Consider the following 144,179-nt stretch of genomic DNA (forward strand, 5'->3'; position numbering starts at 1 on the left):
GGAACCTCCTGACCAATACCCCAGCGTGAACATCCCGGGCGGGTACCCAAGTCCTCTCCTCATGCCTGTATCCTCTCCAATGGACCAGGTACTGGAGGGAGCCTTGGACCATCCTGCTGTCCACAATCTTGGCCACCTCGAATTCTACCCCCTCAGGGGTGAGAACAGGGACCGGAGGTTTCCTCGAGGGAGCCAAGGACGGGGAGCAGCGTTTAAGGAGGGAGGCATGAAACACGTCGTGTACTCGAAAAGACGGGTGCAACTCCAGTCGGAAGGAGACAGGGTTGAGGACTTCAATGACCTTGTACGGCCCTATAAACCGGGGAGCAAACTTCTTGGACGGGACTTTAAGGCGCAAATTTTTTGACGATAGCCACACCAGATCCCCGACCATAAACAAGGGGTTAGCAAAATGTCTTCTATCTGCCTGAGTCTTTTGTATGCTCTGGGACGCCTCTAGGTTCTTCTGTGCACAGTTCCCGATGAACGACTTCTACCTCGGGATTGTTGGAACTACCAGGTGAAACTGAGGAGAACCGTGGATTAAACCCAAAATTACAGAAAAAGGGGGAGACCCCTGACGAGTTACTGACCCGGTTATTAAGGGAAAATTCGGCGAGGGGAATGAATGAGACCCAATCATATTGACAGTCACAGATAAAACACCTTAAATATTGTTCTAGAGACTGATTAGTCCTATCAGTTTGGCCATTAGTTTAAGGATGGAAGGCAGAGGAGAAGGACAGATCAATCTCCAACTTTTTACAGAAGGCTCTCCAAAACAATGAAACAAATTGTACCCCTCTGTCAGAAACAATATTGACAGGGACCCCATGGAGACGCAGGATGTGTTTGACAAACAAGGTAGCTAACGTCTTAGCATTGGGTAGTTTCTTGAGGGGCACAAAGTGGCACATCTTACTGAAGCGGTCTACTACAACCCACACCACCGACTTGCCTTGAGATGGAGGCAAATCGGTGATAAAGTCCATGGAGATATGGGTCCAAGGTCTCTGGGGAATGGGCAAAGAACATAGTAAGCCCGCTGGTCGGGACCTGGGAGTCTTGGACCTAGCACAAACTTCACAAGCGGCGACGTAGGCCTTAACGTCTTTAGGCAACAAAGGCCACCAATAGTTTCTGGCAATGAGGTGCTTGGTACCAAGGATGCCTGGATGACCAGATAGTGCGGAGTCATGATTTTCCCTAAGTACCCTTAGCCGGAATTGTAGGGGAACAAACAACTTGTTCTCAGGAAGGTTCCCGGGAGCTGAACCTTGATCAGCCGCAATTTCAGAGACTAAATCAGAATCAATAGAGGAAATGATTATACCTGGAGGCAAAACACAAGCAGGATCTTCCTCCAAAGGAGGGCTGGCCATGAAGCTACCCGACAGTGCATCATCTTTAATATTTTTAGACCCAGCCCTACCCTTAGGGAGCTTAGCTCCTGGTACCAAATCAATTGCGCATTCGAATTCTCTATGAGGAGGTAACACTTCGGAGGCCTCTTTAGAAAAAACATCAGCGAAGTCCTGAACAAACTCAGGTAGAGTGTTCACCTCCTCAGGGGGAGAAATAGAATTAACAGAAAAACATGACGTCATGCATTCATTACCCCATTTGGTAAGATCCCCAGTATTCCAGTCAAACGTGGGATTATGCAACTGCAACCAGGGAAGGCCTAAAACCAAATCGGACAATAATCCCTGCCTCACCAGTACAGAGCACTGCTCCAAATGCATGGAGCCAACAAGGAGTTCAAAAACAGGGGTATGCTGTGTACAATAACCATTAGCAAGAGGAGTGGAGTCGATACCCACTACCGGGACAGGTTTAGGCAAATCAATCAATGGCATAGCTAGAGACATAGCAAATTCCACAGACATAATATTAGCAGAAGCCCTGAATCCACGAAGGCACTGCCGGTAGCAGACCTACCACCAAAAGAGACCTGAAAGGGAAGCAAGATTTTATTACGTTTCATATTTACGGGAAATACCTGTGCGCCCAAGTGACCTCCCCGATGGTCACTTAGGCGCGGAAGTTCCTCTGACTGGTTACTCTTACGCCTAGGACATTTGTTCACTTGATGCTTGTCATCCCCACAGTAGAAGCAGAGACCATTCTTCCTGCGGAACTCTCTACGTTGTTGGGGGGACACGGAGGCCCTTAGTTGCATAGGTACCTCCGAGTCTTCCGTGGAAGAACGAAGCAACGGAACCTCGGGAGGCATCATGGGGGAGTCAGAGGGGAAAACACAAAAACGTTCAAGTCGTCGTTCCCTGAGACGTCGGTCAAGTCGTACCGCTAAAGCCATAACCTGATCTAGGGAGTCAGAAGAGGCATAGCTAACTAGCAGGTCTTTTAGGGCGTTTGACAGACCCAATCTAAACTGGCACCTTAAGGCAGGGTCATTCCACCGAGAAGCTACACACCACTTCCTAAAGTCAGAACAATACTCCTCAACAGGTCTCTCACCCTGACGTAAGGTCACCAGCTGACTCTCGGCAAAGGCAGTCTTGTCAGTCTCGTGATAAATGAGCCCGAGAGCAGAAAAGAAAAGATCAACGGAGGAAAGTTCAGGGGCGTCAGGAGCCAAGGAGAAGGCCCATTCTTGGGGCCCGTCCTGGAGCCGGGTCATAATTATACCCACCCGCTGGCTCTCAGAACCAGAGGAGTGGGGCTTTAAGCGAAAATAGAGCCTGCAACTCTCCCGAAAGGAGAAAAAAGTCTTCCTGTCCCCTGAGAACCGGTCAGGCAACTTGAGGTGGGGTTCAAGAGGTGAGGTGAGGGGCACTATCAGGGTAGCATCAGGCTGGTTGTCCCACTGAGCCAGGGCCTGGACCTGTAGGGAGAGGCCCTGCATTTGCTGAGCCAGGGTCTCAAGGGGGTCCATAGAGTGTCAGGGACCAGGGTAGACTAGGTATATGGGCTTGTGATTATGGAATGATGGGGTAGGGAGACAGACAGGTGAGCCCTAATCTACCCGCCACTCAGTCCCTGCCTACTTGCAACGACCCGCCTTAGGCGACGGGGTACAACTGGGCGACGGTCCCTACACTCAATAGGTGCACGACAGACAAACAGACAAGGGTACAAAGAAGCCGGGGAAATGGGGAAGTTGCCCACGGGAACACTGTGAGCAACAAGCGAGGTGAACGAGCCTAGTCAAACCAGGAGATGAGCGAGGTACAAAACGCAGAGCAGAAGAGTGGTCAGTAAAGCCAAGGTCAATAACAAGCAGAGGGTCAGTAGTTTAAGAAGCTGCAGCAGGGCCAGGAAACCAGCAGAGAAGAATCACAAGCAAAGGAGGAACAGAAAAGGCAGGTAAAAATAGACAGAGGGCGGGAGCTAGATCCGTCTGGCCAGGCTGTGATAGGCTCTCCCACTCCTAAGCCTGCCATCCTGAGTGGTGGAAGATGGAGTCAGTCTCACAGACATAGAAGCAGGTGCAGACTGATTACCTATGGGCGTTGACACAGAAGCTGTGTCTGGCAGATCCTTTACAAAATATCTGTACTTGTCTCACACAACATCAAGCGGTAGTTCCATAAATTACCACCAAATATAGTTTGCGCCATTTGCAACGAGTCCTGTAGACATAATGCACTCTCGCACCGGGAGACGTAGGTTGTCAGGAACAAAGGGACTATATCCCATGATGTTCTAAGAAGGCAAAAACATCCTCCCGTTTTTCCAAAAATATGGTCGAGCCATTGTACACCACCCTTAGCTTGGCAGGGTAGACCATAGAGGAAGGGATTTGCTTCTCCCGCAGAGATTTCTTGGCCTTATTAAAACACTGCCTTTGTTTCTGTACCTCCAGAGAATAATCAGGGAATGCTCGTACATCTTGATTATCATGTTTCAGAGGACCTTGTTTCCTCGCCAGTTCTAGCAGCTTGCTTCTATCCTTGAAGTTGAGAAACTTGGCTATGAATGTAGGTGAAGGTGCTCCAGGTCGAGGAATTCTGGTTAAGATGCGGTGCGCACATTCCACGCAGAACATAGGAGAAAAGGCTGTTTGCCCAAAGGTCGATTTAAGCCAATTTTCCAAAAAGGCATTAGGATATGGCCTCTCAGCTCCCTCCGGTAAACCAACAAAATGGATATTACACCTTCTCAAACGGTTCTCCATGTCATCCATTTTAGCTCGCCAGGTAGTGTGTTGGGACTCTAGAGTGCCCACTCGAGATCTTAGAGTAGTCACTACATCTTCGAGGTCAGATATGCGTCTAACGGACTCAGTAGCTCTCTCACGTAGTGTGTGCACACCAGCCCTAAGGATACCAAAGTCTATCTGGAGAGCGTCTATTTTTTCTGTTTCTGTTAGTACCGTACGGGATTCCGTTATAGCCTTTAGGACATCCAGCATGGACAGTTCTGCAGGAGCGTCTGCATAGTGGAAGGAGGGGCTCCACATGGCCGCAATGTGCATGAACCAGATGCCGCTCCCGCCGATTTTACCATCTTGTCAGTAATTTTGGATTGTTTGGGGGGCGCCATTACAAACAGATCACAGGCAGTATTTTTATGCAGTAACAAAGAAATTACTTAGGCCAGTGCACCAGGAATATACTTAAAAATAGTGCTTGAATTGGGGAGCGGGTGAGTCCTTCAGATGCTACATCACAGTCACATACTGCAGTTATGTAAAATATAATGCGTGAGGGCCACAAATATAGTGTACGATACCTCCAAATCGATGGTTCAGGCAGAGAATATGGCAACACACTGCACCACCAGGGAGCAGAGGAGTTCCCCCAGAGAGCTAGAGCTGGAAGTCCCAAAATGGCGGCCGCGTTTATCACACCGCTAGTGCCGGTTCTAGGGCCCAGATAGCAGTAGAATACACTCCTAGGAGGACAGTGAGTAAAGAAGGGAGTGTTGGAAGTTGTTTCCTCTTCCAGGCTGCAACCGCCTGGGACAGCACTCTCCGTGCACCGTGCCAGAAGTGCAGCCCGGGCACTTCCGGTATTAAATTTAGTCTGGGGATCGGGTCCATGGACTAGGCCCCATTGTTCAGATGTCTCAAACTGGGCAAAATTGGGCTTAAAATGTGCCGGCATTATGGAGGAGCAGTAATCCAGTCTGCAGGGAGAAATTTCCGGCTCCCTGAGGGAGGATGGAGCCGGATGATCACCAGGACTAGCGGAGCTCACCCGTCACACGTACGCAGGGCCGCTATCAGGGGGGTATTACTGGTACTCCCGTCAGGGGCCCGGCCACATGGATGAAGAAAAGGGGCCCGCCGGGTTGCCGTCGCCCCCCCCCCCCTCGGACTGTTGCCTCCCCCTCGCAACGCTCACGGGCCCCCCTCGCAACGCTCGCTACCCGCCCCTACTAACGCCCGTGGCACCCCCTAGCAATGCCCGCGGCACCCCCCTAGCAACGCTCGCGGCACCCCCTGCATACCTGTTGAAGATGCAGCATGTGCAGAAGCTGTGTGTGGAGATCCCGCCCCCCAGCTCCTCTACACTGCCGACAGGACCTGCAGGCTGGTGAGTATGTTTCCCCTATCCATCCTGCTTCCCATCCCCCTGACCCCGTTTGTAGTATGTATAAAGTTGATTAAAATGTTTTTTGGTATTTTTTCGTTTTCCTAGCGTTTTTTTGCCGCGATTTTCGTAATGGCGGCAAAAATGGCGCAGTTTTGCCGCGATTATATAAAAATCACGGCAAAACCGCGTGATTTGTGCCCCAATTACGAAAACTGCATAAAAAAAGGATTCAAGACATGAAAAGTGCTGTTAGGCTATATTCTCACAGTGCGGTCGAATCACGTTTTTGCCGCGATTTTGCAAAAATTGTGGCAAAAAAATGGGATTTCATCGCACTGTGTAACTAGACTAAGGTCTTATTCAGACGGCCGCGTTCGGTCCGTGACATACGGAGCGTGTATCGGCCGTATTTCCCAGGCTGACCACAATTCATGCCGGACTCCTAGCATCATAGTTATCAGTGTTGCTGGGAGTCCCTGCCTCTCCGCGGGAATACTGCCCCATATTGTAATGATGCTTTCAGTACGGGACCGGGGACAGTATTCCCATGGGAAGGGGGACAGTATTCCCATGGGAAGGGAGGGACTATGATCATAGATAACTGTGATTCTAGAAAGCCGGCTCCCTGAACTGTGGTCGGTCCGGGAAATATGGCCGATACACGCTCCGTATTTCACAAACCGAACATGAACGTCTGGATAAGGCCACTTGCTTGCCTCCTATTTTTGGTGCGGATTGCGCACTGAAAATTCACTACAAATTACAATATAAGGCCTTATTCACACGAACTTGTTATACGTCCGTGATACGCGCGTGATTTTCACGGGCGTCGCACAGACTTATGTTAGTGAATGGGGCCGTTCAGACTGTCAGTGAATTTCACGCCGCGTATGTGCGCTGTGTAAAACTCATGACATGTCCTATACTTTGCCCGTGTTTCGCGCAGCACGCACCCATTAAAGTCATTGGGTGCTTGCAAATCGCGCACGGCACACGGAAGCACTTCCGGGTGACACGTGTGATTCACACTACAGATGGTAAAGAAGATAAGGGAAACATAAAAGCCCCTCCTTCTTTACTGTGTTGTAACATCAAAACAGAGTGTCATAATGATGCCGGCTGCGCGAAAATCACGCAGCCACGCACCATATGCTGATGCCACACCGAACTTTTGCTTGCGCAAAACGCAGCGTTTTTTGCGCATGCAAAACGGACACGTTCGTGTGAATAAGGCCTAAGGCGATATTCAGACCAACGTGTGTGAAGTCAGACGTGAAGAACGGCCGATTTGCAGCCGTGCGGGACCCGTTTTCACAGACTTGAGTCTATTGAGGGATCCGTGAAAACGCACAAAAATAAGACATGTCCTATTTTTTTTACAGGCCCTTCACACGGTCTGTTAGAACAACAACCACGTGAATAACCTCATAGAAATACCTGCAGCCGTGTGACGGCCATTAAAAAAACGTCCTTCACACGGACGATTAACACGTTAGTCTGAATAAGCCCTAAGGGTATGTGCACACACACTAATTACGTCCGTAATTGACGGACGTATTTCGGCCGCAAGTCCCGGACCGAACTCAGTGCAGGGAGCCGGGCTCCTAGCATCATAGTTATGTACGATGCTAGGAGTCACTGCCTCTCCGTGGAACTACTGTCCCGTACTGAAAACACGATTACAGTACGGGACAGTTGTCCTGCAGAGAGGCAGGGACTCCTAGCATCGTACATAAGTATGATGCTAGGAGCCCGGCTCCCTGCACTGTGTTCGGTCCGGGACTTGCGGCCGAAATACGTCCGTATATTACGGACGTAATTAGTGTGTGTGCACATACCCTAACTCATGTGAATGGGGTTTGTCAGAACCTCATGCACGTGCAGCATTTCACCCCACAAATATTTTTTTTTCAGCTTCCCAGTACATTATGCGGCACAATAAATGGTGCCATGAAAAACTACAACTTGTACCGCAAAAAACAAGTCCTCAAGTAAAAAAAATTATAGCTTTTGGAGGGTGGAGAAGAAAAAACAAAAGTTAAAATCCAAAAAATGGCTGAGAAGGGAAGGGGTTAAATAAGCTGCATGCCTATTAGGGTATGTTCACACAATTAGCAAAAACAGTCTGAAAATACGGAGATATTCAAGCGAAAACCGCTGATTTTCAGAAGTTTTTTACGGCCGTTTTTGGAGCTGTTTTTCTATAGAGTCAATGAAAAACGGCTCCAGAAACGTCTGAAGAAGTGACCTGCACTTCTTTTTCGCGGCCGTTGTAAAAAGAACGGCCCATCGGAACACAACTCAGTTTTTCTCATTGAAATCAATGGGCAGATGTTTGGAGGCATTCTGTTCTGATATTTCAGACGTTTACGGCCAGAAAAACAGCAGAAAATAAGCTGTGTGAACGTACCCTAATGTTGCAGAGTTGTAACGTATTTCATCCTTTACAATGTAAATCCCCAGCAAATTCTGTAACGCACACATTGAGGAATTTGGTGCACAAAATCCGTATCAAAACCGCAGGTAATTCCGCAGGTAAAATCTGCACCTAATAGTGCGTTTTTTTATACGTTTTTAGGTGCGGTTTTTACTTTTTGATGCGGAAATAGGTGCAGGTTTTATGCTGCAGTTATTTTATTATTTTTTAAACTAGTCAGAAACAATTCGCAAGATGAAACGCAAGATAAAGTGACATATAGCATATTTTCAAATACGCACCGCAGGTCAGTTTTTGTGCAGAAAATGCGACATGTAAATGAGATTTCTTGATCTCATTTACTTTGCTAGTACTGTATTACACTGTGGATTTGCCGCACGAAAATACCCGCGTCAAATTTGCACGTAATAAGTATCGTGTGCATTTGGCCTAACAGAGATTTTTTTTTAACTCCCACTGAATATTCACACATGTTGGATTTGATACGGATTTCGATGACATGTCGATGATTCTGCATCCCATGCATATGAGGTTTCCGCAACCCAGTTCACATGCTGTGAAAAATTTTCCACGTGTATTTTTGTCCGCACCATGAAAGGAAATCTGCCACAGCAATAAGCAGCATGCAACTTATATTACATGGAAAAGCCGAGGATGAGCAACTGTGAATGACAATGGGACTTAGGCCTTGTTCACACAGCTTTTTGCAGGCAGAAAAATCTGCCTTGAAATTCCTTCAGGCTTTCTCTGCCTCCCAATGATGTCAATGGGAGGTCAGAGACGGAAATGCCTGAAGAAAGAGCATGTCGCTTCTTTCTCTTGCGGGAAAAAAACACCTTCGCCCCCCGTTGAAATCAATAGGATGCGATTTCGGACGTTTTTTGCCGCGGTTTCCGCTGAAAAAAATGTGGCAAAAAACTCTGTGTGAACAGGGCCTTATTCTCGTGTGGATCTGCTACACGCTTGTAGCATCTGCGCCAGGAATCAAAGGGAAAGCCTTCGATTTTTGCTGTGGAAAAACACATTGAACTTTAATGGCAACGTAAGAGCGGAGCATTAGTGCTCCTTACATCCTCACAAGCGCTGCCCCCTCCCTTCCCCCTTCACATCGTGTTGTTGCCCTAAGTTTATTGTGTACGTCAGGAAATCTCCTACCTTACAGTATAAACAACGTAGACGATAATTCACAGGGCTCCATTATGTCCTTTTAGCCTCTGTCGGGCTGGTGGACGTCGGTTTACCTTATTTTTGAAGGATGAAATGGCGTAGTAGACTTTGTTATTCCAGAGTCCCCAGGAAGCATCAAGAGTGCTCTACCCGTGGACTTTGTCCCTGGGAAAGCTCCTGACATCACTGTCCATATGTGTAAAGTGACATCAGAGGTCTCTAGGGCCGGAATCCCTGGCCAGAGCATTGCCGACGCTCCGGCCGTGTTCTCCGGCTTTGCAAAGCTTCGGACGTCACTTTATGTATATGGACATCCCTGGACAGAGCGCTAGTAGAAGGCTCCAGCTCTGTTCATGGGCAGTGACTTCAGGAGTTTCCCCTGGGCCATTCCCCAGGTGACGTATCCCACTGTATGCCATATAGTCGGATATGTTTTAGCTAAATAGATCAAAATCCGGAGCATTAACCGGTCACTGTCGGCTCCATGGTTTCCTTCACTGTAATTTTAAACCTACAGAGAACCTCAAAACAGGGTAAAGCGAAAAGGAGAATCCCCAATATGACTCTGAAACAACCTACAAAGCGCGAAAGCACAAGGGACATAGCATCCCAATAGAATATGAAGATAACTACCATGAATAGTAAAAAATATACATCTTTATTATTACATAACGATACATGGTATTACAATAATAATTACAACAAGAGTAAGGCGGGATTCACACGACCGGGTCCCGCCCGAGCCCGAATATCGGCCGGTAAAATCGGCCATTTTTCCCGGCCGGTTTGCATTATTTTTGCATCCGTTCCGGGCCGGGCAGATCTGGACAGTGACATCAGCGGCAACACCTGAAGGGGAATCCCCATGTGTTCGGGGATTCCGCTTCAGGAGTTTCCCCGGATGTCACTGCCCAGATATGGACAGAGACATCAAGCGCTCTGTCCAGGAGCGGAATCCCCGAACACACGGGGATTCCGCTCCTTCAGGGAGCTAAAATGGAGCTAGCACATAGAGCGGGGAGATACCTCCCTGCTCTGCTATAGTGGCGTTGCTACAGCAGCCGCAGCAGCAGCAGCTGCTAGCGGTGCCATGGAAGGTGTCGCCGGGCCAGGGCGCTTTTAAAACAAGCAGGGGAAGGGAGCCAGCGCAGCGCTCCCTTCCACCTGCTGTACACCCCGGCCCTGCCACACAGTGTACAGCCATTCGACCGAATGGCATAAACTCCTCCTCCTCCTCACATGCACTCTGCGCTGTGAGGAGGAGGAGATAGAGCGCAAGCGACGGAAAACCCGGCAATCACTCGGGACACATTCAGGTGATGGCCGTGTATTACCCGGCCCCACAGACTTCTATGGGAGCCGGGCGGCCGGGTATCCGGCCGAAAATAGAGCATGTCCTATTTTTTGACGGCCGGTTTTCCCGGCCGTCAAAAAATCGGTCGTGTGAATAGCCCCATTAGGGGTCTATTATTCCTAATGCAGCCGGGTGCCTGACCGGGAAACCCTGTCGTGTGAATGAGACCTAACGGATCATATATCAGGAGAAATAGCAATCAGGTACAGATGACAACATACCATGAGGGAAACAAGAGACAACCAAACTCTGAAACACGTCCCAATACTAGACACGCCATGCGCACAAGTATAATATAATGCCACTAGGGTATACAAAATATATGTACCGTATATTTCGGCGTACAAGACGACTTTTTACACCCTTAAAAAAATGTCAAAAGTGTGGGGTCGTCTTATATGCCGGATATTGTCTTGTACACAGGTTGTGTCTTACCTTGTGAGCCTGCAGTCCGGTACACAGGCTCCCGGGATGCACGGAATCCGCCACGGATCTGAGGGAAGCCGGTATTAGCCGCCAGGGAACATCTCTGTAAGCCTCCGTAGATCTCCCTTTCCTCTCATTCCCTGCCTCTCAGATCTCGCGCGATGAAGCAGCCTATCTGCGCGAGTTCAAAGAGACAGAGAGTCCTGGGTCCTGCCGCCGATGTCCATAATGAAGCGCTCCTGCACGAAATGGCAAGTATATCTTAAATTCTATATTTTAAGGGTAAAAGTTGGGGGTCGTCTTATACGCCCAGTCGTCTTATACGCCGACATATACGGTATATGAGGCTACATCTATAAAAGAAATGCTGCCCGTTGCAAAATGTGCATAGCAAGTGCCCGCAACAGATCACTGGCGCAGATACAGTGTCTGTATCTGCGCCAGTGATCTGTAGCGGGCACTTGCTATGCACATTTTGCAATGGGCAGCATTTCTTTTATAGATGTAGCCTCATATACATATATTTTGTATACCCTATTGGCATTATATTATACTTGTGCGCATGGCATGTCTAGTATTGGGACGTGTTTCAGAGTTTGGTTGTCTCTTGTTTCCCTCATGGTATGTTGTTCCTTCACTGTAATTGACATCGGCACCAAAATCAGTTAATGCGTATAACGTACAAACGTGAGCGCCATAATTTCCGTTGCCCACCCCCGGTAATGGAGGGGGGGCCCCAGACATCTTGGCTGTATGGGGCCCAGAAATTCCTGATGGCGGCCCTGCACGTACGCTACCGCCAACCTCCAAGTTACCTTGCTTACCTGCATATTCTTATTATTAAGTCAGTGTGCCAAGAAGAGCTCATAATCTGGCATCAACGGGACTGATAGGAATCAGATCAGGGGCGTAACTAGGAAAGACTGGGCCCCATAGCAAACTTTTGACTGTGGATTGTTATTTTTTAATCTAGATAAAATCATGGAAAATTAAAAAAAAAACACCAAAAAGTTTAAAAAAAGTTAAACATACAATTTTATTTCAATAATAGGTCACTTTTTGATGACACATTCCCTTTCAGCAATTCAATTGTTTTCTCTTTCCCACAACACAGAAGACCTTCAACACTATTTCGGGCAACTACATGTTTTCCCCTGCACACTGCAAATTTTGGGCCATCAGGCAGATTTTGGGTCTGCTTTTGTGGATAGCATTTTCAATTATATATATTATAGTCCATAATTCCTAATTCTAATGACTCTTATAGTTATAATCTGTGCATACAATATATGCAGACGTAGACATAAGATATTAGTAAGCAGGGATGCTGTGACCTGTGTGGGAATGAGCGTGGATACTGTATCACATGCATTAATCCTGACATGTCACTGTGCGCCACGTACTTAGCATTGCTCCAGGGAGATTCTTTATCTATTGCTGTTAAGCGTCTGGCCTGGAGTGAATATCCAGTTCATTTTGTATGGCAGAACACTATCTATGATTTTTTAAAATTTTTAAAAACTATCCAATGATTGGGGCATAATTCATAAAAGTAAACTTGGAAATGAGATGCAACTCCCCACTCACTCACTGAAAGCAACTGAAGTAAAAAGGACACAGAAGACATTAGGCAGGTCTGCTCCTCTAAGGGTATGTGCACACGACCAATTTTCAAGCGTAATGGAGGCGTTTTACACCTCGAATTATGCATAAAAAGATGGCTCCAATACGTCGGCAAACATCTGCCCATTGCTTGCAATGGGTCTTACGATGTTCTGTGCAGACGAGCTGTCATTTTACGCGTCGCTGTCAAAAGACGCGTAAAATTACGGCCGCGTCAAAGAAGTGTAGGACACTTCTTGGGACGTAACTGGAGCCGTTTATCATTGACTCCAATGAAGAACAGCTTCAATTACATCCGTAAAAGACGCCGCGAAAAACTTATGCTGCGGGTGCTGTGCAGAGATGCTGCGTGTTTGGGCCGTAGATTTCAATGGGGAGCAGAAATTTTGCAACAGATAAATGTTGCTGCTGCGGTTTTTACAGAATTTACGCAGCGGAAACGCAGTAAAAAGCTCTGTAAATCCTCAGGTGCACATATACTTTGCTATAACTAATGTTTAACACTAAATCCGTAGGTAAAACCACTGCGGTAAAAACGCAGCATTTCCGCAGAAATATGAGCAGGAAGAACACTTTGTACTTTGTGCGGATATTTGTGACAGATTTACCAGCGTTTTCTTGAGATTCTTTTGCAGATTTTCTCTTGCAGAAAATCTGCAGCATATCCTGTGTGTGGGAATATACTCTAAGGCCGGGTTCACACAGATTTTCCTCTGCCTGCACGCCGATTTCCGCTGGCCATTGAGTGCCGCGGGCATAAAACGCTGCGAAATACGCTTTCTCTGCCTCCCATTGATGTCAATGTTAGGTCAGAGGCGTAAACGCCCGAAGATAGGGCATGTCCCTTCTTTCTCGTCAAAAAACTCAGGGTATGTTCACATGGAGTTTTTTAACAGTTTTTTGATGCGGAAACCGCTCCGCAAAACTCGCCAAACAACGGCCGAAAATGCCTCCCATTGATTTCAATGGGAGGCGAGGACGCTTTTCTCCCGCAAGCGCTAACACCGGCCCGCGGGAAAAAGAAGGGACATGCCCTATCTTCGCGCGATTACGCCTCTGACTTCCCATTGACATCAATGGGAGGCAGAGAAAGCGTATTTCGCAGCGTTTTATGCGGCGTGCAGGCAGAGGAAAATCTGCCTCAAACTTCCAAACGGAATTTTGAGGCAGATTTTCCACCTGCAAAAAACTCTGCGTGAACCAAGCCTAAGGGTATGTTCATACAGTAGACTAAAAACGTCTGAAAATACGGAGCTGTTTTCAGGGGAAAACAACTCCTGATTTTTAGACGTTTTTTAAACCACTCGTGATTTTAGCGCCGTTTTTCGCTGTGTTTTTTATGGCCGCTTCTTGAGCTTTTTTCAATAGAGTCTATGAAAAACAGCTCCAAAAACGTCCCAATAAGTGTCCTGCACTTCTTTTTCGCGGCCGTTTTTTTACGAGGCCGTTTTTCAAAAATGTGACACGTGACAGCCCCCCTGTAGATAACGCCATACATCCCCCTGTAGATAACGCCATACAGCCCCCCCTGTAGATAACGCCATACAGACCCCCTGTAGATAACGCCATACAGCCCCCTTTGTAGATATCTACAGAGGGAGCTGTATGGCGTTATCTACAGAGGGGGCTGTATGGCGTTTTCTACAGAAGGGGCTTTATGGAGTTCTCTACAGTGCGGGCTGTATGGCGTTCTCTACAGTGGGGGCTGTATGGCGTTCTCTACAGTGGGGGCTGTATGGCGTTTTCTACAGTGGGGGCTGTATGGCGTTCACTACAGTGGGGGCTGTATGGTGTTCTCTACAGTGGGGGCTGTATGGCGTTCTCTACAGTGGGGGCTGTATGGCGTTCTCTACAGTGGGGGCTGTATGGCGTTCTCTACAGTGGGGGCTGTATGACGCTATCTACAAAGGGGGCTGTATGGCGTTCTCTACAGTGGGGGCTGTATGGCGTTCTCTACAGTGGGGGCTGTATGGCGTTCTCTACAGTGGGGGCTGTATGACGCTATCTACAAAGGGGGCTGTATGGCGTTCTCTACAGAGGGGGCTGTATGGCGCTAACGCCATACAGCCCCCACTGTAGAGAACGCTATACAGCCCCCTGTAGGTAACGCTATACAGCCCCCCCTGTAGGTAACACTATACAGCCCCCCCTGTAGGTAACACTATATAGCCCCCCTGTAGGTAACGCTATACAGCCCCCCTGTAGGTAACGCCATGCAGCCCCAACCCCCCAAAGAAATCCGACCTACATTGTGTCCTACAAAAGACATGTCTCCCCTATCCACAGGATAGGGGATACATGTGTGATCGCTGGCAGCGATAGGGAGAACGGGGGACCGAAAGTCCCCCGAAGTTCTCCATGACTAACCTCTGACTTCCGGCGTCTGCGCAGCTCAATAAAAATTAAAGGAGCGCTGGTCACGCATGCGCACAAGCGTGACCAGCGTTCCATTCATTTCTACGGAGCTGCCGACACAGACCCCGGAAGTCCGAGGTTTGTGATGGAGAACCTTCAGGGGACTTTCAGTCCCCCGTTCTCCCTATCAATGCCAGCGTTCACACATGTATCCCCTATCCTGTGGATAGGGGATACATGTATTTTGTTTAATGGCAGAGCGGGGAGATACCTCCCTGCTCTGCCGTAGTGTTCAGTGGCGTCGCACTGTAGCAGCCATAGTGGCTGCTAGTTGAACCTCTGGCCATGGTGGGGGCCCGTGCCGGCGGGCGACACGGGCCCCCTCATGCCGCGGGCCCCGTAGCAGCCGCTACGGCGGTAGTTACGCCACTGGTCACTGTGTATATATGTATGGACACAGTGACTTCAGGCACTTCTGAAGAGGAATCCCCGACCCTGTGGCCGGTGTTTCCGCTCCAGGAGACGTCCCTGACTTCACTGTGCATATATGGACATTGAAGTCAGGGACTTCTCCTGGAACTGTGGCGCTATCTACAGACAGGTAGGGGGGCCATCTATGGGGGGGGGGGGGTGCTGTGTAGAACTACATACAGCGGGCTGTGTGGCATTACCTACAGGGGCTGTGTGGCATTACAGGGGGCTGTGTGGCATTACCTATGGGTTATTGTGTGCCACTACCTACAGGGGACTGTGTGCCATTATCTACAGGGGGCTGTTGGCCACACTACCAACAGGGGGGCTGTGGCAGTATCTACAGAAGGCAGTGCGTGGCATTATCTACAGAGGGAAGTGTGTGGCAAAAAATGTACAAATGAAATTCATCTGATTTTAAAACGGACAGGGAAAAAAACGGATGCAAAACGGGTCAAAATCGGCCTTTAAAAACGGCAACATGGCCCAGAAAGGAATCGGAACGGATGCAAAACAGATGCAAAACGGCCGTGAAAAACGGTCCAAAACGAAAGTTTTTATCAGCCGACACTCGGACCCTGTCGTGTAGATAGCGCCACCGTTCCAGGAGAAGTCCCTGACTTCAATGTCCATATATGCACAGTGAAGTCAGGGACGTCTCCTGGAGCGGAAACACCGGCCACAGGGTCGGGGATTCCTCTTCAGAAGTGCCTGACGTCACTGTGTCCATACATATATACACAGTGAACAGTGGCGTAACTACCGCCGTAGCGGCTGCTACGGGGCCCGCGGCATGAGGGTGCCCGTGTCGCCCGCCGGCACGGGCCCCCACCATGGCCAGAGGTTCAACTAGCAGCCACTATGGCTGCTACAGCGCGACGCCACTGAACACTACGGCAGAGCAGGGAGGTATCTCCCCGCTCTGCCATTAAACAAAAGACATGTATCCCCTATCCACAGGATAGGGGATACATGTGTGAACACTGGCATTGATAGGGAGAACGGGGGACTGAAAGTCTCCTGAAGGTTCTCCATCACAAACCTCGGACTTCCGGGGTCTGTGTCGGCAGCTCCGTAGAAATGAATGGAGCGCCGGTCACGCTTGTGCGCATGCGTGACCAGCGCTCCTTTCATTTTTATTGAGCTGCGCAGGCGCCGGAAGTCAGAGGTTAGTCATGGAGAACTTCGGGGGACTTTCGGTCCCCCGTTCTCCCTATCGCTGCCAGCGATCACACATGTATCCCCTATCCTGTGGATAGGGGAGACATGTCTTTTGTAGGACACAATGTAGGTCGGATTTTTTTGGGGGGTTGGGGCTGCATGGCGTTACCTACAGGGGGGCTGTATAGCGTTACCTACAGGGGGGGCTATATAGTGTTACCTACAGGGGGGACTGTATAGTGTTACCTACAGGGGGGCTGTATAGCGTTACCTACAGGGGGCTGTATAGCGTTCTCTACAGTGGGGGCTGTATGGCGTTAGCGCCATACAGCCCCCTCTGTAGAGAACGCCATACAGCCCCCTTTGTAGATAGCGTCATACAGCCCCCACTGTAGAGAATGCCATACAGCCCCCACTGTAGAGAACGCCATACAGCCCCCACTGTAGAGAACGCCATACAGCCCCCACTGTAGAGAACGCCATACAGCCCCCACTGTAGAGAACGCCATACAGTCCCCACTGTAGAGAACTCCATACAGCCCGCACTGTAGAGAACTCCATAAAGCCCCCTCTGTAGAGAACGCCATACAGCCCCCTCTGTAGATAACGCCATACGGCCCCCTCTGTAGATATCTACAAAGGGGGCTGTATGGCGTTATCTACAGGGGGTCTGTGTGGCGTTATCTACAGGGGGGGCTGTATGGCGTTATCTACAGGGGGATGTATGGCGCTATCTACAGAGGGGGCTGTATGGCGTTATCTACAGGGGGGCTGTATGGCGTTATCTACAGGGGGGGCTGTAAAAAAAAGGCACTATCTACAAGGGGGGTTGTGTGACACCCAGGGGAGGGGGGGCCCCAGTCAAAAGTTTGCTATGGGGCCCAGTCTTTCCTAGTTACGCCCCTGACAGTGACGTCAGGCACTTCTGAAGCGGAATCCTCGACCCTGTGGCCGGTGTTTCCCGCTCCAGGAGAAGTCCGTGACTTCACTGTCTCCATATATGGACACAGTGACGTCAGGCACTTCTGAAGCGAAATCCCCAATCCCCAGCCACAGCGTTGCCGAAGCTGTGGCTGGGGATTGGGGATTCTGCTCCTACAGGGAGCAAAAAAATACTCTCCTCCTCCTCATATGCACTTCACACTGTGAGGAGGAGATGGAGAGAGAGCGAGCGACAGAAGACACGGCCGTCACTCGGGACACATTCCAGTAATGGCCGTGTATTACCCGGCCCCATAGACTTCTATGGGAGCCGGGCGGCCGGGAGAACGGCTGAAAATAGGGCATGTCCCATTTTTTGACAGCCGGGTTTCCAGGCCGTCAAAAAAATCGGTCGTGTGAATAGCCCCATTTGGGGTCTATTGTTCCTACTGCGGCCGTGTGACGGACGTTTTTTGAACGTCCGCCACACGGCCGGGAAACCCTGTCGTGTGAATAGGGCCTTAATCCGCAAGAAACTTCAGCAGTAGAATTACTGTTGCGGATTTTGTGGTGTATTTGCGGCATATATGCTTTGCGGCTTTCAGTGTGAAATTTCACATAGCATTAAAGTCTATGATGAAAATCTGGCTCCAAAATCCACAACACATACAGAAAACGGCTCACTGAAATCTAAACCATGTATGTGTTTTGGATTTTGTTTCCATCCAAAGGAATACCTGGTGCAAATTTCCGCAGCGGATTTTTGTGCTACAAAAGATCCACCTTGTGTGACTGTCCTTGTTCACACAGTGCAGATTGCTGCAGATTTTGCATGTATTTTTTAGGCCAAAACCAGAAACCGAACCAGAACAGAAGAAATATATAAAGGAAGGCCTTGAAGGGTCTCCTCTCTTGGATCTAATTTTGGTTTTGGCTTAAAAAATGCATGCAAAATCTGCAGCAAATCTACACTGTGTGAACAAGGCCTAAGCGGACCACTTATGCAAACAAAATGTACAAGTAACTGTAAGATGTGTCTTGTCTACCTTTAGGCTGGATTCACACGAGCATGTTACGTCTGTAAAGGACGGAACGTATTTCGGCCGCAAGTCCCGGACCGAACACACTGCAGGGAGCCGGGCTCCTAGCATCATAGTTATGTACGATGCTAGGAGTCCCTGCCTCTCCGTGGAACTACTGTCATGTACTGAAAACATGATTACAGTACGGGACAGTTGTCCCGCAGCGAGGCAGGGACTCCTAGCGCCCTACATAACTATGGTGCTAGGAGCCCGGCTCCCTGCAGTGTGTTCGATCCGGGACTTGCGGCCGAAATACGTTCCGTCGATTACGGACGTAACATGGTCGTGTGAACCCAGCCTTACTGTTGCTTGTGCTAAAGAAACGGCAAAACCGCAGATATGTGCCAACCGATTTTTGCATGCAAGTTCTCTTCAGGATTATATACAGTGTGTCTCGTAAATCTATAATCCATAATTGCAAATCCCTAAACCTATTCTAATGTATTAACTAATTTAACAATTTTTAACGTGGAACTTGTTGGAAACGATCATTTATAGCCACAGTCAATGGGTGAAAATGCCATTTCTGACTGATAGAAATATTTTCGATCGGTCAGAAATGTATTAGACACACTTCTCTAGCAATTGTTATCGTGTAGAGAAGCCATACAGGGACAGGAGGAAGATCGCAGAATACTTTCAACTCGTCCCCCGCTGGCCCCACTCTGCTCGTCCACACAAGAATCTAGCCGCAATCTAGCCTACGCTAGAGCAATTTGTAGCAAGGACTTATTAGATACTGAGATACGTCATTGGCAGGGAAAGAGTTAGTGACCCAAATCTTTTTAATAATTTTTTGGAAGCGCTGCTTTAATGGCTATGTTCCTACACAGTCTGACACCATAAGCAGTAATTGGACAGTGTCAGAGTGTTCAGGAAAATGTCCCATTGAAAAGAGGAATAGAAAACCCCAGTTCTTATTATATTCATCCATTTCCAGGAGGAATAACAGAGGAAGAGCACAATGAGTTCTAAAAAAAGATGCTTCTGCGTTATTTCATGGGAATGCAACCTATGCAAGTATTTACCATAACAGACATGCCAGGAGAGCTGACAAAAGTTTTCTACCATGAAGGTTTTCATAGGATGAGTCTGAGTGATATCAGAGAGATCATCTGGAGAATCTGATAATTTGGGCAGCAAAGTACCAGAATTTTTCTGCATATATTTTTAGAAATAATTAGTCTTTGGAAAAGATAAGTAATTAGAGGGGGTGATTTTTGTGAAAAAGATCCATGAATTTGGGGTCAAGGGGGGCGGGATCAATCACAGAAAACAGACAAGCTCTCAGCATGAATTTGTTCACAATGACATGCTTCATCATGTCAAAGGGCCAAATGGTTCAAACGAAACAGAGACAAAGAAGAAACATTGAATAATTGAGCCCATAGGTCAAAAAAAAGATGCTTAACCAGTGAGATACTGGACCTTATTGCCTATAGTAACCAATCAGTGATCAGCTTCTATTTCTGAAACTGCTCTGGAAAAATTAAAGCTGCAATGTGATTGGTTGCTATAGACCTATAAAACTGCTAAAAAAATACACAAAAATCACTCTTTAGAGATTCCATTGATTGACCATTTTCTCCTGTGTAATGTATCGATGGCAAAATTATTAATATACCCCAGCAGCCCTTCTACTTTATAGTTAGCGATACTGCACTTTTGTGAGCACCGTAATCAAGGGGCATCAGCAGCCAGTGATAGCAACAGCAGCTAGTCACCACACAGGGCCCACATGTAAAAATTGTTTATTAGGGAGTCTAAACGATTAAATTGTGAAAAATTAGGCCCTGTTCACATGGAGAATTTGCAGGCGGAAAAAAATCTGCATCAAAATTCCTGCGCTTTCTTGCCGTGGCTTTCGTCTAGATAAATCCTGGCACAAGAAGCACCCCATATCCACCGTACTGGAGCCAGCTCTCCGCTTTAGACCTTGGGGTATGTTAACACGCTTAGCAAAAAAACGTCTGAAAATACGGAGCTGCTTTCAAGGGAAAACAGCTCCTGATTTTCAGATGTTTTTTGAGCAACTCGAGTTTTTCTCTGCATTTTCGCTGTGTTTTTTAAGGCAGTTTTTGGAGCTGTTTTCAATAGAGTCTGTGAGAAACCGGCTCCAAAAATGTCCCAAGATGTGTCCTGCACTTCTTTTGACGAGCCGTCATTTTACGCGCCGTATTTTGACAGCGACGCGTAAAATGACAGCTCGTCTGCACAGAACATCGTAAGGCCCACTGCAAGCAACGGGCAGATGTTTGCCGACGTATCAGAGCCGTCTTTTCAGGCATAATTCTTGGACTAAAATACAGGTATTTCAAAAGAGGAGATCTTGCAGCACTCCAATAGGCAAAAAAATTTGATTTATTCAGTCCACATCAAGTAAACGTGCAACGTTTCAGTCCTGCAATATGCTTGAGAAAGGTCCTATTGCGCTACTGAAACGTTGCACTTTTACTTAATAAACATTTACTTTTAATAAACCACATTTTTTTGCCTATTGGAGTGCTGCAAGATCTTCTTTTTTGAAATACCTATATATATATATGATGCTTTATTAGTCTGTAAGTAAATGCAACGTTTCATCTCAGCACAAGAGCCTTTCTTTTGTGCTGAGCTGAAACGTTGCATTTACTTATGGACCAATAAAGCATCACCACTTTTTTGCTTATATCTCTGGAGTGCTGCCTGATTCCTTGGATCTACTTATTTTGGGTCTTATGGGCTTGCACCCACACACTACTGAGGCTGTGCGGCTGACATATTTTTGGATATTTTATATATGTTATGCATTCAATATTATAGTTTTTATGTGCTTTATATAGTATTTTATATATAATGTTGTCAGGTCTGTATATCATGGTAATGATCCCTGACAATGTATACAGTATTATAGTATATATTAGAGAATTTTATGTTATTTGTATGTTATAGTATTTCATATATTGTATATAGAATTTTATGTTATGTATATTATATTGCATTATAGTTTTTATATGCTTTATATAGTATTTAATGTTATATATAGGATATTATAGTATATATTACAGAATTTTATGTTATTTGTACGTTGTTATTATAGTATTTTATATATCGTATATAGAATTTTTTATATTATGCGTACAGTATTATAGTTCTTACTCTATGTCCTTATTTCAGTCCTAGCAGTACAAATATTGTTCCACATACTCCTCTCCGTATCTACTGCTAAATGTAAATTAGATAAAGCAAACTACATCCAACTCACTAAAGTAACAAGGCATGTGCACTGCCCTCGAACATGGAGTCACTGTATCTGCATCACCCATCTGAGCATGCTCACTGCCCTTAAACATGGCACCCTCAGTACATCCAGCAGCGTACTGCGCATGTGCAGTGCCCATACCAGCCCTAAACACTTCTAACGGCATGACTGAGGGAGCAGCTGGGATGTGAACTGCCGTGGAAACTCCCATATCCACATCTCAAATATGATCTTCAGTTGTCACAGGAGACTAGAGAAACGCAGAGCTGGGAGGACTGGGGAGAAATGCAAACTGTGTCTTTAAGGGGGAAGCATGAAGGGGGAGCTATAGCTTCTGCTGCATTGAACTTGTTTGGATCTGTTCCTGGTGCAGCACTAGCCTTGCAGCACTATGTGGGGAAGCTGCTGACTTTTCAGGAGAGAACATCAAAGAGATCCCCTACAGCAAGCAGTCATTGTGCCCCTAAATCTCAGCAGTCTTACTCCTTGCAGCATGTAAGTATCATCTCCTCTGCTGCTTGTTCAGTTTCCTCATGATCACCTTGTGATTCTCTGTAGAAATGCATTGGCTTTGTATCTGTTTGATGTTGTTACATTGTATTTGTTGTTTTGATGTTGTTATATTGTATTTGTTGTTTTGATGTTGTTACATTCTATCTGTTTGTTGTTGTTTGTTTTCTCTTGTTACATTGTGTCTGTGCTCATCTGGAGAATTCCAGGCATCTTTAACTGGCTTTGCATTTTTCTGTTGCTCAGAGCTTTGCAGTCACAACACATTTCATTAGGGTGTGAGCCAGGGAAATGTTATCATTTTATATTCTAATATATGTAAATGGCCATTGTAGGTAACATTCTAAGAAGTGCTGTAAACTGTGTCTCATGTTATATATTTGCTTTAATGCTCTTGGGGAAAGGTTCCTGTGTGGCCGACTGTGCTATGCCTGGGCAACTAGCACAACCCATGTCTGTGCCCAAATCTCTGTCTGACAGAACACGGGACCACTGTCAAATTATTGTTGTCTGAACGTTGTCGTCATCATCATCATCATCATCATCATCATCATCACATGATAGTCCACGATCCAGGGATTGCAGTCTATATTATCCCAACAGAACAGGATAGTCCTGAATGAATACTGGACTTGTAGTCAATATTGCCCTAACAACATGATGGCCCAAGTTTCTGGACCTGCAGTCTATATAATCCCAACAGAACATGATGGACCAGGACTCTGGACTTGCAGTCTATATAATCCCAACAGAACATGATGGACCAGGACTCTGGACTTGCAGTCTATATAATCCCAACAGAACATGATGGACCAGGACTCCTGACCTGCAGTCTATATAATCCCAACAGAACATGATGGACCAGGACTCTGGACCTGCAGTCTATATAATCCCAACAGAACATGATGGACCAGGACTCTGGACCTGCAGTCTATATTATCCCAACAGAACATGATGGCCCAAGTTTCTGGACCTGCAGTCTATATAATCCCAACAGAACATGATGGACCAGGACTCTGGACTTGCAGTCTATATTATCCCAACAGAACATGATGGACCAGGACTCTGGACCTGCAGTCTATATTATCACAACAGAACATGATGGCCCAGGACTCTGGACCTGCAGTCTATATAATCCCAACAGAACATGATGGACCAGGACTCTGGACTTGCAGTCTATATAATCCCAACAGAACATGATGGACCAGGAACTAGGGCTTGCAATGGATATTATGCCAACAGAACATGATGGCCCTACATCCAGGACTTGCAATCAATACTAAACCAACAGAACATAATGGACCTGGTCCCGGGCTTGCAGTCTACACTGATCCAACAGGACATGATGGACCAGGATCTACAGCTTTCACTATATATTGTCCCAACAGGACATGATGTTTCAGAATCCAGTTCTTTCAGTTTATATTGTTCCAACAGAACATGTTGGACTAGAAAACTTGGCCTGCACTCTGTACTCTCTATTACCAGATTGGGATCTAACATTTTCAGTCTATACTGTACCCACAGAGCTCAATGGACCAGGCTTTTAATGCTTGTTGTCTGTGTTTCCATCCAGGATGTAATTGAATGGAATCCAGGGTTTGTAGTTTACACTGTCCTCATAGAGTAGGGGTCAGCAACCTTCGACACTCCAGCTGTTGGTGAACTACAACTCCCAGCATGCCCTGACAGTCAAAGGCTTTATTATTTAAGCTAAAGGCTGTCAGGGCATGCAGGGAATTGCATTTTTACACCAGGCATGCCAAAGGTTGCTGACCCCTGTCATAGAGTATGCTGGACCCATGTACAGAGCTTGATGTCCATGTTATCCCAAAAAAAGAGTCTGATGGATCAAAATCAAGTGTTTGCAGGTTGTATTGTCCTAACAGAGCTAGATAGATGCTGTCCCAACAAATCTCAATAGAAATTGATCCAGGGCTTGCAGCCTATGCTATCCTGAGAGAATACAATAACCAGGACTTACATCCTATACTTACCTTACCAATTGCAATGCAGAACTGCAGTCCACCCTGACTCATAACCTTGCATCACTTCCCAATGCGGCAGCACAGTCAGTCTTGCTCTTTACCATGATGAGTATCTGTTTAGTCGTATTGAATAATTATTAATAGCTTAGAAGCGTGTAAAGACATTAACGCCGCTTATCCGGCCAGAGCCTTCAGATCCTCATCATTGTCTGTGCAGGGCTTGTCATGTGCTGGCTTTGAATGGTTATTGCATGTTTTAATGTAAACCATGTTTTATAGTAAAAGGATTTCAATGCATCGGGTATCGCTCTGGGCGCTGTTGTATAAATATGGGCTGCTCATTCACTTCTGGCTTGGATGATGTAGATTCTTGTCATACCATTGTTCATAGGAGTGACTGATGTCTAATATTAGAATGAATGGGGGGACTCTTAAGTGGTTTGTTCCCAAGTTATTATCCCTGGTTAGTGTGGACATATGTTTCATTCTCTCGCTGTGTAGATATATTATACGACAGCTTGCTACTGCGACACTGGAAGTGAACGAGCACTATCAATGCATGGAGAGGTTATAACCTTTGGCTGAATAGTAGATTAGACTTTAGCAGCAGTTCCGTAACCTGGGGGTCTGTGGATAGATTTCAGGGGGTCCATAAATTTGTATAGTAAAAATGACATCTTTATTTTTTTCTTGCCTGAGAATTAAATTTGCCGTTTCCAATAAATTGTGGTTTAGGCAACAAACGATAGTTTTTTTTATTTTCACAATGCGTTACTAATAAAAATCACGGATATTTTCAACTTCTGTAATATGATATGAAAATATCTCAAAATAGCAATTATGCCCAGCAGTATTTGTTGGTGGTAGTAACCTCACAAGGGTATGTTCAGATGTTGGGGGTGGACTAATCATTTAGGCCATAGGACTGTGCCTGACTGCCCATGTCTAGTCGTTTTGAACACCGGCACCTCATATGCCGCTATACGGTGCGTTTCTTATACAACATGCAAAAAATATGTTCATGTACCTTGGTATATAGTCAGAGGTACGCAGAGGTTAAGTATGAGCCCATTGCTGGCTATAGGAGCTGTAATACGCATCACTAGCACACCGATTCATGATACGGCTATGTGCATGATGCCTTAACATGCCTGGTATCTACACTGACCTGAATGCTACATGTGATGAAGCCGAATATTGATCTTTATGTTTAAACCATTACCAACAAGTCCGCTAAATTCAAGTCTGTGAGAAAAAAATTGCATCTTTCTAGGCGAGATTATGGGGCCGCACAAAAGTAACATATGGCTGCACACAGAGTGCCTATGGCTTTATAACATGGACTCGTAGTGACTCCTGGTGTCGCCATACAGGGTCTGTGCTTTCCATTTACAATGTCTATTGTTGTAAGTCAATACATTTCAGGCGTTGCACCGTTCAGTTTGATTACCCTGGTCCATAAATACAATACCAGTATGACAGTGAGGACTGACATTGGTAGAATAGCAGAGAGAGAGCAGGGGGGGGGGGTATAAGACTTTACATGAAACAGCAGTTTTATATATTTAAGATGGATGACTACCCATATGGGAAATCCAATGGATGAAATCGTTACCTGAGAACTCAGAATAGCGCTGTATGGATTTCGCACAATTGGAAAATGCAGAGACCTATATTTATGGCATATGAAGTATACGAACTATAAAGTCATCTTCATCCAGATGGTTGGTCTAAATTGTTAAAACGGACTCGAAACGACATCTTCATATCAGGCATTACAGCTATATATGAATTCACACCAGGGTATTAATGAAAATCTCATCCCTCTTTCTACTGGGTGGTGAGAACTTATGTAAGACCCCCCCTCCAAAAGAAACGGCATTGTTCGCAAACAAGGAGGTGGGAGATTTGGTGCAAGGCCCTTCTGTCCTGGGCGGCTAAACCTGGTACCATAATGGAGATGTCCCAATTTAATATTTGCTCTGAAGCCCCCTCTCTTCTGTGTATGTTACCGGTTGAGGCAGTGACATGACCAGAGAAGTACAGTGTGACCTTGGAGCAGCCTAAGTATATCTAGTGGAAAGATGAGCTGATGGTGGTGCGGTACCATGTGCAGTTCTGTAGAAGGGAAATACTATGCAATGAATGTTCAGCTATTTGCATCTGTTTCAAATCTTGTATATCAGTCACTAGTGTATGATGTGCGCTGTACAGCGACATTCCTCACCTATTACTGCATGACGGCTGCTGGAGCCAGATTCCAGATGAACTTTGTAGAATAAAGCAGATTGTGAATTTTCCATTCTGTACATGGAAAATAAATTCAGTACCGAATAGACCAACACTATATGAATTAAAGGCTCACCCCAGTACTACCAGAAAATAAAGGCAGGGAGTTCTTATATCATATGCCTGTGTACCCAGATATATTTCAAATTCATAAGAAAAAATTTAAATACCTTGCTGGATCCTAAAAACTATTTTAGAGGATTTCAGACTACCCCTGACTCCCATTAGGCAAGACAACAAAGCTGGAGTTGGTGTTCATATGCCAGCAGTGAAGAAAGTCAATATCCGGGAATCATTGTCTTCATTCAGTGACTTATGGATCATGTTTAAGACCCCAACTGGACATTTTTTTTTCCATTATCTTCTTTGGGATTGAGGACAGCACATCATTTTTTTTTTCTTTAGTACAATATTTTTTAAGCCGTTGGCTCGTAATACAATCTGCAATATGGAGGTGTATTGTGTGGTGTATAGTTTCGTGTGGCGTGTCATATATCTGATGGAGTTTTCCCTATAAGCACTGAAAACATTGCTTTGAGGGTCAAAATCTATTAGCTATATAGCATATGATGAAGCATGCTGAACTTTTTTTTTTTATGCATGGCCCCATTGAAATGCATTACCTTTATATTAGCGATTTATATCATACATATCCGAGATACAGTGTTGTGCATGAGGCCTTAGGGTATGTGCACACACACTAATTACGTCCGTAATTGACGGACGTATTTCGGCCGCAAGTCCCGGACCGAACACACTGCAGGGAGCCGGGCTCCTAGCATCATAGTTATATACGATGCTAGGAGTCCCTGCCTCTCTGCAGGACAACTGTCCCGTACTGTAATCATGTTTTCAGTACGGGACTGTAGTTCCACGGAGAGGCAGGGACTCCTAGCATCGTACATAAGTATGATGCTAGGAGCCCGGCTCCCTGCACTGTGTTCGGTCCGGGACTTGCGGCCGAAATACGTCCGTCAATTACGGACGTAATTAGTGTGTGTGCACATACCCTTAGAGTGTAAATGCTTTTACATGGCTTAGACCGTATTCACACGAACGGGTGTCAAATCGGCCGGTTTTCACGGCAGATTTGCACCCGTGAAGGGGCCCGATTTCACAGATCCCTCATAGAAACGGCCGTATGAATAGCCCCAAAGACAAAGATTGATTTTAATGCAACCGTGTGACGGTCGCTAAAAGAACGGCCATCACCCGGCCGATTATCACTGTCGTATGAATAAGGCCTTACCCAGACAGCATTATATTTCTACTGGTGCTTCCTATTGAGAGTCAGTTTTCTAGTTAAAGAGAACCTGTCTCTAGGTCATATAAGGCTAAGTTCACACTAGCGTTACTATACGTTTACCTCTCTTCCATCAGAGGAAGAGAGGATCGAAAGACTGAAAGGAAAACAATGGTTCTGTTAGAATTACCATTGATTTCAATGGTAATTCTTTTGTTTCAGCTGCTTTCCGTTTGTCTCCGTTCGCTAGATTTCCGTTTTTTTGGAATGGAAACAAAAGTTCAGTCTGCAGAACTTTTGTTTCCATTCAAAACTGAAAATGAAAGACAACCATAAATCAAATGAAACAAAAGAATTACCATTGAAATCATTGTAACGAAACCGTTGCTTTCCGTTTAATCTTTCGATCCCCTCTTCCTCTGACGGAAGAGAGGTAAAGGTATACTTACGGTAGTGTGAAAGAAGGCCAAGTTGAACTAGTGTAATGACTTAAATAGCGCTAGCTCCACCCCTGTGGCTAACTACAGCAAATTAGCATATAGAGAGCCAACACAACAGTGGGCCATATCTTTCCAACGGGGAGGGGGGGGGGGCAGGATAGAAAGAAAAACAGAGCTGGATCACGGAGACCACGCTATTCAGGTCACTTAACCAGTTCAATTTATATGACCTAGTGACAAATTCTCTTTAATCGTCATTTCCATAACTAACCAGAACCATGTCATGTGCTGATGAGGTCCATAAGACCCAAACAGATCTCTGCATTGAATGGTATCTGTGAGTAGCGACATGCATTAAAACGTTATCAGGAGTGATGTAGTAACCAGGGAAATGACACTTAAGAGGCACTTCTCTTCCTTCTGGAGGACAGCTACCGGATGTGTGTAGATTTGAGTATGTGTTTTTTACATATTGTTTGTGTTATGTTCGTAGTTACTGAGGATGGGTTCTAGAATATAAATGTAGTAAGTTTTTTTTTATTTTGTGGTTTGTCAGTTAAACAGATGATTGATGTATGTGTCATATTCACACAAGTTCTTTTTTAGATGCTTTGGTTTTAAAGGGGTTTTCCAGGGACACAACATTTTTTAACTAATATTATATGTAACAAGTTCTTAATATATAGTCTGTATTAAATCTGAAGACGTTCCTTCCTATTCTCCCTACCTCTGCCCTGCAGGAAGTTCTGCTTTTCATCTGTGTCTTTTTTCTCTCGACACCGGCACGTGCACAAGAGTCATTATACACACAGCCCTGTGTCGATACCTCACTGACCTACGTAACGACACACGGCTGTTCTTTACTAATTATTTTGCCCCCTCTGTGTCTATTGGCCCTCCCCACTAGTTCTCCCTTCCCCTTTAGTTTATTCCGCCCACCTGGTTTATCTGAGGTGCGGTCACAGACTCCTGTGACCGCACCTCAGATATCTAATGTAATCCCCATCATCCCTAAATATATGTACCCTACCATAACTAGATATAAAATGGTGCTGCTATTGACGTACAAGTAAAGAATTAACGGAGCGGACGTTGAGGAGGCTGTGGACAAATAGGAGGCCTCAAACCTGGGACTTCTGACTTCTACCCGGGTTTAAGGCATCCTATTGGTCCACAGTCTCCTCAATGTCCACCCCGTTGAATTCTTTGATTACGCCTCAATGCCCGCCCCAGTTGCCTCCCAATAATAAAACTCCACAGTGCTCGTGCGCTGTGCGTCTGGAAGAAAATAGTGTCCCTGGAAAATCCCTTTAACTTTCTACACAAGTTAAATATTTTTGCACCTTTTGTTAGTTATTTACTCTCCCGTTCCTCTATGTAAAACATATATCCACATTTCAAAATTGTAGACATATATTTACATATAGAATTAATCTGCATAAAAAGTTGAGTAACTTTGTAAAAATATTTGTTATCCTTTACTCTTCCTGAGTTACAGCCTGTACTATAGTACATAGCTGCATTCACAATTCAACACAGATGAGAGCTGAAATCTCCCAGCATTCCTTGCTGGCTTAGTGTCTGCATTGAGTTTTTCTCTGGAGATTTGCATTCTGGGAAGTGTCTTCTATATCAGGCACAATAGAGCCCCCTGTAGTGCCCCCCCCCCTGCATTATAGTAGTCCAACTAAGCTGTTAGAGATCTATCTGATAAATCGTGCTCAATGGTGGACATACATATTAAACCTACATTCTCAAAAATGACCTAAATGCATTTTCTTGAGCAGAGTTCCTATTCTGATATATGCCTTAATGTAACATATAGATGTCTAATCATGGGGCAAGCGTAAAATCTTGAAGGAGTATTCCCGTCTTCAACATATAAGGCGTATCCGCAAAATATGCTGTGAAAGCCTCTGGGACCATCACCTTTTGGGGGAACGGGGGTCCTGTGGTCCCCACTTGTCAATTCGTCCCGACCGGTTTCCTTATTGAAGTCAATGGAGTTGTGACCGCAAAAACGTGCTGTCCTCTCCATTGAAGTCTATGCAAGTAATGGAAGAGCCGTGCCGAATCGAACTTCTCTGGATAGGTGAGGGTCTCAGTGGTGGGACTCTCAGGCATTTTAAAATATCCTTTGGACGTGATCTTGCAATTATAGAAATATCTATCACACGTCTCACCATATGGCTCTTGTAAGTGACCAGAGGAGACTACTGGTGAGTACCCTGCCATCCTCCTGACCGGAGTTACCTGCTTTTTTGCTAAATCTGTTACCAAATGCATTTAAGGGGGATGAAGCATTGTGTGTTTTATGTTCTTCCATCTATCATACAGCGTTATCTGCATTTTAACAGCTGATTTTCACATCTTCTTCACTTATGTTGCAGCGCTTATGATGAAGATAGGATGTTAATGAAAGTCAAGGACAGGAAATCCCTTCTGTTAATCGGCCAAAAGTGCTGAAAGAGAAGAGGACAGCCAGCGACCTAGAACTATCCTGTATACTGAGCAAAGGAGAAAGAATTGCTGGGAGAAGGAATCGAGACGTCTCTGATTACTAACGGTCTGAAGTTGGTGAATTGGTGAAAGTGCCAGTCAGAGATACATACGAGCCCGTGCTGACAGCAGATTGGATCAGAGGAGTAGCGGAGTAATTCAAGGCAAAATGTCTGCGGTTAGGTAGCGCTCATACGTGATTAATTCAAGAAAATTACACAGTGAAGAAGAATTGCAGAAGAGTCAATGTTTTCTATGTGTGTTTGAAGAGTCCCAAGATAAATATGACAGAATCCATGGATGCAAAGTAAGATTTTTATTTTTATTTTTTTTAAAAATCTATTATAATGTACATTTTTCTCTCCCTGGAAATGAATGTGTAGATCAGAAGAAACCTGTAAAACTCCAGGCAATGGAAGTGGGTTCATTCAGGGAATTAAGCGTTTGTCTAACTTTAGATAACCCCTTGTTACTCTGGCAGATGATCAGGGGAGTCCTTGCTGCTGGGTGCCCTGTGATCGGCTGTTGCCTGGAGTTGAGAAGAATTGTACATGTTCCTTTTCCTTGCGGCAGGGACTTACAGTGCAGAGAGACATAACAATTTTTTAAAACCAAATCCTTTTAAATTTTTATTAACTTTATTGACAAAACAATATCACCATACAGGGACTGAATAATACCACCATACAGGGACTGAATAATACCACCATACAGGGACTGAATAATACCACCATACAGGGACTGAATAATACCACCATACAGGGACTGAATAATACCACCATACAGGGACTGAATAATACCACCATACAGGGTCTGAATAATACCACCATACAGAGACTGAATAATACCACCATACAGGGACTGAATAATACCACCATACAGGGACTGAATAATACCACCATACAGGGACTGAATAATCCCACCATACAGGGACTGAATAATACCACCATACAGGGGCTGAATAATACCACCACACAGGGACTGAATAATACCACCGTACAGGGACTGAATAATACCACGGTACAGGGACTGAATAATAGCACCGTACAGGGACTGAATAATCGCACCGTACAGGGACTGAATAATCGCACCGTACAGGGACTGAATAATTGCACCGTACAGGGACTGAATAATTGCACCGTACAGGGACTGAATAATATCACTTCACAGGGACTGAATAATACCACTGCACAGGGACTGAATAATACCGCCATACCGTGACTCAAAATGCCTGGCTTCACACCACGTTTGAGATACCAAGCCCAAAAGAGAAGCAAAACATTTAGTAAGAAAATGTTAGGGAATACTTCGCTTCTCCCTAGTATAAATTCCGACTGTTAATTTAAAAAAATGTACATGTGAGTTGATCACCTAAACATGGTGTGAAGTCAGCCTTATATCACCATATAGTTACTAAATAAAGCTGCCATTCATTTAAACTACACTACATTTTCATCAAACTTTTGATATGTCATAGAGACAATGTCAAAAGTTTGGATCGGTGGGGGTCCGGGTGCTGAGACCCCACCGTTGCTGAAATAAAGGTGCAGAAGCGCTCCTCTGAACGCTTTGCATCTTCGTCTGTGATCAGCTCTCCTAGTCAGGCTGAAGACGGTTCTCATAGACTGTCTTAGAACTCATTTAATATGAGATCCACTGGCTCCTTAAACCCCTAGGGGGATTTTCAACCATCTGTACATTTCCCTATGGCAGTCACTCAAATAAATGAAGGTTCATGTAATACATGTACACCCCTCTGTGACGTCCATATGCCCTAATAACTGAGAACAGAGATCGTCTCGTGCTGCAAGTAAAGGGAATTTAGACCTCCACGCTATATGTAAATGACTGTTAAACCTTTGTCAAACTTGTAAAATTCGAGCATTTCCTTTAATGAGCGTGATCCTGAGTGAAGAGATTCCAGACATTTGTATATAGGTTGGATATGTTCATATTTCAGCACTCCGGGACAGATTCTCATGAGGGTTGACCTTCATCACTTGGAATCAGTTTTGTTTTCTTGTTCTTTTTATATGCGGCACATTCATCAGAAATGAAGTATTGTATATTATTATCAGACTTTGCTGCAAGTTCATCGTGACTTCATATTTCTCTCTGCCTTTCTGACAAAAGGCTCAGCTACACTGTGAGCTCCGCCCAACCAAAAACAGAAGAACTCCACTGTTTTTACCTCTTTTATGGGGCACAGCGGTGTCTTTCTGAACTCCAAATGATGTGTATGTTTATGTATGTGTGTCTATCTATGGGCTTTTTTATTTGCATGTGGGAGATTTTTCTTTTATTCTGCTGAGCCCAAACCTGATTTTAACTCAAAAAGATTTTCAGTTAAAATCAATACTGCATTTTAGGCCCCCACAATTCGTCAGCTTGATCACCACTGATCTAGAGAGGAAGGGGAATAAGTCATGACATAATGATGCCCATACGCCTGAGAATAATGTAACGTCCGCTCTGGTGATTCTGTTTCAAATGTAATATTACTTTATGGAGGCTTCCTCCATGTGCTGAAAGTATTGATAGGACCCCATTGAATCAACGTACGTCCTATGTGGAATAAAAGAGGTCACTGAGCTAAGCAATTCAGAGGTATCCAGTAAATAAAAAAGCTTATGGCGTGATACGTTTTTTTTTTTTTTTTAAATGTGACCTTATGGGAGAAGAGCACTTATACAGTGGCATACATCAGAGCCCTCCATCATATTTGTATGTTGGGAAATACTCAGGTGGTATGCCGCCGGCGGAAGGTTCAATCGCAGTGTGAATAGAGCCTAACGCAGACTTTCCTTTCCATAGTTCTGTATGTACTGTTATCTGACAGTAGGATATGGACTCTATTAATACTTTTCAAAGTTTACCTCACATTTAGAACTTGTAGCACCACGCTGAGTGACCGCTCATGCACTGAATGTATCCCGGTTCCATAACACAGCAGCTGTAGAATTTTATGGACCGATGCTATACTTCTGTACGTCTTTGATTTTACACAGAGGTTTTTTCCCTAACATATTCCCTGAGAAAATATATATATCTCTGTATTACGGCAGTATCCGCTCTTCTATGGGAGAATACCATGCCTCATAATATGTCGACGCACAGACTACCTACAGTCCCTGGCCCTATTTGCTCTTTTAGCTTCACTAAAAAAAATGTCTGGATGATTATGACCATGTGCTCACCTCAAGTGACCTCATACCTTAGACAATTACTAATCTCAGGGGATTTAGGCCTTAAAGAGGCTCTGTCACCAGATTTTGCAACCCCTATCTCCTATTGCAGCAGATCGGCGCTGCAATGTAGATTACAGTAATGTTTTTTTGTTTTTTTTTTAAAACGAGCATTTTTGGCCAAGTTATGACTATTTTTTTATTTATGCAAATGAGGCTTTCTAAAGTACAAGTGGGCGTGTTTAAAGTAAAAGTACAACTGGGCGTGTATTGTGTGTGTACATCGGGGCGTTTTTACTTCTTTTACTAGCTGGGCGTTGTGTATAGAAGTATCATCCACCTTCTCTACACAACGCCCAGCTTCTGGCAGTGCAGACACAGCGTGTTCTTGAGAGATCACGCTGTGACGTCACTCACTTCCTGCCCCAGGTCCTGCATCGTGTCGGACGAGCGAGGACACATCGGCACCAGAGGCTACAGTTGATTCTGCAGCAGCATCAGCGTTTGCAGGTAAGTAGCTACATCAACTTACCTGCAAACGCCGATGCTGCTGCAGAATCAAATGTAGCCTCTGTCGCCTATGTGTCCTCGCTCGTCCGACACGATGCAGGACCTGGGGCAGGAAGTGAGTGACGTCACAGAGTGATCTCTCGAGAACACGCTGTGTGTCTGCACTGCCAGAAGCTGGGCGTTGTGAAGAGAAGTGGATGATGCTGATTCGTCAGCATCATACACTCCCATTCACAACGCCCAGCTAGTAAAAGAAGTAAAAACGCCCCGATGTAACGAACACCATACACGCCCAGTTGGACATTTACTTTAAACACGCCCAGTTGTACTTTAGAAAGCCTCATTTGCATAAATATAAAAATGGTCATAACTTGGCCAAAAATGCTCGTTTTTAAAAAAAAAAAACGTTACTGTTATCTACATTGCAGCGCCGATCTGCTGCAATAGGAGATAGGGGTTGCAAAATCTGGTGACAGAGCCTCTTTAAGCACACATATCGGCAAAACACAGACCGCACACAGATGGCTTCAGTGTCAGTCCGTAGTTTTAACGGACCAATGACTAGAATGCCGAGACTGATCCATAAAAATAGACCGGAATAGGACTTGTTCTATAATTTGTTGAACAGATACACGGATCCGCAAGAAAAAACGGACGTGTGCATGACCCCATAGGAATAAATAGGTGAGTGTGCTGTCCGTTAAAAAAACGGATAGCACAGTGAAGAATATCACTGAAGTGTTCTTGAGGCCTTTGGCTTCTTTCACACTGGCGTTGGTATCAGTTTACCTCTATTCCGTCAAAAGAAGAGAGGATCGATACATTAAACGGAAAGGAACAATTCCATTAGAATTACCATTGATTTCACTGGTAATTCTTTTGCATCCGTTGCTTTCCGTTTGTCTGCGTTCGCTAGGTTTCCGTTTTTTTTAACGGAAACAAAAGTTCTGCAGACTGCACTTTTTTGTTTCCGTTCAAAAAAACGGAAACCTAGCGAACAGAGACAAACGGAAAGCAACGGATGCAAAAGAATTACCAGTGAAATCGATCGTAATTCTAACGGAATAGTTGCTTTCCGTTTAATGTATCCGATCCCCTTTTCCTCTGATGGAAGAGAAGTAAACTGGTAGTAACGGTAGTGTGAACTATCTATCTATCTATCTATCTATCTATCTAATCTATCTATCTAATCTATCTATCTAATCTATCTATCTAATCTATCGATCTATCTATCTAATCTATTTATCTAATCTATCTAATCTATCTAATCTATCTATCTATCTATCTATCTAATTTCGTAATCTCCTATTACTGGAAAAATAAAGAGACATTTTGCACTGAATATTAAAGCCCAAGTCCCTCCGGGATGTCATGAAGGGGTTAAACTAGATGTCAATAAAAATGGGAAGAAATCGATACACAATTTATAAAAAAACGAAACAAACAAACCAAAGTCCAATATCAGTTACACTGTGTTGTATTCGACTGTTACATTGACTGTTTCCCTCTTCTTTACAGTTTACACGACCTGAATCTAAATTTAGGTGCTGAGTCATTAATTCTTGTCCGCAGTCCTGTACAATGTGGTAACTGCAGCTTTAGAGCTGCCCTGAAATATCTATTATTTTTTTTTGTGCCATCTGCATAAGACTCGCCCTAGAACCTATGAATCCTATGTGTTCTACTAAGAATCTGGTTTACCAGGCAGCTCTATAGGGTTTACAGTGCCAATAATCTGCAAATGCAATAATGTAACTAGAACAGTTTTTAGTCTTTGAAGAATTGACATGGTAGTGGATTATTAAAGGGGTTATCTCATAACAAAAACGTAAGTCCATTTGACCTATTAACTCTTTCACTGTTAACAGTTTTTACACATTTGACAAACACAAATATAAAAATCATATTATACCCCCATGCCCATATATTTTCTGAAAGTAGACATCTGGCACATTGTGAAAATGCCACCCAGCACTTTACAATCATGGGCACTTTCTTCATGCCATTTTGCTTCAAAGTGTAATTTTTCGTAAAAAATGCATAAAAATCAATGTTTGTGTCTAAAAATCTGACCCAAGCAGAGACTGACGCTCAAAACCTCCTAAAAATAAAAGTTCAAGCTGGTCAAAATTCATACATGCCACTTATGCCTATGTCTTCATAAATACAGTAGAAAAGTAGAACAGTCAGCCAAACTGAAAAGACCAAAAATCTCTGCACTGTCTCGGAGAGTCTTAGAGTCAGTAAATGGTCTGATTAGGTGCAGGGGGTGATTAGATCTGTAACCCCTAAATGTGACCAAGAGCACATATTCTCTCTCATTGGTAATAGGGTGTTCCTGTATCTCCGCCGCTGGGGTCACTGGTGGCTGCACGGGGGGAGATGACGGTAACAGGCGGTGATCTTCCTTCCTGCTGTCACTTGCAGCTTCCTCCCTCCCTTACACAGACATCAAACCGGGAAGTAAAACTTTTATTTCGTTCCCCGACTTCAAACGAGTGCTGCTTCCTGAATATTGCACCCTGAAAGCTAAGATTCTCCGTTTTAATATGATACCAAAATCTGAGCTCTAGTCCTTATATTTTAGCCACAGCAAGCATTTAAAGTCATAAAGTATTACAGATGTCCTTGGCCATGAAATGCTAGAGAAGCAGGACTGCCGCACCAACTTCTTTTTAAAAATGCGTTGTCTTCATGAGACAACCCCTGTAAGCAGGCATTACGGCGGAAGAACGCCAGTCTTGAGCTATCCCAATTTTTACAGCCAGAAACTTAAAAGGGTTCTCCGAGCATTTAATATTGATGACTTGTGCTTAGGATAGGTCATTAATATCAGATCAGTGTCGTTCGTTGCCACTGCCTTTCCGCAGTTTACGGGCACATTGCCGTACACTTCCGTAGTGGCTGTGCCTGAGATTGCAGTTCTGGTCCCATTTAAGTGAGTGGGACTGAGCCGCAATCCTAGGCACAGCCGCTACTGAAGTGTACGCGCTGTGCCTAGTATACACTGAAGAGGCCGCTGCGAGTAATGCGATGGCCCCTTCAGTCAGCTGATTGGTGGGGGGGCCTGGAGTTGGACTCCCACCGATCTGATATTGATGACCTATCCTTAGGATATGCCATCAATATCAAATGCCTGGACAACCCCTTTAAAAGGGATAAAGTTTGACTTTAGGGATGTCGGGACAGGTCTATTAAGGAGGGTTTCCCAGGGAGATTTACGTAGCAAAATAATTGTGATTAGTGTGTAAAACCTAATTCAAAATCATCAGACTTTGAGGCACTTCCATCATGGAGGAAAGAAAGGGCCATCTGACCAAAAACAGAACCTGGGAAGACATCAGCAAAATGATGGTTTCTATTAATGGGGTGGGGGTTCTGACAAATAACAAAGGGATTTATATAAACCTCCTTTCCTTTTCTCCCATTTACCCTAGTAGAGAGGTGATCATATATTTACAGCCACTACTGTTCTGGAAGTGGGGATCTACCTGCCCAGCACTTCTGTTAAAAATTTGACCTGGGACTCCCATTTACCTCAATATTAATGGGGATCCGGGCTGCCAGACCCCAATGATATGCTGTAACATGACGTGTCATATTGGTGAAAAAACCTTGAAGGAGTTATTAGGAAACCTTCTCAGTCCTTCCTGCCATTCTTCCCCATCAATAATGCTTACCTGGTTGCTGGACTGCCCTCATATCTAGAATTGTGTCTAGAATTGTGGCATCATTGTCAGGGAATTTACGCGCCATCTGCTTCATATAACCGTTTTTATTAAAGAAGTTGCACAGGATTAGAAAAAATGATTACCATTTTTTTCCAGAAACAGCTCCACATCTGTTCATTGGCTGTGTCTGGTATTGCAACGTCATCCCCATTCACGTGAATGGAGCTGAACTCCAAATCCTGAGACAGTCCATGGACATCTGTGTTGCTGTTTCTGGAAAAAAAGGGGTACACACTATAAAATGCCAGAGTCCCAAGAGCTTGGCTTCATTATGCCATCATTTAGATTTCTATCTATAATATCGCTCAGAAGATTGCATGGGGTATACCAGTATTGACCATCCCCCATGACCACTTTATCATTGTACTAGATTCTATATTTCAGTATTTTTTTCTGATCTCACTCTTTCCATGGAGAATTGAGCAGAATATTTCACTAAAGCCGTATATCTATAATGATTCACCGCACAAGACGCAGCAGAAGAAACCTTTTTATTACTATAGATAGGAATCACGCTACCGCCTTCATGCAGCTGCCAAATTAATTTTGCAACGTCAAGGCCAACCATCTACTCCATTACCTTATTTTTTTACATAGTATTCCTGTCTCCAATCTTTTCAGAGTTAATGTGAAATTCTATAAACTGTTTTCAAAGGGAGGCAGATAATTTTTCATTATTTACCTGTAATACCGTGCTCATTCTTAGACAACATGATGGAAACTTTTAAGGGACAACTCCACTTTTGAACATTTTACAACATTATCAATACTTTGCTTTATTATCGTCTACTGATATTCCTTTCATTAGGTTTTCTTCTCCGTTCACATGTAAAGCTAAAATTAGAGTTATGCGGTTTTTCTTTTGTTCGTTTCACCCATTGACTTAAATGGGGAGAAAGTCAACTTCAGCCAAGTTTTCTTGAATATTTTTGGCCCCGCAGCTTCAGTAGAAATTGTTCTTGCTTCTACTTAAGGGAAACACTACGGATGCTTAAGGCGTCTTCTTTATCCTAAATATCCTCTCCGTTCTGGTCCTTCTAGTTATCGCTTCGTTGTCACAGGCACAACTGGAGGACCAAGATGGCGCTTGGGAGATGTTCATGAATGGCAAGTTCTTTTATTCCGCAGTATAATTTGCGAAAAAATCCTTCTGTTTTGTGTGAGATGCAAATCTGTGGAAGGAGAATAGAGTTTCTCCACACCACAAAGTAATATTGTTTATATTGAATATAGTCTTGAGTTTTTAGGTCACATGTTTGGCAGTGGAGAAGAGATGAATTTTAGTCTTTTTCCAGGGGCAACCAGAAGAATTTCTAGCATGAATATAGAGACATAGCTGGACTTTCTCAGCTGGGGCAAAGACTCTGTTTGCCTTAGCCCTGTATCTTAATACCCTGGGCAAGGCTCTCTTCCCTGGCACTCAGAACCTGGGGTACGTGCCACATTAGCCCACTCAACTGTGTTACGCCAGAATTGGTGAAATTGTACTATATAAATCTTTTTACATTTCAGATGTCCAGTCTAAGTCTAAGATCCTAGTGTTTAACGCAGTGATTTCCAGTAATTTCTATGGAGGGACCTAAATTTTCCATTCCGTTCCTCAAAAATTCTATAATTTGTGCCTAGTGCTACATTCTGGCTGAGATGTGTTGACTGTTTTTGCCAAGCATCAATGAGCAGACTGAATTTGCCATCTCGGTCTTGCTGCTGCCTTCTGAGGAGTCGCTGACCAGAACCCTAGGGTTGTTTGGAAACACTGGTTTAAGGGTAACACCTCCTGATGGTCTCTTCTATCTTACCTGTTTATTTGTGATTTTTCTTTTTCTTTTTGAATTAGATTATAGGACATTGGAAACGTGTTATTGGAAAATTATAATAAAAAGGGCCAAAAAAATGTATAGATATTCCACCAACCAAAAAAATGTCAGAGCAATTACGTTCAAAAATATACTATTATCATTGCCCGTATGAACGATTAAAAACTGAATTTTATTAAGGTAATTCAAGACTCAAGTCCCAAGGGACGCAACTTTAGTGACCAGAGTCATCTTCAATAATAAGGGAGAGGGGCATATCAATGTTGTATATACACATGGAACGGTGATATCCCATACACCCCCCCCCCCACTCCTTCTGGTCATTTTGCTTATGCCTGTTTAAAAAAAAAAAGGCTTGATAACCAAAAATACTAGAGTCCTGAATTACCTTAATAAAATTCAGTTTTTCATCGTTCATACTGGCCGTCATAATAATAATAATAATAAAAAATAAGTATAAAACCTTGCAACTTTTTTATGAGGAGGCAAATCGTGTTTACCCCATGTTTCCAGCCTTGTTGTTTTTCCTGTGCTTTACGTTTTACATGAGGTCCATGAACTTCATTTATGTAAGTGTTGTATTCTTCAGACATATTCAATACAATAACTACAGATACATCACTGTCAATATGGTAAAGACCGCCTATTGATTTTTTTTTAACTAAAGACTCCATATTGGTCCATAGAATGAGTCGTAGCAAATCCCATTATGTAGATACCGGAAAATGACTCCTGCCAGAATCTACTGTCAATAATTAAGAACTATCTATGAGTAACAAAAAACTACTAATAAAAAAGGTATATGACCCTTCTTAATATATATATATATATATATATATATATATATATATATATATAATTTGTTATTTTTTTTCTAATATACCATGTCAGTGTGAACTTTGTAGATTAAGACAAGAAAAGCAAGGTTGTATGGATCCAAATCTTTCAATGCAAGACCCAAATCTTATCAATAAAATAATTTATTTTATTTTAGACAGAGTTGGGTAAAGAAATCGATGTATCAGATAATATTTCGATCTTAGGGATGTTTTTTTTTTTTGTGGAAAATCCTATGAAGATAATGGACGGGTTTGCTAAGGATCCTTCTGTATTACACGGAGTACGGAACCAATGTGAAGAGCAGGGTTATGCCAGGGTTATGCCACGGGTGGTGAACACAGGGCACTCATTCCTGAAGTTGGCACATATTGATACCTGAGTTACTGGTCTGTGTGTTGCAGTTACAACCTCTACTTAAACTATAGATACCCTCTGAGTCACTGAGTACTCGACTCCAGAAGCCCTGGGCTACTGTACATGTGGAGGCTTATTCCAAAGCCAGATAGGGAGGGCTTGCCCTTGTGAACTATTAGCAGAGTCCTGCCTGGGGTGAACCGCTATAATGACACATTGTAACCGAATGCTTACTAGTGGATTTTTTGGTTAAAACTGTAAAATTAACCCTTGGCTTATAATTGCTGATATTTGCAAATCTTGACAGCCTTTCACACTGACATATATATGGCAATAAAGCGTATGTACAGCACATTTTTGCAGTTCTTTGTAAAGCCCTGGTCTACTATTTTTTTAGTACTTTCAGAAATTATTAAACCTACGGTGATCTAGAGGTACATGCAGAGCTCACAATCACTAACAGGCATGGTGAAGTACAGTAGGCCATCAAGATTTGCGTGTATAGTCAAGTGGCCTTTTAATTAATGGACATCCATTGCACCCTCCCAGTTTTTGGGGCCAGCTCGGGCAAAGAGAATTTTAACACAGTGTTGTAGATTGGCTTAATTTACAAGATGGCGCTTATTGTGGTAATTTTTTCAGAATATTGCACATGGCATTATAAAATTGGGTCACTACGTTAGGCCATTTTCTATTCCTGTTATCTCATGTTTGGCAAACACATACACCAATATTTTGTACCAGAAAATGGATGATTTCTGTAATAAAATGGCACATTTAGGCTGGATTCACACGAGCGTGTTCGGTCCGTGATATACGGACCGTATGCCAGCAGTATTTCCCGGACCGAACACACTGCATGGAGCCGGGCGCCTAGCATCATAGTTATCTATGACGCTAGATGTCACTGCCTTGCTGCGGAAAACAGTCCCGTACTGAAAACATGATTACAGTACGGGACAGTTTTCCCGCAGGGACATCTAGAGTCATAGATAACTATGACGATAAGAGCCCGGCTCCCTGCAGTGTGTTCGGTCCGGGAAATACCGTACATCACAGCCCGAACACGCTCATGTGAATCCGGCCTAAAAAAACATTTTTTTTTTTACACTCAAAAGCTGTTAATGTAGGCGTAAAAAGTGTCTAAATCACCCCAAGAATCTTCTTACAATTTGTAATCACTCTGCTATGTGCATTTAATTTACAGCAGTTCATAAAGACTATGAGCACCTGTGATATGGGGAAAAAAATATTTCATTACCTGGAGTTAAAAAAAATAATGCACTACAATCTTCATTCTTTCATTCGTTTTTATAGCCCCTGATATACAGTTTATAGCCTGCTCCTAGTTTTCTGACATGTCCCTCCCAGTAATACATGCTGAATGTTCCGGGAGTGCAGGATGCTGCTGTCTTTACTAGCTCTCATGTATTAGCACTGCTTCATTCCTGTACTGCTTTCCTCTTCTACAGCCCATGAGGGATCTATTCTTTCTTGTGCTTGCGGACACTGATGCGTGTGATTCACTCCCTTTCCGCTTTTGTGCTTTTTTCCCCACATCTACACTCTGATACGGAACAGCTTGTGGGATCTGCTCTCCCTAAACAATTGAATGATTTCCCCCCCTCTCCACACTCTGATCTGCCTGGAGGAGTGTGCTGTTGAATCTGTGTCAGAATCCGCAGTACAGCCAGTTACAAACTTGGTGAAACAAAATGTTTGTCGATAGACCGCCAATGATGTAAACACACATACTAACATTTGAAAAATAACTTGTGGGACATTTTAAGCCCCATCCCCATTCCACCCAGAAATGCCCTAAAGTGGCCAAAAATGGCACTTTTAAAGAGGCTCTTTCACCAGTTTACTACTGTTTGTTTTTGTTTGTTTGTTTGTTTGTTTTTTAAAACATTTACTTTTGACCAAGTAGCGAACATTTTAAGATTTATGCAAATTTGTTCTTAATGCCCAACTGGGCGCTTTTTTACTTTTCACCAAGTGGGCGTTGTATAAATCTTAAAATTTCCATTACTTGGTCAAAAATAAATGGTTTTTAAAAACAAAAACAAAACCGTAGTTATCTACATCAAAGCGCCTATTAGATTAGGTAGGAGATAGGGCAGATAGAAACTGGTGACAGAACCTCTTTAATGCAAATTCGCATCATCACTTTTGAGGTCTGGTTCGAGACAGCCCTTCAAAAATCTGGAATGTTGGCAAATGTGCACACGTGACTGTGCTGAATAGCCTGCTATATGCATGCAGCTCATAGGACAATAGATGGGAGGGGATGAACTGGAGCTGCAATTGATTAATGTGAAATGGAGCCTTAATGCCTAATAATCATTCACATTAATGGGAAAAACTACGTGTTCAGAGTAGTTAAAATGCAACACTGGTTATTTTAGGGCTCCATTGTGTTAGTATTACTGTAATGTTGAAAAGTGAGGATTTGATGGTATTGTCTATATTTTTTTATTACCCCCTACATGTCTATAACCTCTTCCCTGGTAAGGAATGAGTCAATGGGAGCGGGTACACGGCTAATGTGTTGTACAGCCCTGTCCGCTCACAGGGGAAGTAACAACATTATGTTGGTACTGTGAAATTGTGATCCTATATCAGGAAGACCGAGCAAAAGATTTGGACTAGAACTGATCTTTTATAATAATCTACAGCAGGGGTCAGCAACCTGTGGCACTAGGGCCACAGCCGGCACTTGGGGCATGGTTTGCCGGTACACTTCCCTCTCCCAGTGACCAACGCCGTTGTGTGCTTGGCGGCGCCTAACACAGTGATATAGAGCAGCGCTTCATTATGTGCTTGGCGGTGCTTCATTGTTTCTGTCGCTGCTGAACACTTGACAACACACAATGCAGCGCTGCTCTCTATCCTGGTGATCAGCATCGCAAGTACAAAGTTCAGTTACCGCTCTGTAAAAGAAAAAGTTTGAACCTCTCCTATGTGCACACCTCAAGCTGGTGTTCAGTAGCCGCGGTCTCTCCTATGTGCACCCCGCAGAGCTGGTATTCAATAGCCACCATCTCTACGCAGTTCCGCCCAGCTGGTGTTCAGTAGCAGCGGTCTCTACTATGTGCACCCCCAGCTTGTGTTCAGTCTCCTCTTGTTCACATCTTGCATCATCTTTGTAAAGGAAGTCCGAGACAAGGGTCACAATGAAATATAAGTTTAATTAACTGATTAATTGGTTTATGTCACATATGTCGCAACAGTTTGTCTTATATGACTTTCATGTTTGCACGGCACACCGAGTGTTTCTTCATTGATTGCCGCCATACCAAAAAGTTTGCCTACCCCTGATCTACAGTACACACTGTTGCCATGATGCTTGAGAACTAGTTCACACAGAGTATTTTGCCTGCGCTTTTTTGCCGCGGTTTTCACTGCATTTTTCTCCTGTGGCCATTGAGGACCGTGGGCAAAAAACGGAGCGAGAAACTCTTTTTCTGCCTCTTATTGATTTAGATGGGAGGTCAGCGGTGGAACCACGGCAAGAAAAAACCTGCCGTTTTATTTTCCCGCGACAGATAAAAGCCGCCTGGGGAAAAAAAACTCCTCTGCCTCCCATTGAAATCCGGCGATTTTTAACCGTTTTTTGGTGGTTTCCACGTCAAAATCAGTGCCAAAAAAATCTTGTGTGAACTGGGCCTTATATACACTACTGCCTGTTGTATATAAATACTGCGGCACTGATGTTCCCCTTGGCAATTCTAATCCATTTGTAACACTGGGGAAACAACGTTTTTCAAAAGTAATAATTTCCAGCCATTTGAGAGGCGCCTCAAGAAAGCATCACATGATACCTTTCTATATGTTTTGTTTGGAATATAAAATATATACATAAAATAGTAGTAATAATAATATATACAACAATAATTTATAGCTCTTTTCTCCCAGGTTGTTCAAGTGAATATAAACCCATAGAAGAAGGCGTTGAATTAGAAGCTCCCATGGTACATGTGGTCTGTTGTGGGATTTCCTACCCCACTGTCAGGCATCACGTACATGACCGTTTTGCATTTTGTTCCGTAAAATGGTGAGCAGTACAGATGAGTATCGTATGCCGCATAACTGTGTGCGATTCCGTATCATGGACCAAGTCTCCTAGAAGCACTGAACACAATGCTTAGAAGGACTGGCTATGGCAACATCAAGTCCTAAATGAATAAAAGGAAAAACAGCTCTGGAGTAAAAACTCCTGCTCTAACAAGTGAAACAAGAGGAGAACATATATACTGTAGTCAAGTACAGTAGAAGGCAGTCGGCACCACTCTCGATCTTCACAGCATGGAACAGGCAGATAGATGCAAGTGGAGTCAGGGTTTCCTCATTTAAGCAAACTTCGGGCGGTGCTCAGCATAAAAACAGACGGTCTTGTAGTATAATATAGATGAAAGAAATGAAAATGCGGCACTCACCCGTTTTGCAAATCTTCTTAACTTTATTGTGTCACCTTGGTGAGGGTAAAAGCATTACAGAAGAAGAAGCGCGATCTCCAGCGCGAAACAGGCTGTAACCTACAACTAGCTGTCCTCCCTGTAATGCTTTTACCCTCGCCAAAGTGACACAATAAAGTTAAGAAGATTTGCAAACGGGTGAGTGCCGCATTTTCATTTCTTTCATCTATAATATACTGTAGTCAGGTCCATCCAGAACTTGTAACCTTCTAGAGAGAATTCGACTCCTTGAATTAATGGAAAGCTACTTCGTTTGCGTGTAGCCTGGTTTTACGTCAACCATAATATTGATGCCGCTTGAACTTTCACACATGGCATCTTGATACTGGACAGGACTCAGAGTAAAGAAGCTTGCGTTATACATTTCTTCTTACAGCGAGTGAGTCATTCATGCCCATATATTCATGAAAGTGAAGGCCTTTTATACACACGGGTGACTCATATTGACTCTTTTTTTCTCGTTACTCTCCTAAAACTACAACGATTTGTGAGCACGTGTCAGTGGGCAATGGAAAATACCTTTCTTTATTCCTGGCATCCGACCAACTGGGTGTGGTGTGTGTGGGGGGATTCTTATAAAATGAAGACATGTAAAGCGTTTCATTATATTTACTAAGCTCTAAGTTTTTTGCTGCCAAGTGACACAGTTCTACAAATGTTTAGTGATGGAAAGTGTTAAATTGTGAAGGCTCCACAGTATGTCATAAATAATTTGTGAAAATCTCCACTTCTAGTAGACGCAACAAATGCCAGAACTGTATGAATGCGTTTCTACATTTGTTTATAGTGAATACATTTAATATAATGTTATTTGCAGGCGATAGTCATGATTATCTCTTCTGTTGCAGATCAAACCCAATTCTGTAATAGGTTAGGCTCTGTTCACACTGGCATAGGATCTGTTCCATCAGGCATCGATCAGTCTTCTGCACTTTCCTTGCCAGTAAGAGGAAGACAGATACCTGTTTGATTTACATTATAATTACGTTAGTGGGATCCATTATATATGTCATAGATCCTTAAAAAGGAAACCATGTATGTGCGCCGCCTAAGTTGTGTTTCCTCTCTAGCCTGTTGTCATGAAATTGTGATGTAGTGACGTCATTGCGCCTGTCTGCGCCGAGTCACTCACAGCACAGACTGGAGGAGAAGGATTCTCCACCCATCGTGGGAACGGGGATAGGTAAGTAATTATGTTACTATTTTTCTATTAGGTATGTACATATGTGGGCATTATACTGGGTATGAGAGGGAGGCTCATGTGGTAGCTGCTGAGGGGGCATTATACTATATGGAGGGCATTGTATGGTATGTGGCAGCTATGTAGGGCATTATACTGTATGGGGGCATTATACTGTATGGGACAGCTATGGGGGCTTTGTACTGTATGGGGGCATTATACTGTATGTAGTAGCTATGGGGGCATTATACTGTATGGGATAGCTCTGGTGGCATTATACTGTATGGGGGGTGTTATACTGTATGTGGCAGCTATGGGGGGGAAATATACTCTATGGGACATTATAGTGTATGGGGGGCATTATACTGCATAGGGGGGCATTATACTGCATGGGTCATGACAGGGATAGGGAAACAGACAAGTGAGCCCTAATCTACCCGCCACTCAGTCCCTGCCTACTTGCAACGACCCGCCCTAGGCGACGGGGTACAACTGGGCGACGGTCCCTACACTCAGTAAGTGCACGACAGTCAACCAGACAAGGAAACACAGAACAAAGGGAAACGGGGCAGTTGCCCACAGCAACACCCTGAGCAACAAGAGTAGTAAACGAGTCGAGTCAAACCAGGAGAGTACGAGGTGCCAAACGCAGAGCAGGAGAGTAGTGAACAAGCCGAGTCAAACCAGGAGTGTACGAGGTACCAAACGCAGAGCAGAAGAGTAGTCAGTAAGCCAGGGTCAATACGAAGCAGGGACAAGTAGTTCAAGAAGCTGCAGCAGGGCCAGGAAACCAACAGAGAAGAATCACAAGCAAGGAGGAACAGGAAAGGCAGGTATAAATAGACGGAGGGCGGGAGCTAGCTCCGTCTGGCCAGGCTGTGATAGGCTCTCCCACTCCTAAGCCTGCCATCCTGAGTGGTGGAAGATGGAGTCCGTCTCACAGACATAGAAGCAGGTGCAGACTGATTACCTATGGGCGTGGATACAGAAGCTGTGCCTGGCAGATCCTTAACAATGGGGCAGCTATGGGGACATTATACTGTATGGGACATTATAGTGTATGGCGCAGCTATGGGGGTCATTATACTGTATGGAGTGCATTATACTGTATGGAGTGCATTATACTGTATTTGGGCATTATACTGTATGTGGCAGCTATGGGTGGCAATATACTCTGGGGGCAACTGTGGGTGCAGCTATGGGGGCATTATACTGTGTGAGGCCATCTATGGGGGCATTATACTGTGTGGGCAGCTATGGGGGGCATTATACTGTGTGGGGGCAGCTATGGGGCATTATACTGTGGAGGCATTCATGGGGTCTGTCGGGAAAGGCGGCTGGGCATAGGTGTACGCAGGGATCTGGTGCTGTTGGGAAGGGGTAGGGGGGCCCTAGCTGAATTCTTGCACCATGAGCCTTTAGCTACGCCCCTGTGTGTGTGTGTGTGTGTGTGTGTGTGTGTGTGTGTGTGTGTGTGTGTGTGTGTGTATGTGTATGTGTGTATATATATATATATATATATATATATATATATTTTGTTTTTTATCTTACAATGTTCCAATCGTTTTATGGATGTATTTTTTTGTAATATAGAGGCACCAAATAGTTTATTACTAATTTACTCCCAAGAGACCACAGTACAAAAATCAAGTGTCAAATAATTATCTTGACATGGATATCATTCAGATGGTGATATCCATGTCAAGATAATTATTTTACACTTGGATAATGTTCTTCTAAGTATAGCATTTATCCATTTTCATGTTTTGTTTGTCTCTCACGACAAGTTTTCATTCCTGTCCTGAAGATTTCTGTTTTGTAACAATAAAAGTTTATTTCGCTGTCAATTGTTCTCTGATTGTTTTGCACCCAAAAACTTTAAAGTGTAGCTAAATGTTCCACAAACTTCTGACATGTCATAGTTACATGTCAGAAGTTTGTATTGGTGGGGGTCCGAGCACGGAGACCCCCACCAATCGCTAGAACAAAGCAGCTGAAGTGTTCCTGTGAGCGCTCAGCTGCTTCGTTTCTGTTCGGCTTTTTCCGGAAAGCCGATGTATCGGAATACGGGCTCATAGGCTTTCTATTGAGTCCGTACTCCGATACATTTATTTCCGGAAAAAGCAGAACAGACACGAAGCAGCTGAGCGCTCACACGAACGCTTCAGCTGCTTCGTTCTAGAGATTGGTGGGGGTCTACGTGCTCGGACCCCCACCAATCCAAACTTCTGACATGTCAAACGTTTAGCTACACTTTAACTTATATGGGCGGCATAATTGTAACTACCTAATTATGTATTTGTTTCACGGTACACACTATTTTTTACTGTATTTCACAATTTTTATTATTTGATATTTATATAGTGCTGACAGCATGCAGATTGGCTCTGACCTTGTCTTTTGTTTCCTGTATGCCCCTTAATAAAAGACATGTTTGGTCACAGATCACAGACCAAAAACAGATGGGAATCAGTAACACTCCATCTGTTCTCATGAGTAGACACCAGGCGTGTGTCTGCTGATATCAGGGTGCCACATGGCTCATCAGTTATCAAATAAGAACATATGGCACTGCTTACAACATTTAAGGACAGATTACTGTTTTTCATGTTTTTTTTCTTTACATCGTCTTTATTTTACTATTTTATTAAAATGGTCTCCCAAAACATTATATATTTGCTGTCAATTTTATTGTATAACACGGATTATTTATTAAGCAGCATTGCTATTGTGTTTTCTTTATCTTGGCAGGTTGTCCAGGGTGACTGTCCTACATGAGTATGTTGGCTGTAGGACATACGAGGTGCCCGTCTCCGCTGTTATCGAGGACATCAAACAGCTAATCTACCGAGAAACAGATTTTCCTGTCTCAGAACAACGTCTTCTACTACACAACAAGGAGGTCAGTTGGGAATGGGATCATGTAGAAAGGAGGATAGTAGGGCATGGGCAGACATCTGAAGGGCTCAAAGGCTAAGAAGACCCATCGCCACTTTCATGTTTGAGACAGCATTTTGGTAGGTCCAGGAAAGTTCACCCTGAAGAAGAAGCAGCCATACGTGGACAAGGTTAAAGAGCTCTGTACAAATTGGGCTTTAAACTATTAGACACTAGAAAGCTTGTGAGGGTTCTGATGAGAGATGTTTTGCGACAAGCTCCTAATTCTTGGTAAATCGGAAAGAAGGATTTAAAGTTACAAAATAATGTTTACCAAGCTGAGAAAGGAGAAGTACGTTCAGGTGAAAATAGTCAATAACATCCCTCGAGATCTTCAGATTACATTCCCATGTAGAGTGGAGCGCATGCGGCCAAAACCCGGCTCACTCACAATGGCCAATGACCACATGATTTCGACGGATGTTATGGGCAAAATCGTTCAACCATTGGCCATCACATGCGGCCAACAGCATGGCCGCCGCTACATCGGACTGTACCCGCAATCCCAGATAGGTTGGAAGGCAATGGTCAGGGAAAGGGCACAGTCATCCAAGGGGAGAATATGACATTTGGACCAACTAATTTTAAGGCCTGAGTATGTACCAAATTCTGTTATCTGTAATACTGAGGTCATTGATGACTTAGCATCCGCCAAATATTATATCATATCATCCACATATAAACAAATCATTTCTACCAGTGGACCCTGGACCCAACCCACTACTCCAGACAGCCTGCTCTTTTTAGAAGTAATGGGGCCAGAAATGTATTAATATCATTGCTTGTATGAATCGGAGCATTGTTTACAGATACCACTTTCTTTGTTGGTCTGTGAGCCATATGACTTAAGCACAGAACATGTTATGTCTGGAGACGTCACTATGTCTATACAAACAGAAGGAGATTTTTACCAAGACTTTTTGCAAAGTTGCTTTATTTTTATTTTAGATGCATTGTCTTTTAAAAAAGCTGCATGCTTTATTGCATACCATATATTGCACCGAATTTGGTGGTTCTAGAAAAAATCCTGATCTGTGGAACGGAACCTCACTAAGCAAACGCACTATGGTGCACAATGTGGTTCCATTGAGCACATAATATTACGGGTAAAAATATTCACGTTCATTTGCATGAGCCCTAAGTGAAGTGAGGGTCAGTGGTCAGAGCTGTTTAGCTCACAGACCATTTCCTAGACTGGATAGTTGTATTCACTGAGTGCAGGACTGGATTTGTATGGGTTTTGCAAATTCCGAGATCTTAAAAATGGTGATGAATGGAAACAATATATTGGACATTTTTATAACAATGGTTACGCTTTATTTACATACAGTCAAAAAGCCTTTGTCCCGGTAATAGGTTTATTTATGTTACTTTTAATTTGGCATAAGACTTCTTTTGCCTTATGCTGGATTATCAGGGTTTCCAAAAATACGTCTCCATTTGTCATAAATGTCATTCATTGCTGTGCACAACCTGTAAGGATCTCTCATGCTCTGTAACTCCTCTACATAACCTATTTCTTAGCAACTAAATCTCTGGTGTCTCAGATTTCCAAGGAGGCTCATGTACAGGAATATAACATTGCACATTTTGGCCAGATGCCACATCTTGATTCAACTTGAACAGTTCCGTGGCTCCTCAGTGATGTGAAACAGGTGTCCAGTGTTCTGGAGGTCACAATGAGGAGACACGGAGCTGTATCCAATAGGAGCTTATTAGATAAGATGTGTCTAGCTCTAATGATCTTTACATTTCTTTAGTTGAATACTATTCTTTACATTTTATTAAAGGGACATTCTAGATATTGTTTAAATGAACACTCCGGGCAAATCTTACACACTGTTTTATGCCTAATGCATGGACTGAGGGGGCGGGGCATGACACTGGGATTCTCTGTGTACTGTTGTTTGAATACCTATATCATGCTCCGCCCCCTCAGACTCTGCACTAGCCATAACACACTGTGTCATTTTTACTTGGAATGTTCCTTTAAAATTATTGTGCATGGATGGAATAATCAGGCTTTAAACGCTATGTACAATTTGTAGGCAATTGTTTTTCTTTTCTTGCATCTGTGTTTTAGTTGATTACAAACATTTTTTGAATTTACTTTTATTTAAAAAAAACAATTGTCTAATTTTTACAATACAGTTTTTATGTATCCATAGAAGCTGTATCGTTCTCAAACAGCACATCTAAGTTGATCAACTAGATGTGATCGATATTATGGTGATCCAGTATGTGAGAGACACACATGACCCCCTTTCAGCCAAGCCGTCAGTTCAGCGGACTGAAGGATTCTACCGATAGCAAATGATACAGCTCTATATTAGGCGGATACATAGAAGCTGTATCGTAGAAACGTATTTTTTATTTTTTTTTAAATAAAAGTCCATTTAAAAAACTCCTCTAAAACATATATTAAATAAAGTTTCCAAAAAATGCCTACGAAGGTGTACATAGGTTTTAAAGACCCTGGAGACTGGAAAATAAAACAAAAGGAAGTTCAAAATAAAATGGATTGTTACTTCCCTTCCCCACACTGCAGTAACTGGAAATGGCTCTCTTCTGAACTGGGTGGAACACATGTCCATGGTAGAAGAAATTTGAATGTAGTTTTGGTCCTGGATTTTAGAGCCATGAAATAGGGAACCTTATTGCCGTAGCCGTAATCCCGGTCCGTGATTACGGCTACGGCCGCGCTCGTACGGCCGTGGACAGTCGTCCGCATTTGCGGGCTGTGCTTCCATTATAAATTATGGGAACACGGTCTGTAAAATAAAAAAAATAGGACATGTACTATTTTTTACGGAAGCTTTCTACGGCCCGGACAACTTCCCGTAAATATACGGGAAGGTGTCCGTCGGCCATATAAATGAATGCGTCCGTAATTACGGATGAGATCTACGGTCGTATGCATGTCGCCTAAAGCTGTACTTATAAATGGATTCTGCTATAGTTATATTTGATACTTTTCTTCATAACCAATTTCCACAGGGACATTGCACAACTGTAAGGCCTCATTCAGACGAACGTGTCCATTTTGCGAGCACAAAAAACGGACAGTATTTCATACATTTCAGTTCCGGGTAGTTCCCATGTGTTTTCCGCCTCGCATCCGTTTTTCAGGTCTGTGTTTCTCCTCTGTAAGCACATTTTTTTATATTTTCTCAGCATTTCTTTAGCAACTAATGCGTGAAACACAGACTTCAATGGGCGGCAAGGTCCGCAAAAATGGACCAAAATAGGATATGCAACGGACACACGCTGCGTGAAAAATCACGTATGTCTAAATAACGCCCCATTGATTTGTATGGGTCCGTGTGCCGCCCGTTTTTTCAATGGACAGCATACGCACGTATAATACAATCGTCTGAATGAGACTGATCTCTGGGTTCAGAAACTGTGTCACCATACCTGGTACCCATACTTGCCAAGTTGTACTCTATCAAAAGTACATATTTCCAAGCAGTAAAAGTTACAGCATTTGGCTTGGGCTGTTAAAGGAGCATATGCATTTTAGAAAACAGTGATGACTTATTGGGATAATTGCCTTGTTTGTTCTTAATTTTCTATTTTGTAAACCATTCATTTTACATTATTCCCGTTGTCTAAACCACTGATGCCCAACTGGCGTCTCGGGGGCCACATACAGCGCTCGTGAACCTAATAAGCAGCCCCGAGGAAAGAGAAAGTTCGTATGGTGTAGCTTCCTTTCCCAGATTAATCATAAGGCATGAGCGCTCTTATCCGCTGACTACATTATCTTTATATGTATTTATGCATACTTATTTTTTTATATTCCTGTGTTGTCTCCATATGTATTTTGTCAAAAATAAGAACAGATCTTAGAAGACCTATTTTGGAAAGTTATTTCTCAAATATGCTGAGTCCATGTCTGTTTTTTAATTAAAAAAAATATATGTAGAAAAAACATCAGCCACATATGTACTCAGCTAAGTGAAAAAGTAATACGAGTGTGTTGTGTCTACACCTTAACCTGACCCAATGGGATGTGTGGCTTTACGATTGATTTAAAGGGAACCTGTCACCAGCATTTCACCTATTAAACCAGCAATACCTGGTGGTGGTGGGTGAAAAATCATTATTAAGTAACCTATAATTGTCTTCTTAGTCGGCTCTGTATCTTTAGTATTCAGCTTTTTAGTGTTCCCACACGGTATGCTAATGAGCATAAAAGAGTCATATCCTCGTTTGAAAAGAGTCATATCTTCATTCCTCGTCTTTTCTGAGTTTACCCCGCCTCCTTACTTTTGATTGACAGTTCCTCGCCTTCCCCCAGCACACAAAATTCCGCACTTGTGCATTGATGTCCTCTTCTGGTGTGTGCGCACAAAGGGACAGCGGATTATTACGATAAAAGGTGCAAAATGTTTGCAGACAGTTATTTACAGTCGGAGGTGGAGATTAGGAAAGGGGATAACGGCAATGAACTTTTGATAGCCGAGGCCAGTGAGGGATAAGTTAAGTTCAATAGGTGAAATGCTGGTGACAGGTTCCCTTTAAGGGTCTCATTTGAGACCCCTAACAATATTTTGGGTTCACATATATCCAGTGATCCGGCTTAGTTATCCACTGGCGTGGTTCAGAAACGGTGAAGGGAAACTGGTGCCAGTATTGATCCCATGTTTCCCTATGGGAGCCATTCTGGTATTAGTTACATCCGTTTTAAAGCCGGATGTCTACCTTAGCCGGACATAAAAACTTTACATGCAGCACTTTTCAGTCCGGCTATGAACATTTGATTGTAATCAGATTAAATTGCAACTGATATGTGAACCAGGCAAAGCTGCTGTCGCAGACGTTTTCTTACTCCTAATTCTATTCTAGCAAGCTGGCTCTGTAATGGGTTCATTGTGGTCAGGGGAAAGAGGATTTGCCCTGATATTGGGGTCATTTTTTAGTTAGTGGGTACTTGGATGCGCTAGACCAGTGGTTCCCAAACTGTACCCGGAAACCGCATTTGGCCGAGATTTTTGTTTGGGACCTGCCACTACTGTACGTAGCCCAATTTCGTCTGACGTATGTCAACATTATTCGTAGTTAGATGCCGGTACTTGGCTCCATTCAAAAAAGAAGTCCCTGCAACATCGAAAACCACTATTATTGAGCAGGCAGGGGATGGGGTGGGCTCAAGGGATCCTGCTGTACGTCGCAGAGTGTTTATGGCCACTGATGGAGGGTCATGTGACCCAACACGTTCATCAATTGCCACCAGATGCATAGCTAGGAGTTTAGCAAAGGGGGGCGAAATGCATTTCAGTGGGCCTCAACCGAGTGAACCCTCAACAGTATAATGACCCCTTAGTGGCCCCCACACAGTATAAAGCACTTATAGATGCCCCCACACATGATAACATCCCCAAAGCTGGCCCCACAGATTATAATGGCCCCTTAGTTATCCCACACAGTATAATGCCCATATAGCTGCCCCAGCACAGGATAATGCCCTATAGCTGCCCCCACACAGTGTAATGCCCCTATAAGGCCTCTCCACACAGTATAATGCCCCTAAAGCTGCGACACACAGTATAATGCCCCCATAGTGGCACCACACACGGTATAATGCCCCTATTGCTGTCCCCACAAACGAGAATGCCCTATAGTGCCTCCCTACACAGTAAAATGCCCCTTAAGCTGCCCCCACACAGTATAATGCCCCCATAGCTGAATCACACATGGAATAATACCCCTATAGCTTTCCCCACACAGTATAATGCCCCCATAGCTGCCCACACACAGGATAATGCCCCTATAGCTGCTCCACACACAGGATAATGCCCCCACACAGTATAATGCCCCGTATAGTGCCACCCTGCACAGGATAATGCCCCTATAGCTGCCCCACACAGTATAATGCCCCACAGTATAATGTCCCTATAGCTACCACCCACACAGGATAATGCCCTCATAGCTGTACCACACATGGTATAATACCCCTATAGCTGTCACCACACAGTAAAATGCTCCCACAGTATAATATCCCCACAGTTGCCCCACACACAGTATAGTGCCCCTATAGCTGCCCCCAGACAGGATAATTCCCCTATAGCTGCCCCCACACAGGATAATGCCCCTATAGCTGACCCCACACAGGATGATGCTCCTATAGCTGCCCCCACACAGGATAATGCCCCATAATGCTTTCCCACTCAGTATAATGCCCCTAAAGCTGCCCCCACACACAAAAATAATGCTCCTATATAGGGCCGGACTGGGACTTAAAATCAGCCCTGGCATTTTAAAGCAAATAGGCCCAACTGCTGTCCATGCAATATGTTTGCGCAGTTGCGGGCCCACCCTTCAGCTTTATAAGAATATTGTACATTGTTTCTCATTCTCCTTGAAATGCTCTCTTCATGTTGTGCTACTCAAATATTTCATAAATCAATAAATACCACAAAACCGCTAAATATGAGCAGCATGTGATGAGCTGAATGTATACACCGGTCAAAACTCCCAAACAGGAACAGTGTCCGATTATCCGCTATGAAATGTTAGAGCAGCACAGAAGGAAGACAGCAGGAATGGAGACCTAGCTAGGAGATGGTGACAATACTATAAAATTATAGTAATAGATAAAGTATTAGAGAAATATAAAAAATATATGTGTGCAATAAATATAATACATCATACACCACCAGGATATATAACGTGTTCATACGGCATATACTATGTATACTAACAATAATATCATATATATTGTACAAATGAAAAATTATTCTTAATATACTATATACACGAACAATAGGCCATATATACTGTTCATATAAATATCACCAATATAAACTGCACACATGAATAATGCTGCTATATATACTAAACACATGAATAATAACACCATATATACTGTACACATGAAAAACTCCACTACATGCTGTACGCATGAATAATGCCATTTACTCGATACACATAAATAATGCTGACATACTGTACACACGAATAACCTTGGACACAAATGTCGCACATCTGCCACTCACATCAAGAACACATGCCACACACGCTAAAACGTAAGACATTAACCTGCAATGGGGTTTATCGGGTAAGGACGTTTTGTACGTAGTTTTGACTACAAAAATAACCCTGCATCTATCACTATTATTCCCGTCAAATTTGATGGAAGCTGCAACAGAGGCTCCAACGCAGATGTGAACAGAACTTAAAGGGGTTGTCCAACAATACACATGTATCCCCTAGCCACAGGATAAGGATACATGTGCCTTTACTGGGGGTCTGGCCAATGGGACCCTCACCGATAAGGAGAACAGGGGACCGAAAGTCCCCCGATGTGCTCCATGAGAAGTTTGGGTCTTCCGAGGTCTGTGTCCAGCTAGTGTGTCCGGCAGCTCCATAGAAATAAATGGAGCTCCGGTCACGCATGCGCACAAGCGCCGGACTGGAGCTGCCGGACACAGACCCCGGAAGTCCCATGCTTCTCATGGAGCATTTCGGTGGATTTGCGGTCCCCCGTTCTCCTTGTCGATAGGGGATACATGTGTCTTGTGGGACAACTCCTTTAACCCTTTCGGGACGCAGCCTGTTACGGCCTTGTGGCACAGCCGATTTTTTTCTAATCTGAGGTGTCAATTTATGTGGTAATGACTTTGGAATGCTTATATCTATCCAAGCAACTCTGAGATTATTTTGTCGTGACATATTGTACTTTATGTTAGTGAAAAAATTTGGTCGACAAATTTAATATTTATTTGTGAAAAACACCAACATTTTCAAAAAAATTGCACAAAATAGCATTTTTCTAAATTTAAATGTAGCAGCAATTTCTCACATTTTCAAGAAATTTTCAAAAGGAATTTTTTTCGGGGATCAGTTCAGTTCTGAAGTGAGTTTGAGGGCCTTATATATCAGAAAGTCCCCATAAAGTACCCCATTTTAAAAACTGCACCCCCCAAAGTATTCAAAACCGCATTCGAACATTCTCAAAGTCACTTAACTCTTTAGGCGTTTCACCGCAATTAAAGCAAAGTGGAGGTGAAATTTTTGAATTTAATTTTTTGACGGAAATTCTTTTGTAATAAAAAAAATTCTGTAACACAGAAAGTTTAACCACAGAAACGCAACTCAATATTTATTGCCCAGATTCCACAGATTTTATATTTATCCCACATGTGGTCCTAGGGTGCTAATGAACTGAAGCACCGGACTCAGAAGCAAAGGAGCATCTAGTGGATGAATATATTTTAGGCACCATGTCAGGTTTGAAGTGGATTTGTGGTGCCAAAACAGTGGAAACCCCCCCCAAATTTACACAATTTTGGAAACTACACCGTCAAGGCATTTATCTAGGTGTATAGTTAGCATTTTGACCCCTTAGTGTTTTTGCTACATTAATTTGAATTAGTCATTCAAAACTAAAATCTATGTTCTTTCTGGAAAAACATAGAATTTTAATTTTTACAAGGAATAAAGGCGGAAAAAGCACCCCAACATTTGTAAAGCAATTTCTCCAGAGTACGGCTATACCCCACATGTGGTCATAAATGTTTTTTATTAGAAATTAATTAAGCCTTCCAGGACTGATCCTTTCTCTGCTTCCAGGACCATAACTTTTTTTATTTTTCCATCAGTAGAGTGGTATGAGGGCTTATTTTTTTAGGAATTATAGTTTCTATTGACACCATTTAAAGAACCATTTAATGTACTTGGAAACTGAAAATAAAATTCTTTGCGGTCTGAAATTGGAAAAAACTGGGACTCCTCCATTGTTTTTTGGGTTTAGTTTTTACGTCTTTCACCGTGCAGTAAAAATTACAACTTAACTTTAATTTGTATCGCAATATGATTACGGTGATGCCAAATTTATATAGGTTTTTTTCTATTTTATTACTTTCACAAAGAAAAAACTATTTTTAAAAAAAAAGACTTGTTTTGTATCACCAAATTCTGAGAGCCGTAACTTTTTTATTTTTTGGTTGATTGAGCAGTGTGAAGGCTTATTTTTCGTGGAACGAGCTGTAGTATTTGTTTGTATAATTTTTTTGGTACATACAACTTTTTGATCACTTTATATTACATTTTCTTTGGAGCTAAGGTGTCACCGACAGTGTGCATCGGGAACGACTCAGTAACTTCCTGTCACTCTGACAGGAAGCCTATCAGGACCAGCCGGAGACAGTAACAGAGAGAGCAGCACTGCTGTATGCCAGGTCCAGTAGCTGCTTATTGGCTCAGAATACAGCAGCAACTCATCATTGCCTTTTATTTTTCTCTTATTGAATGAGGTCTGTAAAGTCTGCCGATGCGGCTACACCTCCACGCACCAAAATAAAATAACCAATTCTGGGTTGGTGGGGGGACTCTTTCCTTCTGGTGAGTGGAAGCACCTCATCCCTCTTCTCACCGTTGTGTCTGATCAGTGGCTGCTTACAGAGAAACTTGATCGGACAATCAGTGTGAATAGGCTTCTTTCTGTATCTATAAAAAAGCTGAGTGGGTGGCAGCCAAACCAGCCCACTGTGCACCAGCCCATCTGGCATTTGCCAGAGCTGCCAGATGGCCAGTCCAGCCCTTCTCCCATAGCTGCCCCCACACAGTATAATTCCTGCACAGCCTACACGTCGCTACTTCGCGCCTGTCTGCGCCGAGCCGCTCCTGGCACACAGTGCGCGGCTCAGCGCATAGTGAATGTTGGAGCAAAGAGTAAGGAGCACCTGGACGTCTTCAACCAACGCCCTAGGGCGTCGCGACCCACAGTTTTGGAAACGCTGCTCTAGGCAAAAAAAATGAACTGGATTATGTATGGATCTTTATAGGTCACTTTCGTGAAGTTTTTTTTTTTTCTTCTTTTACATTGTAAATTGAATTGAATAGTATATTTGGCCATGAAAACTTTAAGGCTGGGTTCACACAACCATGTTACGTCCGTAATGTACGGAACGTATTTCGACCAGAAGACCCGGACCGAACACACTGCAGGGGGCCGGGCTCCTAGCATCATAGTTATTGTACGACGCTAGGAGTCCCTGCCTCTGCGTGGAACTACTGTCCCGTACTGTAATCATGATTACAGTACAGGACACTTGTCCTGCAGCGAGGCAGGGACTCCTAGCATCGTACATAACTATGATGCTAGGAGCCCGACCCCCAGCAGTGTGTTCGGTCCGGGTCTTCCGGCCGAAATACGTTCCGTACATTACGGACGTAACATGGTTGTGTGAACCCAGCCTAACAATCGCATCATTCCTGTACTAATCAATACTCCTGTGTCTTCCTGGAACTAGACATCAGCAATTTATTTCTCCTCTACATAAATAATGATTTTAGAAGAAAGTTGCGTTGGTTTACAATCCATAGGGTCATTATTAACTCCTAATAATCCTGATTGGTTTTTTTATTGGTTGCAGCGTTAGTATTTTCCTTACTACAGATGTATTTTTGTTAATATTGCAAAAGCCCTTCCCCCTGGGTTCCTTCTTTTGCTGGTATTAATATCTGATGACTGGTGATAATTTTAGATCTCTGTTACGGGATAGCTGCAGTCCACGCTTATTCTGGTGAAATTGAATATAAGCTGCATATTATTATTTTATTTGCATTGAAATCAATCTTATAACGATTTGCATGGTAGATAGCATCTCCCCTGTACCTCCTGTACCACCCTGGGAAACCTGTGACTTCATTACATGGCAACCACCCAAATACATAAGCAACTGTTTTAGGACAATTTGTGCCCTGTGTTTAGTAGCAAGTTTTTGTTTTCTATTTAAGTCCATTGTCCCGTTATTAGGGTGAGGTTGCCATAGCAGAATCTATATGCAAGTCCTAACATCAAGGCAGGTATACTACTGGGACTTGTGGATTATTATTGTTTAGTAGGGAATATGATATATACCCATATTCATCTGACTACTAGAAATACTTTCTGGGTTAAAAATTGTGCAGCAATCTGCTGGTGCATCTAAAACTGTGTTCACATCACAGTTGGAAACTACGTTTGGAGCCTCTATAGCAGATTCCTTCACATTTAACGGAAAAAATACTGCAGCATGCAGCAATGTTTTCTCTGTCAAAACGACACAAAATTGTAAGTCTGTCCATTGGGCGCCGCCGGTGTCCATTGTGCGAAGGATCTGGCAGAACGTTGTGGCTTTCGTTATAAACAAAAGCCACAATGCAGATGTGAACACAGCCTTATAGTCAGAAGTCTTGCAGCAAGAAGCAGGAGAATCTGAGATGTTTAATGAGAGGGCCTGGCTTGCCATTTCTGTTCTAGTTATCCCAAAGATGTTGGATGGTGTTGAGGTCAGGGCTCTGTGCAGCCAGTCAAGTTCTTCCACACCAAACTCACCAGCCATGCCTTTATGGAACTTGCTTTGTGCACTGGGGCACAGTCATGCTGGAACAGAAAAGGGCCGAACCCCAAACTGTTCCCACAAAGTTGGAAGCTACAGTTGTCCAAAATGTCTTGGTATGCTGAAGCATTAAGATTTCCCTTCACTGGAACTACAACCCCTGAAAAACAACTCCATAGCATTATTCCTCCTCCACCAAACTTCACAGTTGGCACAATACAGTCAGGCAAGTAACGTTCTCCTGGCATTCGCCAAACCCAGACTCGTCCATCAGATGCCAGATAGAGAAGCGTGACTCAAAACTCCGCAAAACACGTTTCCACTGCTCTAGAGTCCAGTGGCGGCGTGCTTTACACCACTCCATCCAACACTTGGCATTGTGCTTGGTGATGTAAGACTTGCATGCAGCTGCTCGGCCATAGAAACCTGTGACATGAATCTCCCGGCGCACAGTTTTTGTGCGGATGTTAATATCAGAGGAGGTATGTAACTCTGCACTTATGGAGTCAGCAGATCGTTGGCCACTTTTATTCACTATGCACCTCATTACTCGGCGACCCCGTCCTGTAACTTTATGTGGTCTGCACTTCATGGCTGAGGTTCCTAAACTCTTCCACTTTACAATAATACCTCACAGTTGATTGTGGAATATCTAGGAGGGAAGAAATTTCACAAACGGTGACATCCTATTACAGGACCACGCTCGTATTCAGTGATCTCTTTATAACAAGCCATTCGTTCCCAAATATTAGTAAAGGCGACTGCATGGCTAGTGCTGGATTTTATACATCTGTGGCAATGGGACTGAATGAAATCCCTAAATTCAATGATTAATGTGTGTGTCCTAATAATTGTCTTTATAGTGTATGTATGTGTGTGTGTGTGTGTGTGTGTGTGTGTATGTATGTATGTATGTATGTATGTATGTATGTGTGTGCATATGTGTTTGTGTGTGTATATATATATATATATATACAGTGAAGGAAATAAGTATTTGATCCCTTGCTGATTTTGTAAGTTTGCCCACTGTCAAAGACATGAACAGTCTAGAATTTTTAGGCTAGGTTAATTTTACCAGTGAGAGATAGATTATATAAAAAAAAGAAAAAGAAAATTACATAGTCAAAATTATATATATTTATTTGCATTGTGCACGGAGAAATAAGTATTTCATCCCTTTGGCAAACAAGACTTAATACTTGGTAGCAAAACCCTTGTTGGCAAGCACAGCAGTCAGACGTTTTATGTAGTTGATGATGAGGTTTGCACACATGTTAGATGGAATTTTGGCCCACTCCTCTTTGCAGATCATCTGTAAATCATTAAGATTTCGAGGCTGTCGCTTGGCAAGTCGGATCTTCAGCTCCCTCCATAAGTTTTCGATGGGATTAAGATCTGGAGACTGGCTAGGCCACTCCATGACCTTAATGTGCTTCTTTTTGAGCCACTCCTTTGTTGCCTTGGCTGTATGTTTCGGGTCATTGTCATGCTGGAAGACCCAGCCACGAGCCATTTTTAATGTCCTAGTGGAGGGAAGGAGGTTGTCAGTCAGGATTTGACGGTACATGGCTCCATCCATTCTCCCATTGATGCGGTGAAGTAGTCCTGTGCCCTTAGCAGAGAAACACCCCCAAAACATAATGTTTAAACCTCCATGCTTGACAGTGGGGATGGTGTTCTTTGGGTCATAGGCAGCATTTCTCTTCCTCCAAACACGGCGAGTTGAGTTAATGCCAAAGAGCTCAATTTTAGTCTCATCTGACCACAGCACCTTCTCCCAATCACTCTCAGAATCATCCAGATGTTCATTTGCAAACTTCAGACGGGCCTGTACATGTGCCTTCTTGAGAAGGGGGACCTTGCGGGCACTGCAGGATTTTAATCCATTACGGCGTAATGTATTACCAATGGTTTTCTTGGTGACTGTGGTCCCAGCTGCCTTGAGATCATTAACAAGTTCCCCCCGTGTAGTTTTCGGCTGAGCTCTCACCTTCCTCAGGATCAAGGATACCCCACGAGGTGAGATTTTGCATGGAGCCCCAGATCGATGTCGATTGACAGTCATTTTGTATGTCTTCCATTTTCTTACTATTGCACCAACAGTTGTCTCCTTCTCACCCAGCGTCTTACTTATGGTTTTGTAGCCCATTCCAGCCTTGTGCAGGTCTATGATCTTGTCCCTGACATCCTTAGAAAGCTCTTTGGTCTTGCCCATGTTGTAGAGGTTAGAGTCAGACTGATTAATTGAGTCTGTGGACAGGAGTCTTTTATACAGGTGACCATTTAAGACAGCTGTCTTTAATGCAGGCACCAAGTTGATTTGGAGTGTGTAACTGGTCTGGAGGAGGCTGAACTCTTAATGGTTGGTAGGGGATCAAATACTTATTTCTCTGTGCACAATGCAAATAAATATATATAATTTTGACTATGTGATCTTCTGTTTTTTTTTAAAATATAATCTATCTCTCACTGGTAAAATTAACCTAGCCTAAAAATTCTAGACTGTTCATGTCTTTGACAGTGGGCAAACTTACAAAATCAGCAAGGGATCAAATACTTCTTTCCTTCACTGTGTATATATATATATATATATATATATATATATAATATAAAATTCCCTTGATTCATGTTAAAATTAATCTTTTATGTAGAAGGATTTATGTCATGCTGTATTTTGATCTAGTGACCCGTAGTAATTGAGAATTTATTCCATAGCTACGTGACGGGACCAATATTGAAGACTTGACCTCTGGGAAAACTAATATCTTTTTAAATCTCCAATCAAAGGGACTTAAAGGAGGAGGTAATTGTAATCTTTACTTTCCCCTGTCTCTGAGTTCCATATCTATCTGCATACATCCCAAAGAAGCAAGAAGATGTAAAACAGGACTCTACAGCCAGTTTGCCAGTTTGAGTAATATGCTAGTGGTGCCTAACTATGAAAGCTCTCAGGCTTCTGATTGCCATAGTAGCTACTGGATAATCTGGCTGACTTCTAAAGTCTACTGTGTTTTATTCATGTCTTCTCGTCCTCTTGGCCCTCTCCAAATGGCCAAAATAAATTCTTTATATAATCTATACTTTGATTTAATAGGTAAATTTGGACAGACTACACCACCCCTTGTTGACTTTCTCAAGGACATATTAAGGAGGTACCCAGAAGGAGGGCAGATCCTAAAGGTAAATAAATGGTTGTGTGTGTGTGTGTGTGTGTGTGTGTGTGTGTGTGTGTGTATATATATATATATATATATATATATATAAGTAATGTCCCTCTAAAAGTGAAGTATTGCTTTAGGACAGTAACATTCAAGTCTATACTACTAAGCTTATTTTACAATTTTGCAATCTAGGAGCTTATACAAAATGCAGAAGATGCTGGCGCCAGTGAAGTCAAGTTCCTCTTTGATGAAACACATTATGGCACTGAATCCCTTTGGTCCAAGGAAATGGCCCAATATCAAGGTATTTACGCTACACTAATACATTAAGAGCTGATTACTTGTTACTGAATGGCTACAAGTTGCTCACTTGATTTTCACAAATTGGGGTGTCTAAAACAAAAGCTTCCAACATGGACTGGTTCCAAGTGCACAATATTGGGTAAATGAATTCTAAATTTTTATGGAAGACACAGTACTGTTGCGGGCAGCAATGGTCACTTGATGCATAGCAAAGACAATTTATAAGTAGCAGGGTCCCCATTGACAAGCGGTGTGGAAATGGCGCTGAATTCTAGAGGTAAATGTTTAGTCTTTCTTAATTCGTTTAATGAGCTTCATCTAATATGGAGTTGTACAAAATCTTTAGTCAGGAATTAGGGAAATGCTCAGATTAGCAGTTGTCGCATATCCAGCACTGTCATCAAACTTGTAAGACTTTGTTCACATCTGCATTCAGGTTTTACGCTGTTCTGTTCCGTCATAGAGGCAGACCAACGAGAAACTGGAGCCACCATATCTGTCGCATATGAGTCCAATTTCGCCCTACCAAACCCGTTGGGTTTCTGTAGTTTTGCCGGACAATATAACGCAGCAGAATCTGCGCACTGAATCTGCGACACATGCCCTGAGCGGAGCTTCTTATGCAGATGTGAAGCGAGCCTTACCTGGTTGCCCATCCGGCTGGGAAAGGTGTTCTCCCACAACTAACATTTATGGCTTATGGATCGGATGGGCCATGGATGGGGTTTCGAGCACTAGAACCTCACAATTGCTTAAAAGAAGAGGCTGCAGCACTGTTCCAGGAGTGTTAGTGGTGGGGAAAGTAATTTAAAGAGCAACTGTCACACATTTGTGAGTCAGTGTTAGAGGGATTTTCCCACTATTTGCCATCACTACTTCACTGGTGAGGGTCCGACTGCCAGGACTTCAACCGATCAGAATGAAGGGGCTTTTCCCTGCACAGTGGTGCTCCTGGGCATTCGCTGTATATTGAACTACAACACAGCCCTAATCACTTGAATGGTGCTGTGTTACAGTTCTTTGCACAGCAGATAGTTGGGAGCGCCACTGGGCAGGAAAAATGCTGAAAGAAACCTCTGTCCTTTTGGTTTTTAGAATCGGTGGAGTCCCAGATGTAGGTAGAGTGATTTATTCTGTTTATACAGTATATTTATGGATATCTTCCTTTTTTACAGTGTGTATCAGAAATTCGTGCTTCATTTATACATATTTTATCTTGTTCTTTGTTTTTCTTTGTAAATACTTAGGTCCTGCCCTCTATGTATACAATAATGCAGTTTTCACCACGGAAGACTGGCATGGAATTCAAGAAATTGCCAGAAGTAGGAAAAAAGATGACCCGCTGAAGGTCGGGAGGTTTGGAATTGGATTTAACTCCGTTTACCATATAACAGGTGAGAAGCTATGTTAGATACAGCTCTTCAGCGGATTGCAATGATTTATATGTAACTGCAATGTAAACTGAAACAATGGAAATGAAATAAAATACGCTATTAGGAAGTACTGAGTTAACAGGTGGAGGTGCCTTGTACAGCGCCCCCATCTATTAGCCAGATCGAATAGCAGTTACAAAGAGTGTATCTTGCTTTGGAGGACCCAGCACATTCATGCATTACATGGATAGCCCATTGGTTTCAGTATGAAATCTGTAATGTGTCATTTTTCCTGTGGGGCACTACAGGGAAATTGAACACTTGCTACCAGATTCCCCCCATAGATTACAGCCTATCATCGAGGGGCCTACAAATAGGGATGGTCTAAAGCAACCCCTTTTAAAGGTATGGTTCCTAGTAGTTTTTATGGGTTTAAGCTGGGTGGCTATCCTTCAGTACAATATATTTTATTTATCATTCTAGTAAGGCAAGATTTTGACATTTCCAGATCCACGGTTATGACCTTTGTTGATAATTTAGCAGATAGTGGCTTCAGAATTAACTTTAGAGAGAGCCATATGGTCATGGGTTGACCTGATGAAGAATCACAATAATGTAAAATAGTTTTAAACATTTTTCACTGTTCTTATCTACAGATAGAGCTAAATATGCCCATATACTTTAGATAGCTAGTCCAGCCCACAGCTATTTATCCTGACTTCCCCTTATATATGCAGGACGTGTTTTCTATAAGGAGAGGGGAATAAGCCGCTGCCGGAGTCTTCTGGTTGCAGCTTATCATATGTGGAAACAAAAAGATTTGCCATTTTAAAATCTGCCATGCCCAATCCTACTTCCTCTTGACATCTGCCGTTGGAGAGTTGGGACACCCCCCATATACATTAGACCCTGTTCGCAACTTATTTCCCTCTGTTTGACGTATCAAAAGACTCCCAACATATATCACCGACGGAGGGCTGCGACATGTTCCACTGTATGGGCAGACAGGGGTATATGTGGCCTATAGGCTCTCATTGTAATATAGACCCCTATATACGGGTATACATTTTTATTTTTACTGAATATAGTCATAAGGAATACCGTAATCTACTACGCTATTTCATACTTTGTTTTTTTGCACTATGCTGATGTGATGTGAACAGGGCCTTAGATAGTCCTTTTGGTTCCTGCCGAATGGGCAGCTTTAGTTTGTCATATGACACAACTCGTTCTCATATCATGGTGTGTTATCAGTGGTTTTCCACACTTACTCAGAGAGTTATCTCCATACACAAAAAGAACAGTTAATAGACAAATTTAGCTCTTCTGCATTTGAAAATAAAATAATATCTATTTCCGTGTGATGAATCGGCAAGTAGTCCTAATGATGCTCACTAATGTTTCTGTTTCTATTCTTCCTTAATAGATGTTCCCAGTATTTTCAGTGGTGATCAGATAGGGATGCTGGATCCACACCAAGTACTCTTCGGGCGCCACGAGTCAGGCCAGTGTTGGAGCATTAAAGAGGACAGCAAAGAAATCAGTGAACTGGTCGACCAATTTTCCCCATATGTTGACATTTTTGGGAGCACAAAAGAAACCCTTGCAGAAGGTTTTTACCCAGGCACCTTCTTTAGATTTCCCCTTCGTGTGCAGCCATCATTATTAAGTCATAATCTTTATAATAAAGAAAAAGTTCTAGAACTGTATGAGTCCTTTAGAGCAGATGCCGACACTGTGCTTCTGTTTCTTAAAAATGTCCAGAAAGTGTCTTTGCACGTTCGAGAGGCAGATGGATCTGAAAAGCTGGTTTTCCGTGTCACTGCTAGTGAGAACAAGCTGCTAAAACATGATAGACCCAACTCTATCAAAATCCTTGGAACCGCAATTGAAAGTTACTGTAAAGGGGTCCCAAGCAATAGTATAACATGTGTCACTTATCATGCAAACATTGTAGTGGAGGATGAAAGTGTCAAAGAAACCCAAACCTCCTCATGGCTGGTGTGCAACAGTGTTGGGGGCCGAGGTATCTGCACTGAATTAGACTCTCTTGCTGATGACCTAAAATTTGTTCCTACAATTGGAATTGCCATGCCTTTGTGGCATAATGGAGAAGAAAAGGGAGCAGAGTCAGAGTTTGCTGGAAGGGCATTTTGTTTTCTTCCCTTACCACCAGGAGATGAGAGTAAGACAGGTCTTCCTGTTCATATCAGTGGCTTTTTTGGCTTGACAGACAACCGAAGGAGCATCAAATGGAGAGAACTAGACCAGTGGCGAGATCCGGCGGCTCTTTGGAATGAACTTTTGGTCAAAAGTGTTGTCCCTAAAGCATATGCAACTCTTATTTTACAAGGTATCAAGAGAACGCAGACAGAAGAGAATCCTGATTTCTCGCTTTCTGCTGAAAGCATTTACCGAGTGTGGCCAGAGATCGACCAAGTAAGGACCCACTGGAAACCTATCATAGAACCTCTGCTCAATGAGCTATTTCTGAATCCCGTGATATATTCTGCCAAGAAATGCTGGTTAAAAGAATCAGATGTAAACTTTACAGAAATAGATGAGCTTCAGGAGTACACAAAAACTATCCTGAACTACCTCCAAAACTCAGGGACTCAGATTGCCAAGGTACCGGCTAATGTTGCTGCTGCATTCCAAATTCCTATAAACAATTCTAAGCCTGTAAAGAAGGTCACCCCAGCACTCGTCCGTCAGGTGTTGAGGAAATGTGGACATCGAGGACCTGCTCAGGAAAAGCTTCACATTCTTGAGTTCATACTTAGCGATGAGAATTACAGTGATCTTATTGGGCTTGAAATCCTTCCGTTGCAGAATGGGAGATTTATTTCTTTTTCTTCATCTGTATCAGATAAGGATGTTATTTACATAACCTCAGAGGAGTACCCCAGGTATGGAGAGACACCAGTACTACAAGGAGCTGGTTATAATATAGTATAATATAGTAGAAAGAATGTATATGTGAGACATAGCCTTATGTTATCTGGCTGTACAGTCTAGGAGTGCATGAGAAGTTTGGGGCAATTGGGGGTGCAGATTTCAGGGATAGTTTGGGGTCAAGTATACAGTGGTATTTTAAAGCTTAGGCAGCAAAAGTATTAGCACTAATATAAAGGCCAAGAAAAATGTGTTGGTATATATGAAGTTATAATACACATAAAAATAACCTTCATCAGGCTCCAAGTGGATAACAGACAGTAATATACTTACCATCAGAATTCCCCGCTGTCCCCCGCTGCGTCTTGTTACGGGCACGTGTTTTGTTTGTTACGTCAACAAGCTGAGGATGTAAATAAGATTCGGCGGGGGATGTTGTAGAATTCATACAATCTCTGGCACCACTTATCCCAAAGGGGAAGCAAAATAATCTGGCAGGAGAAATCCATCCTATAGTGCCCTATTGTTCCACCAACAGCAGGCCCCTGTCTAAGAATAGGGCTACACCTAGACTACCAATTCATTTTAACTATTGCGTTCCAGCTGCAGTCCAAAGGAATACATTGAGTTGCATGTAATCTTGTGGACTGCAGCTTTCACTCAAGAGTTAAACTCAATCAGTAGCGCTACAAATAGTCTAGGTGTAGCCCTGTCCTAAAGGTCTGCCAGGTACCCCATATTTTCTAATGTTGATGGAGCCCATAAAATCGATTCTTGACTTATCTATAATGGAAATATATTACGAGCTATTCCTATATATTCTTCTATTGTCTGAATTACTCTCTTTATGAAGCAAGAGTGACTTGGTTGAGAAGGGCTTTCTCTGGTCAAGGACTATATAGTCAATGTTTGTCTGTATTCTGTATGTTCATTTACAGACTATAGACACCGTAAACAGAGCCTTTAATCTACTACATCTGCTCTCGCCTATAAACCAAATTGTTTCCACCATTTAAGGAAGTACAGTGAAATTCCTAGAATTGGCCATCCTATAATCCATAAAATCTGGTATTTATTTTCTGTACAGAACTGCAATATAATGTGAAGTCTGTAACTAACTAAATCCAAATAAAATAAATAAAATCAATATAAGAAACAGAAGGGAAAGAAGGAACCGAGAAAACCAATTAGGAAACAATTATATTGTCAGATTTGTCGTTAACTTTTTATTTTTGGTCTTCTTTCTGAAGGTTCTCAACCCTTAAAAGTGAGTTTTATGAACGTCCCATAATCCAGCAAATCTAATAATCCAATTTGATAATTCGTACAAGTAATAAGAATGATATGATTATTGAGAATATAAAAATATAAATGATTGAAACCAAATTACTATGTCTTCCAGGGCACTGTTCCCAGGTCTGGATGGAAGACTTCTTTCTGAGGATTTACAGCCTAAAATTCTAACAGCCTTGAAGGAAGCTGCGACAAGTAGAGGTAAGGATTATAAGATTGTCCCCTCCTTCTTTTTTTTCTTGGCAATATAGAACATTCTAATTTCAGCAGTAATAATGTGGAGTCATGTTCAGCAGAGCCGAGTTTGTCAAGTGGTGCAACTCATCATGGTGTAAAGATAAGTGGTGCCTGTGGTTTTAATTTAGTTTCAGCAAATTAATTCACATTTTTACCTCTGCTGAAAAATAGTGTAGACAAAAACAATATTGTTGTGCTTGCTGACCAATTAGATTAGTCCTTTTGTTGATCCTATAATTTTTTTTTAGTAATTGTTACAATTTTAAAGTATGGATTCAGTGACCAATGAGAATGACGGATGCAATTACCAATGAGAATGACAAAGGCAATGACCAATGAGAATGACGGATTCAATGATCAATGAGAACAATGAATGCAATGACCGATGCAATGACCAATGAGAATGACCGATGCAATGACCAATGAGAATGACCGATGCCACAACAATGAGAATGACGGAGGCAATGACCAATGAGAATGATGCTAGAGGCATAATTTGAGGCTCCTGGGCCCTGATACAAATTCTGTACCAGGTCTTCCACAACCATCATTTGCGATAATTCCATATTATTTTGGATCCACATATACATACTTGAGATAAGCAATGTAGATTTAGAACAACTCAACAAGATCTTATTACAGTTTTTAGGTTATTAATTTAATTTAATTCTGGACACAAGCCACTTAAAAAAAAAGAATAATCCAGGCAATATACATTGTGTTATGCCTATTGGGAAGGGGAATGGTGCATGTCATAGGGATATAAACACCTCTTTGATGTTCTTTGAATTCCTTGCAGTCAGGACTACACTAAGCATAGGCATTGTCTGGAATGTTCCATTATACGGGTTGTCCCACTATTACATGTTGTTGCAATCCAATTAAGCATTCAAAATTAATTTGTATTGTAATTTCCTTTATGTTACAAAAATGCTCCAGTTGCAAGATATTCCCTTTACTTCATTATAATGGTGCCCCCTGGTATTCAATCTGTATAGTAATGTCAATGTCCACTCTCCAACTGCCACCAGCTAATAGAAAATGCCTCCTCTGCTTGTTAGTAGAGAAGGAGCTTATATTTAGAAATGCAGCTTGTCTTCTTCAGTTATATAGGGCTGGGCTCTCCCTCTCCTTCAGTTATATAGGGCTGGGCTCTCCCTCTAAAATGACATTTAATGGGTGGTATTTGTAATGCTTCTCCTAGAGAGGAGGCAGAGGCAGTGAAACAGAACAATCTGTCTATACAGGCTATGACAGGAGGGGGAGGAGCTGCAGCAGAAAGTACACACCCTGACACGCCCCTGAGCTGCCTGCCTAAAAGGAGCACTCCCACAAAAAGTTGTATTCTCTGGCCAATTAGAGAGGCACGTTATGTAAATTGTGGAGAAGGTTTCTTACTGGTGGCTGTATTCGTGAGTTCTCCACTCCCTTCTGGTCCTCCGCTGTGTCATGTGACCAGCAATCGGACTCTCCAACTGCCACAGCATCTCATGTGTGGACAGAAAGTCAGTTTCTCCATTCATTCCTATAAGACTCACATCGAGGCTGTGATAGTAATGAATTTACATCATGTGCCTCTCTAATGATCTACAGAATAAAACATTTGGTGGGAGTTCTTCTTTAAGCATAAGAAAAATCTAGCAGAGCAATAAATGGGGGCGATCGCTGGATCTGTGTAAGATACGGGACTGGTTCTGGCTTTGATAGAAAGAGATTGTCCTCTATTATGTCTGGTCTTCTTTTATTTTTATCCATGAATTCTGGGACAACTCCTTTAACCCCTTCCCGTCGTAAACAACTTTCAGGTTAAAATTTTAGTTTTTTCCTCCCCACCTTCCAAAAGCCATAACTTTTTTATTTTTCCGTCGATATAGTCCTATGAGGGCTTGATTTTTGCGGGACGAGTTGCAGTTTTTCGTAGCGCAATTTATTGTGCCATATAATGTACTAGAAAATGGGGAAAAAAAATATTTGGGGGGTAGAAAATGAAAAAAACAGCGATTCCTCCATTGTTTTTTGTGCTTTGTTTTTACGGAATTCACTGTGCAAATAAAACAACGTGACTAAGTGTACATTTTTTTATTTATTTTGTGTCCCCAAATTCTGAGAGCCATATGTTTTTTATTTATCCGTCTATTAAGTGGTATGAGGGCTTATTTTTTGCGGGATAAGCTGTAGTTTTTAATGATACCATTTTGGGGTACATGCAATCACTTTTTATTCAATTTTTTGTGGGAGATGAGTTGACCAAAAAATGGCGATTCTGGCGTTTACAATTTTTTTTTACATATAATATAAAATTTTATATAATTTTTTAAAATAATGATATATTGTAATAGTTTAGACTTTTATGGATGCGGAGATACCAATTATGTTTATTTATGTTTTAACTATGCTCTAGGGGGAAAATGGGAAAAGTTTTTTTTTGTTAACATTACATTTTTTTTTTTTTAAACACGCAGTGTTTTCAGACGTAATTCGGGCGTTTTATGGCTCGAATTACGCCTGAAAAAATGGCTCTATTACGCCTACAAACATCTGCCCATTGCTTTCAATGGAAATTACGATGTTCTGTTCCCGCGAGCCTTTATTTTACACGTCGATGTCAAAATACGGCGCATAAAATGACGGCTCGTCAAAAGAAGTGCAGGACACTTCTTGGGATGTTTTTGGAGGCGTTTTTCATTGACTCTATTGAAAACCGCTCCAAAAACGGCCGTAAAAAACGCCATGAAAAACACAGCGAAAATCTCGAGTGGCTTAAAAAACTTCTGAAAATCAGGAGCTGTTTTCGCCTGAAAACAGCTCCGTATTTTCAGATGTATTTTGCTACTGCGTGTGAACATACCATTACTGTGAAGTGTCAGCTGTAACATACAGCCGACACCCGCATCGTATAGAGCAGGTACACTCCGTGAGCCTGTTCCATACTTCCTCTACCCGGCTATGACGTATGGATACGTCAAATGTCGGGAAGGGGTTAAAGGGGTTTTTCCATGAGGGACATTTATGATGTCCACAGGATATGTCATAAATGTCAGTTAGATGCGGGTCCCACCTCTGGGACTCGCACCTATCTCTAGAACGGGGCCCCCTAAACCCCATTCTAGCTTTCTGTGCTCACGCTGCCTCCCGGCCACTTCCTGATTACATGGTCGGGAGTTACAGAAACATCGTAACTCCCATAGTAGTGCATGGCGGTTACGGAAGCAGCATAGCATGCGAACTGCGATGTTGCCGTAACTACCATTCAGTTCTATGGGGCTTACGGAAACAGCGTAGTTCAGCAAGCTATGCTGTGTTCTCCTTCATGGGAAATCAGCCAGAACACAAAGAGGTAGAACGTGGTTTAGGGGCCCCGATCTAGAGATAGGTGTGGGTCCCAGAGGTGGGACCCGCATCTATCTGACATTTATGACATATCCTGTAGATATTTTCTCGATCCCGCAGCACTCAGTGTTTCAAGGGTGCGTGAGTAGGCTTCTACTCCACAGAATATAAAAATGGGAACTCCGCATTCCAAGGTATTATGCAATAAGTGATATTTTATTTCACATATAGCGAAAAGTAGTAATCCAAAAATAGGTTTAACGTTTCGGTCTATACATTCAACCTCGGTCGCTGTTACGTAAAGGCGCCATTACCTAACGGCGACCGAGGTCGCAAGCGCCGCATATCCTTATCCACGGAAGTAATTTGAAGAAGGTCGAATGTATAAACCGAAACTTTAAACCTATTTCTGGATTACTACTTTTCGTTATATGTGAAATAAAATATCACTTATTGCATAATACCTTAGAGTGCTGAGTTCCCATTTTTTTTCTATCCTGTGGATATGTCATAAATGTTCCTTGTGAGAAAACTTTAAGTCTTGGATTCCAGATCAGTCCAGACTTCTGTGATACCACTGATGTCTTTTGTGTATTGTATACTTTCCTCTATAGGGGTCAATTTAACAATACTGGGACTGCATAAGTTATACCATTTTAATGTGTTATATACTGTAGTTTATATAGTTTTACTACTTGTGTAAACCCGGCCTAAATCTTTTCTAAGACATTGGTCTTAAAGGGAATGTGTCGCTAGAAATTTTATTTTTATTTTTTTAGTTAAACAGTTAGTGTATAGGTGATTAAACATTGTTTTAATTTTTTCACGAGTCAGGAAATATTATAAATTAGATTCTAATTTATAACATTTCCCAGCGCTGGTCACTAGATGGAGCAATTCCCAAAATTGCAGCATTGCATGTGGTAAAGCAACCACATTGCTTTATGCTGCAAAATTTGAGAAAACTCACTCGCTCTAGTGAGCTCTCAGAATCCCCTCTCCTTTATCCTAGCTAGTGCCGGGAGAAACTAGGGGATTGAACGGTCAAACCTCCTACACTGTGTGTCGCCATTTTTTGAGCTAACAAACAGTGTAGTAGGTTTACATACAGTAGTAAACACACAGTAAAACACGTATATACACAGACCTAACTTACCCGCTCCTGCCGCCGCCGCTCCCTCCGGTCCGTCCGCTCCGTCTGCTACCTCCGCTCCAAGTGCACAAGTCCGGAAGCCGCGACCGGAAGTAGTAATCTTACTGTCCGGCCGCGACTTCCGGTCCACAAGAAAATGGCGCCGGACGTCGCACAGTTCAATTTGGACTGTGTGGGAGCGGCGCATGCGCCGTTCCCACACAGACGGCGTACAGCATAGTGGATGGAACGGGCCCCGTTCACATTCACTATGGGACTGTATGTGCCGTATTCTAAGTCTGTATGTGTCGTTAATCGACACATACAGAGATGGAAAAAAAAATGGCAGCCCCCATGGACAAGAAAAAGTGAAAAAATAAAAAAAAGTAAAACACAAACACACAAATAAATAAAAAATGTTTTAATAAAACACTAAAAGCAAATTGATCTAAAAAAATTTTTTTTCGTGACACTGGTTCTTAAACTCCTTCAAGCTTTGGCCACTTTTGACCTTCCTGACACAGCCTCACTTTTCAAATCTAACATGTTTCACTTTATGTGGTAATAACTTTGGAATACTTTTACCTATCCAAGCGATTCTGAGATTGTTTTCTCGTGACACATTGTACTTTGTTACTGGCAAGATTTGCTCGCTACGTTCTGTATTTAATTGTGAAAAACACCAAAATTTAGCGAAAAATGTCAAAAATTTGCATTTTTCTAAATTTTAATGTATCTGCTTGTAAGACAGGGAGTTATACCACACAAAATCGTTGCTAATTAACATCCCCCATATGTCTACTTTAGATTGGCATAGTTTTTTTGAACATCCTTTTCTTTTTCTAGGATGTTACAAGATTTAGAACTTTAGCTGCAATTTCTCACATTTTCAAGAAAATTTCAAAAGGCTATTTTTACAGGGGCCAGTTCAGTTCCGAAGTGGCTTTGAGGTTCTTAGATATTAGAAACCCTTAATAAGTCACCCCATTTTAAAAACTGCACCCCTCAAAGTATTCAAAGCAGCATTTAGAAAATTTCTTAACCCTTTAGACGTTTCACAGGAATTAAGGCAAAGTAGAGGTGAAATTTACAAATTTCATCTATTTTTGCAGAAATTAATTTTTAATCCATTTTTTTTTGTAACACAGAAAGTTTTACCAGAGAAACTCAACTCAATATTTATTGCCCAGGTTCTGCAGATTTAGGAAATATCCCACATGTGGCCCTAGCGTGCTACTGAAGCACCGGCCCCAGAAGCAAAGGAGCACCTAGAGGATTTTGGGGCCTTATTTTTATTAGACTATATTTTAGGCCCCATGTCAGGTTTGAAGCGCTCTTGCGGTGCCAAAACAGTGGAAATCCCCCACCCAAAAGTGACCCCATTTGGGAAACTACACACATCAAGGAAATTAGGGGTATAGTGAGCATTTTGACCGCACTGCTTTTCTGCAGAAATTATTGGAAGTAGGCCCTGAAATTAAAAATCCTACATTTTTTCAAAGAAATTTTTTTTTCTAATTTCCACAAGGACTGAGGGTGAAAAAGCACCGCAATTTCTCCCACGTAAAACAATACCCCACATGTGGTCATAAACTGCTGTTTGGACACACGGCAGGGCTTAGAAGGGAAAGAGCGCTATTTGGCTTTTGGAGATCACATTTAGCAGGAATGGTTTGCGGAGGCCATGTCACATTTGCAAATCACCTGAGAGGACAAAACAATGAAAACACCCAAAAAGTGACTCCATTTAGGAAACTACACCCCTTGAGAAATTCATCTAAGGGTGTAGTGAGCATTTTGACCCCACAGGCGTTTCATAGAATTTATTAGAATTGGGTTAGTGAAAAATAAAAACAATCCTTTTCTTCAATAAGACGTAGCTTTAGCTCAAAATGTTTCATTTTCTCAACAAATAAAGGAAAAAAAATCACCCCAACATTTGTAAAGCAATTTCTCCCGAGTACGGCAATACCCTATTTGTGGTCATAATCTGCTGTTTGGGCACACGGTAGGGCTCAGAAGGGAAGGAGCGGCATTTGGTATTTGGAGTGCAGATTTTGCTTTATTGGTTTCTGGGCGCCTGTGGGACCAAAACAGTGGAAACCTCCCAGAAGTGACCCCATTTTGGAAACTACACCCCTCAAGGTATTCACCTAGGGGTGTAGTGAGCATGTTAACCCCGCAGGTGTTTTGCAGAAATTAGTGTGCGCTCGATGTTGCAGAGTGAAAATGTTTTTTTTCCATATATATGCCAATATGTGGTGCCCAGCTTGTGCCACCATAACAACAGCTCTCTAATTATTATTCTGTGAGTCCCGGTTTTAGAAACACCCTACATGTGACCCTAATCTTTTGCCTGGACGTTTGACAGGGCTCAGTAGTGGAATAGTACCATGTAAAATTAAGGCATAATTTGGCGATTTAGTTTGTATTGGTTCACAATTGCAGAGGCTCAGATGTGAAATAATAAAAAGAAAGTGACCCCATTTTGGAAACTACACCCCTAAAGGCATTTATTAAGGGGTGTAGTGAGCATTTTCACCCCACAGGTCTTTTCCATAAATGAATGGGCTGCGGATGGTGCAAATTAAAAATTTATATTTTTCCCTAGATATGCCATTTCAGTGGCAAATATGTAGTGCCCAGCTTGTGCCACTGGAGAAACACACCCCAAAAATTGTTAAAAGGGTTCTCCCGTGTATGGCGATGCCATATATGCGGAATTAAACTGCTGTTTGGGCACTCTGTAGGGCTCAGAAGGGGGGAGCTCCATTTGGCTTTTGGAGGGTGGATTTTGCTTGGTAGTAGTTTTGTTTGAGTATTGCTGGTGTTTCCTTTATAATGTGGGGGTACATGTAAGCTGGGCAGAGTACACCAGGGGCATAGTCAGGTGGTATAATAATGGGGTAAAAAAAGAATAAAATAATCCATAGAAGTGTGTTCAGCTGTGAAGCAATCCTTTCTGCACAGGCCAGTGTCGCACTGATAAATGTCCTTTCTTATCTCCCACTTGGTCCACACTCCGCGCCTTTGCAGTTTGGGGAATTTTGCTGGGAATTATTGTCCTGGTATAATACGGGCACCCTCGCTTCCAGCAGATATGTTTGGGCCCTTCCCTTCCTGGTTCCCTGATTTTAGGGCCTTGATAAATCGCCTCTTGAAACAGAAGAAATGTTCCCCTCGGGCAGCACAATTGCATAATTTTTATTTCCTGACTTATTGGAGTCTTAACTAATTTTATTTTTTCATAGACGTAGTGGTATGATGGCTGTTTTTTTGCGGGACGAGCTGTAGTTATTTTTGGTACCATTTTGGGGTACATGCGCTTTTTGATCACCTTTTATCCTATTTTTTGGGAGGCCAGGTAACCCAAAAAAACGCAATTCTGACATAGTGTTTTTAGTTTTTTTATACAGCGTTCACCATGCGTTATAAATTACAAGTTACCTTTATTCTGCGGGTGAGTACGATTCCGGCGATACCTAATTTATAGCGCTTTTTTTACGTTTTGCACAATAAAATTACTTTTGTAAAAATAATGTATTTTTTCTGTCGCCAAGTTGTGAGAACCATAACTTTTTAACTTTTTCGACGACGGAGCTGTATGAGGGCTTATTTTTTGCGAGACGAGCTATAGTTTTTATAAGTACCATTTTTGGATACGTGCGACTTTTTGATCACTTTTTATTCCAATATTTGTAGAATAAAGTGACCAAAAAACAGAAATTCTGGTATAGTTTTTTAAGTTTGTTTTTTTACGCTGTTCATCGCGTGCAATAAATAATATAATATTTTGATACCTCAGGTTGTTACAGTCGCGGTGATACCAAATACATATGGTTTATTATTTTTTTTCAATAATAAAGGACTTGATGGGGAACAGGGCAATTGTGTTTTATTTTATTACTTGAAACTTTTTTGTTATGTTTTCAAACTTCTATTTTTTATACTTTTTTTTCAAGTCCCACTAGGGGACTTGAAGGTCCAACTGTCTGTTTCTTTTTTCTAATACATTGCACTACCTACGTAGTACAATCCGTACACCAATCAGTCGGCTTTCCGAGAAAAAAATCAGAAATCTTGACAGTGACGTCAGGGGCCACCTCTAGGAGCGGAATCCCTGGTCAGAGCATCGGCAACGCTCTGGACGGGGATTCTGGTCCAGAAGGAGCCTCTGATGGGACAGTGACGACATGGGCTCCTAAAGGAGAGGAATCCCTGGCCAGAGATTCAGCAATGCACGGGCTGGGGATTCCACTCCTAGAGGGAGCCTCAATGGAGCTATCTACAAAAAGGGGGATGTAGCGCTGTCCACAAGGTGGGGTGTGTGGGGCACTACCTACAGGGGGCTGTGTGGGGCACTACCTACAGGGGGGTATGTGCAGCACTTTCTACAGGGCGTGTGTGTGGCGCTCCTCCTTTGGCCTGCTCTCTGCTCTCCCGAGTGTGACTCGGGAGCTTCGGTGCCCCATGAGCTGCAGGTGACAACCGCAGGGGACGCATGTTTGAGCCCCTGGTCTAAACCATAAGATGAGATTTACATAATTACATCATTAAGAATTGTCTGCTGTTTATTATAATATAAAACAGGCACTAGTTAAGAGAATTGCTTTGAGGCTAATTCCATGAAATCAGTTGGTGGGGGGGGGGGGGTGGGTGGGTGTTAGTGGTTTATGTTTTGTAGCGCTTGATTTGTTTTGTTTCTTGTTTGTATTTTTAGGAACATTACTATTTTTTAAAACATTTTTTTACACAAAATGTTTCCCCTTGCAATAGCAAACCCAGTGATGGGAAAGCAGCCCTATACAGCCCTATACAGCCCTATGATAAGCCTAGTTTGAATGAGCAGCTCTGTCACATGTTTTTTCTGTGATTATGTGATAAATAATTTGAGCATAATGTATGCCACTTTTTATAATCAGAGGAGTTTTGTAGCTGGTAATATCTGCTTCGTCTTATATCTGCCTTCGAGTTGGAGGTATACATCAGGAGTATTTCCTAAAAATATACCTTCAGTGGAAGGTTCTCAACATATGCCACCATATAGACATACAGTGCCTAGGTTCCTATTGTAAAAAATTCATACAGTGTGAAATAAATGTTTTACTGTATGCCTCTTTATAGTAGATTATTCTTTCCTATACAGGGAAAAAAAAAGGTATGCCGACGCACCTTCCGTCGTATTCCAAAACGACATATATACAATAGATCATATATACTGTAGATATACACCAAACATAAAAGAAGTCCCGGAGCTTAAATGTCAATTGTAATGTCTTAACGACACTAAAAACTTCTCATCCGATCCTCTCTCAGCAGTCAAGTGAGTATGTCAGTGCTTTGAAAAGCTAATAGTCTCATTCCACGCTGTTCAGAATATAACACACTTCAGTCTCTACGGATGCCTACTAATTACAGAAACGTGTCTTTTGGGAAGCCGGTAGGCGAAACCTATGGAGCTGGTATGGAAACGATTTAGGATATGCTGAGATGTTTTTAGAAATCTTGTTAGTACAATTAAACGTGTTTTTACCTTTGCCTCAGGCCTCATGCACACGACCATAAAACCGCAGTCAGCGGTTTTACGGAGGCATTCGTTTCTTTTGGTTGCGGACACCTTTCCTTAGCGCTATGGATGGGTGTCCATGCCGTAGAACCATGCCGGGAATTATGGAGCATGTCCGTTTTTTAGAGTTTTACGGGCCGTGTTCCTATACTTTGTATACAGCCGTGTGCATGAGGCCTTACCGATTCTGTGCAGTGTTTTTGTTTTCTTTCCAACCTCGTCCTATACAGTGCTGACAGCGCATATGTGGTGGCCCGTGGGTGGCGGGGAATGCAGGAACCCAAAATGGTGGATACTGGGCTCTCTGTCTTGTGTCACGGTGGTATTTTGCCTTGCAGGCCTTCCCACCTCCCAGGGACACACACACACAGTGATGAGGGGGTTGCACAAGATGATGATGATGACTGTTGTTTCCCCCGGGGCATTCCCTTGGTGGCTGACTCCTGTCTGGTGTTATTTGGGGTGCCCTTGGTGTAGAGTGCAAATAGAAGACAGGAGACGGTGGTGGCAGTTAATCAGGAGAGCTTGCAGCACACTTTTACTTTTCAAGATGGAGATTGTACAATACAAATATGTCATCCAAATTCAGCTCAATCAGTGTAGCCCAATGCTAAATGCAGGAGTGCTATTATCTCTCTACTCACAGTCTCTCTTTCTGGACTCTTCTGGCTCCTTGAGCTGTTATTCCAATAAATCTCTTTAGGCCTGTCTTTCTCTGTAATCCGAAAATGGCTGAACTCAGGAGCACCTTCACTGTGCTTCCTGCTGCATCCACTCCTAGCTCACCACTGCCCTGACTCACTCTAACCACTCCCTAATTAACTCCTCCCAGCTTCTGTTACATTATAGAAAAACACTCCGCATAGGCTGAAACACAATGTCATAACATTTCTGAACCTGTAGATGGCAGCATAACACAACACATGAAGACAAACATAGTTTTCATAGTAGTGCTCCTGTGGGACACTACACATACAGGTGGACCAAAGAAATTTCTAAAAGAAACCCTTTTGGACCTAGTATGCATCTGTATATTCTGTAGTTTGTAGGACTCTGAACACCCGCAACAGCTTTTCAATACACAGTGTGAGGCCTGCCATACTCACCTCACTACTGAGAGCGGACCGGTTTAGTCCCAAAGCTTAAATGTCTATTGTAATGTCGGCACAAAAAATGTCTTCTTTTATTTTTGTTGTTTACTTTATTAGACTAAGTGCAGCAGGTTGTGGCTCTGTAAACAGGGAGACGTGCTGCCGACATGATGGAAAGGCATGGGGACGAGCGATTTGTAGTAACGATCGCTCATACTCATACATTACTAATCATTTCTCCTTGTGAAAGGAGCAAATGAGCGCCGATCAATGAGCTGTCTCGTTAATCGGTGCTCGTTTTTACGGCCAAAATTGGCCAGTGTAAAAGGACCCTTTTAGTATATGTGGTACAAAAAATTCTGTTAATTGTTTGAATTGTACTAATCCCGAGTTACAACATTATTATGCTTCAGAGTCACAGACAACTCAAGGGTTGTCCAAAGTTTTAATATGCTCATGTTCATGAGACATTACAGTTTAGTTGAGCTCCTTTGCTGCACTGCATTATGGGAGAATTCTTTTTTTCCTACATCTGATTAAGTACAGATAAGTAAAACATGTTCTGTGCAGACACTGAATCAGCAGGGGTGCTGATTGCTTGCATCAATATGAATGTGGATTAGCATAAACTATGATATAACTGTCTCAGTACGTGATCTTCGCTCAGGCTCAATTACTCAATATTGTATATAGGTTATGTCCACATGTAAACTTCAGCATGTTTTTTAATGGTAAATATTGAGCAAATTTCCAATTAGGTCAGAAAAGATTATTACAAAACTTTTTGATGTATTAAACAATATAATATATTACATTGTAGCGCAGCAACTTCTCTGGGGATATGCAGGTACAGTACAGTCTGCTTGTAGATCCACTAGTCTAAGGAATGTTGTTTTGATGCATCTTACAAGATTTTTTTTTCTGAAATCTAACAAAAGTTTTTGATTGTCTGGAAAAAATAATACAATTTCACTAACTCTTAGTCTACTCAATAATATTTAAAAAAAGCAAGGAGATTTCCTTTAAAGTGTAACTAAACGTTCGACAAACTTCTAACATGTTATAGTGACATGTGAGAAGTTTTGATTGGTGGGGGTCTGAGCACTGATACCCCCACCAATTGCTAAAACGAAGTGGCAGAAACGCTCATGTGAGCGTTCAGCCGCTTTGTTTCCGTTCGGCTTTTTCCAGAAAGCCGATGTATCGGAGTACGAGCTCATAGGCTTTCTATTGAGCCCGTACCCCGATACATTGATTTCTAGACAAAGCCGTACAGACACAAAGCGGCTGAGCGCTCACAGCGCTTCTGCTGCTTCGTTTTATCGAGTGGTGGGAGTCTTAGTACTCGGACCCCCACCAATCAAAACTTCTGACATGTCACTATGACATGTCGAAAGTTTATCGAACGGTAGTTACCCTTTGAATATTTTTTTATTTTTTATTTCTTTGCTTTTGAAAAATACGTTTTGTTTTAAAAAAAAATACTCAACATTTTTATTTCTTATAAATTAGTTATTTGCATATCTGCAGGATTCTTCTTCAATTATTTTTTTTCTTGATTTTCCTAGATGGGAAATATATATTTTTTCTGTTCTAGAAATATGAAAAAAATTGGACTGATCTGCTCATAATTAAATTGCATTAAAGTGGTTGTCTTGTCATGACAACCTCTTTTTGTAATAAGGTCGGCCCAGGGATCAGCTGATCCGACTTCTGAAAACCCTGGCCATCAGTTGTTATGACTGTAGCCAGTCATACATTTCCTCTGCAGCTACTACAGGGAATATGTACTATTACATGGCTGCCATTCAAATGAACAAACGTCCTTGTAATACATGTAAAAGTCCGTCAGGGCAGCTGATACTTAGCGTCTCTCTGCTCTGACTAATAGAGCGTGTTTCCGAGCAGGAGACCCTCCTCTATGACATCCATATACCCTAACGGGCCATAGGAAGTGGGGTTGTCTTAGTTAGACAAGATTTCTAACTGTAGTAGAGATAAATTTTTCCATTAATATTCAGAACTGTAAATTTAAGGTGAAATGCCCTGTTATTCAGGGACCTGATATCTATTCCCGATTATTCATATTACATAGCATACCCAGCAGGACGGCACATATAATTTAAATCAGTCCCTATGCCCATTGGGATAGCGGCAGCTGCAGGGAGAGTGTTTGCCCGACAGCTAACATGTAAAAGAGGTCATCTTGTTGAGACCGTTCCTTTAGGGGCATTAAAGTGTTTCTTTTCTGTACCCAAAAAGCTATACACCAAGTAGGACCACACATCTAATTCTTTAACTAATCTGCGTTGTCCGTGTTTTCCTCTCATGTATGGGAGAATTTTTTCTATGTAATACAGTCTTTTGTGTGTGGGTATTAATAGAGGATTTCTCAGCATGGAGTTGTGTTTTCTGAGCTCCCCAGCATGCACATTTGTGTTTAGTGCCTGGTCTTGGACTTGATACTTCCTGGGATCTAATGACGTACAGTAGAAGATGCTGGGAATTATTACAACTAAGGGTTGTATTGTATGCAGCAATATCTCGTGGTGGCTAATAGTAGCCCTTGCGGATGACTTGTCTGCACTGACAGGAGTACTGTGATCTCCCTATTATGGGAGACTTCCTACCAAGTTGGGAAAGTAGGCGAGTATGTTTATTACTAGTGAGTAAAAACGGAGGATTAGTTCTGTGGTTATTTTTGTAGTGTATAGTATAGTGTAGTTCCGGATATGATCTAAATGGTAGTTCTGGCCACACTTTCTATAAATTAGCCATTCAGGGCTTAGGAGAAAGAGTCATTTTCTCCCTGGTAAGTTTTTTTTCGTTTTACCAATTTGGGATTCTTTAATTTGTTGAGAAAAGCTATTTTTTCTCCTCATACTGTATATGCCAGGTCTTTGAAAGGTCTTGAGCTGCAATACGAGAAATAATTCCTTGGCAAGAGTAGTGCTATTTATGTAAAAAAAAAAAAAAGCTGACCCTTTTTTCTAATCCTGCACACCCCCTTTAATATATATTGTTTGACATTTGAGTCTCTTTAAAGAGGCTCTGTCACCAGATTCTCAAATCCCTATCTCCTATTGCATGTGATCGGCGCTGCAATGTAGATAACAGTAACGTTTTGTTTTTTTAAACTTTCATTTTTGGCCAAGTTATGACCTATTTTATATATATGCAAATGAGGTTTGAAATGGACAACTGGGCGTTTTTTTTTCGTTATGTCCAACTTGGCGTGTATTGTGTTTTTAACTTGGCGTGTTTACGTGTATGACGCTGACCAATCAGTGACCAGTCAGCGTCATACACTCATCACCATTGATTTACACAGCAGCGATGTGCAGCCACATACACAGAGATTAACATTAATCAAGTGTCCTGATAATGAATACACATGAAATCCAGCCTGGACGTCATGTGTATTCAGAATCCTGACACTTCTGACTCTTTTCTGTGAGATTTCCAGCAAGTGAAACGAAATCTCGTTTACCTCCGTAATCTCGCGAGATTTTGTTTCCCTTGCTAGAAATCTCAAAGAAAAGATTCAGATGTGTCAGGATTCTGAGTACACATGACGTCCAGGCTGGGTTTCATGTGTATTAATTATCAGGACACTTGATTAACGTTAATCTCTGTGTATGTGGCTGCACATCGCTGCTGTGTAAATCAATGGAGATGTATGATGCTGACTGGTCACTGATTGGTCAGCGTCATACACAGTTAAAAACACAATACACGCCCAGTTGGACATAACGAAAAAAAAAAACGCCCAGTTGTCCATTTCAAACCTCATTTGCATAAATATAAAATAGGTCATAACTTGGCAAATGAACGTTTAAAAAAAATAAAAAATGTTACTGTTATCTACATTGCAGCGCCGATCACATGCAATAGGAGATAGGGATTTGATAATCTGGTGACAGAGCCTCTTTAACCTCGCCCTTTCTTCTGACATATTTAGAAATAGTCTAACTAGGCGTAAAACTGTAGTAACTGTGGCAAAAAAAGCAGTAAATTTGCCAGACACACATTTTTACATTATTTTTTCTGGCACATAAGAAATGCCCCTCAATCCTTCTGGTTTGCATCACTTTCTATAAGCCATTTGTGGGCATAATGGAAATAGACACAACTATCTTTATATACAGATATTTCTAAATGATGCATGCATTAGCATCTGTATGTGGGAATGTATAATATTTATTTTGTTGTTACTAGTAAAACAATTCCAAAATGTTTGAAGTATTTCTCGTATTATAACTTATTAATACATTTTCATATAACTTTTTCTATGGTTTTCGTACAATCAAAAAGTTAAGAATTAATGTTATAGAGGCCTTACTTTTCTATTTCTTTATCCCTCCACAGGTAGACCCTGTACCCAGCTTCAACTCTTGAATCCTGAGCGCTTTATACGGCTTACTAAAGATATCATGAATACAACGTGGCCAACTAGAGACTTGGTTGTAAAATGGCTTCCAGGCAAAGACAAAAAACATCCTCCTATTTCATGGCTTAAAATGGTTTGGAAACTATTGTACATACATTTTTCTGAAGATCTCATGTGTCTTGATGATATGCCACTTATTCCTACAAAACTTCTAGAAGAGGAAGAAGAAACCATCCTGGAACTCGTTCGTCTGAGGATACCTTCTCCTGTTATTTATGATGATGTATCTGACACACAACTCCCGGAACATTTGCCTGAAATAATTAAAAATCTTGGCGGAATTGTCCTCACATGTTTAGATACAGCCATACAGCATCCTCTACTTAAAAAATATGTCTATCCCCCTACACCGAGTGCTCTGCTACAAATAATGGACAGGATGTCTCTTCAAAAGCTGTCAAGCCAGATTGCCTCATTGACCCCAGTTCACAAAGACGCCATGCGAAGGTTTCTTGCTAGTTTAACAGATATAAATGAAAAAGAGAAGAAAATCATACAAGAGTTGATGGTTTTTAAAAGGATAGAACAGACTTCAGAACAAAAGAATTCTTATGTTTTCTTAAGGGGGTGTAAAGTACTTCATCACAATGCTAGGCTTCCCAAAACACGTCTTTCCTTCCCTATAATTGACAGCAGTGATGAGGAGACTATTCGACTTACGAAAATGCTAAAAGTAGAACAGCTGAAAAGCACAGACTGCTTGAAAATTATATTGCAAGACGTAGACAAGGGTTTTTATTCAGCTGAAGAAAGGACCAATGTTATGCTCTGGATTCTTGAAAATTTTACCTTCTTAAAGAACGAAAACCATGCAGTAATTAACTGGTTGTCAAGTCTGAAGTTCATACCTATTCACAAAGACAGACTCGTTTCAGCCAATGAACTTTTTGATCCTGAGGTAGATGTCCTCCAGAGCCTGTTTTGCGCTGAAGAACAGCTGTATTTTCCACCTGCTATATTTACATCTTCAGATGTATTACACTCTCTAAGACAAATTGGTCTAAAAAATGATTCTCATATTTCAGAAAAAGACATTGTTCAGATAGCTAAGAAAATCGAAGCATTACATGGCGGATCAGGGAAAAATGATGAGGTTGTTATCAAAAAGGCAAAAACCTTACTGACTATTTTAAAAAGAAATTATAAGCTTGTGCAGTCACCAGAGGGAAAAGCCGTATTAAAAAAGATCAAATGGATACCCTCCATCAAAGAACGGCCACCAAATTATCCTAATTCCTTGGTTTGGATTGGAGACCAGTTTAAATTGTATTCTCCCGGAGAAATGTGCAATATATCTTGTACTGTTCTAGTGGGCTCTTCTGTTCCATTGGTGGAAAATATGCATGACAATATTGAAAAAGTCCTTGGCATTTCGAAGGAGCCTAGCATTGAATCTGTGTTGAAACATCTAAAAGTTGTAGTGGACTGGTATAATTCCAAAACAATTACTGATGAAGACTATTATCAATTTCAGCACATTCTGTTGGAGATATATGGTTTCATGCAGGAATGTCTTGATAAAGGCAAAGAACTCTACAAAGCGCTGTCTTTTCCGTGGGTCTGGACAGGCAAAACTTTTTGTTCTCCAAAGCAAGCAATAATAACATCAGCCTACAGCCTTGACCTTCAGCCCTTTTTGCACAACATACCAAATACCATGGTGAAATTTCACAAGTTGTTCAAGTTTTGTGGTTCAATTGAGCAGCTAACACCTGGACAAATCTTTGATGTTGTTAACATAATATATGAACGTAGCAAAAAACCTATGAATGAAGAGGATAACAAGCAGAACATCAACATAATGCTGAACATTGTAAGATGGATGTATAGTCATCAGATTGCAGTGAGTCTAGATTCACTATTGCCTGTGCATTATAACAAAGATCCTTCAAAACTGGTAATGAGACCCATTCATGAATGCTGTTACTGTGACATCAAAGTTGATGACTTGAATGATCTCCTTGAAGACTCTGTTGAACCGATAATATTAGTACATGAAGATATACCAATGAAGACCGCAGAATGGCTGAAAGTACCATGTTTAAGTACACGGCTTATTAACCCAGAAAATATGGGGTTTGAACAGTCAGGCCAAAGAGAACCACTTACTGTGAGAATCAAAAACATTTTGGAAGAATATCCTTCTGTGTCTGACATCTTCAAGGAGCTTCTTCAAAATGCTGATGATGCATCAGCAACTGAGTGTAATTTCATGATCGATATGAGACGAAATATGGATATAAGGGAAAATCTTCTAGACCCGGGAATGGCAGCATGTCATGGACCTGCTTTGTGGTCTTACAATAATTCTGAGTTTACAGATAAAGATTTTTTAAACATTACAAGACTTGGAGAATCCTTAAAAAGAAGCGAGGTTGACAAAGTCGGAAAATTTGGTCTAGGATTTAACTCTGTATACCATGTCACAGACATTCCCATTATAATGAGTAGAGAATTTATGATCATGTTTGATCCAAATATTAATCACATTAGCAAACATATCAGAGACAAATCTAACCCAGGAATCAAAATAAACTGGAGCAAACAGCAGAAAAGACTTCGCAAGTTTCCAAATCAGTTCAAGCCATTTCTAGGTGTTTTCAATTGTCATTTACCACTTGCGGTAGAGGCTCCATATTGCTACCAAGGTACTCTATTCCGACTATCCTTCAGAACGCAACAGGAAGCCAAAATGAGTGAGATTAGCAACTCCTGCTACAACACTGCAGATATTTACACACTTGTAGATGAATTTAGCTTGTGTGGCTATAGACTCATTCTTTTTACTCAAAATGTAAACTCCATGGTCTTGAAATACCTAAAGCCTGAAGAATCCGACCCAGCATTCGCTCAAGACACAGTTACTATTAAAAAATCCATGCGTTCTTCAAAGGTTTTAGCTAACCAAACAAGGCTGCTGACCGAGGCTGCCAAAGTGATGAGTAACTGTAATTCTACCAAGAAATATCCAACTGAAATGCCCAAATCATCATGCATCTTACAGATTGCGGTCCAAGAATTTCACCATGTTTTCAGGCGAATAGTTGATCTTCATTCTCCATTATTCCGAGGTCCTGAAGATGAACCAGCAAACATATTTGAGATGGCCAAGTCTGGACAGACAAAGAGAATGACAGAGGAACTACCACAAAAAACTATGGACTCAACAACATGGCTTATATGTTCTTGTATGGATATAGGTGAAGCTTTAAAATTTGCTTTAAGTGATAGTGGCAAGAGACTTGGACTAGTGCCTTGTGGTGGTGTGGCAGTGATGCTTTCTGAAAGTCAAGATGGAAAGTGGACAGTGAAACCATTTTCTGGTAATGTTGGAGAAGTTTTTTGCTATCTACCTCTCCGCATAAAAACTGGACTTCCACTGCATATAAATGGTTGCTTTGCTGTGACTTCAAACCGGAAAGAAATTTGGAAAACAGATACAAAGGGAAGGTGGAATACAGTGTTCATGAGACATGTCATTGTTCGTTCCTATTTAGAGGCACTTTGCACCTTAAGGGACATGTCGATCAGTGGAGAACTGATGAACTACATCTACTATTCTACATGGCCAGACCCTGACTATGTCCACGATGACTTTTCGGTCATTTGCCAAGGGTTATATGAGGATATTGCCAAAGGAAAGGGCAAGGACCGCATGAAAGTATTTTCTGATGGAACGTCCTGGGTTTCAATGAAAAATGTAAGATTTCTGGATGACTCTTTACTTAAGAGACCAGACATTGGACCAGCTGCTTTTCAGATTTTCATGAAGTATTTGAAGAAGACGGGTTCAAAAAACCTTTGTGCTGTAGAACTACCCTCATGGGTTAAATTAGGGTTTGAGGAAGCAGGATGTACAGACGTGCTAATTGAGAATACATTTTCAGAAAGACAATTTTTTTCAGAAGTATTTTTTCCACATATAGCAGAAATTCAGGCTGAATTACGAGATCCATTGATGCTTTTTGTTTTGAATGAAAGAATACAGGCATTTAGTGAAATTCTCCAAGTTACACCATGTATTCCATGCTCTAGTGAGGACCACTCACTGGTTGTTCCTTCAAGGCTAATCCATCCTGAAGGTAGAGTAGCCAAACTGTATGACAACAATGATGGTAGATTTCCCCATGGAACCTGCCAGAATTACTTGAACCCAGTAGTGTTGGTAAAACTGGTGCAACTTGGCATGATGAAGGATGACATTTTATGGGAGGATTTAATTGAACGCATTGACTCCATTATACTGATTAATAAAGCTGATCACACTGCAGCTTGCTTGAGGAGCAATATTATTTTAAGTTTGATTGATGAGAAACTTAAGTTCAGAGACCCCAAGTCTAAGGAATTTTGCAAGAAGTGCCAAACTTCTAAATTTTTGCCCTTTCTTACCAAGCCAGCAGGTTTCTCCCTTCATTGGAAAGGAAGTGACTTTAAAACTGAGGAAATGTTTGCAGCTACAGAACTATACACAGTTGAGCATCAAGACACAGTTTGTCTCTTAAAACCAATTCTTAATGAAAACTCTCATTCTTTTAAGGGGTGTGGACCCATATCATTGGCAGTTAAAGAATACTTAGGTTTACTCAAGAAGCCTTCTCCTGAATTAGTAATAGACCAGTTAAAAGAAATTGCAAAATACACTGATGGAAACACCTTATACCAGGATAATATTACGAATGCCTGCTATAAATTTCTCAATGAAGCCATACTCTTGAACGAGGCTACAAAGACTATGGTGGTTACAGAACTGAAGGCTTTTCCTTTTATATTTATTGAGGGCATCTATGTTACTTCAGAAAAAGTTTCCTTCCACCTGAACTTTGAAGCAGCCCCTTACCTTTATCAGATGCCTAACAAATACAAAAATAATTTTCGTGAATTGTTTGAAAGTGTTGGTGTAAAACATGCTTTCACAGTAGAAGATTTTGCATCAGTGCTTGGAATGATCAAAGGTGCAAATAAAAATAGAAAGATATCAGAGAATGATTTCCAACTTTGTAGACGCATTATAAGTGAAGGAATATGGGGGCTCATCCGAGAAAAAAGTCAAGAATTTTGTGAGACAAATTTTGGTCAAATTCTTCTACCAGATGCCAACCTCCATCTACTTCCAGCTAAGTCACTATGTTACAATGACTGTCCATGGATTAAAGTGAAAGACACTGCTGTGAAGTATTGCCATTCGGATATTCCAAGGGAGGTAGCTGTAAAGCTTGGGTCAATACCAAAAAGACACAAAGCTCTAGAAAGGTATGCATCTAACATTTGCTTTACTTCACTTGGAACTGAATTTGGACAGAAGGAAAAGCTTACTAGCAGAATCAAAAGCATCCTCAATGCTTATCCTTCAGAAAAAGAGATGTTGAAGGAGCTTCTTCAAAATGCTGATGACGCAAAAGCCACTGAAATATGTTTTGTGTTTGATCCAAGAAGCCATCCATCTGACAGAATATTTGATGAGAAGTGGACACCTCTACAAGGTCCTGCACTGTGTGTATACAACAATCAGCCATTCACAAATGATGATGTAAGAGGAATTCAGAACTTGGGGAGAGGAACGAAGGAAGGCAATCCTTGTAAAACTGGTCAGTACGGAATAGGCTTTAACTCCGTTTACCACATTACTGATTGTCCTTCTTTCATCTCATCCAATGACATTATTTGCATTTTTGACCCTCATGCTCAATATGCTCCAGGGGCAACATCAATTAGTCCTGGACGCATGTTTCGAGATTTGGATACCGACTTTAAAACACAATTTTCAGATGTTCTAAATCTATATTTAGGAAACCACTTTAGCCTTTCCAGTGCAACAATGTTTCGTTTTCCAATCCGGAACTCTGAAATGGCAAAAAGTTCTGAGATTTCCTCAGTCCCTTGCTCCGACAGGATGGTACAGAACCTTCTAGACAAGTTGCGTACAGATGGAGCGGAACTCCTTATGTTTTTGAATCATATGGAAAAGATTTCTATCTGTGAAATAGAGAAGACAACAGGTGCTCTTAAAGTATTATACTCTGTTCGAGGCAAAATCACAGACGGGGACCGGCTAAAACGCAAACAGTTCCATTCATCTGTAATTGACAGTGTAACAAAGAAAAAACAATTGAAAGATATACCAGTCCAACAGATTACTTACACAATGGACATTGAAGACACTGAAGGAAACCTCACAACATGGTTAATTTGTAATCGTTCTGGCTTCTCTAATATGGCTAAAGTTTCAAAAAGTGTGATCTCTGCTCACAAAAATAAAGACATCACATTGTTTCCTCGAGGCGGAGTTGCTGCTTGCATTACTCACAATTACAAGAAACCTTACAGAGCATTCTGCTTTTTGCCTCTTTCTCTCGAAACGGGACTTCCCTTTCATGTAAATGGCCATTTTGCTTTGGATTCGGCAAGGCGTAATTTGTGGCGGGATGACGATGGGGTAGGAGTGAGAAGTGACTGGAATAACAGCTTGATGACTGCCTTAGTGGCTATAGCTTATGTGGAGCTATTGGTGCAGCTAAAGAAACGAAATTTTCCTGGAACTGATCCCACAATCTCCATTTTACACAATATGCCAATCCATGCTGTGAAGGACACTTTGAAAAAGTTTTTGTCTTTTTTTCCCGTAAACAGACTTGATTTACAACCAGATTGGTATTGCCTTGTGAAGGCTGTTTATGCTTGCATTTATGAAGATTCAAAGCGTCTTTTGCCTGTAGTACGAGCCCCAAATGTTGACGGCTCTGACATGCAGTCAGCAGTCATTATTACATGGGTAAATATGTCAGCTGTGAATTCTGGGAAGCCATATTTTGACAATTTGTTACAAGATGAACTACATCACATGAAAAATATGGAATACAATATAACCACTCGCAAGACAGTCGCTGAAAATGTTTACAGACTCAAACATCTTCTCTTAGAAATCGGGTTTAACTTGGTTTACTACTGTGACGAGACTGCAAATCTTTACCACTGTCTAGTTGATGCAGGCATCCCAGTTACTTATGCAACTCCTTTAGATGTCCGTCTTTTCCTGATGACTTTCTCTTCCCCTGACACAAGCTGCCATATTGGAAAACTACCTTGCCGTCTACAGCAGACAAACCTGAAACTATTTCACAGTTTGAAGCTTCTTGTGGATTATTGCTTAAAAGACGCAGAAGAAAATGAAATACAAATTGAAGGTTTGCCACTTTTAATAACTCTGGACAATGTATTGCAAGTTTTTGACGCAAAGCAACCAAAATTTCTAACCACGTACCATGAATTAATTCCGCCTCGAAAAGATCTGTTTATGAACACACTGTTTCTAAGGTACAACAACATTTTACTTTCAAGCAAAGTTGCAAAGGTTTTTGATATCAACAGTTTTGCTGATCTGCTGTCGTCCGTTCTTACCAGAGAGTATAAAACAAAAGTTTTTGTCCCATGGAAAGATAACTTTGCTAGTGAATCATGGCTTAAAAGTGCTTGGCATTTCATCAGCGAGACAGTTAATGTTAAAGATGACCAATCTGATGCCACTACATTCGAGACAGTTGTTGAGACCTTAAAAGACTGGGCTCTGTTACCAGGAATAAAGTTCACTGTGTCTCCTGGCCAGTTAATCATTCCAGACGGTGACGTGTTACTACCATTAAGCCTCATGCATATCGCAATCTTTCCGAATGCACAGAGTGATAAAGTGTTTCATACATTGATGAAGACTGGTTGTATTCAACTGGCACTGAACAAAATTTGCTCAAAAGACAACATATTACTCCCCTTGTTGGCAGGACATACAGCAAATATAGATAACCCAATGAGCATTCTCCGGGCTATACAGCACATGATTCAGACATCAACGTTCAGAACTGAAAAAATAGCTGAAAATGACTTTGATGCACTTTTGATGTATTTCAACTGCAACTTAAACCACCTGACATCAGAAGATGCTACTAACATTTTGAAGTCGCTTCCATGTTTCAGGTCTGTCAGTGGTCGTTATATTACTCTGTCTAAATATGTGACGTGTTATGTCCTCACAAAGAGCATACCAGCAGCAGAAGTGGAAAAATGGTCTCACTCCTCATCCTATGCTTTTCTTGAAGAGAAAATGCATTTGAAAGAATTGTACACCGCCTTAGGATGCGTCCCGGTTGACGATCTAGAGATCTATTCAAAACACCTTTTGCCAAAATTTGAAAACCTCTCCTATCAAGCTAAATTGGAGCATTTGATTTACTTAAAAAATTGCTTATTCAACCTTGAAGAGAGTTCTGCTCTAAAAGAACAACTGTTTGCAAAACTAGAAGACTTGCCCTTTATTCACGATGCCAGTGGACGACTTAAACCTGCAAAGAACTTCTACGACCGGACTGTCAAAGTTTTTGAAGTCATGCTGTTGGAAAAACTGTTCATACCCTTAGAGTTCTTTAAAAGACTGGAACAAATTACAAAGCCAAAAAATCAATCTGCTTTCTTTCTCTCGTGGATCAAATTTCTCCGTAATATAGGCCTAAAGCATGTTATTTCCCAACTCCAGTTGTTGCAGTTTGCAAAAGAGATCAGTATGCGAGCTAATGCCGAGGGCTGGACAAAGGAAGTGCTTCAAAATACAGTAGATGTCATTATTTACCATGTTTTCCAAGAAAGAACAGATTTGTTTTCTGGAAACTTCTTAAAGGAATTGTCTATGGTACCATTTTTATGTCCCGAACGAGCACCTGCAGAACTTATTCGCTTTCATCCTCAGTACCAAGAGGTAAACGGTACCCTCCCTCTGATCAGATTTAATGGAGCACAAGTCAATCCAAAGTTCAAGCAGACAGATGTAATGCAGCTGCTGTGGACATCTTGCCCAATTCTTCCGGAAAAAGCTACCCCTTTAACCATAAAAGAACAGGACGGAAGTACACTTGATCCACAAGAGCAACTTGAGCAGGTGTTAATAATGCTTAATGTAAATTTGGATCCTTCACTTGACAAAGTAATAAATAATTGTCGAAATATATGCAACATTACTACTGTAGATGATGAAATTGTGAAGACGAGAGCAAAGGTTCTGAGGAGTGTCTATGAATTCCTTAGCACAGAAAAAAAAGAATTCAAGTTCCAGCTCAGAGGAGTTGCTTTTGTGATGGTTGAAGACGGGTGGAAACTTTTGAAGCCAGAAGAAGTTGTTATCAATCTGGAATTTGAATCCGATTTTAAACCCTATCTCTACAAACTACCTCTGGAGTTAGGAACTTTTCACCAGCTATATAAGAACTTAGGCACAGAAGATGTAGTTTCAACAAAGCAGTATGTTGAAGTTCTTAGTCGTATTTTCAAGAATTCTGAAGGAAAACAGCTGGATCCTAATGAAATGCGCACTGTAAAGAGAGTGGTTTCTGGCCTGCTGAAAAGTCTCCAAAATGATTCTGCTAAAGTACGTAATGACTTAGAAAATATTCGAGACCTTGCACTTTACCTTCCAAGTCAAGATGGAAGATTGGTAAAGTCCAGCATTTTAGTGTTTGATGATGCACCCCATTATAAAAGCAGAATTCAGGGAAACATTGGTGTTCAGATGCTTGTCGATCTTAGCCAGTGCTACATGGGAAAGGATCATGGCTTTCACACAAGAATCATAATGCTTCTTCCTCAAAAGTTAAGACCACGACTTCTTAGTAGTATACTTGAGGAACAGTTGGATGAAGAAACGCCCAAATCGTGCCAGTTTGGTACACTATGTTCTTTGCAAGGCAGACTTCAGTTATTATTGTCTTCTGAGCAGTTCATCACTGGACTTATAAGAATTATGAAACATGAAAATGACAATGCATTTTTAGCAAACGAGGAGAAAGCCATAAAACTTTGCAAAGCCTTACGAGAAGGCTTGAAGGTATCCTGCTTTGAAAAGCTACAAACAACTTTACGAGTCAAGGGCTTTAACCCAATCCCTCACAGTAGGAGTGAAACTCTGGCATTTTTGAAGCGATATGGACATGCGGTGATATTACTTTACATACAGCACTCTGACAGCAAAGATATCAATTTCCTTTTGGCTTTAGCAATGACCTTGAAGTCTGCAACAGACAATCTCATATCCGACACATCATATTTGATTGCTATGTTGGGTTGCAATGACATCTACAGGATCAATGAGAAGCTGGATAGTCTAGGGGTTAAATATGATTCATCAATTGAGCAATCAAAACTTGAACTTCCAATGCCTGGTACCCCAATACCAGCAGAAATTCACTATACGCTGCTCATGGATCCCACCAATGTTTTTTATCCAGGTGAATATGTTGGATATCTGGTGGATGCTGAAGGTGGAGATTCATTTGGCTCATACCAACCAACATACACGTATGCAATCATTGTGCAAGAAGTAGAAAAAGTTGATGAAAACTCAGGTTCTCTGGGGAAGTTCTATCAGATAGACATTGGTTATAGTGAATATAAAATAGTTAGCTCACTTGATTTGTACAAGTTTTCTAGGCCAGAGGAGAGTGTTCAGAACAAAGACAGTGCTCCATCAACACCAACAAGTCCAACAGAATTTCCCCCTCCTGGCCCGAGGACAGCACCTTCATTTCCGAACAAGGAAAGTAACAAAACAAGCTCTACCAAACATCCGTCACCTAAAAAGATCAAATTGAATGCTTTACCAGAGATACTAAAAGAAGTTACTGCTGTGATTGAGCAGGCCTGGAAGCTGGCCGAATCAGAAAGAAAGAAGATCATAAGAAGACTGTATTTAAAGTGGCACCCAGATAAAAATGCAGAAAATCTTGATATAGCAACTGAAGTTTTTAAACATCTGCAAAATGAAATCAACCGACTAGAGAAGCAAGCATTTGTAGATGTCAATGTTGAACGGACAGCAAGAAGAACCTATACCACCCCATCAACTAGGTTTCAATCTGAAAAGTCCTCCTTCCAAAGGTTTTATTCTTCTTGGAATCAAGAGGCAACAAGTCATAAATCTGAAAGACAACAATACAGAGAAAAGTTTGCTGCCCACACAGGGTCATATGATTCAAAACGTTTCTTTGTACCACCAACATTCAAGTCCGTTGGTAACCCTGTTGAAGCTCGTAGGTGGCTTAGGCAAGCAAGGGCTAACTTCTCAGCTGCCAGAAATGACCTGCATAAGAATGCAAATGAGTGGGTGTGCTTTAAATGCTATCTTTCTACCAAATTAGCATTGATTGCAGCGGATTATGCTGTGAGAGGAAAATCGGACAAAGATGTGAAACCAACTGCTCTTGCACAAAAAATTGAAGAATATGGTCAACAACTAGAAGGTCTCACTAAAGATGTCCAAACCTTGGAGGCTTATGGTGTGGATAGCCTAAAGACTCGTTATCCCGATATGCTTCCTTTCCCACAAATTCCAAATGACCGATTTACTTCAGATGTTGCCATGAGGGTAATGGAATGCACTGCTTGTATAATTATAAAACTTGAAAATTTTATACAAAATAAGATTATTTAAAGTTTAGAACATATTCTTTTAAATTTGCAAATAGATTTGACCTAATTTTAAAGCTGCACAGGACAGGCACTCCTTTCTCTAAATTCAAAAGCAGGAAGGAAGTTCACTCTGAAGGTGGAAAAAAATTTAAATCATCAGAAAATTTCAATGAACTAAAAATACATATTTTTTGAAGATTCTTGCTGCTAATTTATCTAGGATCATATAGCATATGGAACCTCTTTAGGCTCTGAGAAGGTACTTTAGTCAATGAAATCTCAAATTTAAAAAAGTTTTATTAGATGTACGGACTTTTCCTTAATTTTTTTGCTTTCTGAAATTTAGCACTCATATCACTAATCTGGGCTGTAGTTGGGCCTGGTTTGTATGTATTTAAAGCTGACAGTACACATAAGAGTATGACGAAACCCCCCCCCCCCAGATTTTGTCAGAATTGGCCGAAAATCTTGTGAATGGGGGCCTCCTGACTCCCCCACAATGGCAGGTGTTGGTGAAAAGAGGGATCGGGTATGTTGAATTTCAACATGCCCGATCCTTTGTTCCCGTAAAAGGTAAGCCCCTCTTTCCGTTAAAAAATACCTTTCATATTCGGCATGAAGTTGGGAGAAATAACTGATGTCTGACAGCTATCTGATGTGTATTGCCATCTTTAGTCTGTGTCTTCTTTGTTTCTATTCCCCCACCTCATAGACGTATTCTCACATAAAGTACTCAGTCCAAGTCAAGATGAGCGCTCTAACTTCTTGGAATTTGCTGCTGTAAAAATTCTAATGTCTTGAATGTCTATACATCCCGCCTCAAAACATGTTGCGCACAGAAATGTAGGATATGAAGAATTTAAAGAGGTTTTCTGGCTTAGAAAACCCATTTTCAAATACCCTACTAGGGAATTAGTTCAGGACCCTTATCTACTATCCATAGTGGAGGGCAGCTACAATGAGTGTCTCTAGAGGAGCACCAGCCCGTCAGTCTATTAAACAGCGAATTGATTTAAAGGAGAACCATGTAATACTTTATTTCTCCTGCGGTGGTGCTGCAGTGATATTGAGCACTTGTTGCCTGGTCGCTGCACAAATTACAGCTGATCGCTGGGTGACCCAGCATCAGTACACTCTGTGATCATCCTGTTGTTGGGGGAAACGTTCAAATATAAAAAGTGATTGCCCAAGCAGACAACGCCTTTAATAAATGGGTGCTCTGTCCCTAATTCTTTGCTCCTATAAAAGGTTCTAAATTCGATGTTCATCATACATTTCACTAGAAGAACCTTTATAATGTGTATATACCTAGAAAATAGAAAATAAGTAGTAAAAATTTTTCTTTTTTTTAGCAAGGGCTTTATTTGCTGAATGTTAAGAAGAGACCTCTCCGAGCTTTAATGCAAATGTGTAATGTGAATAGAACTAAATTTTTGTATATACTGTACAAATGAATGTCTATTGTGCATAGCCATAATGAGCACTTTATATAACCAAAGCTGAGCAGCACATTAGACAATCCATACATATAAATTCTCATTGCTCAGTTACTTGGCCTCCAGTATTGCCATGATTCATCTATGTTCCCTCCTGCAGCCCTTTGTGTTTGAATAACTTTTCTTAATCATAATGTACGACTATAATCAGCTGGATCTGGTTGTGATATTATTGCCCATAAGAACAAAGTACAGTTTTCTTACTCCTTGCTATTTTAATGTCTATAGCTACTGCTTTGTATTTGTCTTTTTATACTGTGAAAAGTTGATTTTCATTGTATTTTTTTTTTAAATTCATGTAATATTTAACTGGAAAACATGTTAATAGTGATCGGAAATGTGCACTGAATTTGGCTTTGTTCTCTTGTCCTGTGTCCTACAGATGCTGGAGCCTTAATAATGATTTTGACTACGTTTTTTGTTTTCAGAACAAATGTATAAAGCCTGTAGATGTGTATAACTTATACTTGTCCCATCGCATTGGATATTGCATCAAAAATCTGAATATTAATTCCTCCAAGTTTTTTTTTATACAATCCTTACATTGCTTAGTTTCATCCATATTGGTCATTTCTAATAAAAACAATGGTCAAACTTAGTTGATTTGCATTTTTCAGAGCTATCTATCTATCTATCTATCTATCTATCTATCTATCTATCTATCTATCTATCTATCTATCTATCTATCTATCTATCTATCTATCTATCTTGTATCTTTCTATTTATAGCGCTGGAATCGTGAGGACACTGGGAATAAGGGAAGCGAATACGTGTTTTTTTAAAAAGAGGTCCTCTTCAAGAGATGGGGGATGTCCGTTTTTTTTTTTTTTAAATTGACCAGTTATGCAAATGCAAAGGGGTTGTACCAGATTAAAAAATTATCAGCTATCTGCACGACAGGTGAACATTTTCGGGGCCAGCGGTGGGGTCCCCAGCGTTCAGAAAATTTTCACCTATCCGGTGAACAGGTCATAATTTTTGATTATGGGAATACTCATTTAAAGCTTAAAGAGGCTCTGTCACCAGATTTTGCAACCCCTATCTGCTATTGCAGCAGATAGGCGCTGCAATGGAGATTACAGTAACGTTTTTATTTTTAAAAAACGAGCATTTTTGGCCAAGTTATGACCATTTTTGGAGTTATGCAAATGAGGCTTGCAAAAGTCCAAGTGGGTGTGTTTAAAAGTAAAAGTCCAAGTGGGCGTGTATTATGTGCGTACATCGGGGCGTTTTTACAACTTTTACTAGCTGGGCGTTCTGACGAGAAGTATCATCCACTTCTCTTCAGAACGCCCAGCTTCTGCCAGATCACGCTGTGACGTCACTCACAGGTCCTGCATCGTGTCAGACGAGCGAGGACACATCGGCACCAGAGGCTACATTTGATTCTGCAGCAGCATCGGCGTTAGCAGGTAAGTCGATGTAGCTACTTACCTACAAACGCTGATGCTGCTGCAGAATCAACTGTAGCCTCTGGTGCCGATGTGTCCTCGCTCGTCTGACACGATGCAGGACCTGTGAGTGACGTCACAGCGTGATCTGGCAGAAGCTGGGCGTTCTGAAGAGAAGTGGATGATACTTCTCGTCAGAACGCCCAGCTAGTAAAAGTTGTAAAAACGCCCCGATGTACGCACATAATACACGCCCACTTGGACTTTTACTTTTAAACACACCCACTTGGACTTTTGCAAGCCTCATTTGCATAACTCCAAAAATGGTCATAACTTGGCCAAAAATGCTCGTTTTTTAAAAATAAAAACGTTACTGTAATCTCCATTGCAGCGCCTATCTGCTGCAATAGCAGATAGGGGTTGCAAAATCTGGTGACAGAGCCTCTTTAACAGTCATAAAAATGTTTGGACTTTTCTGGCCAGATGTCCAGGTTGTACAGTTGTAGGCCATTAGAAGTGACGGCTGACCAGCAGAAAATAGTCCAAAGTGAAGTACCAAAGTGGAAGGCAGAGGCATAGTCGGGATTATATTGGTCCGGTTAAGTGGTATTCAATCAGGTTCTTGGCTGAGAGCTGAGCTGCCACTGCAAAGAATCAGTCACTGTCAATGCACTAGTAGAGTTCCTAGGAAATGTTGATACTAGAAATAGTTGAGGGATGACATTTTTTTAATGATCTTGTTACCAAATGATGTAATGTGAGGGAAGACTGGACACAACAGGACCAAGTGATGTAATGTGAGAGAAGACTGGACACAACCGTTCCAAGTGATGTAATGTGAGAGAAGACTGGACACAACCGTTCCAAGTGATGTAATGTGAGAGAAGACTGGACACAACAGGACCAAGTGATGTAATGTGGGAGAAGACTGGACACAACAGGACCAAGTGATGTAATGTGAGAGAAGACTGGACAAAACAGGACCAAATAATGTAAAGTGAGAGAAGACTGGACACAACAGGGCCAAGTGATGTAATGTGAGGGAAGACTGGACACAACAGGACCCAGTGATGTAATGTGAGAGAAGACTGGACAAAACAGGACCAAGTGATGTAATGTGAGAGAAGACTGGACACAACAGGACCAAATGATGTAATGTGAGAGAAGACTGGACACAACAGGACCAAATGATGTAATGTGAGAGAAGACTGGACACAACAGGACCTCGACATCAGTTGCAAGTGAGTAATGTTGAGCCTGGAAACAGAACAGTAATACAGAATAAAATAATAGTTATTATAACATTTAAGGGTCGTGTCAATTAGACAAAAACTATCTCCCAACCTGTCCGCCGTGTGTCTCCCCTCGTCACTTAAAAATTTGACGCAGTAAAGAATAAATGATCGTGATCTTTTAATTTCACACAGAGAATATTCTGCCTTTTTTCCTCCCACAAGATCGAGTTCTCCAATATTCTGATGTGAGAAGAAAGTTGAAACTGTAAATCCAAATTATGAAAAGTGGACTATGTAAATTTGGGATTTCAATATTTTTTTTATTTTATAACGTAATTACTTTCAAGGAGTTTAAGAAACACAACAGTCTAAGCCTATAATCCCTAAGAGGTTCAAAGGAACAATTCATTAAAACCAATACTACGGGGCTCATAACCAAAGACACACATAATAATCTTTGTTTATGACTCAAATTATTCTTGGAGCATACAATTATTTCTTTATTTGCGTGTCCTTTTTTTTTGCTTGTAATTTTTGGGGTAAGTGGTTTAAGTACCTTCTCAAGTGCATCAAATAGAAACTGTAAGGTCTTCTCTGTATACATTGATCTAAAACAATATTTGTGCCCCCAACTCGAATAAATTCTTCCTGGCATAACTGCTAAAAAGAGGACTTCTCCGCTCTCCTGAATTGTAAATACCCGCAGTCCCCATGTAATAACAATGCTGCATCACCTTTTCCGAAAATTCTGCTTTGTGTCGTTCCTCTGTTTTGCCTCCTTAGAAATCTATAAATAAAGTGACAACTGGGCGTTCTCATTTAGTTTGTCAATAGGCGGTGTCCTTCCACAGTTTGCACTGTCTAGGGAGGTTTAAGGTGTGCTGTCCCATTCACACCCAGTGGTCCATTTATACATACATTTTCCGGAGGAATAATTTAATTCTGTATTGTGCCTGTCCTCTAAAAAAAAAAAAAAAAGATGCTTCGAATTGTTATTCTATGGGGAATGCATTTACTAAAACAGACATATTGGGAATGATGACAGAGCTTCTTTAATACACACATATTGGTAGTTGTTTTTATACATAAACTGCTTGCTTCAATTTCAGTAGAGCGAGAAAAATTTTTTGGAGATCACCTCTAAGGCTCTGTGACTACATCAAAACCAGTTATTCTAAAAGCAGTTTTTCATTGCAAAATGGGCACATCCAAGGGTCCTCAGCCAGATATTTTTGGAAAATTCAAGACTGGGTGGCAAAAGACGAAATACAAAACCGGAATAGAAGATGAAAACATGAGACATAAAATAATTAATCCGGACCAAATTTCAAGTTTTCTGTTTAAACAATTAAAAAACCAACAGCCCAGGGATGATTATAAAGAATTCATCCAACTTTGCTTAATTCTTTTAGGACGTCTTCCTCCAAAAGACATTTCTTTTAGAGTACCTGGCGCTATTCATCACGCCAGATGGATGGCAAAGGCCATTTATTCTCTCAAAATACATCTTTTCAGGGATCAATTTTCGTTAAGTGATTTAGAGAAAAAGGTATTGAAGATATTTGTTTATTTATAATCAATATATATGTAAAAGCGTGGTTCAACGCCCCCAAACCCCCTTTGGCCCCCAACCAAGACCTACAATTATTTCAATCTTTAGTTAAATACAGAAAATGTAATAATATGTATAATATAATTAATAAAATGCATTTGAACACTATTTGTTATCTTTTTTACAACTTCCTTGCTCTTCTTTTCCCCTAATTCCTTCATTTTCAATTTGGATTTTGTTGCATTTACTTTTGAAAACACCTCCAACTAAACCATGTTTAATGTACAAAATGAAAAATACAAAAAGCAAAATCTGGCAAGCAGATGTAATTGAATGTTGTATTGTTTTTAGGCCTTTGCATGAAAAGTCACTTTTGAGGATGAGCACCACGACCTGACCCGAAAAATGCTAAATACCACTAAATCTAAGTTTTAGCAACAAAGTCATGACGAGAATCAAACTTCAAGACAACAAAATTTCCTATGAAATGAGACAAGAATCAGGTTTCTAGGACGAATGGTTTCCATTTTGAGGAAAACTGTGATTTTTTTTTTTTTTTTTGCTAAAAATTTCAGTTATCCTAAATTTTAACCTCATTATTTCTGTCAGATTATGTACAAATCTCAAAGTGCAAAAAATTGTAGCATGCTCACACAGCACATAACTAAACACGACTCAGGCAGGCGATGATGGCTGGCCTGCTGTACAATGTCGCAAACAGGGCCAAGGGCGCTCCTCCGTGTAACAGAGCCGAGTAGGCCGGAAGATGGCTGGCTGCTTACATGTTGTTCGCGGGTAGGCTTCTGCCCGACCCACATCTGCTCACACGAACCGACACACACAGTGGGGAGAGTCCTGGGGTCAATAGCGAATGTGGGATCTAAAATATTAGAAAGAGGGGGGCGGCAATTGCGGGGTGCCTATGGTTGTAATTGCAGCATTGGGGCATAATGAAGACCCCCAGGTCTGCCATCTTTGTGCTCCTATTAAAGGCTATGTACACCTTTGTGTCTGTGACACGCAGGATCCACCTGTAAACTATAACATCCAAGTTATGAACACGCTGGACCCGCCGACACTGAACCCGTCAGGTCCGCGGGACTGACGGATTCAGTGTAAAACGAACGATACAGCCGTATGTCCAAAAGTAAAACCATTTTTTAATAAAGGCTAATTACAAAGTTACACTAAACACACTGGTCTGTTTATGAAAAAAAAAATGCCCTCAAAGGTGTAAATTGTCTTTAACCCTTGCTGTTTTTGATCACCTCGTCTCCCACAAAAAAATGATCAAATAGTCGCAAATACCAAAAAATTGTACTAAAAAAAATTACAGCTCATCCTGCAAAAAAAACAAGCAGTCACACTCAATCAACAGAAAAATAAAAAGTTATGGGTCTCAGAATATGGCGATGCCAAATCCATTTTTGTTAACCATTTTGTTTTTCTTTGTAAAAGAAGCAAAACTTAAAAAAAGACAGAACTTTGGCATTGGCGTAATTGTATTAACCAGCAGGATAAAGTTAAGATGAAGTTTTTACCACACGGTTAATACTGTAAAAATGAAACCCAACGAACAATGGCGAAATCATTGATTTTTTTCCCCATAACAGCCCTTAACCCCTTCGCGCTCAGGTCAGTACTATTACGTCGTGCTGAGCGCATCGTTCGCGCTCAGCTCAGTAATAGTACTGATCTGAGTTAACACGGCGCCATCTTTCCCCCGGTGCGTGTTTGAGCTGTGATACCTGCTGTTTCCGACAGCAGGCTATCACAGCTTAGTGTGCAGGGACCAATCGCGGTGGTCCCCGCCGATTAACCCCTTAGAAGCCGCGTTCAATAGCGATCGCGGCTTCTTAGGGGTTAAGCTGCCATCACCGGCCTGCTACACGATAGCGGCCGGCGATGGCTACTATGGCAACCAGAGTACTAACAATGGACTCTGGCTACGCCATCGACGGAAGCCTAGTGGGTCCTGACAAAGTCAGGACCCACTATGCTTGCTGTCAGCGAACAGCTGACAGCTCTAATACACTGCACTACGTATGTAGTGCAGTGTATTAGAATAGCGATCAGAGCCTCATGTCCCCTAGTGGGACAAAGTAAAAAAAGTGTAAAAAAGTAAAAAAAAGTTGTGTAAAAATAAAATAAAGAAAATAAAAGTTTTAAAAGTAAAAATCCCCCTTTTTCCCTCATCAGTCCTTTATTATTAATAAAAATATATAAATAAACAAACTATACATAATTGATATCGCTGCGTCCGTAACGTCCTGAACTACAAAACGATGTTGTTATTTATCCCGCGCGGTGAACGCCGTAAAAGAAAATAATAATAAACCGTACCAGAATCACAATTGTTTGGTCACTTCATCTCCCAAAAAATTGAATAAAAAGAGATCAAAAAGTCGCATGTACCTAAAATGGTACTGATCGAAACTACAGTTCGTTACGCAAAAAATAAGTCCTCGCACGGCTTTCCTGATGGAAAAGTAAAACAGTTATGGTTCTTAGAATAAGGTAACACAAAAAATAAATTATATTTTACAAAATGTATTTTATTGTGCAAACGCCATAAGACATAAAATAAAACTATAAACATCTGGTATCGCCGTAATCGTATCGCCCCGCAGAATAAAGTGAATATGTCATTTATAGCGCACGGTGAACGCTGTAAAAAAAATAAAAAACAATAGTAAAATTGCTGTTTTTTAGTCACCACGCCTCTTAAAAATAGAATAAAAACTCATCAAAAAGTCGCATGCACCCCAAGAAAACTACAATGAATTCCTCAAGGTGTCTAGTTTCCAAAAAGGGGTCACTTTTGGGGGGTTTCCACTGTTTTAGCACCACAAGACCTCCTCAAACCGGACATGGTGCCTAATAAATTAAATTAATTAAATGTCACCTCTACTTTGCTCTAAATTCCTGTGAAACACCTAAAGTGATAATAAACTTTCTAAATGCTGTTGTGAATACTTTGAGGGGTCTAGTTTCTAAAATGGGGTGTTTGATAAGGGTTTCTAATATATGGGCCCCTCAAAGCAACTTCAGAACTGAGCTGGAAATTCAAAAATAAAATAAAAATTAGGCAATACTTCGCTTCTTCCATTATACTCATAATGAGCCGTGCCCACCCCGAGATGACCCCAGTTTTGACCGTTTGTATAAATGAAGACCTCTATTAGACTGTTTCAGTGCCCGGTTTTCCCAAGCATTCACCCCCGAGAAGTGTATTTCTATTGATGGGTCCTTGGTACATTTTAAAGGGAGGGTTCAATTCCGCGAGTACCTGCCGGGTAGGAGGGCAAGGTATGGCGTGAAGATGTATAAGCTGTGCGAGAGTGCATCAGGGTATACCTACAGATTTAGGATATATGAAGGCAAGGACACCAGTATTCAGCCCCCAGAATGCCCCCCCCTCCCCTTACTGGGAGTTAATGCAAAAATTGTGTGTGATTTGGTGCACCCACTGCTGGACCAGGGTCACCGCCTCTACCTGGATAATTTTTATACCAGCGTCCCGATCGTCAAATGCCTCGCTTCCAGAAGTCCTGCGGCATGCGGCACTGCTAGAAGAAACCTGAGAGGCCTCCCTAAGACTCTGCAGGGCAAACAAGAAGGGGTGAGAGCCGGGCACATTCTAGCAGCAACATATTGTGTGTCAAGTACAAGACAAGAAAGATGTCACACCAGTACCCATGTACCTGTACGAGGTACCAGTACAGAGACCCCCAAACCAGACTGCATCCTGGACTACAATAGGTACATGGGAGGGGTGGACTTGTCAGATCAAGTCCTGAAGCCCTACAGTACTTCTGGAAGCGAGGCCACACGCATCGTACCAGGGCAACACTTTTTAGGAGAAGTTCCCCAAACTGGCAAGAAGGGAAAAAGTCAAAAGAGGTGCAAAGTCTGCTATAAGAGGGGGATAAGGAAGGACACAATATATCAATGTGACACGTGTCCCGAAAAAACAGAGCTCTGTATGAAAGAGTGTTTTAAAATTTATCATCCATCCCTTTATTTTTAATTTACCCCAGTTTTACTCGCCCTGATGCCCTCCGCACAGCTTACCCCTCCTCATCTTTCCCCTCTGAGCCCTGCTGCGTGCCCAGGCAGCTGATAACAGCCACATGTAGGGTATTGCCGTTCCTGGGAGAACCAACATTACAGTTTATGGGGTGTATATCTCCGGTGGCGCATGCTGGGCACAATATATCGGACACTGAATTGGCATATATGTATAGAAAATTGCAAATTTCACTCTGCACCAACTGCTGCACATTATCTTTTACACAATACCTGTGGGGTCAAAATGCTCACTACACCTCTAGATGAATGCCTTAAGGGGTGTAGATTTTAAAACAGGGTCACTTCTCGGAGGTTTCAACTGTACCGGTACCTTAGGGGCTTCTGCGTACAAGACTTAGCACCAGAAAAGCTCCAGTAGGCCAAATGGTGGTCCTTTCCTTCTGAGCCCTGCCGTGTGCCCAGGCAGCTAATAACAGCCACATGTAGGGTATTGCCGTTCCTGGGAGAACCCACATTACAGTTTATGGGGTATATGTCTCCGGTGGCACATGCTGGGCACAATATATCGGACACTGGCATGGCATATATATAGAAAATTGCAAATCTCACTCTGCACCATCTGTTGCGCATTATCTTTTACACAATACCTGTGGGGTCAAAATGCTCACTACACCTCTAGATGAATTCCTTAAGGGGTGTCGTTTTTAAAACGGGGTCACTTCTCGGGGGGTTTCAACTGTACTGATACCTCTGGGGCTTCTGCACACATGACTTAGCACCAGAAAATCCCCAGTAGGCCAAATGGTGGTCCTTTCGTTCTGAGCCCTCCCATGGGCCCAAACGGCAGTTTATCACCTCAAATGGGGTATTGCCGCACTCAGGACAAATTGGGTAACAAAATGGGGTATTTTAATCCTTGTGAAAATAAGAAATTTTCAGCCAAAACTACCTCTTATTGGAAAAAATTACATTTTTTTTAATTCACAGCCCAATTCAAATAAATTCTGTGAAAAAACTGTGGGGTCTAAATGGTCACAACACCCATAAATGAATTCCTTGAGGGGTGTAGTTTTCAAAATGGGGTCACTTCTGGTGGGTTTCCATTGCTTTGATACCTTTGGGGCTCTGCAAATGCGACATGGCACCCGAAAACCAATCCTGCAAAATCTGGGCTCCAAAGAACACATAGTGCTCCTTTCCTTCTGAGGCCTCCCATGGGCCCAAACGGCAGTTTATCACCACAAATGGGGTATTGCCGCACTCAGGACAATATGGGCAACACAATGGGATATTTTATTCCTTGTGAAAATAAGAAATTTTGAGCCAAAACTACCTCTTATTGGAAAAAAATAATTTTTTTTAAATTCACAGCCCAATTCAAATAAATTCTGTGAAAAAACTGTGGGGTCTAAATGGTCACAACACCCATAAATGAATTCCTTGAGGGGTGTAGTTTTCAAAATGGGGTCACTTCTGGTGGGTTTCCATTGCTTTGATACCTCTGGGGCTCTGCAAATGCGACATGGCACCCGAAAACCAATCCAGCAAAATCTGGACTCCAAAGAACACATAGTGCTCCTTTCCTTCTGATCCCTCCCATGGGCCCAAACGGCAGTTTATTGCCACAAATGGGGTATTGCCGCACTCAGGACAAATTGGGCAAAAAAATGGGGTATTTTATTCGTTGTGAAAATAAGACATTTTGAGCCAAAACTACATCTTATTGGAAAAAAGTTTTTTTTTTTAAATTCACAGCCCAATTCAAATAAGTTCTGTGAAAAAACTGTGGGGTCTAAATGGTCACAACACCCATAAATAATTTCCTTGAGGGGTTTTGTTTCCAAAATGGGGTCACTTCAGGTGGGTTTCCATTGCTTTGATACCTCTGAGGCTCTGCAAATGCGACATGGCACCCGAAAACCAATCCAGCAAAATCTGGACTCCTAAGAACACATAGCGTTCCTTTCCTTCTGAGGCCTCCCATGGGCCCAAACGGCAGTTTACTACCACAAATGGAGTATTGCCGCACTCAGGACAAATTGGGCAACAAAATGGGGCATCTTGTTCCCTGTGAAAATAAGAAATTCTGATAAAAAATGACATCTTATTGGAAAAATTGTAATTCTTTTAATTTGACAGCCCAATTCAAATACGCGCTGTGAAAAAACTACGGGGTCAAAATGGTAACAATAACCATACATGATTCACTGTATAACTGATACAACAAAATTGTGCTCCCACAATATAGGAAATTTTTTATGGATTCACTGAAGTGATATATGAGTAAAATATAAGTTTATTTAGATAACTCTCTAAAAACAGGGGTACAATCACCACTGTGACAAAAGCCCCACCGTGTATATTTAAAAACGTATTAAACAGTAAACTACTGAGTCCTGATACCATTGCGAACCCTCTATGACTCAGTATGTTTATAACAGATATCAAACCGGAATCAGCATATAAACATGGGCGTAACAGTAGTATAAACCTTGAAACACACTAGAGCCCGCGATAACCGCACCTGGAACAGTAGTTTACTGTTTAATACGTTTTTAAATACACACGGTGGGGCTTTTGTCACAGTGGTGATTGTACCCCTGTTTTTAGAGAGTTATCTAAATAAACTTATATTTTACTCATATATCACTTCAGTGAATCCATAAAAAATAACCATAAATGAATTCCTTGAGGGTGCAGTTTCCAAAATGGGGTCAGTTTTGGGGGATTCCTACTGTTTTGGCACCTCAACACCTCTCCAAACATGGCATGCTGCCTAAAATATATGCTAATAAAAAAGAAGCACCAAAATGCACTAGGTGCTTGAGCGCAGTAGAGCCACATGTGGGACATTTCTAAAAACTGCAGAATCTGGACAATATATATTTAGTAGTGTTTCTCTGGTAAAACCTTCTTTGTTACAGAAAAAAAAAATTGAATAAAATTGAAATTCAGGAAGAAAAATGAAATTTGCAAATTTCACCTCCACTTTGCTTTAATTCCTGTGAAATGCCTGAAGGGTTAAAAAACTTTCTAAATGCTGTTTTGAATAGTTTGAGGGGTCTAGTTTTTAAAATGGGGTGTTTTATGGGGGTTTCTAATACATAGGCCCCTCAAAGCCCCTTCAGAACTGAACAGGTACCTTAAAAAAAAGGCTTTTGAAATTTTCTTAAAAATATGAGAAATTCCTGTTTATGTTCTAAGCCTTGTAACGTCCAAGAAAAATAAAATAATGCTCTAAAAACGATTCCAATCTAAAGTAGACATATGGGAAATGTGAACTAGTAACTATTTTGGGTGGTATAACCGTCTGTTTTACAAGCACATGCATTTAATTTTGGAAAAATGCAATTTTTTTAAATTTTTCTCTAAATTGTGCAATTTTTCACAAATAAACACTGAATATATCGACCAAATTTTACCACTAACATGAAGCCCAATGTCTCACGAGAAAACAGTCTCAGAATCGCTTGGATAGGTTTAAGCATTCCGACGTTATTACCACATAAAGTGAAATATGTCAGATTTAAAAAATGGGCTCTGAGCCTTAAAGGGAATGTGTTGCCAGCAAAACATGTTTTTTTTTTTAGTTAAACAATTAGTGTGTAGGTGATTAAACATTGTTCTAATTTTTATTTTATTTTTTCACGAGTCAGGAAATATTATAAATTGGATTCAATTTATAATATTTCCCATTGCTGGTCACTAGATGGAGCAATTCCCAAAATTGCAGCATTGCATGTGGTAAAGCAACCACATTGCTTTATGCTGCAAAATTGGGAAAAAATCCCTCGCTCTAGTGAGCTCTCAGAATCCCCCCTCCTTTATCCTGGCTAGTGCCGGGAGAAACGAGGGGTTTGAACGGTCTAACCTCCTACACTGTGTGTCGCCATTTTTTGAGCTAACACACAGTGTAGAAGGTTTACATACACTAGTAAACACACACGGAAACACGAACATACATAGAAATCACTTACCTGCTCCAGTCGCCGCCGCTCCCTCCGGTCCGTCCGCTCCGTCTGCTGCCGCTGCTCCATGTGCACAAGTCCTGAAGCCGCGACCGGAAGTAGTAATCTTATTGTCCGGCCGCGACTTCCAGTCCACAGGAAAATGGCGCCGGACGGCGCGCATTTCAAATTGGACTGTGTGGTAGCGGCGCATGCGCCGTTCCCACACACACGGCGTACACCATAGTGGATGGAACGGGCCCCGTTCGCAATCCCTATGGGACTGGAGCTGCCGTATTCCATGTCTGTATGTGTCGTTAATCGACACATACAGAAATGGAAAAAAAAATGGCAGCCCCCATAGGGAAGAAAAAGTGTAAAAATAAAAAAAAGTAACACACAAACACACAAATTTATCCAAACGTCTTTAATAAAGCACTAACATAAAACTGATATAAAAAAAATTTTTTTGGTGACACTGTTCCTTTAAGGCCCAAACTAGGCTGCGTCCTTAAGGGGTTAAATAAGTTTTTTCCAGTGTCTCAATACATTATATGGTACAATAAATGGTGCTGTGAAAAACTACAACCCGCTCCGCAAAAAAACAAGCCCTCATACGGCTGTATTGAAGGAAAGTAAAAATGTTATAACTTTTGGAATGCAGGGAGGAAAAAACAAAAATTGAACAATGGCTGCTGTGGCAAGGGGTTAAACATACAGGCTATTGCTAGCCACATAAGACAAATATAACAGTGGCCGACTGATCACTCCTCTGGATAACGCCACCTAGAGGAAGCAAAACTACAGATAAAAGTATATTGTTAAAGGGAATGTGTTGCCAGCAAAACATGTTTTTTTTTTTTAAATTAAACATTTAGTGTGTAGGTGATTAAACATTGTTCAAATTTTTTTAATTTTTTTCACGAGTTAGGAAATATTATAAATTAGATTCTAATTTATAATATTTCCCATTGCTGGTCACTAGATGGAGCTATTCCCAAAATTGCAGCATTGCATGTGGTAAAGCAACCACATTGCTTTATGCTGCAAAATTGGGAAAAAAGCACTCGCTCTAGTGAGCTCTGAGAATCCCCCCCTCCTTTATCCTGGCTAGTGCCGGGATAAACGAGGGGATTGAACGGTCTAACCTCCTACACTGTGTGTCGCCATTTTTTGAGCTAACACACAGTGTAGTAGGTTTACATACAGTAGTAAACACACACAAACACGAACATACATAGAAATCTCTTACCTGCTCCTGTCGCCGCCGCTCCCTCCGGCCCGTCCGCTCCGTCTGCTGCCGCTGGTCCAAGTGCACAAGTCCGGAAGCCGCGACCGGAAGTAGTAATGTTACTGTCCGGCCGCGACTTCCGGTCCACAGGAAAATGGCGCCGGACGGCGCGCATTTCAAATTGGACTGTGTGGGAGCGGCGCATGCGCAGTTCCCACACAGACGGCGTACACAGAAGTGGATGGGACGGGACCCGTTCGCAGTCCCTATGGGACTGTGGCTGCCGTATTCCATGTCTGTATGTGTCGTTAATCGACACATACAGAAATGGAAAAAAAAATGGCAGCCCCCATAGGGAAGAAAAAGTGAAAAAATAGAAAAAAGTAACACACAAACACACAAATAAATAAAAACGTTTTTAATAAAACACTAACATAAAACTGACATGAAATTTTTTTTTGTGGTGACACTGTTCCTTTAAAGGCAACATGAAAAGATTTACAATGCCAAGGAGGGCCTAAAATACAATAAAATGTAAGAAACACGTCTCCCCTTTAAACTTGGGGCTTTATTCTTCACACTTTACACCTGTATGGCTATGTTCACACGGGGCGGAAACGCTGCGTAAAAGGACACCACGTATCCGTTCTGAGCGTCACAGGGAAATCTGTCCGAAAAACCACATCATATTGTGGTGCAGTTTTTTGTCTGGAATGTCCGCTGCGGAAAACTGCACACATTTTTATATATAAATATATTTATGTAGCCGTGGCGAGGGGTCCCTCTAAAGGCCGGCCTCCTGGGATGATGTTCCTGCCCATGTGACCACAGTGGTCACATGGGATGAAATGTCATCCCAGGAGGCCGGCCTGGACGAAGAAATAGAATTCTGGGTAAGTATAAGATTTTTTTTTGAGTTTTTTTTATCAGAGTTTCCGCTGCAGAAAAAACACAAAAGCACTTTGTCGTGGGTTTTACCTCCTCATTGAATTCAATGGGGAAAACCCACAACAAAATATCGTTTACGCAAATACAATGCTGCAGATTCTGCTCATTCTGCGATTTTTTGGGACGGCATTCCCTGCTGTGTTCAGGGTGGATACACGGCATGTGTGTTCCTACCCTAAGGGCATGCCCCCACGTGGCGGATTTCCTCCGCAACTGTCCGCATCAATGCCACACAGAATCTGCGTTGCAGATTCTGCTGCGGATCTGCCCAAAATGTGCAGTAAATTGATGCGGACTAGCTGCTGCGGACTGCGGTAAAAGTACTTCCCTTCTCCCTATCAGTGCAGGATAGAGAGAAGGGACAGCACTTTCCCTTGTGAAAGTCAAAGAAATTCATACTTACCGGCCGTTGTCTTGGTGACGCGTCCCTCCTTCGGCATCCAGCCCGACCTCCCTGGATGACGCGGCAGTCCATGTGACCGCTGCAGCCTGTTATTGGCCTGTGATTGGCTGCAGCCGTCACTTAGACTGAAACGTCATCTTGGGAGGCCGGACTGGAGACAGAAGCAGGGATTTCTCGGTAAGTATGAACTTCAATTTTTTTTACAGGTAGCTGTATATTGGGATCGGTAGTCACTGTCCCGGGTGCAGAAACAGTGACTGCCGATCGCTTAACTCTTTCAGCACCCTGGACAGTGACTATTTACTGACGTCTCCTAGCAACGCTCCCGTCATTACGGGAGCCCCATTGACTTCCTCAGTCTGGCTGTAGACCTAGAAATACATAGGTCCAGCCAGAATGAAGAAATGTCAAGTTAAAAAAGCAAGACGCATCCGCAGCACACATAACATGTGCATGACAGCTGCGGACTTCATTGCGGAAATTAGAATCTCCATTGAAGTCAATGGAGAAATTCTGCCATGAGTCCGCAACCAGTCCGCCACTGCTCCGCAACAGACAGAGCATGCTGCGGACACCAAATTCCGCTCCGCAGCCTATGCTCCGCAGCGGAATTTTACGCATCGTCTAAACGAACACTGCTAAATTAAAGTGGAAGTCAATGGAGAAACGGCTCCGCTGCGGATTAACGCTGCGGAGTGTCCGCAGCGGAATTTAAGTGAAATTCCACCACGTCTGAACCCAGCCTAAGGCTGGGTTCACACGACCTATTTTCAGGTGTAAACGAGGCATTTTACGCCTCGATTTACGCCTGAAAAGACGGCTTCAATATGTCGGCAAACATCTGCCCATTCATTTGAATGGGTTTGCCGATGTACTGTGCCGACGACCTGTAATTTTACGCGTCGCTGTCAAAAGACGACGCGTAAAATGACTGCCTTGGCAAAGAAGTGCAGGACACTTCTTGGGGCGTAATTTGAGCCGTTTTTCATTGAATCCAATGAAGAACAGCTCAAAATTACGGCCGTAATTGACGCCTCGCAAAACGCGAGTACGAGCAATTACGTCTGAAATGCAGGAGCTGTTTTCTCCTGAAAACAGCTCCGTAATTTCAGACGTAATGGTCGTTATCGTGTGCACATACCATATCAGTGTGTTTGTCATAATGCAGTTCTGCAAAGAAGATTAGACCTTAGGCTGGGTTCACACAGAGTTTTTTACAGGCAGAAAATTTACCTCAAAATTCAGTTTGGAATTTTGATGCAGATTTTCCTCTGCCTGCACGACGATTTGTGGCATTTTTCGCAGCGTTTTTCGCCCGCGGACATTGAGCGCCGTGGGGAAAAAACGCAGCGAAATAGGCTTTCTCTGCCTCCCATTGATGTCAATGGGAGGTCAGAGAGGTAAACGCCCGAAGATAGGGCATGTCGCTTCTTTTTCCTGCGAGACGTTTTTTCCACTGGTGGGAAAAAAACGCCTCCGCCTCCCATTGAAATCAATGAGAGGCATTTTCGGCCGTTTTTTTGGTGCGTTTCCCGATGCAGTTTCCACGTAAAAAAACTCAGTGTGAACTGACCCTTAATCCCCAACATCTATGTGAAAGACTGATATAAAATTGTAGTGAGCAATTCGACAACATTTTGCAAATTCCTATTATTATTATCATTATTTGTATTATTATTATTATTATTATTATTATCATTATTTGTATTATTATTATTATTATTATTATTATTATTATTATTATTATTATTATTATTATTATTATTATTATTATTATCATTATTTGTATTATTATGATGTCCTTTTATATTCTTATTTGTAAATCTGTCTTTGCAAACTTTAGAGGACAAAACCATATTTGTATTAGTGGGAGTTGCTCTGCGTTCCTTGGTCAGTAAAGAAATAAAGCAGTTTTCTTTTATATATAATGTCCAGCTTTGATTCCCCTTCTTCGGGACACGACTTCCAGCTGAAGTAGCTTCTTTATCACTGATGTAGGAGATACCAGAATCTGCAATTTGAATTCCCTTTCGTGGCGTTTTTAATGGCGTTTCTATCACGGTTGTGGTGCTTTTTTGTGAACCCAGATGTTACATTACGTTTAGAGTAAAATGCAGCAAATACAAAGCTACACAGCGTTTTTGTTTGTGGTGTTTTTGAGGCAATTATGTCGTTAGTGGCGTTTTTCTCCAAACCCAGCATGCTTTGTGTATGCCGTTTTTCCCATATTCTTCCCTATAGAACTTAAAAAACGGCAGAATAAAAACATGTACAAAATGACACCAAATAAAAAAACACCACTAAAACGCCATAAAAAAAACCATGAAACACTTACGTAACACTAGCGGTTTTAGAAGTGTTTTTTTTATGCAGTTTAAATTGCCATAAAAATTCTGTGTGTGAAGGAGGCCTTACAGCAGAATGAAGGGACCGCTGCAGTCCAGTAAGTGTATGTGCACGCGCTTACTAAAAAACGTCTGAAATTACGGAGGTGTTTTCAAGGGAAACAGCTCCTGAATTTCAGCCGTTTTTTAAGCAAACTCCCGTTTTTCGCTACGTTTTTTACATCCGTATTTGGAGCTGGTTTTCTATAGAGTCAATGAAAAACAGCTCCAAAAACGGCTCAAGAAGTGACATGCACTTCTTTTTCACAGGCGTTTTTTTATGTGGCCGTTTTTAAAAACGGCCGCGTAAAAAAACGGCCAGTCGGAACAAAACATCGTATTTCTCATTTAAATCAATGGGCAGATGTTTGGAGGCGTTCTGCTTCCGATTTTTCGACCGTGTGCACATACCCTAAGGCTACATGCACACGTTCCGTATTTTGCTGCGGAAAGAAAACAGTAAAACCGCAGGAAACTGCAAGAAATTCGCAGGAAATGCATCTGAAGGTAAGTTTTTTTTATGCGTTTTTCGGTGCGATTTTTCCGTTTTGATGTGTTTTTTGGCGTGTTTTCATGCTGCAGATTTTGGTGCCATTCTCCTCTGGACTAGGCAGATAGAATTCGCAAGCGAAAACGCAAGATAAATTGGCATGCTGCAGATTCTAAAAAACGCACCACAGTTCAATTTCAGTCCCGAAAAATACTGCAGCGTGTACATGAGATTTCCTGAAATCCAATTGACTATGCTGGTGCTGTATTATGCTGCGGATTTGCCGCACGCAAATCCTCACAGCAAAACCTCACGTAATACGCATCCTGTGCATTGACCCTAAGGCTGGGTACACAGGCCTATTTTCAGATGTATTGGAGGCGGTTTATGCCTCGAAATACATCTGAAAACAAGCCTCGAATACGTCGGCAAACATCTGCCCATTCATTTCAATGGGTTTGCCGATGTTCTATGCTGACGACCTGTAATTTTACGCGTCGCTGTCAAAAGACGGCACGTAAAATTACAGCCTCGTCAAAGCAGAGCAGGACACTTCTTGGGACGTAATTGGAGCCGTTTTTCATTGAATCCAATGAAGAACAGCTGCAAATTTCGTCCGTAATTGACGCCTCTCAAAACGCGAGTACATGCAATTACGTCTGAAATGCAGGAGCTGTTTTCTCCTGAAAACTACTCCGTAATTTCAGCCGCAATTGACGTTATCGTGTGCACATACCCTAAGTGTGACTTCAAATGTATGGGACTTAGTTGCAGAATCAGGCACAACCGCCTATAAAAACGAATTGCAAACAATAAAGAGGACGAAACACTTGCGGGAACGCTGCAAACACTTTATTTTGCTGATCGGTGCAGTCCCAAAGGTCGAAGTCCCAGCGATCGAATGTTTAGTGTCCTGTTTTCAGAAAATACTTGTATTCCCCATGAAATAACAATTCTGGAACATATTTTCTTAAAAATCTGCGCTGGGCCATTCCTCTGTTATTCCTCCTAGAAATGTATAAATAAATTGACAACTGGGTTTTACCATTGCTTTGTGAAATGGACTTGTTCCTACGCAGTCCTACCCTGTCAGCACTGATTGGATCTTATCACTCCCCCCCCCCCTCAACTGTTAAGACCCGGTTGTCAATTTATTCATACATTTCTAGGAGGAAAAACAGAGGAACAACACAACGTACAGTACTAAGAAAAGAGGCTCCAGCATTGTTATTTCATAGAGAATACAATCATTTACTACAATAGACATGTTAGGAGAGGTAATAGGTCCTCCTAAACCCACTGTGATTTGTATGTTGCTATGACCACATATATTAATTATAAGATGTAAATATAATTGTGTAAAGATATATGACATTACGCTACTAATTATATTAGTCTACAAGCTGATCATTTGAGGGATTCAGCTGGAAAACATTTTGGTAGGAACAATACATTGTGACCTACCACATTATTCCACTAGATGGCAGCATAACCTCACCTATTTTGTGCTACACTGTTTATAATAGTGAATTTTTATAACTGCTGTTTAATGAAAGGGTTTTCCTGGTTTTATGTGACGAAAACATTTTAATTCCACATTGTGTTTCATTTCCTCGCCAATTTCAAGATCCCTGCTTTCTGTCTGTGAATAGTGCATTAAATTCGGAGGCTAATATCTTGTCCTGAGACGGGTACAGAGACATGCGTTATTCTGCTTATACAGCATCAGTATCTACTCATCTATAAGCGAGAGCAGATGTTCATTTTGTAACAAACTGTTAAATCCATGTGGTGACCGCAGATGTTATGTGAACGGCTGGCAGACACCTGTACATTTCATTCATCTTCTCACCTGCGTCTTCTTGGTCAGAGCAGAGAAGTGTCCGGTATCCTGGGTGCGCTGAGCATTGTTGGTGTTGTGCTCCTGCAGAGATGATTGAACCTTCTCTAATATATAAAAGGTTATGTCCACATGTGCAACGATTTTTTTTATTGCTCTAATGCATAGAAAATAAAAATGGAAGAAACTGCAAATAGACGGAGTTAAAAATGCCATACCGTCTTGTGTATACAGTACATGTCTTAACCCCTTGCTGACATTTGACATAACTGTACGTTATATTCGACAAGTTACAGTATACTACGGCTGACACTCTGCTGTAACGGCTGGGATCGGATCTAGCTCTGAGCATGGTTGATTAACCCCTTAGATGATGCGTTCACAGGGTGTCGATGGGTTGTTTTGCCACATATTATAATCCTTCCCAAAAATGGGTGTACAGTTATGTCTATAAAATGAAGCAGGCACAAGGGCTGTGCTGGCACCATCTGCAGCAGGTGTTGGGTGTATTTACAGCCGATATCCCACCGCAGGTCAGAGTTACCTCCGATCCCAGCCATTTAACCTCTTAGGGTATGACCAGACGTGGCGGAGTTCTGCATACACTGTCCGCATCAATGCTGCACAGAATCTGCGTTGCAGATTCTGTTGCGGCTTTGCCTAAGATGGGCATTAAATTGATGCGGACTAGCCGTTGCGTATTGAGGGGAAGAGGGCTTCCCTTCTCTCTATCAGTGCAGGATAGAGAGAACGGACAGCCCTTTCCCTAGTAAAAGTAAAATAAATTCATACTTACCCGGCCGTTGTCTTGGTGACGCGTCCCTCTTTCAACATCCAATCCGGCCTCCCTGGATGACGTTTCAGTCCATGTGACTGCTGCAGCCTGTGATTGGCCTGTGATTGGCTGCAGCCGTCACTTGGACTGAAACGTCATCCCGTGAGGCCGGATTGGAGGAATTAGCAGGGAGTTCTCGGTAAGCAGGAACTTCTATTTTTTCACAGGTTGATGTATATTGTGATCGGAAGTCACTGTCCAGGGTGCAGAAACAGTTACTGCCGATCGCTTAACTCTTTCAGCACCCTGGACAGTGACTATTTACTGACGTCGCCTAGCAACGCTCCCGTAATTACGGATGCACACACGTAGTCACCCATAATTACGGGAGCCCCATTGACTTCCTCAGTCTGACTGTAGACCTAGAAATACATAGGTCCAGCCAGAATGAAGAATTGTCATGTTCGTAAAACAAATACGCTCCGCAGCACACATAACATCTGCGGACTTCATTGCGGAATTTTGAATTCCGCAATGAGTCCGCAACAAGTCCGCTACACGTCCGCAACAGTCAGTGTATGCTGCGGACACAAAATTCCGCACCGCAGCCTATGCTCCGCAGCGGAATTGTCCGCAACGTGTAAACGAACCCAACTAAAAAGCTGTGGAAGGCAATGGAGAAACGTGTACGCTGCAGATTTCCGCTGGGGACTGTCCGCAGCGGAATTCCAGAGCAATTCCGCCACGTCTGGTCATGCCCTTAGATGCTGCATTTAATAGCGACTGCGGCATCTAAGTGGCTGACAGAGGGAGTTCCCCCCTATGAGCATTCAGGACATGCTGATGGTTGCTATGGCAACCCAGAAGCATATCAGTGGCCTCCTGGTCCGCCGCGTACAGAAGCCTATTAGGCCCTACCAGAGGCGGTGTCGTTTTTGAAATGAAGTCTTATTGGGGGTGTTTGTTATGTTTTCGTACCTCAAGACCTCTGCAAACCTATAACGGTGCATAGAAAACATCATAATAAAAAAGTTCATGTGGTGCTGCTTAATTTCTGAGGCAGGTATTTCAGTCATGTAGCGTAGCACACTAGGACCACATATGGGATATTTTTTTAAACTTTAGAATCAGGGTAATAAATATTAAGTTGTGTTTTTCTGTTAACATCTGCTGTTTTACAGAAAAAAATTGTATTTAGTTTGGACTAAAAAGGGAGATTTTTACATTTCACCTCCACCTGTGAAACGCCTAAAGTTTTAACAACTTACCACATGCTGCTTTAAATACCTAGAGAGCTGCAGGTTTTAAAATGAGGTGATTTATAGGGATCTTTAATATATAGGCCCCTCATAGACACTTCAGAACTGAATTGGTCCTTTAAAAATACTACTTGGGTGTTATCTTGAAAATGGAAAAAATTGCTGCTAAACTTCTAAGCCTCCTAATGTCCTAAAAACATAAAAGGACCTTTAAAAATGATGCCAACGTGGAATAGACAGATGGGAAATGTTAATTATAAGCAGATAAATTAAGATCTTGAAAAATGCAAATTTTTCTAAATTTTCTATACATTTTGGTGTTTTATAAAAATAAACAATGTATTGACCAAAATTTACAACTAACATAAAGTATAATGTGTCACGGATCTTAGAGCTGGAGCAGGGCAACGATCAGCCAATGAACGAGCAAACGCTTGTTCAGCAGCTGATCGTATTGTTTCTGCAGCAGAAAATATTATCGTTGTCAGTGAACAGGGAGATGTGCTGCCTGTAATGTCCGTGGATGCGGGCTGTCATCTCCAACCTCCCGCTGACAGCCGCAGCCACGAGTCGGCAAGCGCTGGCCCCAGCCTCCTCCTCGGGAGACGCCAGCGCTCGCATCCACTTACCTCTGCCGGATCCCGTAGGGTGTGCGCGCACGCTCTCCCCCGCTCTTAAAGGGGCAGCGCACGCACCGGACCTCATGGACCTTTGACCCGTGAGTACCCTGGACTATAAGAGGGGTCCAGCCCCCTAGTTCTATGCCTGAGCGTTGTTGTGTATCCCTTAGTCTGTCTATGCAAATTGGTCCCCTAGTGTTTCCTGCTCCTAGTGTTTCCTGTTCCTGTATCCCGATCTAGTGCTGTGCTTGCTATAATCGTGCTGTGCTGGATACCACGCTTGACTGCCTACCCACGCCTGTCTTCCACCCGCTGCCTAGTTCCTGCCAAGCTACTGTCTGTGCGGCCACAGGTACCCTATATACCATAGACTGTGACTTACGCCCTGTTGGCCAGCTGCCTTACCGCCAAGGCGGTACGGCCCAGTGGGTCCACAGACCCTTCGTGACAGTACGCTTAGGCCATGGACCCCGCTGGCCGGTTCAAAACTATGACAACGACGCAAGAGATGCGAGCGGATATGCCGGACCACCCGGTCCCGACAGGACCAACTCGTCCAGGCGTTGAATATTCTTGCACGTCGGCAGGAGGCACAAGCTGCTGTTCCTCCTACTACTACACCTCCTGGCAATATTGTTCCTCGTACTACACCTCCTGGCAATGTGGATCCTCAGTTTACACCTCTTGGCAGTATTGACCCACGTGTTTCTTTGCCCCTTCCTGACCGCTATGATGGAGAAGCAAGTACCTGTCGCGGTTTTCTTAATCAATGCCAGATCCACTTCAGCTTGTACTTTTTCGTCTGATGGTGCCAGGGTCGCTTTCATCATTTCTCTCCTTACTGGAAAGGCCCTGGCATGGGCGAACCCTGTCTGGGAGAGACAAGGACCAGAGACCCGTGACTTCCCTGCCTTCCTTCGGACGTTTCGCATTGTGTTTGAGGAGCCTGGCCGGGTCTCATCTTCAGCGGCTTCTTTGATTGACCTGTGCCAAGGAGACACCTCCGTGAATGAGTACGCCATCCACTTCCGCACCCTGGCGGGAGAGCTCGCATGGAACAATGAGGCTCTGGTGGCTGCATTATGGCACAGACTATCTTCCAGAATTAAAGACGAACTTGCCGCCCGGGATCTGCCGTCTACTCTGGCTGACCTCATCCTTCTCTGCCCGCATTGATATGCGGATCCGTGAACGCCTCCAAGAGGTTCAACGGGAGAAAGCCCTTCCTAGTCTAGCCCCTACGTTGCAGCAACCTCTGCTGTCCTCACATGCCGATCATTATAAGTTGTCTGCCCAAGAGAGACAACGCAGACGCACATCTGGACTCTGTCTTTATTGCGGCCTCGATGGCCATCTGGTGCACCTTTGCCCCCAAAAATCCCAAAGCCTAGGGTTGCTTGGGTTGACGACCTTAGGTAAAGGTGGACTTCCGTCTAAATTGTCCATACCCGTGACTATAGTGTCAGGCGAGAGAACGCATCAGGTCTCTGCGTACCTGGACTCTGGTTCCGCTGCTAATTTTATCCGCAGAGATCTGGTGGACCTTCTGCAGTTGCCCACCACCCTCCTGAAGAGCCCGTTGACAGTTGCTTCAGTGAATGGGCTACCCCTGCCAGACCCAGTTATAGCTGTGACCAAGCCGCTGAGGCTCCAAGTGGGAGCTCTTCACTCCGAACTCCTGTCGTTCTATGTCCTGCCCAAAGCTGTAAACCTTGTGTTGCTGGGCCTGCCTTGGCTCCGACTGCATGCCCCAGTTCTGGACTGGAATTCTGGAGAGGTTCTTCAGTGGGGCCCTGAGTGTCAAGGTCGTTGCCTGGTGAGGATTTGTTCGGCTCAGCCTTCGCTACCTCGGTCATTGGCAGGATTTCCGGGTCATTATGCTGCCTTTTTGGACGTCTTCAGCAAGAGGGAGGTGGAGACCTTGCCTCCACATCGGGCGTATGACTGCCCTTTTGAACTGATACCTGGTGAATCCCTTCCCCGTGGTAGGGTATCTCCCCTCTCCTTGCCAGAGACTCTCTCCATGTCCGCCTATATGAAGGAGAACCTAGAAAGGGGCTTCATACGAAAGTCTTCCTCCCCGGCAGGAGCCGGGTTCTTCTTCGTCAAAAAGAAAGATGGCTCTCTTCGCCCTTGCATCGACTACCGTGGTCTTAACCAGATCACGGTGAAGAATAAATATCCAGTGCCACTGATCTCCGAACTGTTTGATCGAATACGTGGTGCAAATTTTTTTTCTAAACTAGACCTGCGTGGGGCTTACAACATAATCCGGATTCGTCAGTGCGATGAATGGAAGACTGCATTTAACACCCGTGATGGACACTATGAGTATTTAGTAATTCCCTTCGGCCTGTGTAATGCTCCCGCGTTCTTCCAGGAGTTTGTGAATGACATTTTCCGTGACCTCCTCTATGTTTGTGTTGTAGTCTACCTTGATGACATCTTGATTTTCTCTCCAGATCCTGTGACGCACCAGAGACATGTCCGTCGGGTTCTGCTACGGTTAAGGGAGAATCGTCTGTACGCCAAGTTGGAGAAGTGCGTATTTGACAAGGATGCTCTACACTTCCTGGGCTACATCGTCTCGAATCAAGGCCTCTAGATGGACACTGAGAAGGTAAAGTCTGTCCTGGAGTGGCCACGTCCTCAAGGCTTGAGGGCCATACAGCGCTTTTTGGGATTTGGTAACTTTTACAGGCAGTTTATTCCGAACTTCTCCTCACTGACTTCTCCCATCTCTAACCTTACTAAGGAGGGTATGAACGCCAAGGTGTGGACTCCGGAGGCAGAGTCCACATTCAATGGCCTGAAGTGTGCCTTCATGTCAGCCTCTATCCTCCATCGTCCACACGTTTCCCTACAGTTCTCGTTGGAGGTGGACGCATCCTCTGTCTATGCTGGTGCACTCCTGTTCCAGAGAGGTCCCAAGGGCAAGTCAAGGGTATGTGGTTACTTCTCTAAGCTCTTCTCTTCCGCAGAACGCAACTACTTGATTGGGGATCGGGAGTTACTGGCCATCAAATTGGCTCTGGAGGAGTGGAGACATCTACTAGAGGGCGCAGCTCACCCGATCTTGATTTTTACGGACCACAAGAATCTGACCTACCTCCAGACGGCCCAACGGCTGAACCCTCGTCAGGCCAGGTGGTCACTGTTCTTTACAAGGTTTCTGTTTGAGCTTCATTATCGCCCGGCCGACAAGAATGTGAGGGCTGTTGCCTTGTCCAGGTCTTTCGAGACATAAGACACCATTGAGAAGCCACAGAATATTATCGATCCATCCTGCATTGTCTCGGTCAATCCCCTGCAGATTGGGGACATTCCTCCTGGGAGGACTTTTGTGCAACTGGCTGATCGTGGAAGAATCCTGCGCTGGGGACACTCCTCTAGACTGGCCGGTCACGCGGGGTTACGTAAAACCCGAGATTTGATTGCTCATCATTTCTGGTGGCCCACTCTGCCCAAAGATATTGTGGACTTCGTTTCTTCTAAAACTGTATGTGCAGCTAACAAGGCTACCCACTCCAGACCTGCTGGCCTGCTCCAGCCATTGCCTGTGCCCAATGCTCCCTGGCAGCACATAGCGATGGACTTTATCACGGACCTGCCTCTCTCTGCTGGATGCAGAACTGTCTGGGTAGTGGTGGACCGATTTTCGAAGATGGCCCACTTCGTTCCTCTGACCGGTCTTCCTTCCGCTCCTCAGTTGGCCAAATTATATATTCAACACATCTTCCACCTGCACGGCTTGCCACAGCATATTGTGTCTGATCGGGGGGTTCAGTTTACCTCAAGGTTCTGGAGAGCCCTCTGCGGACTTCTTGGTGTGAAGTTGGACTTTTCTTCTGCCTACCATCCTTAGTCTAATGGTCAGGTCGAGAGGATCAACCAGATTTTGGAGAACTACCTATGCCACTTTATCTCCAAGCAGCATGATGACTGCATGCAGCTGCTCCCATGGGCGGAGTTCTCCTACAACAATCACACCAGTGAGTCTACTAGGAATACTCCGTTCTGCATTGTCTATGGCCAGCATCCACAAATTCCTCTTCCGGTGCCTGATACTTCCGAGGTACCTGCAGCTGACTCCACGTTTAGAGACTTTTTGCAGATCTGGCAGCAGACTCGATCCTCCATCCTAATGGCAGTGGACCGCATGAAACGGAAGGCTGACACAAGGAGAAGAGAGACCCCTCAGTTTCTTCCTGGCACTAAGGTCTGGCTATCGTCTAGGAATATCCGACTGAGGGTGCCATCATGTAAATTTGCCCCCAGGTTCCTCGGACCGTTCGAGGTTCTGCAACGGATCAACCCTGTCGCCTACAAGCTTCGGATGCTTCCTACCCTCAGGATTTCCAACTCCTTCCACGTCTCACTCCTGAAACCTGTGATCCTAAACCGCTATTCCAAGACTCCCAGCCCTGCGGTTGCCCCCAGCGGCCCTTTGGACATCTTTGAGGTCAAGGAGATCTTGGACACCAAGAGAGTGAGAGGAAAGACTTTTTATTTGGTGGATTGGAAGGGGTTTGGTCCCGAAGAGAGGTCCTGGGTGCCAGAGGAGAACCTCAATGCCCCTACTCTTCTGAAGAAGTTTCTCTCTCGCTCTGGTCCCAAGAAGAGGGGGCGTAAGAGGGGGGATACTGTAATGTCCGTGGCTGCGGGCTGTCAGCTCCAACCTCCCACTGACAGCCGCAGCCACGAGTTGGCAAGCGCTGGCCCCAGCCTCCTCCACAGGAGACGCCAGCGCTCGCATCCACTCACCTCTCCATGGACGACCTTTGACCCGTGAGTACCCTAGACTATAAGAGGGGTCCAGCCCCCTAGTTCTATGCCTGAGCATTGTTGTGTATCTCTTAGCCTGTCTATGCAAATTGGTCCCCTAGTGTTTCCTGCTCCCAGTGTTTCCTGTTCCTGTTCCTGTATCCCGATCTAGTGCTGTGCTTGCTATAATCGTGCTGTGCTGGATACCACGCTTGACTGCCTACCCACGCCTGTCATCCACCCGCTGCCTGGTTCCTGCCAAGCTACTGTCCATGCTGCCACAGGTACCCTATATACCATAGACTGTGACCTGCGCCCTCTTGGCCAGCTGCCTTACCGCCAAGGCGGTACGGCCCAGTGGGTCTACAGACCCTTCGTGACACTGCGGACATGATGGTAATGCATGGGGACGAGCGGTAGTAGTAAGTAGTAGTAGTAGAAGGGAGCAAACGAGCAAATGAGCACCGATCAATGAACCGTCTCATTGATCGGCACTCGTTGTTACGGACAAAATTGGTCGGTTGTAAAAGGACCCTAAGGTCCAGGAAGAAACAAGTCTGTACAGGGGAATATGGAGCTGTAACAAGCTGCATTTCTGATGGAGATAAATGCAGTGACATGCTGCTGGTGGCAAACTACTAACAGAGAAAGAAGGGTGGTGGCTTTTTGAGGCAGCGAGTATTTAACCATTGCCATTGCTGTGGTGGAGCGGAGCATAGAAGCGCTTAGTCTGAGAGAAGACCAAAACTGAGCGGCCTTAAGGAGACTGGTGAGAACTGGGCTAGGCTGTATCTCTGCTAGGGCCTGTAGTGGCAGCAAGGCCCTAAAGAGCAAGCAGTGGTTGGGGAGGTTGCCCATACTCTATAGAGAGCTAGCTAGGCGGTTAGAGAAGGAACGTAAAGGAGACGTTCAGGGCAGTTATAGTTAAGTGTGAGACCGCAGTGTCTAGCAAAACCAGAAGGACTTAGTAAAGAACCGGCCTTCATGCAATAGGCTTATAGGGTCCTTCGTAGTTAGCAGCCAGCTGCCACAGTTTAAAGTGGCAATAGGCCCAAAAGACACAGACTCAGCCACCATCTCGAGGCCTACTAGGCCCAAGCAGACAACCCCTTGCATCAAGGGAGGTGTGCCCTTGGCCCTGTCGGTGACAAGTTCACAGCGAGCCAGCTATTATCTGACTGCCTGAACCATTGCATATGTGACTGTGCCTCTCAGTAACTACGGAGAAGAATTGTTGTAATTGTTTGCTGTGGCTGTGTGCGTGATGGTTACCTCCGGTCTGAAAGTGAAGACATGTTTTGCCATCACTTCTGTCTTCATATCATCTATTCCGCAACACAAACTGCATCGGGCCCTACACCGTCCAGAGCCTACAGACCTTACAGTACAACTGCAGGATCAGACTACACAGGGTTTGTTTGTAGTCTGTAACTGTAGAGACACATAGGTCTACAGTGGAGCTGGAGAAAATGGGGGATTTTTAATCAAGATTATGTGCAAAGTTTCATTTTTTATTTTAGGAGCATTGCAGCAATTAAGCAAATGGTTACAAAGGTTCCCTTTAACGAATTGCTGACATTAGTGTGAACTGCTAATACATGTGTACCTATAAATCCACAGGCAGTAATAACAATTTTATAAAATATAATGAATTAACAGTGCGCTTGATATCACAATGACTTGAGTTGGCACATTAAGCATTTCTGTTTTTTCATACATAATGCATATACGTCTTATAATTAAGTGTTTTTTTACTTTCTAATATACTTTGTCTATTATTTGCTCACTAACTGTTGTCATCTGACAGGAAGGGTTTATCGATTCATGTTTCTTGTGCCAAATTCTGACCCTCCCATCAGCATGGTGCCACAAAAATCTGGATTCATCTATCCAGGCGATGTTTTTCCACTGCTCAGTGATCCAATTTTTGTGTCTTTTTGCCCATTGGGGCCTTGCCTTTTTGTTTCCCTTAGACAGCATTGGCACTTGAACAGGTTGTCTTCTGTTATAGACTATCTGCTCTAAGGAACAACAAATTATGCGTTTATTCACATTACTTGTAGCACCAATGTTGCACTCGGCTGCAATTTCCTTGACTGTGCCCTGCCTGTTAGTCAGAACGATTCTTGACATCCTCCTCTGATCCCTTTCATCAACGAGTTGTTGACACTTCCCCTTTCGCTGAATGTTTTTCAGCGATCACACCATACTCCCAACACCATTGCATGATAAAACCCCATGAGGTTGGCAGTTTTTTAAATACTCGCCCTGGCTAGTCTGGCACTATTGACCTTGCTCGATATTGGCTCGATTTTCCTATTCTAATGTGGATTTACATTGAAACCAAATTTACGGAAAATGTGCTCACTTGATTTAATACTGTACTCCGGTAAGGTTCTGGGAAGACTCCCTGCGCAGGCCGGTGTGATGACGTCACTGCATCACGCAGGTCTGTGCAAGTGTCCTGCCCAGAGGCTGTGCAGCGCTCAGTCCGTCGTGGGAACGGGGCAAGGTACGTCTAATATTTTGTTTTGGGGGAGTGCTGGGTGACAATATATTGGGGGGATTGCTATGTATCACTATATACAAGGGGGGGCTGTGTGGCACAATATACAAGGGAGGAGGAGGGCTGTGTGGCACTATATACAAGGGAGACTGTGGCATTATATACAAGGGGGGCTGTGTGGCACTTAATACAATGTGGGCTGTGTGACACTATTTACAAAGGGGAAGTGCTGTGTGTGGGGCGCAAACTACAGTGGTCTGTGCGTGGCGCTATCTGAAAGTGGGGCTGTGTGGCAATATCTACTAAGTGGGGCTTTGTGGCACTATATAAAGGGAGAGGCCATGTGGCACTATATTCAAGGGAGGGGGGCTGTGTGGCACTATATACAAGGAAGGGTGGCTGTGTGGCACTATATACAAAGGGCGGCTGTGTGGCACTATATATAAGAGGGGGGCTGTGTGGCACTACATACAAGGGGGGAGGACTGTGGCGTTATCTACAGGGCGGCTGTGTGTGGCGCTATCTACATGGGGGCACAAAGGAGGCATTATTACTGTGGGGGCACAAAGGAGGCACGGTTACTGATGGGGCACTTTTATTGTGACGAGCAATAAGGGATCATTACCATTTAGGTGAACTGTGGATTACGAGTTTGTTTAAAGGATGGGGTATAGGTATGGAGGGTGCTGGAAAAGCGAGAAACTAAACATGTCTGTATGGCTGGAATAAGTAGTCACAATGGTCTGAGCCGGATGGAGAAAAAAAGGGAAAGTGAATGACTCTAATCAGAGAAAACATCACCTGTGAGTCACTGGATATAAATGTGCTGTAATCACTTATATCGTCTGCAGAACTCCTGTGTATAACTGCCATCTACCAATATATGGTCACTATATGGTGGTAATATTGGTCTTTGTATAGTGTTTTTTTAATTCAGTAACAGTATGGGGGCATTATTCAGTCACTATGTGGTTATAGTGTGGCGGTATTATTCAGTAACAGTATGAGGGTATTATTCAGTCACTATGTGGTTATGATGTGGCGGTATTATTTAGTAACTGTAAGGGGGTATTATTCAGTAATTATGTGGTTATGGTGTGGCTGTATTATTCAGTAACAGTAGGGGGGTATTATTCAGTCATTATGTGGTTATAGTGTGGCGGTATTATTCAGTAACAGTATGGGAGTATTATTCAGTAATTATGTGGTTATGGTGTGGCGGTATTATTCAGTAACAGTATGGGGGTATTACTCAGTTACTGGTTATGGTGAGGCTGTATTTTTTGGACCTTTAAATTGTGTTATTATTGGTTTTATAATAGTGAGTTGTGTTCAGTAACAGTGTGCAGGCAATATTTCATCTGGTATAGTGGTATGATTTAATAACTGTATATGTATATGATTCATTTTTTTGTGTGAGAGGGGGGACATATGCTTTGGAGCTTGCAACACTCCTGGACGTGCTCAAAATCAGCGATGCAGTTCTCTACACACCGCCTTCTGAATTGACTGCAGTAAGGGTGTGTTGACATCAGCATTTTGCTTCCATTGATGGGTTCCGTCAGACCTTTCCGTCAGAGTAACCCATCAACACAAAGGGAAATGGAAACCATAGCCTCCATTTGCATTACTAATGCTTCCGTTGCAAAGGGTTTCTGTTTGTCTCCATTCCGTAAGGTTTCTGTTTTTGTTGCGGAATCAATAGCGCAGTCGACTGTTGGTAATGCAAACGGAAAGCTATAGTTTCTGGTTGGTTTCCGATCATGGGTTCTCCTGGCGGACAGGTCTTACGGAAACCATCAACGGAACCCCCGACACAGATGTGAACAGGCCCTAATTTAGCATTTGGGGCCCCACTTTTAACTTTGCCCAGGGCCACACTTTGTCTAAAACTGGCCCTCTATATACATCAGCCAATGAAAAGTGGCTTGTTGGTTCCCCCTGTCACCTTTGGCACATGCGCCGTTTGCCCCCTCTTGCTACACCCCTGCAATGGTTGTCTACCTAGAAGTCACTTTTTTAAGGGTTTCATTTTAATCTCACAATATAATCTGGTTTTAGTACAGAGTCTGGGGCACAGAGTTCAGACTTCTCTTATATGAAATGGTTTTGGATTTAATAGAAGGTACATTGTGCTTTAACCTTTTCTTTGTGACATTTAATAATCTGAAAGGGCAGCCACATTCTATTAAACACACAAAGTTTATAGAAAATGTAATAGATAAATATCTTGATATTTTCCTGCCAGTGATCAGTGAAGACACATATGTTTTCACAACCGAGAAAAGTTTTATTTTCTACAGAATACAATACATTTATAATAATCCATCATCTTCGGGATGGTCAAGGTGCCGGATGCTCAGAAATCACGGACTATTGAGTAAATTAAAAAAAATCACAGATACTGTATGCTGGGAGGGCAGTTGTATTCTGCAGCAGGATGTAGGATTCTGCTTTGACTGGGTGAGTGAATTCTGTGGCATGTATTCTGTATTAATCGTATAGGCCTGCAACCAGTAGAGTAACTACCGCGGTAGCAGCCGTAGCAGCTGCTACGGGGCCCGCGGCTTGAGGGGGCCCATGCCGTCAGCCGACACGCCCACCCATATTCCAGGTGGCGCCGCTAGCAGCCGTTATGGCTGCTACAGCAGTAGCGCCGCTACTACGGGGCCCACGCCGCCGAGCCTCCAAAAAGTATGGGCTGGGCGACACAGGCCCTCTCATGCCCGTAGGCGTCGCTAGCACCGACAGCCAAATACATGCATTAGCGCTGAATGGCCAGGCATGTTCCGTGCCCGACCATTCAATGCCTTACAATGACGCTGATTGGCAAGGCAAAATGACTTGCCCCGCCAATTAGCTCCCTTCAATTACGCTAGTGGCGCGATTACGTCATCGTGCCGCTTCCGTGCTTGAAAGGCACTGATTAACGGGGCAAGTCATTCTGCCCCGCCAATCAGCGTAATTGAACAACGTGTCGTTCAGCTCCAGCAGACCTGCTCAGAAGAGAGCAGATCTGCATTGCCATCGGACTGCGCGGGAACGGGATCATGGCCGGCCTTAGATACGTTCGACCAGTGCGGTTGCACAGGGCGCCAGCCGCCACACTGCAAGAGGGGTGCCAGTGGGTGTGTGTATCCCCACGCCGTTGCAACTACCAGCGGGTCAGATGCCACTCGCTAACTGCACCCAGGGCCGACCTTAGGCAGTCGTCTTTCAGCCTGGGCACTTCTTCACCATGGCAGCTGCTAGCGGCGAAACCGGGCATGAGGGCGGTGGCGCCGCTAGCAGCCGCTGCAGCTGCTATAGCGGCAGTGACGGCACTATAGCAGAGCAGGGAGGTATCTCCTTGCTCTGCTATCTACTAGTGCCACTGTTACTCCCGAAGGAGCGGAATCCCCATGTGGCCAGGGATTCCGCTCCTGGAGTGCTGCTTGATGTCTCTGTCCATATATGGACAGTGACATCAGGGGAAACTTCTGAAGCGTAATCCCCGGTCACAGCATTTCCCCCGATATATGGACAGAGACATGAAGGGACGCTCCAGGAGCAGAATCCCCGGCCACATGGGGATTCCGCTCCTTCAGGGAGCTACAGTGGCGCTATCTATACTGGAGCAGGGGGGGTGGGGGGTTGCTATCTACAAGGGGGCTGTGGGCTGTGTGGCACTACCTACAAAAAAGGACAACTGTGCAGGAGCACACAAAATACCCAGCTTTCCCGGCTATCAAATAAATCTGTGGAAATAAACTAAGATATAACTTTTGTTTAATCTAGCTAAAAGGATTAATCCTTTAGCTAGACTAAATAAAAGTTATATCTTAGTTTATTTCCACACATTTATTTGATAACTGGGAAAGCTGGGTATTTTGTGTGCTCCTGCACAGTTGTCCTTTTTTGAATGTCTATTGCCCGCCAGCTATCAGGGTCATTTCGTAGTCCTTGAACAACCTACAAGGGGGCTGTGGGCAGTGTGGCACTACCTACCAGAGGGCTGTGTGGCACTACCAACCAGAGGGCTGTGGGCTGTGAGGCACTACCAACCAGAGGGCTGTGGGCTGTGAGGCACTACCAACCAGGGGGCTGTGGGCTGTGGGGCACTCCCTACCAGGGGGCTTTGCGGCACTCCCTACCAGGGGGCTGTGCGGCACTCCATAGCAGGGGCTGTCCGGCACTTCCTACCAGGGGGCTGTGTGGCACTCCCTACAGGGGCTGTGTGGCACTCCCTACAGGGGGCTGTGTGGCACTCTTTACAGGGGGCTGTGTGGCGTACTCTACAGGGGGCTGTGTGGTGCTCTTTACAGGGGGCTGTGTGGCGCTATCTACAAGGGGGCTGTGTGGCGCTACCTACAAGGGGGCTGTCTGGCGATACCTACAAGGGTGTGTGTGGTGCTACCCACAAGGGGGCTGTGTGGTGCTACGCACAAGGTGCTGTGGGGTGCTACCTACAGGGGGAATCTGTGAGTGGGGGGCTGATGGTCATTTTACTGTGAGTGAGGGGCTGATGGTCATTTTACTGTGAGTGGGGGGCTGATGGTAATTTTACTGTGAGTGGGGGGCTGATGGTCTTCAAGTGGTTTCCGCCTCTGACCTCCAATTGAAATTAATAAAAGGCAGAAAATACCTGCGGCACCCGTTTGGTGCTTTTTTCCCTGCGTCTTTTGCATTCGCTTCACCAGCTTAAGAAAAAACACAAAAAAAGGTCACACAACGCTGTCAGTTGCTGAAGAAATTTTGAGGCAGATTTTTTTTGCGTTTACAAAAAACGTGTGTGAACATACCCTATGAGTGTAGTGCTTGTTCTTAGCCGTTTTCTGTCTTTATCAAAACAATTTTTAGTAGGGGTGCCCTGAGGAAATTTTATTTTTCCAGTGCTGCCTCGAGTCCGAAAAAGATGGGAAAATCTGTACTAGGCTACAGGATCCCGTCATGGAGCAGCTCAGTTAGTCATGGGAACGGGGCCTAGGTGAGTACAATTGTTGTTTTTGTTTGGGGGCACTGTCTACAAGGGGGAGGTGGGGGGCTGTATGGCACGATCTACAAAAAGGTGGTGGGGGATTATGGCACTGTCTACAGGGAGGCTATATGGCAAAATCTACAGGGGGGCACTAAACTGTGTGGGGGCCACTAAGCGGACATTATACTGTGTAGGGTTACTACAGGTGGCATAATACTGTGGGCACAATTAGAGGACAAAATACTGTGTCCTTGAGGGGGTTGTAATGTATTATATTATTAAATATTATTATTATACTGTATGGGGCACTAACGGGGCATTATAGTTTTTTTATGAGGCTTTTTTTTTTAATGACGGGGTGGGGCGCCGAAAGATCATTAAGCACAGGGCGCCATCTATCCTAGAGACGGCCCTGAATGGGATCATGTGAGTATGTAAAGTTTTTTTTGTTTTTTTCTAATAAAACTGTGACTGGCATTATCTACAGGGGGGGGTCGTCTATATGTGGGCCACTATATAGGGGGGTATATATGTGGGGATGTGAGGCACTATTTACAGGGGTGGTCTATATGTGGGGATGTGGGCCACTATATACAGGGGTGGTCGATATGTGGGCCACTATATACAGGGGGGTCTATATGTGGGGATGGGGGCCACTACATACAGGAGGAGCTATATGTGAGACACTATACAGGGGTGGGCTATATGTAGAGCACTATCTATAGGGGAGCTATTTTTAGGGCACTTTCTATAGGGGTGGGCTATATGTGGGACACTATCCATCATAGATGTCTGGAAGGGAGGGAGAAGAAAATAACTAGAATCTGAGACGTCACTTAATGTAAATGTTTATTCTGCCTCTAATCAGTACTGTAGTCACTGTATGATCTGCAGCGATATGATGGGTGGTATGATTTTTTTTTGTGAAACAGCATCTCCCAGCATATCCTTACCATTGTTCGGGCCATGCTGGGAGCAAAACCTATACGGCAGGGGTTGCACTAAATTGAGCTGTATTTGTTCTGGTGTTGTATATATGTACTGATCTTTGTTCTGATGCCGTATGTAAGTACTGTGCTTTGTTCTGGTGCTGTATATACGTATGAGATTGGTTTTGGTGTTGTATATATGTAATGAGTTTGGTTCTGGGGATGTATATATGTACTGAGCTTAGTTCTAGTGCTGTATTTATGTACTGAGGTTGGTTCTAGTGCTGTATTTATGTACTGAGGTTGGTTCTAGTACTGTATTTATGTACTGAGCTTGGTTCTGGTGCTGTATTTATGTACTGAGGTTTGTTCTGGTGCTGTATATATGTCAGAGCTTGCTTCTAGTGCTGTATTTATGTACTGAGGTTGGTTCTAGTGCTGTATTTATGTACTGAGGTTTGTTCTGGTGCTGTATTTATGTACTGAGGTTTGTTCTGGTGCTGTATATATATGTATGGGCTTGGTTCTAGTGCTGTATATATGTATGGGCTTTGTTCTAGTTCTGTATTTATGTACTGAGCTTGGTTCTAGTGCTGTATATATGTACTGAGCTTGGTTCTAGTGCTGTATATATGAACTGAGCTTTGTTCTGGTGCTGCATATATGCCAGAGCTTGGTTTTATTGCTGTATTTATGTACTGAGGTTGGTTCTGGTGCCGTATTTATGTACTGAGGTTGGTACTGGTGCTGTATATATGTATGGGCTTGGTTCTAGTGCTGTATATATGTATGGGCTTTGTTCTAGTGATGTATTTATGTACTGAGCTTGGATCTACTGCTGTATATATGTACTGAGCTTGGTTTTGGTGCTGTATATATGTCAGAGCTTGATTCTAGTGTTGTATTTATGTACTGAGGTTGGTTCTAGTGCTGTATTTATGTACTGAGCTTGGTTGTGGTACTGTATATATGTCAGAGCTTGGTTCTGGATCTGTAATTATATAGGATATATTTATAATTAAAAAAATTGCAGGGCAGATGAATTTGTTCTCAATTCATTGTATATTTTTCTACAGGGGGCTATGGGGGCCCTGTCTACAGGGGGCACGGTGTGTGTGTGTGTGTGTGTGTGACAGTGTATGGTACTATTATAATCAGGGACACAGTGTATGGCACTATTATAGTTAGAGGTGCAGTGTATGGCGCTTAGATTGCACAGTGCCCCCACAAAATGTGCCTACTGAATTTGTAGCCATGGTGTCCCAGAGTGAGCCACAGAACCCCCAGTGTAAGCCACAGAATTTCCAGTACCAGCCACGGAGCCCCCTGTCAGTACGATACAATGCTTCTCAGACTGCGAAGCTGGTATAACCGGTGAGGCACCACCTTCCCAGTTCTTGATGAGGCCCAGCTTGCCTCTCATGATTCAACAGAACAATTCTCATGTTCAAATCGGCACAGGTTATTAGAATAACTTCCTTCTGTGACAGAAGAGCGTGTAAAAGGTATAGGGGTTTTCCAGGACAAAAACATTGATTGCCTTTCTTTTGGTTGGGCCATTAAAATTTGATTGGTGGTGGTCCGACCCCACCTGAAGGCTCACGTGATTGGGGCTGAGCTGCTGTGCTAGACACAGCTACACATAGAGACAAACTGCTGTGTTTGGATAAACAATGTCTCCGATTTTTTTGTCACAGAAACCCCTTTAATTTCTACATGCCACTGCCTTTTCAGTGACATATCAGTTTTGCTAAGTGGAATTGTCCTACTGAGTCCTGGTTACCTGGGAGACAAGCTGAACCTCATCAAGATCTAGGGGGTGACTCTCTAGTTAGGCCTACCTCACAGTCTGAGAAGCATTTATTAAAGTAGTTGACGGAAAAGAGAGTTTGCGAGTGGAGACAGGATATAGATTTAGGTTATGTTATGGAGCATTAAGTTATGGAGCATTGTGACTTAAGTGCCACTTATAAGAAATCATTTATTGGCAATATTCACTATAATGGATCATTGTAGGAATGTTTCCAAACCAAAGATCATAAATGGATATATTAATGTGCATTTTAATTTGATAAAATTCTTCAATACTTTCTTCAATTTGGAAACGTACTCAGTTTTATAGTGCCCTGTGACATAAAATCCCCCCCCCCCAAAAAAAAGTACATAAGAAGGTGGAATGTCACAATGAGGATTTTATGTGTTCCCAAGAAATTGATGTTGCATCTCAAAGTCAATACTGGAAGAGAACAGGTGGCACAACATTAAATGCTTTACAGTAATACAGTAATACAGTAAAAGCACCTCATTATCATAATAATATAACAGGAGAGAGAATTATGGGAAGGAAAACACAAATAAAAAGCCTCCTGGAGCTTCCTTAAAGACGGCAAGGAATAATGGCCTCGTGATTTTTAGATGCTTATAATAACATGGAGAGAACGTATAAGAGGACATTACAAGGTCAAGCAAAGAGCTGACATGAAATTTAGATTTGGTTAAGCCTTTGAAGAGCTATCATTGAAATAAAACTGAATGTGTGATATTCTTCATGGTAATGTGCGTATTATCTAACAAGATGATTCAGAAGACTACAGGATAGCGACTATTATCTTTATTTATTCATATCCAGGGCACTCGTAGGAACCCAAGGTCAATGTTAGTGTCCTGTTTATGTGCCCTGCATAGAAATACATAGAATTCCTGCTATTTATAGACAGCTTTTTACTGTAGATCGTTCTGCTGAAAAGCTGTAAAATCTTAAAAAAGTTCATTCCAATGAATATCTATTTTTTATCCTTAGGCTACCTCTATCTTTTGTGATTCATCATAGTCACACTTTTTATACCATTCATTTATTAACCAATGACCGGAACGTTAGGTTTGAGTGTAGTTAAAGGGATTGTCTCATCATAGACAACCCCTTTAATATGACAGCCGACTGCTTATGACTTCTGAATAACCCCCAGCAAAAGCCTTTCCCTGACTTGTAATAGGGTGGTGGCAGTTTTTAATAACTTGTCCGTGGGTAATACCAAAGAGGTGCAGTTGCATTACTGCTGGGTAAAACCCACCCAAGCTAAAATATTTCTAAATTCTGTGAACCGATAGGAGCTATGTTATAGGTACAATAGTTGGTGGATTACCAGGAATTGACCAAGATACCATACATTTGGGAACAAGGCATACTGTATGACTCATTAGCAATGTCACAAAAGTTTGCAAAATGGCCCCAAATTGGTGTGCTCAGTTGTTTCTGTATCTCCCATAGACTTCAATGGAGAGTGACCGTGCACCCGTGGCCAACTCTTTAGCTGGAAATGAAAACCCTGCTTCTTGGGACTGGTGGTTGTACCAGTGGTCAGACCTCTTCCTATCATTTTTGGCTTATCGAATGAATATGTTATGAATGTTAATTTTGGGAAAACCATTTTAACAGTGAATCTCCACCTTTTCCCACAATGTTGCAAGCCTCACGTATTGTTGCTGATGGGTGGAGTGTATAACAGCGGCCCCTCTCTCTCTCTATCTCTCTCTCTATGCCCCCCCCCCCTAAGAATAAAAAATTCTTAACAAATTGTAAGTGTATTATTGACTGATTGCTGGGATGGGAGTTCTAAGATCCTATTTAGATAAGTAAGACCGGATTGACTTTTGGGGTCTAAATTAATTTTGTGGTCTCAAATCTGATTTAATTTGAGAATGTGAAGATTTGGTCCCACACCCAACCCTGCCATACGACCTGTGGCAATGAGTAGTTTGAATGGAGTACTGATCGACTATGAGTGCTAACACTTACTCAAAGTATATGGCCATAAATGTTTGAATAGATGATAAATGCTTTAGGTGGGATTAATCCTTTCAGTTTGGGGTTTGAAGTCTTGGGTCATAATTAATTTTTCGGTCTGAAATCTAGTTTCTGATTTAATTTTGAGGTCTGGGATCTGAATTATTTTTGGGCTCTGAATTACTTTTCAGTTGTGAAGTTTGTAATATTAATTACTTTTGGGGTCGTACAGATGTGTCCTTCATTAACTTATATCTAAACCCGATAAAAACATCAGCAATAGACAAGCATGTTTTTACTGGACGCTGTGAGGGATGCCGCTGATGGATTCCATCCGTAGCCCATAGATCCCCATGTTATAAACATACACTACCGTTCAAAAGTTTAGGGTCACTTAGAAATTTCCTTATTTTTGAAAGAAAAGCACAGTTTTTTTCAATGAAGATAACATTAATGTGTTAAATGACTATTCTAGCTGCAAACGTCTGGTTTTTAATGCAATATCTACATAGGTGTATAGAGGCACATTTCCAGCAACCATCACTCCAGTGTTCTAATGGTACATTGTGTTTGCTAACTGTGTTAGAAGGCTATGGATGATTAGAAAACACTTGAAAACCCTTGTGCAATCATGTTAGCACTGCTGTAAACAGTTTTGCTGTTTAGAGGAGCTATCTAACTGACCTTCCTTTGAGCTAGTTGAGAATCTGGAGCATTACATTTGTGGGTTCGATTAAACTCTCAAAATGGCTAGAAAAAGAGAGCTTTCATGTGAAACTCGACAGTCTATTCTTGTTCTTAGAAATGAAGGCTATTCCATGCGAGAAATTGCCAAGAAACTGAAGATTTCCTACAACGGTGTGTACTACTCCCTTCAGAGGACAGCACACACAGGCTCTAACCAGAGTAGAAAGAGAAGTGGGAGGCCCCGCTGCACAACTGAGCAACAAGACAAGTACATTAGAGTCTCTAGTTTGAGAAATAGACGCCTCACAGGTCCTCAACTGGCAGCTTCATTAAATAGTACCTGCAAAACGCCAGTGTCAACGTCTACAGTGAAGAGGCGACTCCGGGATGCTGGCCTTCAGGGCAGAGTGGCAAAGAAAAAGCCATATCTAAGACTGGCTAATAAAAGGAAAAGATTAATATGGGCAAAAGCACACAGACATTGGACAGAGGAAGATTGGAAAAAAGTGTTATCGACAGACAAATCGAAATTTGAGGTGTTTGGATCACACAGAAGAACATTTGTGAGACGCAGAACAACTGAAAAGATGCTGGAAGAGTGCCTGACGCAATCTGTCAAGCATGGTGGAGGTAATGTGATGGTCTGGGGTTGCTTTGGTGCTGGTAAAGTGAGAGATTTGTACAAGGTAAAAGGGATTTTGAATAAGGAAGGCTATCACTCCATTTTGCAACGCCATGCCATACCCTAGCACTTGATTGGAGCCAATTTCATCCTACAACAGGACAATGACCCAAAGCACACCTCCAAATTATGCAAAAACTATTTAGGGAAGAAGCAGGCAGCTGGTATTCTATCTGTAATGGAGGGGCCAGCGCAGTCACCAGATCTCAACCCCATAGAGCTGTTGTGGGAGCAGATTAACTGTATGGTACGCAAGAAGTGCCCATCAAGCCAATCCAACTTGTGGGAGGGCTTTCTGGAAGCATGGGGTGAAATTTCGTCCGATTACCTCAGCAAATTAACATTTTTTTAATTAACAGCTAGAATGCCAAAGGTCTGCAATGCTGTAATTGCTGCAAATGGAGCATTCTTTGACGAAAGCAAAGTTTGAAGGAGAAAATTATTATTTGAAATAAAAATCATTATTTCTAACCTTGTCAATGTCTTGACTATATTTTCTAGTCATTTTGCAACTCATTTGATAAATATAAGTGTGAGTTTTCATGGAAAACACAAAATTGTCTGGGTGGCACCAAACTTTTGAACGGTAGTGTATATGATAATGTATACTTATTTTTTGGATATCGTAAGATTGTATTGAAGTGGTATCATAACAAATTGTATAAATTAACCCCTTAGTGACCAGCCTATTTTAGGCCCTAATGACCAAGCTACTTTTTTTGTTTTTCTATAGTCACATTCAAAAGCTATAACTTTTTATTTTTCTGTCAACATAGCTGTATGAGGACCTGCTTTTTGCAGGATTAGTTGTACTTTTTAATGGCACCATTTTGGGGTACATATAATTTTTTATTAACTTTTATTAACTTTTTTCGGGGGAATAGAAAAAACCCTCAAATTCTGCCATTGTTCTATGCATTTTAAATTAACGCCGTTCACTGTGCGGCGTAAATAACACAATACCTTTATTCTATTGGTCGGTACTATTACGACGATACCACATATGTATAGTTTTTTTTATGTTTTACGACTTTTGCACAATAAAAACACTTTTGAACTAAAATTATTTGGTTTTGCATCGTCACATTCCAAGAGCCGTCATTTTTTTATTTTTCCATCATTGTAGTGATTTTTTGGGTTTGTTTTTTGCGGGACGAGACATAGTTTTGATTGGAACTGTTTTGGGGTACATGGGACTTATTGATTAACTTTTATTACCTGTTTGGAGGGCAATGGAAAAAGAATAGCAATATCGCCATTGTGTTTTGTGTTTTTTTTACGGTGTTCATCTTGCGGTTTTCAATTATCAATTATCTTTATTGTTTAAGTCATTATGGTCGCGGCGATACCATATATGTGTACTTTTATTTTTTTTTTCCACTTTTCTAAATAAAACCACTTTTTTATGGGAAAAAAATGGTTTTATTTTTTTTTACTGCAATTTTTATTAATAATTTTTATTTCACAGTTATTACTTATTTTTTTGGGTCCCACTAGGGGACTTTACTATGCGATCTTTAGATCGCTGCTATAATGCTTTGGTATACTTAGTATACCAGAGCATTATTGCCTGTCAGTGTAAATCTGACAGGCAATATATTAGGACGTGCCTCTGGCAAGTCCTAATAGGCATATGCTCAGGGCAAACCTGGGGGCTTTTAACAGGCCCCCGGCTGCCATGGCACCCCATCGGCGGCCATCGATTGCATTTGCGTGCCGCCGATGGGTGACAGAGGGAGCTCCCTCCCCCTGTAAACATTTTAAATGCCGCAGTTGCTATTGACCGCGCCATTTAACAATTTCAACTGCCGCGATCAAAGTAAACTTCGATCGCGGTCATTGGAGCAGGAGCCCGGCTGTCATCAGACAGCCGAGCCCCGGGCCCAGCCTGCACGGGACACCCATACAGGACTTAGATTGGGCCGCCATTAGTGACTGCCATGAAAAGGCGTATTGGTGGTCACTAAGCGGTTTAACCAATTCAAGAAAAAGTAAAGGGTTAACACATCTGATAGGCTTCGTTCAAATATGTGCTAGGGTTTACCGTTCTTCTGTTCCGTCACAGGAACGGAACAAAGTAAATCAGAAGCACATGAGCCATCGCATGAGAAACACTAACAGCGCCTGACGGAACCCATTAATTTCCATCTGGCTACCATCAGAATATCCGTTATTTTATTGGAAGAAATGGAACAGCATGCTGCGCTATTTTTTCCAACATTTTAACCGAATCTGCAACGAATGCTCCTAATGGAGACTACACAGACATGAACATAGTCTAAGTCTGAATAGGGTATAATATAAGGGGTTTGAACAGGGGGTCAGGTGCACTATTTGTGATTCAAGGGTATTAGGTTGGGAATGTTTTTGGGGTGTGACCTATATAAAGGGTTGGGGCATATGCCTGGAAAAATAATGGGCCTTATTCTGTACTATAGTACAGCACTAAAGCTGTCTAAGCCAGTATGAGCTTCAAATACGGGCGTGAATGCATCTAACGTAGGGCTAGTGTGACCACAAATATTGCCAGCTGTTACCCTGAAAATACAAAAATAGTCCATTATATACATGCAGAACTTTAGCAAAAACTTTGGTGAGGTATTAGGAAAAATTTAAATCTATTACCAAATCGTAACAAAACAGTGTGTTTATTGTTTTACCAGCATATTACCTGTTTCTTCAAATGCCAATTGAAGGACTTAAAGATTACACATAGAAAATTTACAACCCAATATAACACACAATAAAAACAGCAAACCATATGAGATATATTATTGCAGTACAGGTTGCATAGTATATTGCTGGCACCAATTCATTTTTTAGATATTGGAAACAGGTCATTAAGATCAAATTAATAGAATAATGCATACTATAAGCAGAAAAAGACTTGAATTTGGAGAAAAAGTTAGAATAGGTTTCAATTAATTACCCAGTTCAACAATCACGTCACCGTTCAGTGACGCGACAAAATACTTCATATAAGGTGGCCGAGCTCCAGAAAAACTCCAGCCCATATTTTTTAATTTTAGCCAAAGACAAACCGATGACGATTAATTTCCAAGTCAAAATGAACTTGTGCTGTTTTACACCGGCTAAAAAAATATTTTAATATTCTTCTTAAAATTGTGTTTTGAAATACAAATTTGCATCCCACGTGTTTTATGATTTTAGTATCTAAATCCTTTCAAGTCACCAGTTGATATAAAATTCACATCTATTATCCAGTGGCCTAGAAAAGTCCTTCATTGACAGTCTCGGCTGTATTCCCGGCAAGTGGATTTTGATGCCGCTACCGACAGATACAGTTTTCCATCTGGACAGACACATATTTCATAGAGTTCCTGAGAGCTGTCAGCTGAGTTAGATTTTGTACCTTGAGGCAGTTTGGGTAAAATAATTTTTTCAGCATCCAGCACTACCTGTGTTACAAAGAAAACAAATGTTACTATAGGAATCAACATATTAATTGTGTGTTTGCAGATAGATTATTACAGAATATTAAATTTTTTAACCCCTTCATGCCCAAAATATATTCATGTCCTTTAGGCAAGTGCATCACCGTTACTTAAACGGCATATTGAAATCGCTGTCACTGTCAGATTTAAAAAGTGGTGCTGAATATATGCCCCAGACATGTGCAACAGAATGTAAAAAAAAAAAGATCACTGCGTGGTATATACGTGGTGAATACGTGTATTCAAAAGCATATTATAGCGACAGATAGCGGTCAGGCTTATGACAAAACACTTTTGGCATACATCTGGCCAATAGAGGTCTATGAACACGTTAGACGTATACATTGGATGCATTTTCTAGTGCACATATAGTGCCCATATGTCTTGTGAACTGAACCATAGCCTGATCTGATTGAGGGAGTTAAAATTATCAGTAACTTACAAAATAGGTACATCCAAAAATCACTATAACACAATGTATTTAAAGAACAAACTGTATGAACCTATAAGGATAGATAGTCAGAATTAAAGCCATGGCTATAATGTTCAGATCCACATCTTAAATAAAAAAAAAAAAATCCACCCACTTTACATAGGTGTCATGCACCCATTAAAGGAATTTTCCAGCCACTAAAAATGTATGGCCTATCCTCAGGATAGGCCATCAATAGCTGATGGGTCAGGGTCCAACTTTCGGGACCCCCGCCGCTCAGCTGTTTAGAAGGGGCTGCAGCGCTCATACAAGCCCTGCTTCCCCTTCATTTCTTCTTGCTCACTGTGAATCATTGACACACATTTATTGGCACAGGTATTGCAACTTTTTCTCCCATTGAAGGGAATTAGAGAAAAGGCTGCAATATATGTGAATCGCCGCTAAATGCGTGGTCGACGACTCACAGTGAGCAAGAATAAAGGGGAAGCAGCGCTCTTACGAGCGCTGCAGCCCCTTCAAAACAGATGATAGGCTGGGGTACCGAAAGTCAGACCCTGACCCATCAGCTATTGATGGCCTATCCTGAGGACATCAGGCCTGTAGATTCAAAACAAAAACAAAAACATTTTTTTTTTTCACATTTAAAGGGATATTCCTATCTGCTAATGGTATAGCATATCACTTGGATCTACAAAAAAATACTGATCGGTGGGGGCCAAACCTGTGGGACCCCTGCTTATCTGGAGAATGAAGAGACAGGAGGTCACTTAGGCTTTTCTCCTGCACACTCCCAGCCACCAATTGTACAGCCCCAATTAATTAAATGCTTATAAGGGTTGTCCCAGGAAGGACATATATCCCCTATCCCTGCCACTCCATTCAATGTCTATGAGGGTTGAGAGAAACAGCAGGGTGCTGTACTCGACTGTTTCCGTCAGCCCCAAAGACATTTAATGGAGCAGCAGGGCGCATGCAGGACCACCACTTTATTCAAGCTCCTCTTCACAGTGGTCGTGCAGGACCCCTGTCCTAG

General features: G+C 42.5%; 2 protein-coding genes across 8 annotated transcripts in view; one reads left to right on the forward strand and one right to left on the reverse strand.

Annotated features, from left to right (window-relative positions):
- The first annotated feature begins 21,893 nt into the window (after nucleotides 1–21,893).
- Nucleotides 21,894–99,440, forward strand: SACS (sacsin molecular chaperone). 2 transcript variants are annotated; one of them, XM_075851625.1, is made up of 10 exons: nucleotides 21,894–22,237; nucleotides 30,603–31,018; nucleotides 49,558–49,708; nucleotides 63,789–63,876; nucleotides 64,168–64,253; nucleotides 64,427–64,538; nucleotides 65,785–65,931; nucleotides 67,337–68,819; nucleotides 70,208–70,299; nucleotides 85,823–99,440. In XM_075851625.1, the coding sequence occupies exons 2-10, from the start codon at nucleotides 30,996–30,998 to the stop codon at nucleotides 97,366–97,368; spliced, it is 13,728 nt and encodes a 4,575-aa protein (XP_075707740.1). In that variant the 5' UTR covers nucleotides 21,894–22,237; nucleotides 30,603–30,995; the 3' UTR covers nucleotides 97,369–99,440. The 2 variants fall into 2 exon arrangements, with proteins under 2 accessions (XP_075707740.1, XP_075707741.1); XM_075851626.1 differs by lacking the exons at nucleotides 21,894–22,237; nucleotides 30,603–31,018; nucleotides 49,558–49,708; ... (2 more) ...; nucleotides 64,427–64,538; nucleotides 65,785–65,931 and having other exon boundaries at nucleotides 68,247–68,349.
- A 42,450-nt stretch (nucleotides 99,441–141,890) lies between these two features.
- Nucleotides 141,891–144,179, reverse strand: part of SGCG (sarcoglycan gamma) — a 279,818-nt gene continuing 277,529 nt past the window's right edge. For all 6 annotated transcript variants that reach the window (XM_075850001.1, XM_075850000.1, XM_075850004.1 and 3 more), the window contains exon 8: nucleotides 141,891–142,677. In XM_075850001.1, the coding sequence (XP_075706116.1) occupies nucleotides 142,501–142,677 (177 nt within the window). In that variant the 3' untranslated portion in view covers nucleotides 141,891–142,500. The remainder of the gene's footprint in view (nucleotides 142,678–144,179) is intronic.

This window comes from Rhinoderma darwinii, chromosome 2, assembly GCF_050947455.1.
Source record: "Rhinoderma darwinii isolate aRhiDar2 chromosome 2, aRhiDar2.hap1, whole genome shotgun sequence".
Classification (NCBI taxonomy): domain Eukaryota; kingdom Metazoa; phylum Chordata; class Amphibia; order Anura; family Rhinodermatidae; genus Rhinoderma; species Rhinoderma darwinii.

Coding starts and splice junctions, on each gene's coding strand:
- SACS (XM_075851625.1), top strand. CDS start 30,996: ATGACAGAATCCATGGATGCAAA. Junction 64,539..65,784: donor GGAAATGGCCCAATATCAAG/GTATTTACGCTA, acceptor GTAAATACTTAG/GTCCTGCCCTCTATGTATAC. Junction 68,820..70,207: donor ACCTCAGAGGAGTACCCCAG/GTATGGAGAGAC, acceptor TATGTCTTCCAG/GGCACTGTTCCCAGGTCTGG.